Source organism: Carcharhinus amblyrhynchos, unplaced genomic scaffold (assembly GCF_965287045.1).
Source record: "Carcharhinus amblyrhynchos unplaced genomic scaffold, sCarAmb.v2.hapA scaffold_68, whole genome shotgun sequence".
Classification (NCBI taxonomy): domain Eukaryota; kingdom Metazoa; phylum Chordata; class Chondrichthyes; order Carcharhiniformes; family Carcharhinidae; genus Carcharhinus; species Carcharhinus amblyrhynchos.
In genome coordinates, this window is record NW_027649808.1 from 574,292 (window position 1) to 714,914 (window position 140,623).

The following is a 140,623-nucleotide window of genomic DNA, read 5'->3' on the forward strand; positions in this document are numbered from 1 at the left end:
GACCCTGAGACACTGAGACACTGAGACATTGAGACTCAGAGACCCAGAGGACCTGTGACACTGAGAAACTGAGACACTGAGACACAGAGGCCCTGAGACCCTGAGACACTGAGAAACTGAGACATTGTGACTCAGAGACCCAGAGACCCAGAGGCCCTGAGACCCTGAGACACAGTAACTCAAAGGCCCTGAGACCCTGAGACACTGAGACTCAGAGGCCCAGAGACCCAGAGACCCAAAGGCCCTGAGACACTGAGACCCAGAGACCCTGAGACACTGAGACACTGAGACTCAGAGACCCAGAGGCCCTGTGACCCTGGGACCCTGAGACACTGAGGCACTGAGACATTGAGACTCAGAGACCCAGAGACCCAGAGGCCCTGAGACCCTGAGACCCTGAGACACTGAGACACAGAGACATTGAGACCCAGAGACGCAGAGGCCCTGAGACGCTGATACACTGAGACCCTCAGACCCAGAGGTCCTGAGACTCTGGGACCCTGAGACACTGAGACACTGAGACATTGAGACTTAGAAACACAGAGACCCAGAGGCCCTGAGACAATGAGGCATAGAGACCCAGAGGCCCTGAGTACCTGAGACCCTGAGACACTGTGAACCAGAGATCCAGAGGCCCTGAGACACTGAGACACAGAAACCCAGAGGCCCTGAGACACTGAGAGTCAGAGACCCAGAGGTCCTGAGACCCTGAGACACTGAGATACTGAGACATTGAGACTCAGAGACCCAGAGAACCCGAGACACTGAGACCCAGAGACGCGTAGACCCAGAGGCTCTGAGACCCTGAGACACTGAGACCCTGAGACCCAGAGGTCCTGAGACCCTGAGACACAGAGACCCAGAGGCCCTGAGACCCTGAGACCCTGAGACATTGAGACTCAGAGACCCAGAGAACCAGAGGACGTGAGACACTGTGACACTGATACACAGAGACATTGAGACTCAGAGACCCAGTGACCCGGAGACCCTGAGACACAGAGACACAGCGACCCAGAGGTCCTGAGACCCTGAGACCCTGAGACCCTGAGACCCTGAGATACTGAGACTCTGAGGCACTGAGACCTTGAGTCCCAGAGTCCCTGAGACCCAGAGGCCCTGAGACTGAGAACCTGAGACACATAGACCCAGAGACCCAGAGGACATGAAACACTGAGAACCTGAGAGACAGAGACCAAGACGCCTTGAGATATTGAGATACTCAGATGCAGAGAACCTGAGACCCTGAGACACTGAGAGGCTGAGTCCCTGAGACCCTGAGACACTGAGACACAGAGAACCAGAGGCCCTGAGAGCTTGAGACCCTGAGATCCTGAGACACTGAGACATTGAGTCCCAGAGACCCTGAGGCCCTGAGACACAGAGATCCAGAGGCCCTGAGACCCTGAGACCCTGAGACACAGAGACCCAGAGGCCCTGAGACACTGAGACCCAGAGACCCAGAGGCCCTGAGACCCTGAGACACAGAGACCCAGAGGCCCTGTGACCCTGAGACCCTGTGACCCTGGGACCCTGAGACACAGAGGCCCTGAGACCCTGAGACACAGAGACTCAGAGGCCCTGAGACACTGAGACTCTGAGATACTGAGACGTTGAGACTCAGAAACCCAGAGAACAGAGGACATGAGACAGAGAGACCCAGAGGCCCTGCGACACTGAGACATTGAGATCAGAGACCCAGAGGCCCTGAGACACTGAGACTCAGAGACCCAGAGACACACAGGCCCTGAGACCCTACGACACTGAGACCCAGAGACCCAGAGGCACTGAGTCCCTGAGACACTGAGACACTGAGACCCAAAGGCCCTGAGTCCCTGACACCCTGTGACACTGAGACCCGGAGACCCAGAGGCCCTGAGACACTGAGACCCAGAGACACAGAGACCCAGAGATCCAGGGGCTCTGAGACCCGGAGACCCTGAGACACAGAGACTCAGAGGCCCTGAGACCCTGAGACACTGAGATACTGAGACATTGAGACTCAGAGAAACAGAGACCCAGAGGCCCTGAAACCCTGAGACCCTGAGACACACAGATCCAGAGGCCCTGAGACACAGAGGCCCTGAGACCCTGAGACACTGAGATACTGAGACATTGAGACTCAGAGAAACAGAGACCCAGAGGCCCTGAGACCCTGAGACCCTGAGACACACAGATCCAGTGGCCCTGAGACCCTGAGACCCTGAGAACCTGAGACACAGAGGCCCTGAGACCCTGAGACACTGAGATACTGAGACATTGAGTCCCAGAGACCCAGAGGCCCTGAGACCCTAAGACACTGACACACTGAGACCCAGTGGCCTTGCGACACGGAGAGCCAGAGGCCCTGAGACCCTGAGACACTGAGACATTAAGACTCAGAGATCCAGAGACCCAGAGGCCCTGAGACACTGAGACCCTGAGGCACTGAGACATTGTGACTCAGAGACCCAGGGACCCAGAGGGCCTGAGACACTGAGACACAGAGGCCCTGAGACCCTGAGACACTGACACACTGAGACATTGAGACTCAGAGACCCAGACACCCAGAGGGCCTGAGTCCCTGAGAAACTGAGACACAGAGACCCAGAGGCCCTGAGACCCTGATAAACTGAGACCATGAGACCCAGAGGTCCTGAGACACTGGGACTCAGAGACACTGAGGCACAGAGACATTGAGACTCAGAGACCCAGAGACCCTGAGACCCTGAGAAACTGAGACACTGAGACATTGAGGCCCAGAAACGCAGAGGCCCTGAGACCCTGATACACTGAGACCCAGATGTCCTGAGACCCTGGGACCCTGAGACACTGAGACACTGAGACATTGAGACTCAGAGACCCAGAGGCCCAGAGGCCCTGAGACCCTGGGACCCTGACACACTGAGACACTGAGACATTGAGACTCAGAGACCCAGAGGCATTGAGACCCTGAGTCACTGAGACACAGAGACCCAGAGGCCCTGAGACCCTGAGACCCTGAGACACTGAGACAATGAGATATTGAGACTCAGAGACCCAGAGGCCCTGAGGACATTAGACCCTGAGATACTGAGACCCAGAGACCCAGAGACCCAGAGGCCCTGAGACCCTGAGACACTGTGACACAGAGACCCAGAGGTCCTGAGACTCTGAGACCCTGGGACACTGAGACCCAGAGGCCCTGAGACCCTAAGGCCCTGAGACCCTGAGACACTGAGACACAGAGACCCAGAGGTCCTGAGACTGTGAGACCCTGAGACACAGAGGCCCTGAGACCCTGAGACACTGACACACTGAGACATTGAGACTCAGAGACCCAGACACCCAGAGGGCCTGAGTCCCTGAGACACTGAGACACAGAGACCCAGAGGCCCTGAGACCCTGATAAACTGGGACTCAGAGACACTGAGGCACAGAGACATTGAGACTCAGAGACCCAGAGACCCTGAGACCCTGAGAAACTAAGACACTGAGACATTGAGGCCCAGAAACGCAGAGGCCCTGAGACCCTGATACACTGAGACCCAGATGTCCTGAGACCCTGGGACCCTGAGACACTGAGACACTGAGACATCGAGACTCAGAGACCCAGAGGCCCAGAGGCCCTGAGACCCTGGGACCCTGACACACTGAGACACTGAGACACTGAGACATTGAGACTCAAAGACCCAGAGGCATTGAGACCCTGAGTCACTGAGACACAGAGACCCAGAGGCCCTGAGACCCTGAGACCCTGAGACACTGAGACAATGAGATATTGAGACTCAGAGACCCAGAGGCCCTGAGGACATTAGACCCTGAGATACTGAGACCCAGAGACCCAGAGACCCTGAGACACTGAGACACAGAGACCCAGAGGTCCTGAGACTCTGAGACCCTGAGACACTGAGACCCAGAGGCCCTGAGACCCTAAGGCACTGAGACCCTGAGTCCCAGAGGCCCTGAGACCCTGAGACACAGAGACCCAGAGGCCCCGAGACTGTGAGAACCTGAGACACAGAGACCCAGTGACCCAGAGACCCAGAGGTCCTGAGACCCTGTGACCCTGAGATACAGAGACCCAGAGGCCCTGAGATACTGAGACTCAGAGACCCAGAGACCAGGAGACCCTGAGACCCTGAGACACTGAGACACAGAGACCCAGAGGTCCTGAGACCCAGAGACACTGAGACCCAGAGGCCCTGTGATACTGAGATACTCAGACCCAGAGACCCTGAGACACTGAGACACAGAGAACCAGAGGCCCTGAGGCCTTGAGAACCTGAGACCCTGAGACACTGAGACATTGAGTCCCAGAGACCCAGAGGCCCTGAGACCTTGAGACACTGAGACACTGAGACCCATTGGCCCTGAGACACAGAGACCCAGAGGCCCTGAGACCCTGAGACACTGAGACACAGAGACCCAGAGGTCCTGAGACCCTGAGACCCTGAGACACTGAGACTCAGAGACCCAGAGACACAGAGGGCCTGATTCCCTGAGACACTGAGACCCAAAGGCCCAGAGACCCTGAGGCACTGAGACACAGAGACCCAGAGGTCCTGAGACCCAGAGACACTGAGACCCAGAGGCCCTGTGATACTGAGATACTCAGACCCAGAGACCCTGAGACACTGAGACACAGAGAACCAGAGGCCCTGAGACCTTGAGAACCTGAGACCCTGAGACACTGAGACATTGAGTCCCAGAGACCCAGAGGCCCTGAGACCTTGAGACACTGAGACACAGAGAACCAGAGGCCCTGAGACCCAGAGGCACTGAGACTCTGAGGCACTGAGACCTTGAGTCCCAGAGGCCATGAGACCCTGAGACTCTGAGACACAGAGGCCCAGAGGCCCTGAGACCCAGAGGCCCTGAGACTGAGAACGTGAGACACAGAGACGCAGAGACCCAGAGACCCAGAGGCCCTGAAACACTGAGAACCTGAGACACAGAGACCCAGAGGCCCTGAGATACTGAGATACTCAGATGCAGAGAACCTGAGACATTGAGACGCTGAGACACTGAGACACAGAGAACCAGAGGTCCTGAGACACTGAGAAACTGAGACATTGTGACTCAGAGACCCAGAGACCCAGAGGCCCTGAGACCCTGAGACACAGTAACTCAAAGGCCCTGAGACCCTGAGACACTGAGACTCAGAGACCCAGAGACCCAGAGACCCAAAGGCCCTGAGACACTGAGACCCAGAGACCCTGAGACACTGAGACACTGAGACTCAGAGACCCAGAGGCCCTGTGACCCTGGGACCCTGAGACACTGAGGCACTGAGACATTGAGACTCAGAGACCCAGAGACCCAGAGGCCCTGAGACCCTGAGACCCTGAGACACTGAGACACAGAGACATTGAGACCCAGAGACGCAGAGGCCCTGAGACGCTGATACACTGAGACCCTCAGACCCAGAGGTCCTGAGACTCTGGGACCCTGAGACACTGAGACACTGAGACATTGAGACTTAGAAACACAGAGACCCAGAGGCCCTGAGACAATGAGACACAGAGACCCTGAGGCCCTGAGTACCTGAGACCCTGAGACACTGTGAACCAGAGATCCAGAGGCCCTGAGACACTGAGACACAGAAACCCAGAGGCCCTGAGACACTGAGAGTCAGAGACCCAGAGGTCCTGAGACCCTGAGACACTGAGATACTGAGACATTGAGACTCAGAGACCCAGAGAACCCGAGACACTGAGACCCAGAGACGCGTAGACCCAGAGGCTCTGAGACCCTGAGACACTGAGACCCTGAGACCCAGAGGTCCGGAGACCCTGAGACACAGAGACCCAGAGGCCCTGAGACCCTGAGACCCTGAGACATTGAGACTCAGAGACCCAGAGAACCAGAGGACGTGAGACACTGTGACACTGATACACAGAGACATTGAGACTCAGAGACCCAGTGACCCGGAGACCCTGAGACACAGAGACACAGCGACCCAGAGGTCCTGAGACCCTGAGACCCTGAGACTCAGAGACCCAGAGGGCCTGAGACCCTGAGACACTGAGACCCAGAGGCACTGAGACTCTGAGGCACTGAGACCTTGAGTCCCAGAGGCCCTGAGACCTTGAGACTCTGAGACACAGAGACCCAGAGTCCCTGAGACCCAGAGGCCCTGAGACTGAGAACCTGAGACACATAGACCCAGAGACCCAGAGACCCAGAGGACATGAAACACTGAGAACCTGAGAGACAGAGACCAAGACGCCTTGAGATATTGAGATACTCAGATGCAGAGAACCTGAGACCCTGAGACACTGAGAGGCTGAGTCCCTGAGACCCTGAGACCCTGAGACACTGAGACACAGAGAACCAGAGGCCCTGAGAGCTTGAGACCCTGAGATCCTGAGACACTGAGACATTGAGTCCCAGAGACCCAGAGGCCCTGAGACCCTGAGACACAGAGACCCAGTGGCCCTGAGACACAGAGACCCAGAGGCCCTGAGACCCTGAGACACTGAGGCATTGAGACCCGGAGACCCAGAGGCCCTGAAACGCTGGGACACTGAGACACTGAGACATTGAGACTCAGAGACCCAGAGGACCTGAGACACCGAGAAACTGAGACATTGAGACTCAGAGACCCAGAGGCCCTGTGACCCTGGGACCCTGAGACACTGAGGCACTGAGACATTGACACTCAGAGACCCAGAGACCCTGAGACACTGAGACACAGAGACCCAGAGGCCCTGGGACTCTGAGAACCTGAGACACAGAGACCCAGAGACCCTGAGACCCTGAGACACAGAGGCCCTGAGATACTGAGATACTGAGACCCAGCGACCCAGAGACCCTGAGACACTGAGACGCTGAGTCCCTGAGACCCTGAGACCCTCAGACACAGAGACCCAGAGGCCCTGAGACACTGAGACACTGACACTCAGAGACCCAGAGACCCAGAGGGCCTGAGTGCCTGAGACACTGAGACCCAGAGGCCCTGAGACACAGAGGCACTGAGACCCTGAGACCCAGAGGCACTGAGACCCTGAGACACAGAGACCCAGAGGCCCTGAGACTCTGAGAGCCTGAGACACAGAGACACAGAGACCCAGAGGCCCTGAGACCCTGAGACCCTGAGACCCTGTGACACAGAGGCCCTGAGATACTGAGATACTGAGATACTGAGACCCAGAGACCCTGAGACCCTGAGACACTGAGACACTGAGTCCCTGAGACCCTGAGACACTGAGACACAGAGACACTGAGACGCGTAGACACAGAGGCTCTGAGACACTGAGACACTGAGACATTGATTCCCAGATACCCAGAGGCCCTGAGACCATGAGACACTGAGACCCTGAGACACAGAGGTCCTGAGACCCTGAGACACTGAGACACTGAGACATTGAGACTCAGAGACCCAGAGACCCAGAGGCCCTGAGACCCTGAGACACGCAGACCCAGATGCCCTTAGTCCCTGAGATACTGAGACCCTGAGTCCCAGAGGCCCTGAGACCCTGAGACCCAGAGGCCATGAGACTCTGAGACCCTGTGATACTGAGACCCTGAGACACAGAGGCCCTGAGACCCTGAGGCACAGAGAGCCAGATGCCCTGAGACCCTGAGACACTGAGACGCAGAGACCCAGAGGCCCTGAGACCCTGAGACACTGAGACACTGAGACATTGAGACTCAGAAACCCAGAGACTCAGAGGACATGAGACAGAGAGACCCAGAGACCCAGAGGACGTGAGGCACTGAGACACAGAGGCCCTGAGACACTGACACGCTGAGACAGTGAGACAGTGAGACATTGAGACTCAGAGACACAGAGACCCAGAGACCCAGAGGACATTAGACACTGAGACACTGTGACACTGAGGCATTGAGAGTCAGAGACCCAGAGGACCTAAGGCACTGAGACACTGAGACATAGAGACCCAGAGGCCCTGAGATCCTGAGACACTGAGACACAGAGACCCAGAGGCCCTGAGACCCTAAGACCCTGAGACCCTGAGACATTGAGTCCCAGAGACCCAGAGGCCCTAAGAACCTGAGGCACTGAGACACTGAGACTCAGAGACCCAGAGACCCAGAGGTCCTGAGACCCTGAGACACTGAGACAGAGAGACCCAGAGGCCCTGAGACAGAGAGACCCAGAGGCCCTGAGACCCTGAGACATTGAGACTCAGAGACCCAGAGACCCAGAGGCCCTGAGACCCTGAGACCCAGGCACCCTGAGACACTGAGACATTGAGACCCAGAGGCCCTGAGACCATGAGACACTGAGACCCTGAGACCCAGAGGTCCTGAGACCCTGTGACACAGAGACATTGAGACTCAGAGATCCAGAAACCCAGAGGCCCTGAGACACTGAGACCCTGAGACACTGAGACGTTGAGACTCAAAGACCCAGAGACCCAGAGACCCTGAGACACTGAGACCCTGAGACGTTGAGACTCAGAAACCCAGAGACACAGAGGACATGAGACAGAGAGACCCAGAGGCCCTGTGACACTGAGACACTGAGACATTGAGATCAGAGACCCAGAGGCCCTGAGACCCTGAGACATTGAGACTCAGAGACCCAGAGACACACAGGCCCTGAGAACCTGCGACACTGAGACCCAGAGACCCAGAGGACGTGAGACCCTGAGACACACAGACCCAGAGGCCCTGAGACCCTTAGATACTGAGACACTGAGACACTGAGACATTCAGACTCAGAGACACAGAGACCCAGAGGTCCTGAGACCCTGGGACCCTGAGACACTGAGATACTGAGACATTGAGACTCAGAGACCCAGAGAACCCGAGACACTGAGACACTGAGACACTGAGACGCGTAGGCCCAGAGGCTCTGAGACCCTGAGACACTGAGACATTGAGACCCAGAGACCCAGAGGCCCTGAGACCATGAGGCACTGAGACACTGAGACCCAGAGGTCCTGAGACCCTGGGACCCTGAGACACTGAGATACTGAGACATTGAGACTCAGAGACCCAGAGAACCCGAGACACTGAGACACTGAGACACTGAGACGCGTAGGCCCAGAGGCTCTGAGACTCTGAGACACTGAGACATTGAGACCCAGAGTCCCAGAGGCCCTGAGACCATGAGACACTGAGACACTGAGACACAGAGGCCCTGAGACCCTGAGACACTGACACACAGAGACATTGAGACTCAGAGACCCAGAGACCCGGAGACCCTGAGACCCTGAGACACAGCGACCCAGAGGTCCTGAGACCCTGAGACCCTGAGACACTGAGACTCAGAGACCCAGAGACCCAGAGGGCCTGAGTCCCTGAGACACTGAGACCCAGAGGAACTGAGACTCTGAGGCACTAAGACCTTGAGTCCCAGAGGCCCTGAGACTCTGAGAACCTGAGACACAGAGACCCAGAGGCCCTGAGACCTAGAGGCCCTGAGACTGAGAACCTGAGACACAGAGACCGAGAGGCCTTGAGATACTGAGATACTCAGATGCAGAGATGCTGAGACCCTGAGACATTGAGATGCTGAGTCCCTGAGACCCTGAGACACTGAGACACAGAGAACCAGAGGCCCTGAGAGCTTGAGACCCTGAGATCCTGAGACACTGAGACACTGAGTCCCAGAGATCCAGAGGCCCTGAGACCCTGAGACACTGAGACCCAGAGGCCCTGAAACCCTGAGACACTGAGACATTGAGACTCAGGGACCCAGAGGCCCTGAGACCCTGAGACACTGAGACACTGAGACATTGAGACTCAGAGACCCAGAGACCCAGAGGACTGGAGACACTGAGAAACTGAGACACTGAGACACAGAGGACCTGAGACCCTGAGACACTGAGACATTGAGACTCAGAGAACCAGAGACCCAGAGGCCCTGAGACACTGAGACCCAGAGACCCTGAGACACTGAGACACTGAGACTCAGAGACACAGAGACCCAGAGGTCCTGAGACCCTGGGACCCTGAGACACTGGGACACTGAGAAACAGAGGCCCTGAGACCCTGAGACTCAGAGACATTGAGACCCAGAGACGCAGAGGCCCTGAGACCCTGATACACTGAGACCCTGAACCCAGAGGTCCTGAGACCCTGGGACCCTGAGACACTGAGACACTGAGACTCTGAGACATTGAGACTCAGAGACCCAGAGACCCAGAGGCCCTGAGACCCTGAGACACTGACACACAGAGACATTGAAACTCAGAGACCCAGAGACCCGGAGACCCTGAGACCCTGAGACATTGAGACTCAGAGACCCAGAGGACCTGAGACACTGAGAAACTGAGACACTGAGACACAGAGGCCCTGAGACCCTGAGACACTGAGACACTGAGACATTAAGACTCAGAGACCCAGAGACCCAGAGGACCTGAGACACTGAGAAACTGAGACACTGAGACACAGATGCCCTGAGACCCTGAGACACTGAGACACTGAGACATTGAGACTCAGAGAACCAGAGACCCAGAGGCCCTGAGACCCTGAGACACAGTGACTCAAAGGCCCTGAGACACTGAGACACTGAGACTCAGAGACCCTGAGACACTGAGACATTGAGACTCAGAGACACAGAGACCCAGAGGACCTGAGACCCTGGGACCCTGAGACACTGACACACTGAGACACTGAGACACTGAGACACAGAGGCCCTGAGACCCTGAGACACTGAGGCACTGAGACATTGAGACCCAGAGACGCAGAGGCCCTGAGACCCTGATACACTGAGACCCTGAGACCCAGAGGTCCTGAGACCCTGGGACCCTGAGGCACTGAGACATTGTGACTCAGAGACCCAGGGACCCAGAGGGCCTGAGACACTGAGACACAGAGGCCCTGAGACCCTGAGACACTGACACACTGAGACATTGAGACTCAGAGACCCAGACACCCAGAGGGCCTGAGTCCCTGAGACACTGAGACACAGAGACCCAGAGGCCCTGAGACCCTGATAAACTGAGACCATGAGACCCAGAGGTCCTGAGACACTGGGACTCAGAGACACTGAGGCACAGAGACATTGAGACTCAGAGACCCAGAGACCCTGAGACCCTGAGAAACTGAGACACTGAGACATTGAGGCCCAGAAACGCAGAGGCCCGGAGACCCTGATACACTGAGACCCAGATGTCCTGAGACCCTGGGACCCTGAGACACTGAGACATTGAGACTCAGAGACCCAGAGGCCCAGAGGCCCTGAGACCCTGGGACCCTGACACACTGAGACACTGAGACATTGAGACTCAGAGACCCAGAGGCATTGAGACCCTGAGTCACTGAGACACAGAGACCAAGAGGCCCTGAGACCCTGAGACCCTGAGACACTGAGACAATGAGATATTGAGACTCAGAGACCCAGAGGCCCTGAGGACATTAGACCCTGAGATACTGAGACCCAGAGACCCAGAGGCCCTGAGACCCTGAGACACTGAGACACAGAGACCCAGAGGTCCTGAGACTCTGAGACCCTGAGACACTGAGACCCAGAGGCCCTGAGACCCTAAGGCACTGAGACCCTGAGTCCCAGAGGCCCTGAGACCCTGAGACACAGAGACCCAGAGGCCCCGAGACTGTGAGAACCTGAGACACAGAGACCCAGTGACCCAGAGACCCAGAGGTCCTGAGACCCTGTGACCCTGAGATACAGAGACCCAGAGGCCCTGAGATACTGAGACTCAGAGACCCAGAGACCAGGAGACCCTGAGACACTGAGACACAGAGACCCAGAGGTCCTGAGACCCAGAGACACTGAGACCCAGAGGCCCTGTGATACTGAGATACTCAGACCCAGAGACCCTGAGACACTGAGACACTGAGACATAGAGAACCAGAGGGCCTGAGACCTTGAGAACCTGAGACCCTGAGACCCTGAGACATTGAGTCCCTGAGACCCAGAGGCCCTGAGACCTTGAGACACTGAGACACTGAGACCCATTGGCCCTGAGACACAGAGACCCAGAGGCCCTGAGACCCTGAGACACTGAGACACAGAGACCCAGAGGTCCTGAGACCCTGAGACCCTGAGACACTGAGACTCAGAGACCCAGAGACACAGAGGGCCTGATTCCCTGAGACACTGAGACCCAAAGGCCCAGAGACCCTGAGGCACTGAGACTCTGAGACCCAGATGCCCTGAGACACAGAGACCCTGAGACACAGAGACACAGAGTCCCTGAGATACTGAGACCCTGAGACCCTGAGACCCTGAGACTTGAGACACTAAGACGCTGAGTCCCTAGACCCTGAGACCCTGAGACACTGAGACACTGAGGCATTGAGACTCAGAGACCTAGAGACCCGGAGAACCTGAGGCACTGAGACCTTGAGACCCAGAGGTCCTGAGACCCTGAGAAACTGAGACTCAGAGACCCAGAGACCCAGAGGGCCTGAGTCCCTGAGACACTGAGACCCAGAGGCACTGAGACCTTGAGTCCCAGAGGCCATGAGACCCTGAGACTCTGAGACACAGAGGCCCAGAGGCCCTGAGACCCAGAGGCCCTGAAACACTGAGAACCTGAGACACAGAGACCCAGAGGCCCTGAGATACTGAGATACTCAGATGCAGAGACCCTGAGACACTGGGACGCTGAGACACTGAGACACAGAGAACCAGAGGTCCTGAGAGCTTGAGTACCTGAGATCCTGAGACACTGAGACATTGAGTCCCAGAGACCCGGAAGCCCTGAGACCCTGAGACCCTGAGACACTGAGACTCAGGGACCCAGAGACCCAGAGTCCCTGAGACACTGAGACCCAGAGACCCTGAGATACTGAGACCCAGAGACCCTGAGACACTGAGACACTGAGACTCAGAGACCCAGAGGACCTGAGACACTGAGAAACTGAGACACTGAGACACAGAGGCCCTGAGACCCTGAGACACTGAGAAACTGAGACATTGTGACTCAGAGACCCAGAGACCCAGAGGCCCTGAGACCCTGAGACACAGTAACTCAAAGGCCCTGAGACCCTGAGACACTGAGACTCAGAGACCCAGAGACCCAGAGACCCAAAGGCCCTGAGACACTGAGACCCAGAGACCCTGAGACACTGAGACACTGAGACTCAGAGACCCAGAGGCCCTGTGACCCTGGGACCCTGAGACACTGAGGCACTGAGACATTGAGACTCAGAGACCCAGAGACCCAGAGGCCCTGAGACCCTGAGACACTGAGACACAGAGACATTGAGACCCAGAGACGCAGAGGCCCTGAGACGCTGATACACTGAGACCTTCAGACCCAGAGGTCCTGAGACTCTGGGACCCTGAGACACTGAGACACTGAGACATTGAGACTTAGAAACACAGAGACCCAGAGGCCCTGAGACAATGAGACACAGAGACCCAGAGGCCCTGAGACACTGAGAGTCAGAGACCCAGAGGTCCTGAGACCCTGAGACACTGAGATACTGAGACATTGAGACTCAGAGACCCAGAGAACCCGAGACACTGAGACCCAGAGACGCGTAGACCCAGAGGCTCTGAGACCCTGAGACACTGAGACCCTGAGACCCAGAGGTCCGGAGACCCTGAGACACAGAGACCCAGAGGCCCTGAGACCCTGAGACCCTGAGACATTGAGACTCAGAGACCCAGAGAACCAGAGGACGTGAGACACTGTGACACTGAGACACAGAGACATTGAGACTCAGAGACCCAGGGACCCGGAGACCCTGAGACACAGAGACACAGTGACCCAGAGGTCCTGAGACCCTGAGACCCTGAGACCCTGAGATACTGAGACTCAGAGACCCAGAGGGCCTGAGTCCCTGAGAGACTGAGACCCAGAAGCACTGAGACTCTGAGGCACTGAGACCTTGAGTCCCAGAGACCCAGAGGCCCTGAGACTGAGAACCTGAGACACATAGACCCAGAGACCCACAGGACATGAAACACTGAGAACCTGAGAGACAGAGACCAAGACGCCTTGAGATATTGAGATACTCAGATGCAGAGAACCTGAGACCCTGAGACACTGAGAGGCTGAGTCCCTGAGACCCTGAGACCCTGAGACACTGAGACACAGAGAACCAGAGGCCCTGAGAGCTTGAGACCCTGAGATCCTGAGACACTGAGACATTGAGTCCCAGAGACCCAGAGGCCCTGAGACCCTGAGACACAGAGACCCAGTGGCCCTGAGACACAGAGACCCAAAGGCCCTGAGACCCTGAGACACTGAGGCATTGAGACCCGGAGACCCAGAGGCCCTGAAACCCTGGGACACCGAGAAACTGAGACATTGAGACTCAGAGACCCAGAGGCCCTGTGACCCTGGGACCCTGAGACACTGAGGCACTGAGACATTGACACTCAGAGACCCAGAGACCCAGAGGCCCTGAGACCCTGAGACACTGAGACACAGAGACCCAGAGGCCCTGAGACTCTGAGAACCTGAGACACAGAGACCCAGAGACCCTGAGACCCTGAGACACAGAGGCCCTGAGATACTGAGATACTGAGACCCAGCGACCCAGAGACCCTGAGACACTGAGACGCTGAGTCCCTGAGACCCTGAGACCCTCAGACACAGAGACCCAGAGGCCCTGAGACACTGAGACACTGAGACATTGAGACTCAGAGACCCAGAGACCAGGAGACCCTGAGACACTGAGACACAGAGACGCAGAGGTCCTGAGACCCTGAGACACTGACACTCAGAGACCCAGAGACCCAGAGGGCCTGAGTGCCTGAGACACTGAGACCCAGAGGCTCTGAGACCCAGAGGCACTGAGACCCTGAGACCCAGAGGCCCTGAGACTCTGAGAGCCTGAGACACAGAGACACAGAGACCCAGAGGCCCTGAGACCCTGAGACCCTGAGACCCTGTGACACAGAGGCCCTGAGATACTGAGATACTGAGACCCAGAGACCCTGAGACCCTGAGACACTGAGACGCTGAGTCCCTGAGACCCTGAGACACTGAGACACAGAGACACTGAGACGCGTAGACACAGAGGCTCTGAGACACTGAGACACTGAGACATTGATTCCCAGATACCCAAAGGCCCTGAGACCATGAGACACTGAGACCCTGAGACCCAGAGGCCCTGAGACCCTGAGACACTGAGATACAGAGACCCAGAGGCCCTGAGACCCTGAGACACTGAGACATTGAGACCCAGAGGCCCTGAGACCCTGAGACCCAGAGGCCATGAGACTCTGAGACCCTGTGATACTGAGACCCTGAGACACAGAGGCCCTGAGACCCTGAGGCACAGAGAGCCAGATGCCCTGAGACCCTGAGACACTGAGACGCAGAGACCCAGAGGCCCTGAGACCCTGAGACACTGAGACACTGAGACATTGAGACTCAGAAACCCAGAGACTCAGAGGACATGAGACAGAGAGACCCAGAGACCCAGAGGACGTGAGGCACTGAGACACAGAGGCCCTGAGACACTGACACGCTGAGACAGTGAGACAGTGAGACATTGAGACTCAGAGACACAGAGACCCAGAGACCCAGAGGACATTAGACACTGAGACACTGTGACACTGAGACATCGAGAGCCAGAGACCCAGAGGACCTAAGGCACTGAGACACTGAGACACAGAGACCCAGAGGCCCTGAGACCCTGAGACACTGAGACACAGAGACCCAGAGGCCCTGAGATCCTGAGACACTGAGACACAGAGACCCAGAGGCCCTGAGACCCTAAGACCCTGAGACCCTGAGACATTGAGTCCCAGAGACCCAGAGGCACTAAGAACCTGAGGCACTGAGACCCTGAGACTCAGAGACCCAGAGACCCAGAGGTCCTGAGACCCTGAGACACTGAGACACAGAGACCCAGAGGCCCTGAGACACAGAGACCCAGAGGCCCTGAGACCCTGAGACATTGAGACTCAGAGACCCAGAGACCCAGAGGCCCTGAGACCCTGAGACCCAGGCACCCTGAGACACTGAGACATTGAGACCCAGAGGCCCTGAGACCATGAGACACTGAGACCCTGAGACCCAGAGGTCCTGAGACCCTGTGACACAGAGACATTGAGACTCAGAGATCCAGAAACCCAGAGGCCCTGAGACACTGAGACCCTGAGACACTGAGACGTTGAGACTCAGAGACCCAGAGGCCCTGAGACACTGAGACCCTGAGACGTTGAGACTCAGAAACCCAGAGACACAGAGGACATGAGACAGAGAGACCCAGAGGCCCTGTGACACTGAGACACTGAGACATTGAGATCAGAGACCCAGAGGCCCTGAGACCCTCAGACCCTGAGACATTGAGACTCAGAGACCCAGAGACACACAGGCCCTGAGAACGTGCGACACTGAGACCCAGAGACCCAGAGGCCGTGAGACCCTGAGACACACAGACCCAGAGGCCCTGAGTCCCTGAGATACTGAGACCCGGAGACCCAGAGGCCCTGAGACCATGAGACAATGAGACCCTGCGACCCAGAGGTCCTGAGACCCTGAGACACAGAGACACAGAGGCCCTGAGACCCTGACACACTGAGACCCAGAGACATTGAGACTCAGAGACCCAGAGACCCAGAGGACGTGAGACACTGAGACACAGAGGCCCTGAGATCCTGAGACACTGAGACACTGAGACATTGAGACTCAGAGACCCAGAGACCCAGAGGCCCTGAAACCCTGAGACACTGAGACATTGAGACTCAGAGACCCGAGGACCTGAGAGACTGAGAAACAGAGACACTGAGACACAGTGAACCAGAGGCCCTGAGACCTTGAGACCCTGTGACACTGAGACCCGGAGACCCAGAGGCCCTGAGAAACTGAGACCCGGAGACCCAGAGGCCATGAGAACCTGAGACCCTGAGACACAGAGACCCAGTGGCCCTGAGACTCTGAGAACCTGAGACACAGAGACCCAGAGGTCCTGAGACTCTGAGAACCTGAGACACTGAGACACAGTGAACCAGAGGCCCTGAGACCTTGAGACCCTGTGACCCTGAGACACTGAGACATTGAGTCCCAGAGACCCAGAGGCCCTGAGACACTGAGACACTGAGACCCAGTGGCCCTGAGACCCAGAGACCCAGAGGCCCTGAGACACTGAGACCCTGAGACACTGAGACATTGAGACTCAGAGACCCAGAGACCCAGAGGACCTGAGACACTGAGACACAGAGGCCCTGAGACCCTGAGACACTGTCACACTGAGACATTGAGACTCAGAGACCAAGAGACCCAGAGGGCCTGTGTCCCTGAGACACTGAGACACAGAGACCCAGAGGCCCTGAGACCCTGAGACACTGAGACATTGAGACCCAGAGACGCAGAGGTCCTGAGACTCTGATAAACTGAGACCCTGAGACCCAGAGGTCCTGAGACCCTGGGACCCAGAGACATTGAGACACTGAGACATTGAGACTCAGAGACACAGAGACCCAGAGGCGCTGAGACCCTGAGACACAGAGGCCCTGAGACCCTGAGACACTGAGACACTGAGATACTGAGACATTGAGACCCGGAGACGCAGAGGCCCTGATACACTGAGACCCAGAGGTCCTGAGAACCTGGGACAATGAGACACTGAGACATTTAGATTCAGAGACCCAGAGGCCCAGAGGCCCTGAGACTCTCGGACCCTGACGCACTGAGACACTGAGACCCTGAGTCACTGAGACACAGAGACCCAGAGGCCCTGAGACCCTGTGACACTGAGACTCTGAGACCCAGAGACCCAGAGGCACTGACACACTGAGACATTGAGACTCAGAGACCCAGAGACCCAGAGGCCCTGTGACCCTGAGACACTGAGACACTGAGACATTGAGACTCAGAGACCCAGAGGGCCTGAGTCCCTGAGACACTGAGACACTGAGACATTGAGACCCAGAGACGCAGAGGCCCTGAGACCCTCATAAACTGAGACCCTAAGACCCAGAGGTCCTGAGACTCTGGGACCCAGAGACACTGAGACAATGCGACACAGAGGCCCTGAGACCCTGAGACCCTGAGACACTGAGACATTGAGACGCAGAGACTCTGAGATGCAGAGATGCAGAGACTCTGAGACACAGAGACTCTGAGACTCTGAGACACTGAGACACAGAGACACTGAGACACAGAGACACTGAGACACTGAGACTCTGAGACACTGAGACACTGAGACACAGAGGCACTGAGACACTGAGACACTGAGGCACTGAGACTCTGGGACACTGAGACTCTGAGACACTGAGACACTGAGACTCTGAGACACAGAGACACTGAGACACAGAGACACAGAGACACTGAGACACAGAGACACAGAGACACTGAGACACAGAGACACAGAGACGCTGAGACACAGAGACGCAGAGGCCCTGAGACCCTGATACACCGAGACCCAGAGGTCCTGAGAACCTGGGACACTGAGACACTGAGACATTGAGACTCAGAGACCCAGAGGCCCAGAGGCCCTGAGATCCTGAGACTCTGAGACCCTGAGACCCAGAGGCCCTGAAGCCCAGAGACCCAGAGGACCTGAGACACTTAGTCACCGAGACTCAGAGACCCTGAGACCCTGAGACATTGAGACCCTGAGACCCTTAGTCCCTGAGACCCAGAGGACCGAAGACCCTGAGACAGTGAGTCCCAGAGACTGAGAGGCCCTGAGATCCTGAGACACAGAGACCCAAAGGCCCTGAGACCCTGAGACACTGCGAACCAGAGACCCAGAGGCCCTGAGACACTGAGACACAGAAACCCAGCGGCCCTGAGACACTGAGACACTGAGACTCAGAGACCCAGAGGTCCTGAGACCCTGAGACACTGAGATACTGAGACATTGAGACTCAGAGACCCAGAGAACCCGAGACACTGAGACACTGAGACCCAGAGACGCGTAGACCCAGAGGCTCTGAGACCCCGAGACACTGAGACATTGACACCCAGAGGCCCTGAGACCATGAGACACTGAGACCCTGAGACCCAGAAGTCCTGAGTCCCTGAGGCACAGAGACCCAGAGGCCCTGAGACCCTGAGACACTGAGACATTGAGACTCAGAGACCCAGATGTCCTGAGACACTGAGAGACTGAGACATTGAGACTCAGAGACCCAGAGACCCAGAGGCCCTGAGACCCTGAGACACTGAGACACTGAGACATTGAGACTCAGAGACCCAGAGACCCAGAGGTCCTGAGACCCTGAGCCACAGAGACCCAGAGGCCCTGAGACACTGAGACCCTGAGACACTGAGACATTGAGACTCAGAAGCCCAGAGACCCAGAGGACATAAGACAGAGTGACCCAGAGGCCCTGCGACACTGAGACACTGAGACATTGAGATCAGAGACCCAGAGGCCCTGAGACCCTGAGACCCTGAGACATTGAGACTCAGAGGCCCAGAGACACACAGACCCTGAGACCCTGCGACACTGAGACCCAGAGACCTAGAGGCCCTGAGACACACAGACCCAGAGGCCCTGAGACCCTGAGGCACACAGACCCAGAGGCCCTGAGTCCGTGAGTCACTGAGACCCTGAGACCCAAAGGACCTGAGACCCTGTTACACTGAGACCCGGAGACCCAGAGACCCAGATGCCCTGAGACACAAAGAGCCAGAGGCCCTGGGACCCTGAGATACTGAGACTTTGAGACCCAGAGACCCAGAGACCCGGAGGACGTGAGACACTGAGACACAGAGGCCCTGAGACACTGAGACACTGAGACTCAGAGACCCAGAGATCCAGAGGCCCTGAGACACTGAGACACAGAGACCCAGAGGCCCTGAGACCGTGAGACACAGAGACCCAGAGACCCTGAGCCCCTGAGACCCACAGGCCCTGTGTCCCTGAGGCCCTGTGACACTGAGACCCTGAGACCCTGAGAGCCAGAGGCCCTGAAGCCCAGAGACCCAGAGGACCTGAGACACTTAGTCACTGAGACCCAGAGACCCTGAGACCCTGAGACATTGAGACCCTGAGACCCTTAGTCCCTGAGACCCAGAGGCCCGGAGACCCTGAGACAGTGAGTCCCAGAGACTAAGAGGCCCTGAGATCCTGAGACACACAGACCCAGAGGCCCTGAGACCCTGAGACACTGCGAACCAGAGACCCAGAGGCCCTGAGACACTGAGACACTGAGACTCAGACACCCAGACGTCCTGAGACCCTGAGATACTGAGACATTGAGACTCAGAGACCCAGAGAACCCGAGACACTGAGACACTGAGACCCAGAGACGCGTAGACCCAGAGGCTCTGAGACCCTGAGATACTGAGACATTGAGACCCAGAGACCCAGAGGCCCTGAGACCATGAGACACTGAGACCCTGAGACACAGAGGTCCTGAGTCCCTGAGACACAGAGACCCAGAGGCCCAGAGACCCTGAGACACTGAGACACTGAGACTCAGAGACCCAGAGACCCAGAGGTCCTGAGACACAGAGACACTGAGACATTGAGACTCAGAGACCCAGAGACCCAGAGGCCCTGAGACCCTGAGACCCTGAGACACAGAGACCCAGAGGCCCTGAGACACTGAGACCCTGAGACACTGAGACATTGAGACTCAGAAACCCAGAGACCCAGAGGACATAAGACAGAGAGACCCAGAGGCCCTGCGACACTGAGACACTGAGACATTGAGATCAGAGGCCCAGAGGCCCTGAGACCCTGAGACCCTGAGACATTGGAACTCAGAGACCCAGAGACACACAGACCCTGAGACCCTGCGACACTGAGACCCAGAGACCTAGAGGCCCTGAGACACACAGACCCAGAGGCCCTGAGAACCTGAGACACACAGACCCAGAGGCCCTGAGTCCGTGAGTCACTGAGACCCTGAGACCCAAAGGACCTGAGACCCTGTGACACTGAGACCCGGGGACCCAGAGGGCCTGAGAACCTGAGACCCTGAGACACAGAGACCCAGAGGCCCTGAGACTCTGAGAACCTGAGACACTGAGACACAGAGAACCAGATGCCATGAGACCTTGAGACCCTGAGAACCAGAGACACATTGACCCAGAGGCCCTGAGACCGTGAGACACAGTGACCCAGAGACCCTGAGACCCTGAGACCCACAGGCCCTGAGTCCCTGAGGCCCTGTGACACTGAGACCCTGAGACCCTGACACCCACAGGCCCTGAGATCCTGAGACTCTGAGACCCTGAGACCCAGAGGACCTGAGACACTTATTCACCGAGACCCAGAGACCCTGAGACCCTGAGACATTGAGACCCTGAGACCCTTAGTCCCTGAGACCCAGAGGCCCGGAGACCCTGAGACTGTGAGTCCCAGAGACTGAGAGGCCCTGAGATCCTGAGACACAGAGACCCAGAGGCCCTGAGACCCTGAGACACTGCGAACCAGAGACCCAGAGGCCCTGAGACACTGAGACACAGAAACCCAGAGGCCCTAAGACACTGAGACACTGAGACTCAGAGACCCAGAGGTCCTGAGACCCTGAGACACTGAGATACTGAGACATTGGGACTCAGAGACCCAGACAACCCGAGACACTGAGACACTGAGACCCAGAGACGCGTAGACCCAGAGGCTCTGAGACCCTGAGACACTGAGACATTGAGACCCAGAGACCCAGAGGCCCTGAGACCATGAGACACTGAGACCCAGAGGTCCTGAATCCCTGAGGCACAGAGACCCAGAGGCCCTGAGACCCTGAGACACTGAGACACTGAGACATTGAGACTCAGAGACCCAGAGACCCAAAGGCCCTGAGACCCTGAGACACTGAGACACTGAGACATTGAGACTCAGAGACCCAGAGACCCAGAGGTCCTGAGACCCTGAGACACAGAGACCCAGAGGCCCTGAGACACTGAGACCCTGAGACACTGGGACATTGAGACTCAGAAACCCAGAGACCCAGAGGACATAAGACAGAGAGACCCAGAGGCCCTGCGACACTGAGACACTGAGACATTGAGATCAGAGACCCAGAGGCCCTGAGACCCTGAGACCCTGAGACATTGAGACTCAGAGACCCAGAGACACACAGACCCTGAGACCCTGCGACACTGAGACCCAGAGACCTAGAGGCCCTGAGACACACAGACCCAGAGGCCCTGAGACCCTGAGACACACAGACCCAGAGGCCCTGAGTCCGTGAGTCACTGAGACCCTGAGACCCAAAGGACCTGAGACCCTGTGACACTGAGACCCGGAGACCCAGAGGGCCTGAGAACCTGAGACCCTGAGACACAGAGACCCAGAGGCCCTGAGACTCTGAGAACCTGAGACACTGAGACACAGAGAACCAGATGCCCTGAGACCTTGAGACCCTGTGACCCTGAGACACTGAGACATTGAGTCCCAGAGACCCAGAGGCCCCGAGACGCTGAGACACTGGGACGCTGAGACCCAGTGGCCCTGAGACACTGAGACATTGAGACCCAGAGACCCAGAGGACCTGAGACACTGAGACACTGAGACACAGAGGCCCTGTGACCCTGAGACACTGACACACTGAGACATTGAAACTCAGAGAACTTGATACCCAGAGGGCCTGTGTCCCTGAGGCACAGAGACACAGAGACATTGAGACCGAGAGACGGAGAGGCCCTGAGACTCTGATAAACTGTGACCCTGAGACCCAGAGGTCCTGAGACCCTGGGACCCAGAGACACTGAGACACTGAGACATTGAGACTCAGAGACACAGAGACGCAGAGGCGCTGAGACCCTGAGACACAGAGGCCCTGAGGTCCTGAGAACCTGGGACACTGAGACACTGAGACATTGAGATTCAGAGACCCTGAGGCCCAGAGGCCCTGAGACCCTGGGACCCTGACACACTGAGACACTGAGACATTGAGACACAGAGACCCGGAGGCCTTGAGACCCTGATTCACTGAGACACAGAGACCCAGAGGCCCTGAGACCCTGACCCAGAGACACTGAGACACTGAGATATTGAGACTCAGAGACCCAGAGGCCCTGAGTCCCTGAGGCCCTGAGACCCTGCGACACTGAGACATAGAGACCCAGAGGCGCTGAGACCCTGAGACACTGAGACACTGAGACATTGAGACTCAGAGACCCAGAGACCCAGAGGCCCTGAGACCCTGAGACACTGAGACACAGAGACCCAGAGGCCCTGAGAATCTGAGAACCTGAGACACAGAGACCCAGAGACCAAGAGGCCCTGAGACACTGAGACCCTGAGGCCCTGAGACACAGAGACCCAGAGGCCCTGAGATACAGATATACTGAGACCTAGAGACCCTGAGACACTGAGACCCAGAGGCCCTGAGATACTGAGATACTGAGACATTGAGACTCAGAGACCCAGAGACCAGGAGACCCTGAGACACTGAGACACAGAGACGCAGAGGTCCTGAGACCCTGAGACACTGAGACTCAGAGACCCAGAGACCCTGAGGCCTTGAGACCCTGAGACACAGAGATATTGAGACCCAGAGACGCAGATGCCCTGAGACCCTGATAAAATGAGACCCTGAGACGCAGAGGTCCTGGGACACTGGCACCCAGAGGCACTGAGACACTGAGACATTGAGACTCAGAGACCCAGAGACCCAGAGGCACTGAGACCCTGAGACACAGAGGCCCTGAGACCCTGAGACCCTGAGACACTGAGACATTGAGACCCAGAGACCCAGAGGTCCTGAGACCTTGGGACCCTGAGACACTGAGACACTAAGACATTGAGACTCAGAGACCCAGAGGCCCTGAGACCCTGGGACCCTGACACACTGAGACACTGAGACACTGAGACATTGAGACTCAGAGACCCAGAGTCCTTGAGACCCTGAGACACTGAGACACAGAGACCCAGAGGCCCTGAGACCCTGTGACACTGAAAATCTGAGACTCAGAGGCCCTGAGACCCTCAGACCCTGAGACACTGAGATATTGAGACTCAGAGACCCAAAGGGCCTGAGGACCTTAGACCCTGAGATACTGGGACATAGAGACCCAGAGGCGCTGAGACCCTGAGACACTGAGACATTGAGACTCAGAGACCCAGAGACCCAGAGGCCCTGAGACCCTGAGACACAGAGACCCAGAGGTCCTGAGACACTGAGACTCAGAGACGCAGAGACCCAGAGGGCCTGAGCCCCTGAGACACTGAGACCCAGAGGCACTGAGACTCTGAGGCACTGAGACCTTGAGTCCCAGAGGCCCTGAGACCCTGAGACTCTGAGACACAGAGACCCAGAGGCCCTGAGACGCAGAGGCCCTGAGACTGAGAACCTGAGACACAGAGACCCAGAGGCCCTGAGAACCTGAGACACAGTGACTCAAAGGCCCTGAGACACTGAGACACTGAGACTCAGAGACCCAGAGACCCAGAGGCCCTGAGACACTGAGACCCTGAGACACTGAGACACTGAGACTCAGAGACACAGAGACCCTGAGACACTGGGACACTGAGACACAAAGGCCCTGAGACCCTGAGACCCTGAGACCATGAGACACTGAGACCCAGAGGCCCTGAGACTCTGAGACACAGAGGCCCAGAGGCCCTGAGACCCTGACACACAGAGACATTGAAACTCAGAGACCCAGAGACCCGGAGACCCTGAGACCCTGAGACATTGAGACTCAGAGACCCAGAGGCCCTGAAACCCTGAGACACTGAGACATTGAGACTCAGAGACCCAGAGGACCCGAGACACTGAGAAACTGAGACACTGAGACACAGAGGCCCTGAGACCCTGAGACACTGAGACATTAAGACTCAGAAACCCAGAGGACCAGAGACACTGAGAAACTGAGACACTGAGACATTGAGACTCAGAGAACCAGAGACCCAGAGGCCCTGAGACCCTGAGACACTGAGACTCAGAGCCCCAGAGACCCAGAGGCCCTGAGACACTGAGACCCAGAGACCCTGAGACACTGAGACATTGAGACTCAGAGACACAGAGACCCAGAGGTCCTGAGACCCTGGGACCCTGAGACCCTGACACACTGAGACACTGAGACATTGAGACCCTGAGACGCAGAGGACTTGAGACCCTGATACACTGAGACCCTGAGACCCAGAGGTCCTGAGACCCTGGGACCCTGAGACACTGAGACACTGAGACTCTGAGACATTGAGTCTCAGAAACACAGAGACCCAGAGGCCCTGAGACCCTGAGACACTGCGAACCAGAGACCCAGAGGCCCTGAGACACTGAGACACAGAAACCCAGAGGCCCTGAGACACTGAGACTCAGAGACCCAGAGGTCCTGAGACCCTGAGACACTGAGACTCTGAGACCCAGAGAACCCAGGACACTGAGACACTGAGACACTGAGATGCATAGACCCAGAGGCTCTGAGACCCTGAGAAATTGAGACGTTGAGACCCAGAGACGCAGAGGTCCTGAGACACTGGGACACAGAGACCCAGAGGCCTAGAGACACTGAGACACTGAGGCATTGAGACTCAGAGACCCAGAGACCCAGAGGCCCTGAGACCCAGAGACCCAGAGACATTGACACTCAGAGACCCAGAGGACGTGAGACACTGAGACACTGAGACACAGCGGCCCTGAGACCCTGAGACACTGAGACATTGAGACTCAGAGACCCAGAGATCCACAGGCTCTGAGACCCTGAGACCCTGAGACACAGAGACTCAGAGGCCCTGAGACCCTGAGACACTGAGATACTGAGACATTGAGACTCAGAGAAACAGAGGCCATGAGACCCTGAGACCCTGAGACACACAGATCCAGAGGCCCTGAGACCCTGAGACCCTAAGAACCTGAGACACAGAGACCCAGAGGCCCTGAGACCCTGACACCCTGAGACACAGAGACCCAGAGGCCCATGAGACCCTGAGACCCTGAGACCCAGAGGCCCTGAGACCCTGAGACCCTGTGACACAGAGGCCCTGAGACACTGAGACACAGAGACCCAGATGCCCTGAGACCCTGAGACACTGAGACACTGAGACATTGAGACTCAGAGACCCGAAGACACACAGGCCCAGAGAACCTGCGACACTGAGACCCAGAGACCCAGAGGCCCTGAGACCCTGAGACACACAGACCCAGATGCCCTTAGTCCCTGAGACACTGAGACCCTGAGTCCCAGAGGCCCTGAGACCCTGAGACCCTGTGACACTGCGACCCAGAGGTCATGAGACCCTGAGACCCTGTGATATTGAGACCCTGAGACCCAGAGGCCCTGAGACCCTGAGACCCTGTGATACTGAGACCCTGAGACCCAGAGGCCCTGAGACCCTGAGACCCAGAGACCCACAGAAACAAAGGCCCTGAGACCCTGAGACACACTGACCCAGACGCCCTTAGTCCCTGAGACACTGAGACACTGAGACCCTGAGTCCCAGAGGCCCTGAGACCCTGAGACCCTGAGACCCAGAGGCCATGAGACCCTAAGACCCTGTGATACTGAGACCCTGAGACTCAGAGGCCCTGAGACCCTGAGACACAGAGAGCCAGATGCCCTGAGACCCTGAGACACTGAGACACAGAGACCCAGAGGCCCTGAGACCCTGAGACACTGAGACATTGAGACTCAGAAACCCAGAGATTCAGAGGACATGAGACAGAGAGACCCAGAGGCCCTGCGACACTGAGACACTGAGACACAGAGACCCAGAGGCCCTGAGACCCTGAGACACTGAGACATTGAGACTCAGAAACCCAGAGACTCAGAGGACATGAGACAGAGAGACCCACAGGCCCTGCGACACTGAGGCACTAAGACACAGAGACACAGATGCCCTGAGACACAGAGACCCAGAGGCCCTGGGACCCTGAGATACTGAGACTTTGAGACCCAGAGACCCAGACGACGTGAGACACTGAGACACAGAGGCCCTGAGACACTGAGACGCTGCGACACTGAGACACAGAGACCCAGAGGCCCTGGGACCCTGAGACACTGAGACCCTGAGACCCAGAGGCCCTGAGACATTGAGACATTGAGACTCAGAGACCCAGAGACCCAGAGACCCAGAGGCCCTGAGACCCTGAGACACTGGGACCCAGAGGCCCAGAGGCCCTGAGACCCTGAGACACAAAGACCCAGATGCCCTTAGTCCCTGAGACACTGAGACCCTGAGTCCCAGAGGCCCTGATACCCTGAGACCCTGAGACCCAGAGGCCATGAGACCCTAAGACCCTTGGATACTGAGACCCTGAGACCCAGAGGCCCTGAGACCCTGAGACACTGAGACACTGAGACATTGAGACTCAGAAACCCAGAGACTCAGAGGACATGAGACAGAGAGACCCAGAGGCCCTGCGAAACTGAGGCCCTAAGACACAGAGACACAGATGCCCTGAGACACAGAGACCCAGAAGCCCTGGGACCCTGAGATACTGAGACTTTGAGACCCAGAGACCCAGACGACGTGAGACACTGAGACACAGAGGCCCTGAGACACTGAGACGCTGAGACACTGCGACCCTGAGACACAGAGACCCAGAGACCCTGAGACCCTGAGACCCTGAGACCCAGAGGCCCTGAGACCCTGAGACACTGAGACCCTGAGACCCAGATGCCCTGAGACCCTAGGACCCTGAGACACTGAGTCACTGAGTCCCAGAGACCCTGAGACCTGAGACATTGAGACCCTGAGTCCCTGAGACCCAGAGGCCCTGAGACCCTGAGGCACTGAGACACTGAGACTCAGAGACCCAGAGGTCCTGAGACCCTGAGACACTGAGACACAGAGACCCAGAGACCCAGAGGCCCTGAGACCCTGAGACACTGAGACACTGAGACATTGAGACTCAGAGACCCAGAGACCCAGAGGCCCTGAGTCCCTGAGACCCTGGCACCCTGAGACACTGAGACATTGAGACCCAGAGGCCCTGAGACCATGAGACACTGAGACCCTGAGACCCAGAGGTCCTGAGACCATGAGACATTGAGACTCAGAGACCCAGAGACCCAGAGGCCCTGAGACACTGAGACCCTGAGACACTGAGACGTTGAGACTCAGAAACCCAGAGACCCAGAGGACATGAGACAGAGAGACCCAGAGGCCCTGCGACACTGAGACACTGAGACATTGAGATCAGAGACACAGAGGCCCTGAGACCCTGAGACATTGAGACTCAGAGACCCAGAGACACACAGGCCTTGAGAACCTGCGACACTGAGACCCAGAGACCCAGAGGCCGTAAGACCCTGAGACACACAGACCCAGAGGCCCTGAGTCCCTGAGACACTGAGACCCTGAGACCCAGAGGTCTGGAGACCCTGAGACACAGAGACCCAGAGGCCCTGAGACCCTGAGACACTGAGACATTGAAACACAGAGAACCAGAGACCCAGAGGCCCTGAGACCCTGAGACACTGTGACCCAGAGACATTGAGACTCAGAGACCCAGAGACCCAGAGGACGTGAGACACTGACATACTGAGACACAGAGGCCCTGAGATCCTGAGACACTGAGACACTGAGACATTGAGACTCAGAGACCCAGAGACCCAGAGGCCCAGAAACCCTGAGACACTGAGACATTGATACTCAGAGACCCAGAGGACATGAGACACTGAGACATAGAGGCCCTGAGACCCTGAGACACTGAGACATTGAGGCTCAGAGGCCCAGAGACCCAGATGCCCTGAGTCCCTGAGACACTGAGACCTGGAGACCCAGAGGTCCTGAGACCCTGAGACACAGAGACACAGAGGCCCTGAGACCCTGAGACACTGAGACACTGAGACATTGAGACTCAGAGAACCAGAGAGCCAGAGGCCCTGAGACCCTGAGACACTGAGACCCAGAGACATTGAGACTCATAGACCCAGAGACCCAGAGGATGTGAGACACTGAGACACTGAGACACAGAGGCCCTGAGATCCAGAGACACTGAGACACTGAGACATTGAGACTCAGAGACCCAGAGACCCAGAGGCCCTGAAACCCTGAGACACTGAGACATTGAGACTCAGAGACCCAGAGGACCTGAGAGACTGAGAAACTGAGACACTGAGACACAGAGACCCAGAGGCCCTGAGACACTGAGACACACAGGCCCAGAGGCCCTGAGTCCCTGAGTCACTGAGACCCTGAGACCCTGAGACCCTGTGACACTGAGACCCGGAGACCCAGAGGCCCTGAGAACCTGAGACCCTGAGAGACAGAGACACAGAGGCCCTGAGACTCTGAGAACCTGAGACACAGAGACCCAGAGACACAGAGGCCCTGAGACTCTGAGAACCTGAGACACTGAGACACAGAGAACCAGAGGCCCTGAGACCTTGAGACCCTGTGACCCTGAGACACTGAGACATTGAGTCCCAGAGACCCAGAGGCCCTGAGACGCTGAGACACTGAGACACTGAAACCCAGTGGCCCTGAGACACTGAGACCAAGTGGCCCTGAGACCCTGAGACACTGAGGCATTGAGACTCAGAGACCCAGAGACCCAGAAGGCCTGTGTCCCTGAGATACTGAGACACAGAGACCTAGAGGCCCTGAGACCCTGAGACACTGAGACACTGAGACCCATTGTCCCTGAGACACAGAGACCCAGATACCCTGAGACCCTGAGACACTGAGACTCAGAGACTCAGAGGCCCTGAGATACTGAGATACTGAGAAGCAGAGACCCTGGGACCCTGAGACCCTGAGACACTGAGACCCAGAGGCCCTGAGATACTGAGATACTGAGACCCAGAGAGACTGAGACCCTGAGACACTGAGACGCAGAGTCCCTGAGACCCAGAGACCCTGAGACACTGACACTCAGAGACCCAGAGACCAGGAGACCCTGAGACCCTGAGACACTGAGACACAGAGACCCAGAGGTCCTGAGACCCTGAGACACTGAGACCCAGAGAACCAGAGGCCCTGAGACCTTGAGAACCTGACACCCTGAGACACTGAGACATTGAGTCCCAGAGACCCAGAGGCCCTGAGACCCTGAGACACTGAGACCCATTGTCCCTGAGACACAGAGACACAGAGGCCCTGAGAACCTGAGACACTGAGACACAGAGACCCAGAGGTCCTGAGACACTGAGACCCTCAGACCCTGAGACACTGAGACTCAGAGACCCAGAGACCCAGAGGGCCTGAGTCCCTGAGACACTGAGACCCAAAGACCCTGAGACCCTGAGGCACTGAGACTCTGAGACCCAGATGCCCTGAGACACAGAGACCCTGAGACACAGAGACACAGAGTCCCTGAGATATTGAGACCCTGAGACCATGAGACCCTGAGACACTGAGGCACTGAGACACTGAGACATTGAGACTCAGAGACACAGACACACAGAGGTCCTGAGACCCTGGGACCCTGAGACACTCAGACACTCAGACACAGAGGCCCTGTGACCCTGAGACACTGAGACACTGAGACATTGAGACCCAGAGACGCAGAGGACCTGAGACCCTGATAAACTGAGACCCTGAGACACAGAGGTCCTGAGACTCAGGGACCCAGAGACACTGAGACACTGAGACACTGAGACTCAGAGACACAGAGACCCAGAGGCGTGAGACCCTGAGACACAGAGGCCCTGAGACCCTGAGACACTGAGACACTGAGACACTGAGACATTGAGACCCAGAGACGCTGAGGCCCTGGGACCCTGATACACTGAGACCCAGAGGTCCTGAGAACGTGGGACACTGAGACACTGAGACATTGAGACTCAGAGACCCAGAGGCCCAGAGGCCCTGAGACCCTGGGACCCTGACACACTGAGACACTGAGACACTGAGACATTGAGACACAGAGACCCAGAAGCCTTGAGACCCTGTGACACTCAGACTCTGAGACCCAGAGGCCCTGAGACCCTGACCCTGAGACACTGAGACACTGAGATATTGAGACTCAGAGACCCAGAGGCCCTGAGAACCAGAGACCAAGAAGCCCTGAGATACAGAGATACTGAGACCCAGAGACCCTGAGACCCTGAGATGCTGAGTCCCTGAGACCCTGAGACACAGAGACCCAGAGGCCCTGAGACACTGAGACACTGAGACATTGAGACTCAGAGACCCAGAGACCAGGAGACCCTGAGACACTGAGACGCAGAGACCCAGAGGTCCTGAGACCCTGAGACACTGAGACCCAGAGACATTGAGACGCAGAGACCCAGAGACCCAGAGGCCGTGAGACACTGAGACCCAGAGACGCTGAGACACTGAGACACTGAGACTTAGAGACAGAGAGACCAAGAGCTCCTGAGACCCTGGGACCCTGAGGCACTGAGACACTCAGACACAGAGGCCCTGAGACCCTGAGACACTGAGACATTGAGACCCAGAGACGCAGAGGCCCCGAGACCTTGATACACTGAGACCCTGAGACCCAGAGGTCCTGAGACTCTGGGACACAGAGACACTGAGACACTGAGACACTAAGACATTGAGACTCAGAAACACAGAGACCCAGAGGCCCTGAGACAATGAGACACAGAGACCCAGAGGCCCTGAGACCCTGAGACACTGCGAACCAGAGACCCAGAGGCCCTGAGACACTGAGACACTGAGATACTGAGACATTGAGACTCAGAGACCCAGAGAACCCGAGACACTGAGACCCAGAGACGCGTAGACCCAGAGGCTCTGAGACCCTGAGACACTGAGACATTGAGACCCAGAGACGCAGAGGCCCTGAGACCATGAGACACTGAGACCCTGAGACCCAGAGGTCCTGAGTCCCTGAGACACAGAGACCCAGATGCCCTGAGACCCTGAGACACTGAGACACTGAGACATTGAGACTCAGAGACCCAGAGACCCAGAGGTCCTGAGACCCTGAGACATTGAGACTCAGAGACCCAGAGACCCAGAGGCCCTGAGACCCTGAGACACTGAGACATTGAGACCCAGAGACGCAGAGGCCCTGAGACTCTGATAAACTGAGACCCTGAGACCCGGAGGTCCTGAGACCCTGGGACCCAGAGACACTGAGACTCTGAGACATTGAAACTCACAGACACAGAGACCCAGAGACCCAGAGGCACTGAGACACTGAGACATTGAGACACAGAGACCCAGAGGCCTTGAGACCCTGAGTCACTGAGACACAGAGACCCAGAGGCCCTGAGACCCTGTGACACTGAGACTCTGAGACCCAGAGGCCCTGAGACCCTGACCCTGAGACACTGAGACACTGAGATATTGAGACTCAGAGACCCAGAGGCGCTGAGACCCTGAGGCCCTGAGACCCTGCGACACTGAGACACTGAGACATAGAGACCCAGAGGCACTGAGACCCTGAGACACTGAGACATTGAGACTCAGAGACCCAGAGGCCCTGAGACCGTGAGACACTGAGACACAGAGACACAGAGGCCCTGAGACTCTGAGAACATGAGACTCAGAGACCCAGAGACCAAGAGGCCTTGAGACCCTGAGACTCTGAGGCCCTGAGACACAGAGACCCAGAGGCCCTAAGATACACAGATACTGAGACCCAGAGACCCTGAGACCCTGAGACACTGCGACCCAGAAGCCCTGAGATACTGAGATACTGAGACCCAGAGACCCTGAGACACTGAGACGCTGAGTCCCTGAGACCCTGAGACCCTCAGACACAGAGACCCAGAGGCCCTGAGACACTGAGACACTGAGACATTGAGACTCAGAGACCCAGAGACCAGGAGACCCTGAGACACTGAGACACAGAGACGCAGAGGTCCTGAGACCCTGAGACACAGAGACTCAGAGACCCAGAGACCCAGAGGGCCTGAGTGCCTGAGACACTGAGACCCAGAGGCCCTGAGACCCAGAGGCACTGAGACCCTGAGACACAGAGACCCAGAGGCCCTGAGACTCTGAGAACCTGAGACACAGTGTCCCTGAGACCCAGAGGCCCTGAGACCCTGAGACACAGAGACAGAGAGGCCCTGAGATACTGAAATACAGTGACCCAGAGACCCTGAGACCCTGAGACACAGAGACCCAGAGAACCCGAGACACTGAGACACAGAGACACTGAGACGCGTAGACCCAGAGGCTCTGAGACCCTGAGACAATGAGACATTGAGACTCAGAGACCCAGAGACCCAGAGACCCAAAGGCCCTGAGACCCTGAGACACTGAGACCCAGAGAACCAGAGGCCCCGAGACCCTGAGACACAGAGACCCAGAGGCCCTGAGACCCTGAGACCCAGAGACCCAGAGGCCCTGAGACCATGAGACACATCGACCCAGATGCCCTTAGTCCCAGAGACACTGAGACCCTGAGTCCCAGAGGCCCTGATACCCTGAGACCCTGAGACCCAGAGGCCCTAAGACCCTGTGACACTGAGACTCTGAGACCCAGAGGCCCTGAGACCCTGAGACCCTGAGACCCTGAGATATTGAGACTCAGAGGCCCTGAGACCCTGAGACACTGAGACCCAGTGGCCCTGAGACACTGAGACCCAGAGGCCCTGAGACCCTGAGACACTGAGACATTGAGACTCAGAGACCCAGAGACCCAGAGGCACTGAGACACTGTGACCCTGAGACACTGAGACATTGAGACTCAGAGACCCAGAGGACCTGAGACACTGAGACACAGAGGCACTGAGACCCTGAGACACTGACACACTGAGACATTGAGACTCAGAGACCCAGAGACCCAGAGGGCCTGAGTCCCTGAGACACTGAGACACAGAGACCCAGAGGCCCTGTGACCCTGAGACACTGAGACACTGAGACATTGAGACCCAGAGACGCAGAGGCCCTGAGACCCTGATAAATTGAGACCCTGAGACCCAGAGGGCCTGAGACTCAGGGACCCAGAGACACTGAGACACTGAGACATTGAGACTCAGAGGCACAGAGACCCAGAGGCGCTGAGACCCTGAGACACTGAGATATTGAGACCCAGAGACGCAGAGGCCCTGAGACCCTGATAAACTGAGACCCTGAGACCCAGAGGTCCTGAGAGCCTGGGGCCCTGACACCCTGAGACACTGAGACATTGAGACTCAGAGACCCAGAGGCCCGGAGGACCTTAGACCCTGAGATACTGAGACACAGAGACCCAGAGGCCCTGAGACCCTGAGACCCTAAGACACAGAGACCCAGAGGTCCTGACACTCTGAGACCCTGAGACACTGAGACCCAGAAGCCCTGAGACCCTGAGGCACTGAAACCCTGAGACACAGAGGCCCTGAAACCCTGAGACCCTGAGACACAGAGACCCAGAGGCGCTGAGACTCTGAGAACCTGAGACACAGAGACCCAGTGACCCAGAGGCCCTGAGACCCTGAGACCCTGAGACACAGAGACCCAGAGGCCCTGAGATACTGAGATACTTAGGCCCAGACACCCTGGGACCCTGAGACCCTGAGACACTGAGACCCAGAGGCCCTGAGATACTGAGATACTGAGACCCAGACACCCTGAGACCCTGAGACACTGAGACGCTGAGTCCCTGAGACCCTGAGACCCTGAGACACTGAGACACAGAGACCCAGAGTTCCTGAGACCCTGAGACACTGAGACCCAGAGGCCCTGAGATACTGAGATACTCAGACCCAGAGACCCTGAGACACTGAGACACAGAGAACCAGAGGCCCTGAGACCTTGAGAACCTGAGACACAGAGACACTGAGACATTGAGTCCCAGAGACCCAGAGGCCCTGAGACCCTGAGACACTGAGACATTGAGACCCAGAGACGCAGAGACCTTGAGACCCTGATACACGGAGACCCAGTGGTCCTGAGACCCTGGGACCCTGAGACACTGAGACACTGAGACATTGAGACTCAGAGACCCAGAGGCCCAGAGGCCCTGAGACACTGAGACACTGAGATATTGAGACTCAGAGACCCAGAGGCCCTGAGGACATTAGACCCTGAGATACTGAGACACAGAGACCCAGAGGCGCTGAGACCCTGAGACACTGAGACTCAGAGACCCAGAGCCCCAGAGGCCCTGAGACCCTGAGACACTGAGACACCGAGACCCAGAGGTCCTGAGACTCTGAGACCCTGAGACACTGAGATCCAGAGGCCCTGAGACCCTGAGGCACTGAGACCCTGACACCCAGAGGCCCTGAGACCCTGAGACACAGAGACCTAGAGGCCCTGAGACTCTGAGAGCCTGAGACACAGAGACCCAATGACCCAGAGACACAAAGGCCCTTAGACCCTGAGACCCTGAGACCCTGAGACACAGAGACCCAGAGGCCCTGAGATACTGAGATACTGAGACCCAGAGACCCTGGGACCCTGAGACACTGAGACGCTGAGTCCCTGAGACCCAGAGACCCTGAGACACTGAGACTCAGAGACCCAGAGACCAGGAGACCCTGAGACCCTGAGACACAGAGAACCAGAGGCCCTGAAACCTTGAGAACCTGAGACCCTGAGACACTGAGACATTGAGTCCCAGTGACCCAGAGGCCCTGAGACCCTGAGACACTGAGACACTGAGACCCAGAGGCCCTGAGACCCTGAGACACAGAGACCCAGAGGCCCTGAGATACTGAGATACTGAGACCCAGAGACCCTGGGACCCTGAGACACTGAGACGCAGAGGCCCTGAGGTACTGAGACCCAGAGACCCTGAGACCCTGAGACACTGAGACGCTGAGTCCCTGAGACCCAGAGACCCTGAGACACTGAGACTCAGAGACCCAGAGGTCCTGAGACCCTGAGACAATGTGACCCAGAGGCCCTGAGATACTGAGATACTCAGACCCAGAGACCCTGAGACACAGAGATCCAGAGGCCCTGAGACCTTGAGAACCTGAGACCCTGAGACACTGAGACGCTGAGTCCCAGAGACCCAGAGGCCCTGAGACCCTGAGACACTGAGACACATTGTCCCTGAGACACAGAGACCCAGAGGCCCTGAGACCCTGAGACACTGAGACACAGAGACCCAGAGGTCCTGAGACACTGAGACCCTGAGGCACTGAGACTCTGAGACCCAGATGCCCTGAGACACAGAGACACAGAGTCCCTGAGATACTGAGATACTGAGATACTGAGACCCTGAGGCCCTGAGACACTGAGACATTGAGACTCAGAGACCTAGAGACCCGGAGACCCTGAGACCCTGAGACACTGAGACACAGAGACCCAGAGGTCCTGAGACCCTGAGACACTGAGATACTGAGACTCAGAGACCCAGAGGACCTGAGACACTGAGAAACTGAGACACTGAGACACAGAGGCACTGAGACTCTGAGGCACTGAGACCTTGAGTCCCAGAGGCCCTGGGAACCTGAGACACTGAGACACAGAGAACCAGAGGCCCTGAGAGCTTGAGTACCTGAGATCCTGAGACACTGAGACATTGAGTCCCAGAGACCCAGAGGCCCTGATACCCTGAGACCCTGAGACACTGAGACATTGAGACTCAGAGACCCAGAGACCCAGAGGCCCTGAAACACTGAGACACTGAGACAATGAGACATTGAGACTCAGAGACCCAGAGACCCAGAGGCCCTGAGACCCTGAGACACAGTGACTCAAAGGCCCTGAGACACTGAGACACTGAGACACTGAGATACTGAGACCCAGAGACCCTGAGACACTGAGACACTGAGACATTGAGACTCAGAGACCCAGAGGCCCTGTGACCCTGGGACCCTGAGACACTGAGACATTGAGACTCAGAGACCCAGAGGACCTGAGACACTGAGAAACTGAGAAACTGAGACACTGAGACACAGAGGCCCAGAGACCCTTAGACACTGAGACATTGAGACTCAGAGACCCAGAGACCCAGAGGCCCTGAGACCCTGAGTCACAGTGACTCAAAGGCCCTGAGACCCTGAGACACTGAGACTCAGAGACCCAGAGACCCAGAGACCCAAAGGCCCTGAGACACTGAGACCCAGAGACCCTGAGACACTGAGACCCAGAGACCCTGAGACACTGAGACACTGAGACATTGAGACTCAGAGACCCAGAGGCCCTGTGACCCAGGGACGCTGAGACACTAAGACACAGAAACATTGAGACCCAGAGACGCAGAGACCCTGAGACCCTGATACACTGAGACCCTGAGACCCACAGGTCCTGAGACTCTGGGACCCTGAGACACTGAGACACTGAGACACTGAGACATTGAGACTCAGAAACACAGAGACCCAGAGGCCCTGAGACAATTAGACACAGAGACCCAGAGGCCCTGAGTACCTGAGACCCTGAGACACTGCGAACCAGTGATCCAGAGACCCTGGGACACTGAAACACAGAGACCCAGAGAACCCGAGACACTGAGACACAGAGACACTGAGACGCGTAGACCCAGAGGCTCTGAGACCCTAAGGCACTGAGACACAGAGACCCAGAGGTCCTGAGACCCTGAGTCACTGAGACACAGAGACCCAGAGGCCCTGAGACCCTGTGACACTGAGACTCTGAGACCCAGAGGCCCTGAGACCCTGACCCTGAGACACTGAGACACTGAGATATTGAGACTCAGAGACTCAGAGGCGCTGAGACCCTGAGGCCCTGAGACCCTGCGACACTGAGACACTGAGACATAGAGACCCAGAGGCACTGAGACCCTGAGACACTGAGACATTGAGACTCAGAGACCCAGAGGCCCTGAGACCGTGAGACACTGAGACACAGAGACACAGAGGCCCTGAGACTCTGAGAACATGAGACTCAGAGACCCAGAGACCAAGAGGCCTTGAGACCCTGAGACTCTGAGGCCCTGAGACACAGAGACCCAGAGGCCCTAAGATACACAGATACTGAGACCCAGAGACCCTGAGACCCTGAGACACTGCGACCCAGAAGCCCTGAGATACTGAGATACTGAGACCCAGAGACCCTGAGACACTGAGACGCTGAGTCCCTGAGACCCTGAGACCCTCAGACACAGAGACCCAGAGGCCCTGAGACACTGAGACACTGAGACATTGAGACTCAGAGACCCAGAGACCAGGAGACCCTGAGACACTGAGACACAGAGACGCAGAGGTCCTGAGACCCTGAGACACAGAGACTCAGAGACCCAGAGACCCAGAGGGCCTGAGTGCCTGAGACACTGAGACCCAGAGGCCCTGAGACCCAGAGGCACTGAGACCCTGAGACACAGAGACCCAGAGGCCCTGAGACTCTGAGAACCTGAGACACAGTGTCCCTGAGACCCAGAGGCCCTGAGACCCTGAGACACAGAGACAGAGAGGCCCTGAGATACTGAAATACAGTGACCCAGAGACCCTGAGACCCTGAGACACAGAGACCCAGAGAACCCGAGACACTGAGACACAGAGACACTGAGACGCGTAGACCCAGAGGCTCTGAGACCCTGAGACAATGAGACATTGAGACTCAGAGACCCAGAGACCCAGAGACCCAAAGGCCCTGAGACCCTGAGACACTGAGACCCAGAGAACCAGAGGCCCCGAGACCCTGAGACACAGAGACCCAGAGGCCCTGAGACCCTGAGACCCAGAGACCCAGAGGCCCTGAGACCATGAGACACATCGACCCAGATGCCCTTAGTCCCAGAGACACTGAGACCCTGAGTCCCAGAGGCCCTGATACCCTGAGACCCAGAGGCCCTAAGACCCTGTGACACTGAGACTCTGAGACCCAGAGGCCCTGAGACCCTGAGACCCTGAGACCCTGAGATATTGAGACTCAGAGGCCCTGAGACCCTGAGACACTGAGACCCAGTGGCCCTGAGACACTGAGACCCAGAGGCCCTGAGACCCTGAGACACTGAGACATTGAGACTCAGAGACCCAGAGACCCAGAGGCACTGAGACACTGTGACCCTGAGACACTGAGACATTGAGACTCAGAGACCCAGAGGACCTGAGACACTGAGACACAGAGGCACTGAGACCCTGAGACACTGACACACTGAGACATTGAGACTCAGAGACCCAGAGACCCAGAGGGCCTGAGTCCCTGAGACACTGAGACACAGAGACCCAGAGGCCCTGTGACCCTGAGACACTGAGACACTGAGACATTGAGACCCAGAGACGCAGAGGCCCTGAGACCCTGATAAATTGAGACCCTGAGACCCAGAGGGCCTGAGACTCAGGGACCCAGAGACACTGAGACACTGAGACATTGAGACTCAGAGGCACAGAGGCCCAGAGGCGCTGAGACCCTGAGACACTGAGATATTGAGACCCAGAGACGCAGAGGCCCTGAGACCCTGATAAACTGAGACCCTGAGACCCAGAGGTCCTGAGAGCCTGGGGCCCTGACACCCTGAGACACTGAGACATTGAGACTCAGAGACCCAGAGGCCCGGAGGACCTTAGACCCTGAGATACTGAGACACAGAGACCCAGAGGCCCTGAGACCCTGAGACCCTAAGACACAGAGACCCAGAGGTCCTGACACTCTGAGACCCTGAGACACTGAGACCCAGAAGCCCTGAGACCCTGAGGCACTGAAACCCTGAGACACAGAGGCCCTGAAACCCTGAGACCCTGAGACACAGAGACCCAGAGTTCCTGAGACCCTGAGACACTGAGACCCAGAGGCCCTGAGATACTGAGATACTCAGACCCAGAGACCCTGAGACACTGAGACACAGAGAACCAGAGGCCCTGAGACCTTGAGAACCTGAGACACAGAGACACTGAGACATTGAGTCCCAGAGACCCAGAGGCCCTGAGACCCTGAGACACTGAGACATTGAGACCCAGAGACGCAGAGACCTTGAGACCCTGATACACGGAGACCCAGTGGTCCTGAGACCCTGGGACCCTGAGACACTGAGACACTGAGACATTGAGACTCAGAGACCCAGAGGCCCAGAGGCCCTGAGACACTGAGACACTGAGATATTGAGACTCAGAGACCCAGAGGCCCTGAGGACATTAGACCCTGAGATACTGAGACACAGAGACCCAGAGGCGCTGAGACCCTGAGACACTGAGACACTGAGACTCAGAGACCCAGAGCCCCAGAGGCCCTGAGACCCTGAGACACTGAGACACCGAGACCCAGAGGTCCTGAGACTCTGAGACCCTGAGACACTGAGACCCAGAGGCCCTGAGACCCTGAGGCACTGAGACCCTGACACCCAGAGGCCCTGAGACCCTGAGACCCTGAGACACAGAGACCTAGAGGCCCTGAGACTCTGAGAGCCTGAGACACAGAGACCCAATGACCCAGAGACACAAAGGCCCTTAGACCCTGAGACCCTGAGACCCTGAGACACAGAGACCCAGAGGCCCTGAGATACTGAGATACTGAGACCCAGAGACCCTGGGACCCTGAGACACTGAGACGCTGAGTCCCTGAGACCCAGAGACCCTGAGACACTGAGACTCAGAGACCCAGAGACCAGGAGACCCTGAGACCCTGAGACACAGAGAACCAGAGGCCCTGAAACCTTGAGAACCTGAGACCCTGAGACACTGAGACATTGAGTCCCAGTGACCCAGAGGCCCTGAGACCCTGAGACACTGAGACACTGAGACCCAGAGGCCCTGAGACCCTGAGACACAGAGACCCAGAGGCCCTGAGATACTGAGATACTGAGACCCAGAGACCCTGGGACCCTGAGACACTGAGACGCAGAGGCCCTGAGGTACTGAGACCCAGAGACCCTGAGACCCTGAGACACTGAGACGCTGAGTCCCTGAGACCCAGAGACCCTGAGACACTGAGACTCAGAGACCCAGAGGTCCTGAGACCCTGAGACAATGTGACCCAGAGGCCCTGAGATACTGAGATACTCAGACCCAGAGACCCTGAGACACAGAGATCCAGAGGCCCTGAGACCTTGAGAACCTGAGACCCTGAGACACTGAGACGCTGAGTCCCAGAGACCCAGAGGCCCTGAGACCCTGAGACACTGAGACACATTGTCCCTGAGACACAGAGACCCAGAGGCCCTGAGACCCTGAGACACTGAGACACAGAGACCCAGAGGTCCTGAGACACTGAGACCCTGAGGCACTGAGACTCTGAGACCCAGATGCCCTGAGACACAGAGACACAGAGTCCCTGAGATACTGAGATACTGAGATACTGAGACCCTGAGGCCCTGAGACACTGAGACATTGAGACTCAGAGACCTAGAGACCCGGAGACCCTGAGACCCTGAGACACTGAGACACAGAGACCCAGAGGTCCTGAGACCCTGAGACACTGAGATACTGAGACTCAGAGACCCAGAGGACCTGAGACACTGAGAAACTGAGACACTGAGACACAGAGGCACTGAGACTCTGAGGCACTGAGACCTTGAGTCCCAGAGGCCCTGGGAACCTGAGACACTGAGACACAGAGAACCAGAGGCCCTGAGAGCTTGAGTACCTGAGATCCTGAGACACTGAGACATTGAGTCCCAGAGACCCAGAGGCCCTGATACCCTGAGACCCTGAGACACTGAGACATTGAGACTCAGAGACCCAGAGACCCAGAGGCCCTGAAACACTGAGACACTGAGACAATGAGACATTGAGACTCAGAGACCCAGAGACCCAGAGGCCCTGAGACCCTGAGACACAGTGACTCAAAGGCCCTGAGACACTGAGACACTGAGACACTGAGATACTGAGACCCAGAGACCCTGAGACACTGAGACACTGAGACATTGAGACTCAGAGACCCAGAGGCCCTGTGACCCTGGGACCCTGAGACACTGAGACATTGAGACTCAGAGACCCAGAGGACCTGAGACACTGAGAAACTGAGACACTGAGACACAGAGGCCCAGAGACCCTTAGACACTGAGACATTGAGACTCAGAGACCCAGAGACCCAGAGGCCCTGAGACCCTGAGTCACAGTGACTCAAAGGCCCTGAGACCCTGAGACACTGAGACTCAGAGACCCAGAGACCCAGAGACCCAAAGGCCCTGAGACACTGAGACCCAGAGACCCTGAGACACTGAGACCCAGAGACCCTGAGACACTGAGACACTGAGACATTGAGACTCAGAGACCCAGAGGCCCTGTGACCCAGGGACGCTGAGACACTAAGACACAGAAACATTGAGACCCAGAGACGCAGAGACCCTGAGACCCTGATACACTGAGACCCTGAGACCCACAGGTCCTGAGACTCTGGGACCCTGAGACACTGAGACACTGAGACACTGAGACATTGAGACTCAGAAACACAGAGACCCAGAGGCCCTGAGACAATTAGACACAGAGACCCAGAGGCCCTGAGTACCTGAGACCCTGAGACACTGCGAACCAGTGATCCAGAGACCCTGGGACACTGAAACACAGAGACCCAGAGAACCCGAGACACTGAGACACAGAGACACTGAGACGCGTAGACCCAGAGGCTCTGAGACCCTAAGGCACTGAGACACAGAGACCCAGAGGTCCTGAGACCCTGAGACACTGAGACCCAGAGGCCCTGAGATACTGAGATACTCAGACCCAGAGACCCTGAGACACTGAGAACCTGAGACCCTGAGACACTGAGACGTTGAGTCCCAGAGACCCAGAGGCCCTGAGACCCTGAGACACTGAGACACTGAGACACATTGTCCCTGAGACACAGAGACCCAGAGGCCCTGAGACCCTGAGACACAGAGACCCAGAGGTCCTGAGACACTGAGACCCTGAGACCCTGAGACACTGAGACTCAGAGACCCAGAGACCCAGAGGGCCTGAGTCCCTGAGACACTGAGACCCAAAGGCCCAGAGACCCTGAGGCACTGAGACTCTGAGACCCAGATGCCCTGAGACACAGAGACACAGAGTCCCTGAGATACTGAGATACTGAGACCCTGAGACACTGAGACACTGAGACATTGAGACTCAGAGGCCTAGAGACCCGGAGACCCTGAGACACTGAGACACAGGGACCCAGAGGTCCTGAGACCCTGAGACACTGAGATACTGAGACTCAGAGACCCAGAGGACCTGAGACACTGAGAAACTAAGACACTGAGACACAGAGGCACTGAGACTCTGAGGCACTGAGACCTTGAGTCCCAGAGGCCCTGAGACCCTGAGACACTGAGACACAGAGAACAAGAGGCCCTGAGAGCTTGAGTACCTGAGATCCTGAGACAGTGAGACATTGAGTCCCAGAGACCCAGAGGCCCTGAGACCCTGAGACACTGAGACATTGAGACTCAGAGACCAAGAGACCCAGAGGCCCTGAAACCCTGAGACACTGAGACAATGGGACATTGAGACTCAGAGACCCAGAGACCCAGAGGCCCTGAGACCCTGAGGCACAGAGACACTGAGACATTGAGACACAGAGACCAAGAGACCCAGAGGCCCTGAAACCCTGAGACACTGAGACAATGAGACATTGAGACTCAGAGACCCAGAGACCCAGAGGCCCTGAGAGCCTGAGACACAGAGACACTGAGACATTGAGACTCAGAGACCCAGAGACCCAGAGTCCCTGAGACCCAGAGACCCTGAGACACTGAGACATTGAGACTCAGAGACCCAGAGGCCCTGTGACCCTGGGACCCTGAGACACTGAGACATTGAGACACAGAGACCCAGAGGACCTGAGACACTGAGAAACTGAGACACTGAGACACAGAGGCCCTGAGACCCTTAGACACTGAGACACTGAGACATTGAGACTCAGAGACCCAGAGGCCCTGAGACCCTGAGACACTGAGACACAGAGACATTGAGACCCAGAGACGCAGAGGCCCTGAGACCCTGATACACTGAGACCCTGAGACCCACAGGCCCTGAGACTCTGGGACCCTGAGACACTGAGACACTGAGACTCAGAAACACAGAGACCCAGAGGCCCTGAGACAATTAGACACAGAGACCCAGAGGCCCTGAGTACCTGAGACCCTGAGACACTGCGAACCAGTGATCCAGAGACCCTGAGACACTGAGACACAGAGACCCAGAGAACCCGAGACGCTGAGACACTGAGACGCGTAGACCCAGAGGCTCTGAGACCCTAAGACACTGTGATCCAGAGACCCAGAGCCCTGAGACACTGAGACACAGAAACCCAGAGGCCCTGAGACACTGAGACACTGAGACTCAGAGACCCAGAGACCCTGAGGCCCTGAGACACTGAGACCCAGACACGCTGAGACACTGAGACATTGAGACTCAGAGACACAGAGACCCAGAGGTCCTGGGACCCTGGGACCCTGAGACACTGTGACATTGAGACCCAGAGACGCAGAGGCCCTGAGACCTTGATACACTGAGACCATGAGACCCAGAGGTCCTGAGACTCTGGGACCCTGAGACACTGAGACACTGAGACTCAGAAACACAGAGACCCAGAGGTCCTGAGACAATGAGACACAAGACCCTGAGGTCCTGAGACCCTGAGACACTGCGAACCAGAGACCCAGAGGCCCTGAGACAATGAGACACAGAAACCCAGAGGCCCTGAGACACTGAGACACTGAGACTCAGAGACCCAGAGGTCCTGAGACCCTGAGACACTGAGATACTGAGACATTGAGACTCAGAGACCTAGAGAACCCGAGACACTGAGACACTGAGACCCAGAGACGCGTAGACCCAGAGGCTCTGAGACCCTGAGACACTGAGACAATGAGACACAGAAACCCAGAGGCCCTGAGACACTGAGACAATGAGACACAGAAACCCAGAGGCCCTGAGACACTGAGACACTGAGACTCAGTGGCCCTGAGACACTGAGACCCAGAGGTCCTGAGACCCTGAGACACTGAGATACTGAGACATTGAGACTCAGAGACCTAGAGAACCCGAGACACTGAGACACTGAGACCCAGAGACGTGTAGACCCAGAGGCTCTGAGACACTGAGACATTGAGACCCAGAGACCCAGAGGCCCTGAGACCATGAAACACTGAGACCCTGAGACCCAGAGGTCCTGAGACCCTGAGACACAGAGACCCAGGCGCCCTGAGACACTGAGACACTGAGACATTGAGACCCAGAGACACAGAGGTCCTGAGACCCTGAGACCCTGAGACATTGAGACTCAGAGACCCAGAGACCCAGAGGCCCTGAGACACTGAGACCCTGAGACACTCAGACATTGAGACTCAGAAACCCAGAGACCCAGAGGACATGCGACAGAGAGACCCAGAGGCCCTGCGACACTGAGACACTGAGACATTGAGATCAGAGACCCAGAGGCCCTGAGACCCTGAGACCCTGAGACATTGAGACTCAGAGACCCAGAGACACACAGGCCCTGAGACCCTGAGACACTGAGACCCTGAGACCCAGAGGCCCTGAGACACACAGACCTAGAGGCCCTGAGACCCTGAGACACACAGACCCAGAGGCCCTGAGTCCCTGAGTCACTGAGACCCTGAGACCCAAAGGACCTGAGACCCTGAGACCCTGTGACACCGAGACCCGGAGACCCAGAGGCCCTGAGAACCTGAGACCCTGAGAGACAGAGACACAGAGGCCCTGAGACTCTGAGAACCTGAGACACAGAGACCCAGAGAACCAGAGCCCTGAGACTCTGAGAACCTGAGACACTGAGACACAGAGAACCAGAGGCCCTGAGACCTTGAGACCCTGTGACCCTGAGACACTGAGACATTGAGTCCCAGAGACCCAGAGGCCCTGAGACGCTGAGACACTGAGACACTGAAACCCAGTGGCCCTGAGACACTGAGACCCAGTGGCCCTGAGACCCTGAGACACTGAGGCATTGAGACTCAGAGACCCAGAGACCCAGAGGCCCTGAGACACTGAGACCCTGAGACACTGAGACATTGAGACTCAGAGACCCAGAGACCCAGAGGGCCTGAGTCCCTGACACACTGACGCACAGAGACCCAGAGGCCCTGAGACCCTGAGACACTGAGACGTTGAGACCCAGAGACGCAGAGGCCCTGAGACTCTGATAAACTGAGACCCTGAGACCCAGAGGTCCTGAGGCCCTGGGACCCAGAGACACTGAGACACTCAGACATTGAGACTCAGAAACCCAGAGACCCAGAGGACATAAGACAGAGAGACCCAGAGGCCCTGCGACACTGAGACACTGAGACATTGAGATCAGAGACCCAGAGGCCCTGAGACCCTGAGACCCTGAGACATTGAGACTCAGAGACCCAGAGACACACAGGCCCTGAGACCCTGAGACACTGAGACCCTGAGACCCAGAGGCCCTGAGACACACAGACCTAGAGGCCCTGAGACCCTGAGACACACAGACCCAGAGGCCCTGAGTCCCTGAGTCACTGAGACCCTGAGACCCAAAGGACCTGAGACCCTGAGACCCTGTGACACTGAGACCCGGAGACCCAGAGGCCCTGAGAACCTGAGACCCTGAGAGACAGAGACACAGAGGCCCTGAGACTCTGAGAACCTGAGACACAGAGACCCAGAGACCCAGAGGCCCTGAGACTCTGAGAACCTGAGACACTGAGACACAGAGAACCAGAGGCCCTGAGACCTTGAGACCCTGTGACCCTGAGACACTGAGACATTGAGTCCCAGAGACCCAGAGGCCCTGAGACGCTGAGACACTGAGACACTGAAACCCAGTGGCCCTGAGACACTGAGACCCAGTGGCCCTGAGACCCTGAGACACTGAGGCATTGAGACTCAGAGACCCAGAGACCCAGAGGGCCTGAGTCCCTGACACACTGACGCACAGAGACCCAGAGGCCCTGAGACCCTGAGACACTGAGACATTGAGACCCAGAGACGCAGAGGCCCTGAGACTCTGATAAACTGAGACCCTGAGACCCAGAGGTCCTGAGGCCCTGGGACCCAGAGACACTGAGACACTGAGACATTGAGACTCAGAGACACAGAGACCCAGAGGCGCTGAGACCCTGAGACACAGAGGCCCTGAGACCCTGAGACACTGAGACACTGAGACATTGAGACCCAGAGGCGCAGAGGCCCTGAGACCCTGACACACTGAGACCCAGAGGTCCTGAGAACCTGGGACACTGAGACACTGAGATATTATGATTCAGAGATCCTGAGGCCCAGAGGCCCTGAGACCCTGGGACCATGACACACTGAGACACTGAGACACTGAGACATTGAGACACAGAGACCCGGAGGCCTTGAGACACAGAGTCACTGAGACACAGAGACCCAGAGGCCCTGAGACCCTCTGACACTGAGACTCTGAGACCCAGAGGCCCTGAGACCCTGAGACCCTGAGACACTGAGACACTGAGATATTGAGACTCAGAGGCCCTGAGACCCTGAGACGCTGATACCCTGAGACACTGAGACACTGAGACCCAGAGGCCCTGAGACCCTGAGACACTGAGACATTGAGACTCAGAGACCCAGAGACCCAGAGGCACTGAGACACTGAGACCCTGCGACACTGAGACATTGAGACACAGGGGCCCTGAGACCCTGAGACACTGACACACTGAGACATTGAGACTCAGAAACACAGAGACCCAGAGGCCCTGAGACAATTAGACACAGAGACCCAGAGGCTCTGAGTACCTGAGACCCTGAGACACTGCGAACCAGTGATCCAGAGACCCTGGGACACTGAAACACAGAGACCCAGAGAACCCGAGACACTGAGACACAGAGACACTGAGACGCGTAGACCCAGAGGCTCTGAGACCCTAAGACACTGAGACTCAGAGACCCAGAGGTCCTGAGACCCTGAGACACTGAGACCCAGAGGCCCTGAGACCTTGAGAACCTGAGACCCTGAGACACTGAGACGTTGAGTCCCAGAGACCCAGAGGCCCTGAGACCCTGAGACACTGAGGCACATTGTCCCTGAGACACAGAGACCCAGAGGCCCTGAGACCCTGAGACACTGAGACACAGAGACATTGAGACCCAGAGACGCAGAGGCCCTGAGACCCTGATACACTGAGACCCTGAGACCCACAGGTCCTGAGACTCTGGGACCCTGAGACACTGAGACACTGAGACTCAGAAACACAGAGACCCAGAGGCCCTGAGACAATTAGACACAGAGACCCAGAGGCCCTGAGTGCCTGAGACCCTGAGACACTGCGAACCAGTGATCCAGAGACCCTGAGACACTGAGACACAGAGACCCAGAGAACCCGAGACGCTGAGACACTGAGACGCGTAGACCCAGAGGCTCTGAGACCCTAAGACACTGTGATCCAGAGACCCAGAGCCCTGAGACACTGAGACACAGAAACCCAGAGGCCCTGAGACACTGAGACACTGAGACTCAGAGACCCAGAGACCCTGAGGCCCTGAGACACTGAGACCCAGACACGCTGAGACACTGAGACATTGAGACTCAGAGACACAGAGACTCAGAGGTCCTGGGACCCTGGGACCCTGAGACACTGTGACATTGAGACCCAGAGACGCAGAGGCCCTGAGACCTTGATACACTGAGACCATGAGACCCAGAGGTCCTGAGACTCTGGGACCCTGAGACAACGAGACACTGAGACTCAGAAACACAGAGACCCAGAGGCCCTGAGACAATGAGACACAAGACCCTGAGGCCCTGAGACCCTGGGACACTGCGAACCAGAGACCCAGAGGCCCTGAGACAATGAGACACAGAATCCCAGAGGCCCTGAGACACTGAGACACTGAGACTCAGAGACCCAGAGGTCCTGAGACCCTGAGACACTGAGATACTGAGACATTGAGACTCAGAGACCTAGAGAACCCGAGACACTGAGACACTGAGACCCAGAGACGCGTAGACCCAGAGGCTCTGAGACCCTGAGACACTGAGACATTGAGACCCAGAGACCCAGAGGCCCTGAGACCATGAGACACTGAGACCCTGAGACCCAGAAGTCCTGAGACCCTGAGACACAGAGACCCAGGCGCCCTGAGACACTGAGACACTGAGACATTGAGACCCAGAGACACAGAGGTCCTGAGACCCTGAGACATTGAGACTCAGAGACCCAGAGACTCAGAGGCCCTGAGACACTGAACATAGAACATAGAACATTACAGCGCAGAACAGGCCCTTCGGCCCACGATGTTGCGCCGACCAGTTACAAAAACAATGACCCACTAGCCTATACCAATCCCTTTTCGTCCATAAACCTATCCAGAGATCTCTTAAACGCCCCCAAACTAGACGCATCTACAACTGCAGCAGGCAGGGCATTCCAATCCCTCACCACCCGCTGGGTAAAGAACCTACCCCTGACATCCGTCCTGTAGCTACCCCCCCTTAATTTAAAGTCATGCCCCCTCGTGCTAGCTTTCTCCATCCGAGGAAAAAGGCTATCACTATCCACCCTATCTAAACCTCTAATCATCTTATATGTTTCAATAAGATCCCCTCTTAGCCGCCTTCTTCCCAACGAAAACAACCCTAGATCCCTCAGTCTCTCCTCATAGGACCTCCCCACCATACCAGGCAACATCCTAGTAAACCTCCTCTGCACCCTCTCCAACGCCTCCACATCCTTCTTGTAATGCGGGGACCAGAACTGCACACAGTACTCCAAGTGCGGCCGCACTAGAGTAGTGTACAGTTGCAACATTACACTGCGACTCCTAAATTCAATCCCCCTACCAATAAACGCCAAGACACCGTACGCCTTCTTGACAACCTTATCTACTTGATTCCCAACTTTCAGGGATCTATGTACACACACACCTAGATCCCTCTGTTCATCCACACTATTCAAAGTCCTCCCGTTAGCCCTATACTCGACACATCTGTTGCTCCTACCAAAGTGAATTACCTCACACTTCTCCGCATTAAATTCCATCCGCCACCTCTCGGCCCAGCTCTGCAACCTATCTAAGTCTCCCTGCAGACTATGACACCCTTCCTCACAATCTACCACACCTCCAACTTTGGTGTCATCAGCAAATTTACTAATCCACCCAACTATACCCTCATCCAGATCATTAATAAAAATTACAAACAACAGTGGCCCCAAAACAGATCCCTGAGGCACACCACTCGTAACTGCACTCCATGATGAATATTTACCATCCACCACCACCCTCTGTCTCCTATCTGATAGCCAATTCCTGATCCAACTTCCTAGATTACCCACAATCCCTGAGACCCTGAGACACTCAGACATTGAGACTCAGAAACCCAGAGACCCAGAGGACATGCGACAGAGAGACCCAGAGGCCCTGCGACACTGAGACACTGAGACATTGAGATCAGAGACCCAGAGGCCCTGAGACCCTGAGACCCTGAGACATTGAGACTCAGAGACCCAGAGACACACAGGCCCTGAGACCCTGAGACACTGAGACCCTGAGACCCAGAGGCCCTGAGACACACAGACCTAGAGGCCCTGAGACCCTGAGACACACAGACCCAGAGGCCCTGAGTCCCTGAGTCACTGAGACCCTGAGACCCAAAGGACCTGAGACCCTGAGACCCTGTGACACCGAGACCCGGAGACCCAGAGGCCCTGAGAACCTGAGACCCTGAGAGACAGAGACACAGAGGCCCTGAGACTCTGAGAACCTGAGACACAGAGACCCAGAGAACCAGAGGCCCTGAGACTCTGAGAACCTGAGACACTGAGACACAGAGAACCAGAGGCCCTGAAACCTTGAGACCCTGTGACCCTGAGACACTGAGACATTGAGTCCCAGAGACCCAGAGGCCCTGAGACGCTGAGACACTGAGACACTGAAACCCAGTGGCCCTGAGACACTGAGACCCAGTGGCCCTGAGACCCTGAGACACTGAGGCATTGAGACTCAGAGACCCAGAGACCCAGAGGCCCTGAGACACTGAGACCCTGAGACACTGAGACATTGAGACTCAGAGACCCAGAGACCCAGAGGGCCTGAGTCCCTGACACACTGACGCACAGAGACCCAGAGGCCCTGAGACCCTGAGACACTGAGACGTTGAGACCCAGAGACGCAGAGGCCCTGAGACTCTGATAAACTGAGACCCTGAGACCCAGAGGTCCTGAGGCCCTGGGACCCAGAGACACTGAGACACTCAGACATTGAGACTCAGAAACCCAGAGACCCAGAGGACATGCGACAGAGAGACCCAGAGGCCCTGCGACACTGAGACACTGAGACATTGAGATCAGAGACCCAGAGGCCCTGAGACCCTGAGACCCTGAGACATTGAGACTCAGAGACCCAGAGACACACAGGCCCTGAGACCCTGAGACACTGAGACCCTGAGACCCAGAGGCCCTGAGACACACAGACCTAGAGGCCCTGAGACCCTGAGACACACAGACCCAGAGGCCCTGAGTCCCTGAGTCACTGAGACCCTGAGACCCAAAGGACCTGAGACCCTGAGACCCTGTGACACTGAGACCCGGAGACCCAGAGGCCCTGAGAACCTGAGACCCTGAGAGACAGAGACACAGAGGCCCTGAGACTCTGAGAACCTGAGACACAGAGACCCAGAGACCCAGAGGCCCTGAGACTCTGAGAACCTGAGACACTGAGACACAGAGAACCAGAGGCCCTGAGACCTTGAGACCCTGTGACCCTGAGACACTGAGACATTGAGTCCCAGAGACCCAGAGGCCCTGAGACGCTGAGACACTGAGACACTGAAACCCAGTGGCCCTGAGACACTGAGACCCAGTGGCCCTGAGACCCTGAGACACTGAGGCATTGAGACTCAGAGACCCAGAGACCCAGAGGCCCTGAGACACTGAGACCCTGAGACACTGAGACATTGAGACTCAGAGACCCAGAGACCCAGAGGGCCTGAGTCCCTGACACACTGACGCACAGAGACCCAGAGGCCCTGAGACCCTGAGACACTGAGACGTTGAGACCCAGAGACGCCGAGGCCCTGAGACTCTGATAAACTGAGACCCTGAGACCCAGAGGTCCTGAGGCCCTGGGACCCAGAGACACTGAGACACTCAGACATTGAGACTCAGAAACCCAGAGACCCAGAGGACATGCGACAGAGAGACCCAGAGGCCCTTCGACACTGAGACACTGAGACATTGAGATCAGAGACCCAGAGGCCCTGAGACCCTGAGACCCTGAGACATTGAGACTCAGAGACCCAGAGACACACAGGCCCTGAGACCCTGAGACACTGAGACCCAGAGACCCAGAGGCCCTGAGACCCTGAGACACTGAGACATTGAGACCCAGAGACGCAGAGGCCCTGAGACTCTGATAAACTGAGACCCTGAGACCCAGAGGTCCTGAGGCCCTGGGACCCAGAGACACTGAGACACTGAGACATTGAGACTCAGAGACACAGAGACCCAGAGGCGCTGAGACCCTGAGACACAGAGGCCCTGAGACCCTGAGACACTGAGACATTGAGTCCCAGCGGCGCAGAGGCCCTGAGACCCTGATACACTGAGACCCAGAGGTCCTGAGAACCTGGGGCACTGAGACACTGAGACATTATGATTCAGAGATCCTGAGGCCCAGAGGCCCTGAGACCCTGGGACCATGACACACTGAGACACTGAGACACTGAGACATTGAGACACAGAGACCCGGAGGCCTTGAGACACAGAGTCACTGAGACACAGAGACCCAGAGGCCCTGAGACCCTCTGACACTGAGACTCTGAGACCCAGAGGCCCTGAGACCCTGAGACCCTGAGACACTGAGACACTGAGATATTGAGACTCAGAGGCCCTGAGACCCTGAGACGCTGAGACACTGAGACACTGAGATATTGAGACTCAGAGGCCCTGAGACCCTGAGAGGCTGAGACCCTGAGACACTGAGACACTGAGACCCAGTGGCCCTGATCCACTGAGACCCAGAGGCCCTGAGACCCTGAGACACTGAGACATTGAGACTCAGAGACCCAGAGACCCAGAGGCACTGAGACACTGAGACCCTGCGACACTGAGACATTGAGACACAGGGGCCCTGAGACCCTGAGACACTGACACACTGAGACATTGAAACTCAGAAACACAGAGACCCAGAGGCCCTGAGACAATTAGACACAGAGACCCAGAGGCTCTGAGTACCTGAGACCCTGAGACACTGCGAACCAGTGATCCAGAGACCCTGGGACACTGAAACACAGAGACCCAGAGAACCCGAGACACTGAGACACAGAGACACTGAGACGCGTAGATCCAGAGGCTCTGACACCCTAAGACACTGAGACACAGAGACCCAGAGGTCCTGAGACCCTGAGACACTGAGACCCAGAGGCCCTGAGATACTGAGATACTCAGACCCAGAGACCCTGAGACACTGAGACACAGAGATCCAGAGGCCCTGAGACCTTGAGAACCTGAGACCCTGAGACACTGAGACGTTGAGTCCCAGAGACCCAGAGGCCCTGAGACCCTGAGACACTGAGACACATTGTCCCTGAGACACAGAGACCCAGAGGCCCTGAGACCCTGAGACACTGAGACACAGAGACCCAGAGGTCCTGAGACACTGAGACCCTGAGACCCTGAGACACTGAGACTCAGAGACCCAGAGACCCAGAGGGCCTGAGTCCCTGAGACACTGAGACCCAAAGGCCCAGAGACCCTGAGGCACTGAGACTCTGAGACCCAGATGCCCTGAGGCACAGAGACCCTGAGACACAGAGACACAGAGTCCCTGAGATACTGAGATACTGAGACCCTGAGACACTGAGACACTGAGACATTGAGACTCAGAGGCCTAGAGACCCGGAGACCCTGAGACCCTGAGACACTGAGACACAGAGACCCAGAGGTCCTGAGACCCTGAGACACTGAGATACTGAGACTCAGAGACCCAGAGGACCTGAGACACTGAGAAACTAAGACACTGAGACACAGAGGCACTGAGACCTAGAGTCCCAGAGGCCCTGAGACCCTGAGACACTGAGACACAGAGAACCAGAGGCCCTGAGAGCTTGAGTACCTGAGATCCTGAGACAGTGAGACATTGAGTCCCAGAGACCCAGAGGCCCTGAGACCCTGAGACACTGAGACATTGAGACTCAGAGACCAAGAGGCCCAGAGGCCCTGAAACCCTGAGACACTGAGACAATGAGACATTGAGACTCAGAGACCCAGAGGCCCTGAGACCCTGATACAGAGACACTGAGACATTGAGACTCAGAGACCCAGAGACCCAGAGTCCCTGAGACCCAGAGACCCTGAGACACTGAGACATTGAGACTCAGAGACCCAGAGGCCCTGTGACCCTGGGACCCTGAGACACTGAGACATTGAGACGCAGAGACCCAGAGGCCCTGAGACCCTGATACACTGAGACCCTGAGACCCACAGGTCCTGAGACTCTGGGACCCTGAGACACTGAGACACTGAGACTCAGAAACACAGAGCCCCAGAGGCCCTGAGACAATTAGACACAGAGACCCAGAGGCCCTGAGTACCTGAGACCCTGAGACACTGCGAACCAGTGATCCAGAGACCCTGAGACACTGAGACACAGAGACCCAGAGAACCCGAGATGCTGAGACACTGAGACGCGTAGACCCAGAGGCTCTGAGACCCTGTGACACTGAGACTCAGAGACCCAGAGACCCTGAGGCCCTGAGACACTGAGACCCAGACACGCTGAGACACTGAGACATTGAGACTCAGAGACACAGAGACCCAGAGGTCCTGGGACCCTGGGACCCTGAGACACTGTGACATTGAGACCCAGAGACGCAGAGGCCCTGAGACCTTGATACACTGAGACCATGAGACCCAGAGGTCCTGAGACTCTGGGACCCTGAGACACTGAGACACTGAGACTCAGAAACACAGAGACCCAGAGGCCCTGAGACAATGAGACACAAGACCCTGAGGCCCTGAGACCCTGGGACACTGCGAACCAGAGACCCAGAGGCCCTGAGACAATGAGACACAGAAAACCAGAGGCCCTGAGACACTGAGACACTGAGACTCAGAGACCCAGAGGTCGTGAGACCCTGAGACACTGAGATACTGAGACATTGAGACTCAGAGACCTAGAGAACCCGAGACACTGAGACACTGAGACCCAGAGACGCGTAGACCCAGAGGCTCTGAGACCCTGAGACACTGAGACATTGAGACCCAGAGACCCAGAGGCCCTGAGACCATGAGACACAGAGACCCAGAGACCCAGAGGTCCTGAGACTCTGAGACACTGAGACACAGAGATCCAGAGGCCCTGACACCCTGAGACCCTGAGAACCTGAGACACAGAGACCCAGAGGCCATGAGACCGTGAGACACAGAGACCCAGAGACCCTGAGACCCTGAGACCCACAGGCCCTGAGTCCCTGAGACCCTGTGACACTGAGACCCTGAGACCCTGACACCCACAGGCCCTGAGACCCTGAGACTCTGAGACCCTGAGACCCAGAGGTCCTGAGGCCCCAGAGACCCAGAGGACCTGAGACCCTGAGACCCTGAGACACTGAGACACTGAGATATTGAGACTCAGAGGCCCTGAGACCCTGAGACGCTGAGACACTGAGACACTGAGATATTGAGACTCAGAGGCCCTGAGACCCTGAGAGGCTGAGACCCTGAGACACTGAGACACTGAGACCCAGTGGCCCTGATCCACTGAGACCCAGAGGCCCTGAGACCCTGAGACACTGAGACATTGAGACTCAGAGACCCAGAGACCCAGAGGCACTGAGACACTGAGACCCTGCGACACTGAGACATTGAGACACAGGGGCCTGAGACCCTGAGACACTGACACACTGAGACATTGAGACTCAGAAACACAGAGACCCAGAGGCCCTGAGACAATTAGACACAGAGACCCAGAGGCTCTGAGTACCTGAGACCCTGAGACACTGCGAACCAGTGATCCAGAGGACCCTGGGACACTGAAACACAGAGACCCAGAGAACCCGAGACACTGAGACACAGAGACACTGAGACGCGTAGATCCAGAGGCTCTGAGACCCTAAGACACTGAGACACAGAGACCCAGAGGTCCTGAGACCCTGAGACACTGAGACCCAGAGGCCCTGAGATACTGAGATACTCAGACCCAGAGACCCTGAGACACTGAGACACAGAGATCCAGAGGCCCTGAGACCTTGAGAACCTGAGACCCTGAGACACTGAGACGTTGAGTCCCAGAGACCCAGAGGCCTGAGACCCTGAGACACTGAGACACATTGTCCCTGAGACACAGAGACCCAGAGGCCCTGAGACCCTGAGACACTGAGACACAGAGACCCAGAGGTCCTGAGACACTGAGACCCTGAGACACTGAGACTCAGAGACCCAGAGGCCCAGAGGGCCTGAGTCCCTGAGACACTGAGACCCAAAGGCCCAGAGACCCTGAGGCACTGAGACTCTGAGACCCAGATGCCCTGAGGCACAGAGACCCTGAGACACAGAGACACAGAGTCCCTGAGATACTGAGATACTGAGACCCTGAGACACTGAGACCCTGAGACACTGAGACGTTGAGACTCAGAAACCCAGAGACCCAGAGGACATGAGACAGAGAGACCCAGAGGCCCTGCGACACTGAGACACTGAGACATTGAGATCAGAGACCCAGAGGCCCTGAGACCCTGAGACCCTGAGACATTGAGACTCAGAGACCCAGAGACACACAGGCCCTGAGACCCTGAGACACTGAGACCCTGAGACCCAGAGGCCCTGAGACACACAGACCTAGAGGCCCTGAGACCCTGAGACACACAGACCCAGAGGCCCTGAGTCCCTGAGTCACTGAGACCCTGAGACCCAAAGGACCTGAGACCCTGAGACCCTGTGACACTGAGACCCGGAGACCCAGAGGCCCTGAGAACCTGAGACCCTGAGAGACAGAGACACAGAGGCCCTGAGACTCTGAGAACCTGAGACACAGAGACCCAGAGACCCAGAGGCCCTGAGACTCTGAGAACCTGAGACACTGAGACACAGAGAACCAGAGGCCCTGAGACCTTGAGACCCTGTGACCCTGAGACACTGAGACATTGAGTCCCAGAGACCCAGAGGCCCTGAGACGCTGAGACACTGAGACACTGAAACCCAGTGGCCCTGAGACACTGAGACCCAGTGGCCCTGAGACCCTGAGACACTGAGGCATTGAGACTCAGAGACCCAGAGACCCAGAGGGCCTGAGTCCCTGACACACTGACGCACAGAGACCCAGAGGCCCTGAGACCCTGAGACACTGAGACATTGAGACCCAGAGACGCAGAGGCCCTGAGACTCTGATAAACTGAGACCCTGAGACCCAGAGGTCCTGAGGCCCTGGGACCCAGAGACACTGAGACACTGAGACATTGAGACTCAGAGACACAGAGACCCAGAGGCGCTGAGACCCTGAGACACAGAGGCCCTGAGACCCTGAGACACTGAGACACTGAGACATTGAGACCCAGAGGCGCAGAGGCCCTGAGACCCTGACACACTGAGACCCAGAGGTCCTGAGAACCTGGGACACTGAGACACTGAGATATTATGATTCAGAGATCCTGAGGCCCAGAGGCCCTGAGACCCTGGGACCATGACACACTGAGACACTGAGACACTGAGACATTGAGACACAGAGACCCGGAGGCCTTGAGACACAGAGTCACTGAGACACAGAGACCCAGAGGCCCTGAGACCCTCTGACACTGAGACTCTGAGACCCAGAGGCCCTGAGACCCTGAGACCCTGAGACACTGAGACACTGAGATATTGAGACTCAGAGGCCCTGAGACCCTGAGACGCTGAGACACTGAGACACTGAGATATTGAGACTCAGAGGCCCTGAGACCCTGAGAGGCTGAGACCCTGAGACACTGAGACACTGAGACCCAGTGGCCCTGATCCACTGAGACCCAGAGGCCCTGAGACCCTGAGACACTGAGACATTGAGACTCAGAGACCCAGAGACCCAGAGGCACTGAGACACTGAGACCCTGCGACACTGAGACATTGAGACACAGGGGCCCTGAGACCCTGAGACACTGACACACTGAGACATTGAAACTCAGAAACACAGAGACCCAGAGGCCCTGAGACAATTAGACACAGAGACCCAGAGGCTCTGAGTACCTGAGACCCTGAGACACTGCGAACCAGTGATCCAGAGACCCTGGGACACTGAAACACAGAGACCCAGAGAACCCGAGACACTGAGACACAGAGACACTGAGACGCGTAGATCCAGAGGCTCTGACACCCTAAGACACTGAGACACAGAGACCCAGAGGTCCTGAGACCCTGAGACACTGAGACCCAGAGGCCCTGAGATACTGAGATACTCAGACCCAGAGACCCTGAGACACTGAGACACAGAGATCCAGAGGCCCTGAGACCTTGAGAACCTGAGACCCTGAGACACTGAGACGTTGAGTCCCAGAGACCCAGAGGCCCTGAGACCCTGAGACACTGAGACACATTGTCCCTGAGACACAGAGACCCAGAGGCCCTGAGACCCTGAGACACTGAGACACAGAGACCCAGAGGTCCTGAGACACTGAGACCCTGAGACCCTGAGACACTGAGACTCAGAGACCCAGAGACCCAGAGGGCCTGAGTCCCTGAGACACTGAGACCCAAAGGCCCAGAGACCCTGAGGCACTGAGACTCTGAGACCCAGATGCCCTGAGGCACAGAGACCCTGAGACACAGAGACACAGAGTCCCTGAGATACTGAGATACTGAGACCCTGAGACACTGAGACACTGAGACATTGAGACTCAGAGGCCTAGAGACCCGGAGACCCTGAGACCCTGAGACACTGAGACACAGAGACCCAGAGGTCCTGAGACCCTGAGACACTGAGATACTGAGACTCAGAGACCCAGAGGACCTGAGACACTGAGAAACTAAGACACTGAGACACAGAGGCACTGAGACCTAGAGTCCCAGAGGCCCTGAGACCCTGAGACACTGAGACACAGAGAACCAGAGGCCCTGAGAGCTTGAGTACCTGAGATCCTGAGACAGTGAGACATTGAGTCCCAGAGACCCAGAGGCCCTGAGACCCTGAGACACTGAGACATTGAGACTCAGAGACCAAGAGGCCCAGAGGCCCTGAAACCCTGAGACACTGAGACAATGAGACATTGAGACTCAGAGACCCAGAGGCCCTGAGACCCTGATACAGAGACACTGAGACATTGAGACTCAGAGACCCAGAGACCCAGAGTCCCTGAGACCCAGAGACCCTGAGACACTGAGACATTGAGACTCAGAGACCCAGAGGCCCTGTGACCCTGGGACCCTGAGACACTGAGACATTGAGACGCAGAGACCCAGAGGCCCTGAGACCCTGATACACTGAGACCCTGAGACCCACAGGTCCTGAGACTCTGGGACCCTGAGACACTGAGACACTGAGACTCAGAAACACAGAGCCCCAGAGGCCCTGAGACAATTAGACACAGAGACCCAGAGGCCCTGAGTACCTGAGACCCTGAGACACTGCGAACCAGTGATCCAGAGACCCTGAGACACTGAGACACAGAGACCCAGAGAACCCGAGATGCTGAGACACTGAGACGCGTAGACCCAGAGGCTCTGAGACCCTGTGACACTGAGACTCAGAGACCCAGAGACCCTGAGGCCCTGAGACACTGAGACCCAGACACGCTGAGACACTGAGACATTGAGACTCAGAGACACAGAGACCCAGAGGTCCTGGGACCCTGGGACCCTGAGACACTGTGACATTGAGACCCAGAGACGCAGAGGCCCTGAGACCTTGATACACTGAGACCATGAGACCCAGAGGTCCTGAGACTCTGGGACCCTGAGACACTGAGACACTGAGACTCAGAAACACAGAGACCCAGAGGCCCTGAGACAATGAGACACAAGACCCTGAGGCCCTGAGACCCTGGGACACTGCGAACCAGAGACCCAGAGGCCCTGAGACAATGAGACACAGAAAACCAGAGGCCCTGAGACACTGAGACACTGAGACTCAGAGACCCAGAGGTCGTGAGACCCTGAGACACTGAGATACTGAGACATTGAGACTCAGAGACCTAGAGAACCCGAGACACTGAGACACTGAGACCCAGAGACGCGTAGACCCAGAGGCTCTGAGACCCTGAGACACTGAGACATTGAGACCCAGAGACCCAGAGGCCCTGAGACCATGAGACACAGAGACCCAGAGACCCAGAGGTCCTGAGACTCTGAGACACTGAGACACAGAGATCCAGAGGCCCTGACACCCTGAGACCCTGAGAACCTGAGACACAGAGACCCAGAGGCCATGAGACCGTGAGACACAGAGACCCAGAGACCCTGAGACCCTGAGACCCACAGGCCCTGAGTCCCTGAGACCCTGTGACACTGAGACCCTGAGACCCTGACACCCACAGGCCCTGAGACCCTGAGACTCTGAGACCCTGAGACCCAGAGGTCCTGAGGCCCAGAGACCCAGAGGACCTGAGACCCTGAGACCCTGAGACACTGAGACACTGAGATATTGAGACTCAGAGGCCCTGAGACCCTGAGACGCTGAGACACTGAGACACTGAGATATTGAGACTCAGAGGCCCTGAGACCCTGAGAGGCTGAGACCCTGAGACACTGAGACACTGAGACCCAGTGGCCCTGATCCACTGAGACCCAGAGGCCCTGAGACCCTGAGACACTGAGACATTGAGACTCAGAGACCCAGAGACCCAGAGGCACTGAGACACTGAGACCCTGCGACACTGAGACATTGAGACACAGGGGCCCTGAGACCCTGAGACACTGACACACTGAGACATTGAGACTCAGAAACACAGAGACCCAGAGGCCCTGAGACAATTAGACACAGAGACCCAGAGGCTCTGAGTACCTGAGACCCTGAGACACTGCGAACCAGTGATCCAGAGACCCTGGGACACTGAAACACAGAGACCCAGAGAACCCGAGACACTGAGACACAGAGACACTGAGACGCGTAGATCCAGAGGCTCTGAGACCCTAAGACACTGAGACACAGAGACCCAGAGGTCCTGAGACCCTGAGACACTGAGACCCAGAGGCCCTGAGATACTGAGATACTCAGACCCAGAGACCCTGAGACACTGAGACACAGAGATCCAGAGGCCCTGAGACCTTGAGAACCTGAGACCCTGAGACACTGAGACGTTGAGTCCCAGAGACCCAGAGGCCCTGAGACCCTGAGACACTGAGACACATTGTCCCTGAGACACAGAGACCCAGAGGCCCTGAGACCCTGAGACACTGAGACACAGAGACCCAGAGGTCCTGAGACACTGAGACCCTGAGACACTGAGACTCAGAGACCCAGAGGCCCAGAGGGCCTGAGTCCCTGAGACACTGAGACCCAAAGGCCCAGAGACCCTGAGGCACTGAGACTCTGAGACCCAGATGCCCTGAGGCACAGAGACCCTGAGACACAGAGACACAGAGTCCCTGAGATACTGAGATACTGAGACCCTGAGACACTGAGACACTGAGACATTGAGACTCAGAGGCCTAGAGACCCGGAGACCCTGAGACCCTGAGACACTGAGACACAGAGACCCAGAGGTCCTGAGACCCTGAGACACTGAGATACTGAGACTCAGAGACCCAGAGGACCTGAGACACTGAGAAACTAAGACACTGAGACACAGAGGCACTGAGACCTAGAGTCCCAGAGGCCCTGAGACCCTGAGACACTGAGACACAGAGAACCAGAGGCCCTGAGAGCTTGAGTACCTGAGATCCTGAGACAGTGAGACATTGAGTCCCAGAGACCCAGAGGCCCTGAGACCCTGAGACACTGAGACATTGAGACTCAGAGACCAAGAGGCCCAGAGGCCCTGAAACCCTGAGACACTGAGACAATGAGACATTGAGACTCAGAGACCCAGAGGCCCTGAGACCCTGATACAGAGACACTGAGACATTGAGACTCAGAGACCCAGAGACCCAGAGTCCCTGAGACCCAGAGACCCTGAGACACTGAGACATTGAGACTCAGAGACCCAGAGGCCCTGTGACCCTGGGACCCTGAGACACTGAGACATTGAGACGCAGAGACCCAGAGGCCCTGAGACCCTGATACACTGAGACCCTGAGACCCACAGGTCCTGAGACTCTGGGACCCTGAGACACTGAGACACTGAGACTCAGAAACACAGAGCCCCAGAGGCCCTGAGACAATTAGACACAGAGACCCAGAGGCCCTGAGTACCTGAGACCCTGAGACACTGCGAACCAGTGATCCAGAGACCCTGAGACACTGAGACACAGAGACCCAGAGAACCCGAGATGCTGAGACACTGAGACGCGTAGACCCAGAGGCTCTGAGACCCTGTGACACTGAGACTCAGAGACCCAGAGACCCTGAGGCCCTGAGACACTGAGACCCAGACACGCTGAGACACTGAGACATTGAGACTCAGAGACACAGAGACCCAGAGGTCCTGGGACCCTGGGACCCTGAGACACTGTGACATTGAGACCCAGAGACGCAGAGGCCCTGAGACCTTGATACACTGAGACCATGAGACCCAGAGGTCCTGAGACTCTGGGACCCTGAGACACTGAGACACTGAGACTCAGAAACACAGAGACCCAGAGGCCCTGAGACAATGAGACACAAGACCCTGAGGCCCTGAGACCCTGGGACACTGCGAACCAGAGACCCAGAGGCCCTGAGACAATGAGACACAGAAAACCAGAGGCCCTGAGACACTGAGACACTGAGACTCAGAGACCCAGAGGTCGTGAGACCCTGAGACACTGAGATACTGAGACATTGAGACTCAGAGACCTAGAGAACCCGAGACACTGAGACACTGAGACCCAGAGACGCGTAGACCCAGAGGCTCTGAGACCCTGAGACACTGAGACATTGAGACCCAGAGACCCAGAGGCCCTGAGACCATGAGACACAGAGACCCAGAGACCCAGAGGTCCTGAGACTCTGAGACACTGAGACACAGAGATCCAGAGGCCCTGACACCCTGAGACCCTGAGAACCTGAGACACAGAGACCCAGAGGCCATGAGACCGTGAGACACAGAGACCCAGAGACCCTGAGACCCTGAGACCCACAGGCCCTGAGTCCCTGAGACCCTGTGACACTGAGACCCTGAGACCCTGACACCCACAGGCCCTGAGACCCTGAGACTCTGAGACCCTGAGACCCAGAGGTCCTGAGGCCCAGAGACCCAGAGGACCTGAGACCCTGAGACCCTGAGACACTGAGACACTGAGATATTGAGACTCAGAGGCCCTGAGACCCTGAGACGCTGAGACACTGAGACACTGAGATATTGAGACTCAGAGGCCCTGAGACCCTGAGAGGCTGAGACCCTGAGACACTGAGACACTGAGACCCAGTGGCCCTGATCCACTGAGACCCAGAGGCCCTGAGACCCTGAGACACTGAGACATTGAGACTCAGAGACCCAGAGACCCAGAGGCACTGAGACACTGAGACCCTGCGACACTGAGACATTGAGACACAGGGGCCCTGAGACCCTGAGACACTGACACACTGAGACATTGAGACTCAGAAACACAGAGACCCAGAGGCCCTGAGACAATTAGACACAGAGACCCAGAGGCTCTGAGTACCTGAGACCCTGAGACACTGCGAACCAGTGATCCAGAGACCCTGGGACACTGAAACACAGAGACCCAGAGAACCCGAGACACTGAGACACAGAGACACTGAGACGCGTAGATCCAGAGGCTCTGAGACCCTAAGACACTGAGACACAGAGACCCAGAGGTCCTGAGACCCTGAGACACTGAGACCCAGAGGCCCTGAGATACTGAGATACTCAGACCCAGAGACCCTGAGACACTGAGACACAGAGATCCAGAGGCCCTGAGACCTTGAGAACCTGAGACCCTGAGACACTGAGACGTTGAGTCCCAGAGACCCAGAGGCCCTGAGACCCTGAGACACTGAGACACATTGTCCCTGAGACACAGAGACCCAGAGGCCCTGAGACCCTGAGACACTGAGACACAGAGACCCAGAGGTCCTGAGACACTGAGACCCTGAGACACTGAGACTCAGAGACCCAGAGGCCCAGAGGGCCTGAGTCCCTGAGACACTGAGACCCAAAGGCCCAGAGACCCTGAGGCACTGAGACTCTGAGACCCAGATGCCCTGAGGCACAGAGACCCTGAGACACAGAGACACAGAGTCCCTGAGATACTGAGATACTGAGACCCTGAGACACTGAGACACTGAGACATTGAGACTCAGAGGCCTAGAGACCCGGAGACCCTGAGACCCTGAGACACTGAGACACAGAGACCCAGAGGTCCTGAGACCCTGAGACACTGAGATACTGAGACTCAGAGACCCAGAGGACCTGAGACACTGAGAAACTAAGACACTGAGACACAGAGGCACTGAGACCTAGAGTCCCAGAGGCCCTGAGACCCTGAGACACTGAGACACAGAGAACCAGAGGCCCTGAGAGCTTGAGTACCTGAGATCCTGAGACAGTGAGACATTGAGTCCCAGAGACCCAGAGGCCCTGAGACCCTGAGACACTGAGACATTGAGACTCAGAGACCAAGAGGCCCAGAGGCCCTGAAACCCTGAGACACTGAGACAATGAGACATTGAGACTCAGAGACCCAGAGGCCCTGAGACCCTGATACAGAGACACTGAGACATTGAGACTCAGAGACCCAGAGACCCAGAGTCCCTGAGACCCAGAGACCCTGAGACACTGAGACATTGAGACTCAGAGACCCAGAGGCCCTGTGACCCTGGGACCCTGAGACACTGAGACATTGAGACGCAGAGACCCAGAGGCCCTGAGACCCTGATACACTGAGACCCTGAGACCCACAGGTCCTGAGACTCTGGGACCCTGAGACACTGAGACACTGAGACTCAGAAACACAGAGCCCCAGAGGCCCTGAGACAATTAGACACAGAGACCCAGAGGCCCTGAGTACCTGAGACCCTGAGACACTGCGAACCAGTGATCCAGAGACCCTGAGACACTGAGACACAGAGACCCAGAGAACCCGAGATGCTGAGACACTGAGACGTGTAGACCCAGAGGCTCTGAGACCCTGTGACACTGAGACTCAGAGACCCAGAGACCCTGAGGCCCTGAGACACTGAGACCCAGACACGCTGAGACACTGAGACATTGAGACTCAGAGACACAGAGACCCAGAGGTCCTGGGACCCTGGGACCCTGAGACACTGTGACATTGAGACCCAGAGACGCAGAGGCCCTGAGACCTTGATACACTGAGACCATGAGACCCAGAGGTCCTGAGACTCTGGGACCCTGAGACACTGAGACACTGAGACTCAGAAACACAGAGACCCAGAGGCCCTGAGACAATGAGACACAAGACCCTGAGGCCCTGAGACCCTGGGACACTGCGAACCAGAGACCCAGAGGCCCTGAGACAATGAGACACAGAAAACCAGAGGCCCTGAGACACTGAGACACTGAGACTCAGAGACCCAGAGGTCGTGAGACCCTGAGACACTGAGATACTGAGACATTGAGACTCAGAGACCTAGAGAACCCGAGACACTGAGACACTGAGACCCAGAGACGCGTAGACCCAGAGGCTCTGAGACCCTGAGACACTGAGACATTGAGACCCAGAGACCCAGAGGCCCTGAGACCATGAGACACAGAGACCCAGAGACCCAGAGGTCCTGAGACTCTGAGACACTGAGACACAGAGATCCAGAGGCCCTGACACCCTGAGACCCTGAGAACCTGAGACACAGAGACCCAGAGGCCATGAGACCGTGAGACACAGAGACCCAGAGACCCTGAGACCCTGAGACCCACAGGCCCTGAGTCCCTGAGACCCTGTGACACTGAGACCCTGAGACCCTGACACCCACAGGCCCTGAGACCCTGAGACTCTGAGACCCTGAGACCCAGAGGTCCTGAGGCCCAGAGACCCAGAGGACCTGAGACACTTAGTCACTGAGACCCAGAGTCCCTGAGACCCTGAGACATTGAGACCCTTAGTCCCTCAGACCCAGAGGCCCGGAGACCCTGAGACAGTGAGTCCCAGGGACCGAGAGGCCCTGAGATCCTGAGACACAGAGACCCAGAGGCCCTGAGACCCTGAGACTCTGAGACACTGAGACGTTGAGACTCAGAAACCCAGAGACCCAGAGGACATGAGACAGAGAGACCCAGAGGCCCTGAGACCCTGAGACACTGAGACATTGCGACTCAGAGACCCAGAGACCCAGAAGCCCAGAGTTCCTGAGACCCATAGAAACTGAGACATTGAGACTCAGAGACCCAGAGACCAAGAGGCCCTGAGCCCCTGAGTCACTGAGACACTGAGACCCAAAGACCCTGAGACCCTGAGACACTGAGACCCTGAGTCCCTGAGACCATGACACACTGAGACATTGAGACCCAGAGGCCTTGAGACCCTGAGACACTGAGACACGGAGACACTGAGACCCTGAGACCCTGAGTGCCTGAGACGCAGAGGCCCTGAGACCCTGAGACACTGAGACACAGAGACCCAGAGGCCCTGAAACACAGAGACCCAGAGGCCCTGAGACTCTGGGACACTGAGACACAGAGACACAGAGACCCAGAGACCCAGAGGCCCTGAGACCCTGAGGCACTGAGACCCAGAGGCCTTGTGACCCTGAGACCTAGAGGCCCTGAGGTCCAGAGACCCTGAGACACTGAGACCCTGAGACCCAGCGGCCCTGTGACCCTGAGACACAGAGACCCAGAGACCCTGAGACCCTGAGGCCCTGAGACACTGAGACTCAGAGACCCAGAGACCCAGAGGCCATGCGACCCTGAGACACTGAGACACTGAGACCCAGAGACCCAGAGACCCTGAGACTCAGTGTCTCAGGGTCTCAGGGCCTCTTGGTCCCTGGGTCTCTGAGTCTCAATGTCTCGGTGTCTCAGTGTCTCATGGCCTCTGGGTCTCTGTCTCTCAGGGCCTCAGGGTCTCTGTGTCTCAGTGTCTCAGGGACTCAGGACCTCTGGGTCTCTGGTTCTCTGAGTCTCAGTGCCTCAGGTTCTTAGGGCCTCTGGGTCTCTGGGACTCAATGACTCAGGGTCTCAGGGCCTCTGGGTCTCAGGGACTCAGGGTCTCAGGGTTTCAATTTCTCAGGGTCTCAGGGTCTCTTGGTCTCAGGGTCTCAGTGACTCAGTGTCTCAGGTCCTCTGGGTCTCTGTGTCTCTGAGTCTCAGTGTCTCAGTGTCTCAGGGTCTTAGGGTCTCAGGGTCTCTGTGTCTCACTGTCTCAGGGTCTCAGGGCCTCTGGGTCTCAGGGTCTCAGTGTCTCAGGGCCTCTGGGTCTCTGTGTCTCAGTGTCTCAGGGTCTCAGGGCCTCTGGGTCTCAGGGTCTCAGAGTCTCAGGGTCTTAGGGCCTCTGGGTCTCTGTGTCTCAGTGTCTCAGAATCTCAGCGCCTCAGGGCATCTGGGTCTCTGAGTCTCAATGTCTCAGTGTCTCAGCGTCGCAGGACCTCTGGGTCTCTCTGTCTCATGTCCTCTGGGTCTCTGGGTTTCTGAGTCTCAACGTCTCAGTGTCTCAGAGTCTCAGGGTCTCAGGGTCTCTGCATCTCTGCGTCTCAGGGTCTCACGGCCTCTGGGTGTCATGGTCTCAGTGTCACAGGGTCTCAGGGCCTCTGGGTCTCAGGGTCTCTCGGTCTCTGGGTCTCTGTGTCTCAGGGTCTCAGGGCCTCTGGGTCCCTGGTTCTCATTGTCTCAGGGTCACAGGGCCTCTGGGTCTCAGTGTCTCTGGGTCTCAGGACCTCTGGGTCTCTGGGTCTCTGAGTCACAGTGTTTCAGTGTCTCAGGGTCTCAGGGCTTCATGGGTCTCTGGGTCTCAATGTCTCAGTGTCTCAGTGACTCAGTGTCTCAGTGTCTCAGGGTCTTAGGACCTCTGGATCTCTAGGTCTCTGAGTCTCAATGTGTCAGTGTCTCAGGGTCTCAGGGCCTCTGTGTCTCAGTGTCTCACGTCCTCTGGGTCTCTGAGTCTCAATGTCTCTGGGTCTCAGGGTCTCAGGGCCTCTGGGTCTCAATGTCTCAGTGTCTCAGGGTCTCAGGGCCTCTTGGTCCCTGGGTCTCTGAGTCTCAATGTCTCGGTGTCTCAGTGTCTCAGGGCCTCTGGGTATCTGTCTCTCAGGGCCTCAGGGTCTCTGTGTCTCAGTGTCTCAGGGTCTCAGGACCTCTGGGTCTCTGGGTCTCTGAGTCTCAGTGTCTCAGTGCCTCAGGTTCTTAGGGCCTCTGGGTCTCTGGGACTCAATGTCTCAGGGTCTCAGGGCCTCTGGGTCTCAGGGACTCAGGGTCTCAGGGTTTCAATTTCTCAGGGTCTCAGGGTCTCTGGGTCTCAGGGTCTCAGTGACTCAGAGGCTCAGGTCCTCTGGGTCTCTGTGTCTCTGAGTCTCAGTGTCTCAGTGTCTCAGGGTCTTAGGGTCTCAGGGTCTCTGTGTCTCAGTGTCTCAGGGTCTCAGGGCCTCTGGGTCTCAGGGTCTCAGTGTCTCAGGGTCTCAGGGCCTCTGGGTCTCTGTGTCTCAGTGTCTCAGGGTCTCAGGGCCTCTGGGTCTCAGGGTCTCAGAGTCTCAGGGTCTCAGGGCCTCTGGGTCTCTGTGTCTCAGTGTCTCAGAGTCTCAGCGCCTCAGGGCATCTGGCTCTCTGTGTCTCAGGGTCTCAGGGCCTCTGGGTCTCAGGGTCTCAGTGTCTCAGGGTCTCAGGCTCTCAGGGCCTCTGGGTCTCTGAGTCTCAATGTCTCAGTGTCTCAGTGTCGCAGGACCTCTGGGTCTCTCTGTCTCATGTCCTCTGGGTCTCTGGGTTTCTCAGTCTCAACGTCTCAGTGTCTCAGAGTCTCAGGGACTCAGGGCCTCTGTGTCTCTGTGTCTCAGTGTCTCAGAGTCCCAGGGTCTCAGGGCATCTGGGTCTCTGTGTCTCAGTGTCTCAGGGCCTCATGCGTCTCTGGGTCTCAATGTCTCAGTGTCTCAGTGACTCAGTGTCTCAGTGTCTCAGGGTCTCAGGGTCTCAGGGCCTCTGGGTCTCAATGTCTCAGTGTCTCAGGGTGTCTGGGTCTCAGGGTCTCAGAGCCTCTGGGTCTCTGGGTGTCTGAGTCTCAATGTCTCGGTGTCTCTGTGTCTCAGGGTCTCTGTGTCTCAGTGTCTCAGGCTCTCAGGTCCTATGGGTCTCTGGGTCTCTGAGTCTCAATGTCTCAGTGTCTCAGGGTCTTAGGGTCTCAGGGCCTCTGGGTCTCGGTGTCTCAGGGTCTCAGTGCCTCTGTGTCTCAGTGTCTCAGTGTCTCACGTCCTCTGGGTCTCTCTGTCTCATGTCCTCTGGGCGTCTTGTTTTCTGAGTCTCAACGTCTCAGTGTCTCAGAGCCCTAGGGTCTCAGGGTATCTGGGTCTCAGGGTCTCAGTGTCACAGGGTCTCAGTGTCTCAGGGTCTCTCAGTCTCTGGGTCTCTGTGTCTCAGTGTCTCAGGGCCTCTGGGTCTCTGGGTCTCAGTGTCTCACGTCCTCTGGGTCTCTGGGTCTGTGAGTCTCAATGTCTCTGGGTCTCAGGGTCTCAGGGTCTCAGGGCCTCTGGGTCTCTGGGTCTCTGGGTCTCTGGGTCTCAATGTCTCAGTGTCTCAGGGTGTCTGGGTCTCCAGGTCTCAGGGCCTCTGGGTCTCTATGTCTCAGGGTCTCTGGGTCTCTGTGTCTCAGGATATCAGGACCTCTGGGTCTCTGGGTCTCTGAGTCTCAGTGTCTCAGTGCCTCAGGTTCTTAGGGCCTCTGGGTCTCTGAGACTCAATGTCTCAGGGTCTCAGGGCCTCTGGGTCTGAGGGACTCAGTGTCTCAGGTCCTCTGGGTCTCTGGGTCTCTGAGTCTCAGTGTCTCAGTGTCTCAGGGTCTTAGGGGCTCAGGGCCTCTGGGTCTCTGTGTCTCAGTGTCTCAGCGTCTCAGGGCCTCTGGGTCTCTGTGTCTCAGTGTCTCAGCGTCTCAGGGCCTCTGGGTCTCTGTGTCTCAGTGTCTCAGTGTCTCACGTCCTCTGGGTCTCTGGGTCCCTGAGTCTCAATGTCTCTGGGTCTCAGGGTCTCAGGGCCTCTGGGTCTCTAAGTCTCGATGTCTCAGTGTCTCAGTGTCGCAGGGCCTCTGGGTCTCTCTGTCTCATGTCCTCTGGGTCTCTGGGTTTCTGAGTCTCAACGTCTCAGTGTCACAGGGTCTCAGGGTCTCTCGGTCTCTGGGTCTCTGTGTCTCAGTGTCTCAGGGCCTCTGGGTCTCTGGGTCTCAGTGTCTCAGGGTCACAGGGCCTCTGGGTCTCTGTGTCTCAGGTTCTCAGTGTCTCAGGGGCTCAAGGCCTCTGGGTCTCAATGTCTCAGTGTCTCACGGTCTCAGGGCCTCTGGGCCTCTGGGCCTCAGGGTCTCTGGGTCTCTGTGTCTCAGGGTCTCAGGGTCTCAGGGCCTCTGGGTCTCTGTGTCTCACTGTCTCTGGGTCTCAGGGCCCCTGGGTCACTGTGTCTCAGGGTCTCAGGGCCGTTGGGTCTATGGGTCTCAGTGTCACAGGGTCTGCGGGTCTCAGGGCCTCTAGTTCTCAGGATGTCAGGGTCTCTGTGTCTCAGGGTCTTAGGGCCTCTGGGTCTTTGGGTCTCAGTGTCTCAGGGTCTCAGGGCCTCTGGGTCTCGGGGTCTCTGAGTCTCAATGTCTCAGTGTCTCAGGGTCTCAGGGCCTCTGTGTCTCTGTGTCGCTGTGCCTCAGTGTCTAAGGGTCTCAGTGCCTCTGGGTCCCTAGATCTCTGAGTCTCAGTGTCTCAGTGACTCAGGGTCTCAGGGCCTCTGGGTGTTTGTGTCTAAGGGTCTCAGGGCCTCTGGGCCTCAGGGTCTCAGTGTCTCAGGGTCTCAGGGCCTCAGGGCGTCCGGGTCACTGTGTCTCAGGGTCTCAGGGTCTCAAGGCATCTGGGTCTCTGAGTCTCAATGTCTCAGTGTCGCAGGGCCTCTGGGTCTCTGTGTCTCTGTGTCTCAGTGTCTCAGAGTCTCAGGGTCTCAGGGCCTCTGTGTCTCTGTGTCTCAGTGTCTCAGAGTCTCAGGGTCTCAGGGCATCTGGGTGTCTGTGTCTCAGGGTCTCAGGGCCTCTGGGTCTCACGGTCTCAGTGTCACAGGGTCTCAGGGCCTCTGGGTCTCAGGGTCTCTGGGTCTCAGTGTCTCACGGTCTCAGGGCCTCTGGATCTCTGTGTCTCGGTGTCTCAGGGTCTCAGGACCTCTGGGTCTCTGGGTCTCTGTGTCTCAGTGTCTCAGGGTCTCAGGGCCTCATGCGTCTCTGGGTCTCAATGTCTCAGTGTCTCAGTGACTCTGTGTCCTAGTGTCTCAGTGTCTCACGTCCTTTGGGTCTCTGGGTCTCTGAGTCTCAATGTCTCTGGGTCTCAGGGTCTCAGGGCCTCTGGGTCTCTGGGTCTCAATGCCTCAGTGTCTCAAGGTGTCTGGGTCTCGGGGTCTCAGGGCCTCTGGGTCTATGGGTGTCTGAGTCTCAGTGTCTCAGTGTCTTAGTGTCCCCCGGTCTCAGGGTCTCTGGGTCTCTGTGTCTCAGTGTCTCAGTGCCTGAGGTTCTTAGGGCCTCTGGGTCTCTGGGACTCAATGTCTCAGGGTCTCAGGGCCTCTGGGTCTCAGGGACTCAGGGTCTCAATGTCTCAGGGTCTCTGGGTCTCAGTGACTCAGTGTCTCAGGTCCTCTGGGTCTCTGGGACTCTGAGTCTCAATGTCTCTGGGTCTCAAGGTCTCAGGGTCTCTGGGTCTCTGAGTCTCAGTGTCTCTGTGTCTCAGGGTTTCAGGGCCTCATGCGTCTCTGGGTCTCTGGGTCTCAGTGTCTCAGTGTCTCAGTGTCTCAGGGTCTCAGGGCCTCTGGATCTCTGGGTCCCTGAGTCTAAATGCTTCAGTGTCTCAGGGCCTCTGTGTCACAGTGTCTCAGTGTCTCACGTCCTCTGGATCTCTGGGACTCTAAGTCTCAATGTCTCTGGGTCTCAGGGTCTCTGGGTCTCAATGTCTCAGTGTCTCAGGGTGTCTGGGTCTCAGGGTCTCAGGGCCTCTGGGTCTCTGGGTCTCTGGGTGTCTGAGTCTCAGTGTCTCAGGGTCTCAGGACCTCTGGGTCTCTGTGTCTCAGGGCCTCTGGGTCTCTGTGTCTCAGTGTCTCAGGGTCTCAGGACCTCTGGGTCTCTGGGTCTCTGAGTCTCAGTGTCTCAGTGCCTCAGGTTCTTAGGGCCTCTGGGTCTCTGGGACTCAATGTCTCAGGGTCTCAGGGCCTCTGGGTCTCAGGGACTCAGGGTCTCAGGGTCTCAATGTCTCAGGATCTCAGCGTCTCTGGGTCTCAGTGACTCAGTGTCTCAGTGCCTCAGGGTCTCAGGGTCTCAGGGCCTCTGGGTCTCCCTGTCTCAGGGTCTCAGGGTCTCAGGGCCTCTGGGTCTCAGGGTCTCAGTGTCTCAGTGTCTTAGGTCCTCTGGGTCTCTGAGTCTCAATGACTCAGTGTTACATTGTCTCAGTGTCTCATGTCCTCTGGGTCTCTGGGTCTCTGTGTCTCTGAGTCTCAATGTCTCAGTGTCTCAGCGTCTCAGTGTCTCAGGGTCTCTGTGTCTCAATGTCTCATGTCCTCTGGGTCTCTGGGTCTCTGGGTCTCAAAGTCTCAGTATCTCAGGGTCCCAGGGCCTCTGGGTCTTTGTGTCTCAGGGCATCTGGGTCTCTGTGTCTTAGTGTCTCAGTGTCGCAGGGCCTCTGGGTCTCTCTGTCTCATGTCCTCTGAGTCTCTGGGTTTCTGAGTCTCAATGTCTCAGTGTCTCAGTGTCGCAGGGTCTCAGGGCCTCTGGGTCTCTGTGTCTCAGTGTCTCAGGGTCTCAGGGCATCTGGCTCTCTGTGTCTCAGGGTCTCAGGGCCTCTGGGTCTCAGGGTCTCAGTATCACAGGGTCTCAGGGTCTCATGGCCTCTGGGTCTCAGGGTCTCAGGGTATCAGGGCCTCTGGCACTCAGGGTCTCAGTGTCTCAGGGACTAAGGGCATCTGGGTCTGTGTGTCTCAGGGTCTCTGGGCCTCTGCGTCTCTGGGTCTCTGGGTCTCTGGGTCTCTGAGTCTCAATGTCTCAGTGTCTCAGTGTCTCAGGGCCTCTGTGTCTCAGTGTCTCAGTGTCTCAGGGTCTCAGGGCCTCTGGGTCTCTGTGTCTCAGGGTCTCAGGGCCTCTGGGTCTCAGTGTCTCAGTGTCTCAGTGTCTCAGTGTCTCAGGGTCTCAGGGCCTCTGGGTCTCTGGGTCTCTGAGTCTCAATGTCTCAGTGTCTCAGTGTCTCAGGGCCTCTGGGTCTCTGTTTCTCAGGGTCTCAGGGTCTCAGGGACTCAGCGTCTCAGTGTCTCAGGGTCTCTGGGTCTCAGTATCTCAGTATCTCAGGGCCTCTGGGTCTCAGTGTCGCAGGGTCTCAGGGTCTCTGGGTCTCAGTATCTCAGTGTCTCAGTATCTCAGGGCCTCTGGGTCTCAGTGTCTCTGGGTCTCAGTATCTCAGTATCTCAGTATCTCAGGGCCTCTGGGTCTCTGTGTCTCAGGTTCTCAGAGTCTCAGGGCCTCTGGGTCTCTGTGTCTCAGTGTTTCAGTGTCTCAGGTCCTCTGGGTCTCTGGGTCTCTGAGTCTCAATGTCTCAGTGTCTCAGGGTCTCAGTGTCTCAGTGCCTCTGGGTCTCTGAGTCTCAATGTCTCAGTGTCTCAGGGCCTCTGGGACTCTGTGTCTCAGGGTCTCGGGGCCTCTGGGTCTCAGTGTCTCAATGTCTCAGTGTCTCAGTGTCTCATGGTCTCAGGGCCTCTGGGTCTCTGGGTCTCAATGTCTCAGTGTCTCAGGGTCTCAGAGCCTCTGGGTCTACGCGTCTCTGGGTCTCAGTGTCTCAGTGTCTCGGGCTCTCTAGGTCTCTGAGTCTCAATGTCTCAGTATCTCAGTGTCTCAGGGTCTCACGACCTCTGGGTCTCTGAGTCTCAGTGTCTCAGTGTCTCAGGGCCTCTGGTTTTCTGTGTCTCATTGTCTCAGGGCCTCTGGGTCTCTGGTTCGCAGTGTCCCAGGGTCTCAGGGCCTCAGGGTCTTGTGTCTCATTGTCTCAGGGCCTCTGGGTCTCTGTGTTTCTGAGTCTCAGTGTCTCAGTGTCTCAGGGTCCCAGAGTCTCAGGACCTCTGGGTCTCATGGTCTCAGTGTATCAAGGTCTCAGGGCCTCTGCGTCTTTGGGTCTCAATGTCACAGTGTCTCAGGGTCCCAGGGTCTCAGGACCTCTGGGTCTCTGTGTCTCTGAGTCTCAATGTCTCAGTGTCTCAGTGTCTCAGCGTGTCTGGGTCTCAGTGTCTCAGGGCCTCAGGGTCTCTTGGTCTCTGAGTCTCAGTGTCTCAGTGTCTCAGGGCCTCTGGGTTTCTGTGTCTCAGTGTCTCAGGGCTCTGGGTCTCTGGATCACAGTGTCTTAGGGTCTCAGAGCCTCTGGGTCTACGCGTCTCTGTGTCTCAGTGTCTCAGGGTCTCTGGATCACTGGTTCGCAGTGTCTCAGGGTCTCAGGTACTCAGGGCCTCTGGGTCTCTGTGTTTCTGAGTCTCAGTGTCTCAGTGTCTCAGGGTCCCAGAGTCTCAGGACCTGTGGGTCTCAGGGTCTCAGTGTATCAGGGTCTCAGGGCCTCTGCGTCTCTGGGTCTCAATGTCTCTGTGTCTCAGTGTCTCAGGGTCTCAGGGCCTCTGGGTCTCTGGGTCTCTGAGTCTCAATGTCTCAGTGTCTAAGGGTCTCAGGGCCTCTGTGTCTCAGTGTCTCAGTTTCTCAGTGTCTCAGGTCCTCTGGGTCTCTGAGTCTCAATGTCTCAGTGTCTCAGGGTCCCAGGGTCACAGGGCCTCTGGGTCTCTGAGTCTCAATGTCTCAGTGTCTCAGGGTCTCAGGGTCTCAGGGACTCTGGGTCTCTGGGTCTCTGAGTCTCAATGTCTCAGTGTCTCTGTGTCTCAGGGTCTCAGGGCCTCTGGGTCTCTGGGTCTCTGAGTCTCAATGTCCCATTGTCTCAGTGTCTCAGGGTTTCAGGGCCTCTGGGTCTCTTGGTCTCTGAGTCTCAATGTCTCAGTGTCTCAGGGTCTCAGGGCCTCTGGGTCTCTGGGACTCAATGTCTCACTGTCTCAGGATCTCAGGTAGTCAAGCTCTCAGGGCCTCTGGTTCTCTGTGTCTCAGTGTCTCAGGGTCTCAGGGCCTCTGGGACTCAAGGTCTCAGTGCCTCAGAGTCTCAGTGCCTCTGTGTCTCAGTGTCTTAGTTTCTCAGTGTCTCAGGTCCTCTGGGTCTCTGAGTCTCAGTATCTCAGTGTCTCAGGGTCTCAGGACCTCTGGGTCTCTGTGTCTCAGTGTCTCAGGATCTCAGGGTCTCCGGGTCTCTAGGCCTCTGAGTCTCAATGTCTCAGTGTCTCAGTGTCTCAGGGTCTCAGGGTCTCAGTATCTCAGTATCTCAGGGACTCTGTGTCTCTGTGTCTCAGGGTCTCAGTGTCTCAGGGCATCTGGGTCTCAGAGTCTCAGTGCCTCAGGGTCTCTGGGCCTTTGGGTCTCAGTGTCTCAGGGACTCAGGCCCTCTGGGTCTCTGGGTCTCTGAATCTCAGTGTCTCAGGGTCTCAGGGTCTCAGTGTCTCAGGGTCTCAGGGCCTCTGGGTCTCTGTGTCTCAGGGACAATGTGTCTCAGTGTCTCAGGGTCTCAGGGCCTCTGGGTCTCTGGGACTCAGCGTCTCAGTGTCTCAGGGTCTCAGGTTCTCAAGGTCTCAGGGCCTCTGGATCTCTGTGTCTCAGTGTCTCAGGGTCTCTGGGTCTGAGTATCTCAGTATCTCAGGGCCTCTGGGTCACAGTGTCTCAGGGTCTCAGGACCTCTGGGTCTCTGAGTCTCAGTGTCTCAGGGTCTCTGGGTCTCAGGGACTCAGCGTCTCAGTGTCTCAGGGTCTCAGGGTCTCTGGGTCTCAGTACCTCAGGGCCTCTGCGTCTCAGTGTCTCAGGGTCCCAGGGTCTCTGGGTCTCAGTATCTCAGTATCTCAGGGCCTCTGGGTCTCTGTGTCTCAGGGTCTCAGGGCCTCTGGGTCTCAGTGTCTCAGTGTCTCAGGGTCTCAGGGCCTCTGGGTCACTGGGACTCAATGTCTCTGTGTCTCAGGGCCTCAGGTTCTCAAGGTTTCAGGGCCTCTGGTTCTCTGTGTCTCAGGGTCTCAGGGTCTCCTGGTCTCTGGGTCTCTGAGTCTCAGTGTCTCAGGGTCTCTGGGTCTCAGGGACTCAGCGTCTCAGTGTCTCAGGGTCCCAGGGTCTCTGGGTCTCAGTATCTCAGTATCTCAGGGCCTCTGGGTCTCTGTGTCTCAGGGTCTCAGGGTCTAAGGGCCTTTGTGTCTCTGGGTCATTGGGTCTCTGTGTCTCAGGCTCTCAGAGTCTCAGGGCCTCTAGGTCTCTGTGTCTCAGGGTCTCAGGGTCTCAGGGCCTCTGGGTGTCAGGGTCTCAGTGCCTCAGGGTCTCAGGGCCTCTGGGTCTCAGTGTCTCAGGGTCTCAGAGTCTCAGGACCTCTGGGTCTCGGTGTCTCAGTGTCTCAGGGTCTCAGGGCCTCTGGGGCTCTGGGTCTCTGAGTCTCAGTGTCTCAGTGTCTCAGGGTCTCAGCGCCTCTGGGTCTCTGTGTCTCAGTATCTCAGGGTCTAATGTCCTCAGGGCCTCTGGGTCTCTGAGTCTCAATATCTCAGTGCCTCAGTGTCTCAGTGTCTCAGGGCCTCTGGGCCTCTGGGTCTCTGAGTCTCAATGTCTCAGTGTCTCAGTGTCTCAGGGTCCCAGGGTCTCAGGACCTCTGGGTCTCAGTGTATCAGGGTCTCAGGGTCTCTGCGTCTCTGGGTCTCAATGTCTCAGTGTCTCAGGGTCTCAGGGCCTCTGGGTCTCTGGGACTCAATGTCTCAGTGTCTCTGTGTCTCAGGTTCTCAAGGTCTCCAGGCCTCTGGTTCTCTGTGTCTCAGTGTCTCAGTGTCTCAGTGTCTCTGGGTCTGAGTATCTCAGTATCTCAGGGCCTCTGGGTCTCAGTGTCTCAGGGTCTCAGGAACTCTGGGTCTCTGTGTCTCAGTGTCTCAGGGTCTCAGGGTCTCAGGGACTCAGCGTCTCAGTGTCTCAGGGTCTCAGGGTCTCAGTATCTCAGTATCTCAGGGCCTCTGGGTCTCAGTGTCTCAGAGTCTCAGGGTCCCAGGGTCTCTGGGCCTAAGTATCTCAGTATCTCAGGGCCTCTGGGTCTCTGTGTCTCAGGGTCTCAGGGTCTCAGGGCCTCTGGGTCACTGGGTCTCTGTGTCTCAGGTTCTCAGAGTCTCAGCGCCTCTAGGTCTCTGTGTCTCAGGGTCTCAGGGTCTCAGGGCCTCTGTGTCTCAGGGTCTCAGTGCCTCAGGGTCTCAGGGCTTCTGGGTCTCATTGTCTCAGGGTCTCAGAGTCTCAGGACCTCTGGGTCTCTGTGTCTTAGGGTCTCAGGGTCTCAGGGCCTCTGGGTCTCTGAGTCTCAGTGTCTCAGGGTCTCAGCGCCTCTGGGTCTCTGTGTCTCAGTATCTCAGGGTCTAAGGTCCTCCGGGCCTCTGGGTCTCTGAGTCTCAATGTCTCAGTGTCTCAGGGTGTCAGGGCCCCAGGGTCTCAGGGCCTCTGGGTCTCTGAGTCTCAATGTCTCAGTGTCTCAGTGTCTCTGGGTCCCAGGGTCTCAGGACCTCTGGGTCTCAGGGTCTCAGTTTATCAGGGTCTCAGGGCTTCTGCGTCTCTGGGTCTCAATATCTCAGTGTCTCAGGGCCTCAGCGCCTCTGGGTCTCTGTGTCTCTGAGTCTCAATGTCTCAGTGTCTCAGTGTCTCTGGGTCCCTGAGTCTCAGGACCTCTGGGTCTCAGGGTCTCAATTTATCAGGGTCTCAGGGCCTCTGTGTCTCAGTGTCTCAGTTTCTCAGTGTCTCAGGTCCTCTGGGTCACTGAGTCTCAATGTCTCAGCGTCTCAGGGTCCCAGGGTCACAGGGCCTCTGGGTCTCTGAGTCTCAATGTCTCAGTGTCTCAGGGTCTCTGGGTCTCAGGGACTCTGGGTCTCTGGGTCTCTGAGTCTCAATGTCCCATTGTCTCAGTGTCTCAGGGTTTCAGGGCCTCTGGGTCTCTTGGTCTCTGAGTCTCAATGTCTCAGTGTCTCAGGGTCTCAGGGCCTCTGGGTCTCTGGGACTCAATGTCTCACTGTCTCAGGATCTCAGGTAGTCAAGCTCTCAGGGCCTCTGGTTCTCTGTGTCTCAGTGTCTCAGGGTCTCAGGGCCTCTGGGACTCAAGGTCTCAGTGCCTCAGAGTCTCAGTGCCTCTGTGTCTCAGTGTCTTAGTTTCTCAGTGTCTCAGGTCCTCTGGGTCTCTGAGTCTCAGTATCTCAGTGTCTCAGGGTCTCAGGACCTCTGGGTCTCTGTGTCTCAGTGTCTCAGGGTCTCAGGGTCTCCGGGTCTCTAGGCCTCTGAGTCTCAATATCTCAGTGTCTCAGTGTCTCAGGGTCTCAGTATCTCAGTATCTCAGGGACTCTGTGTCTCTGTGTCTCAGGGTCTCTGTGTCTCAGGGCATCTGGGTCTCAGAGTCTCAGTGCCTCAGGGTCTCTGGGCCTTTGGGTCTCAGTGTCTCAGGGACTCAGGCCCTCTGGGTCTCTGGGTCTCTGAATCTCAGTGTCTCAGGGTCTCAGTGTCTCAGGGTCTCAGGGTCTCAGTGTCTCAGGGTCTCAGGGCCTCTGGGTCTCTGTGTCTCAGGGACAATGTGTCTCAGTGTCTCAGGGTCTCAGGGCCTCTGGGTCTCTGGGACTCAGCGTCTCAGTGTCTCAGGGTCTCAGGTTCTCAAGGTCTCAGGGCCTCTGGATCTCTGTGTCTCAGTGTCTCAGGGTCTCTGGGTCTGAGTATCTCAGTATCTCAGGGCCTCTGGGTCACAGTGTCTAAGGGTCTCAGGACCTCTGGGTCTCTGAGTCTCAGTGTCTCAGGGTCTCTGGGTCTCAGGGACTCAGCGTCTCAGTGTCTCAGTGTCTCAGGGTCTCAGGGCCTCTGGGTCTCAGTGTCTCAGTGTCTCAGGGTCTCAGGGCCTCTGGATCACTGGGACTCAATGTCTCAGTGTCTCAGGGACTCAGAGTCTCAGTGTCTCAGGGTCCCAGGGTCTCTGGGTCTCAGTATCTCAGTATCTCAGGGCCTCTGGGTCTCTGTGTCTCAGGGTCTCAGGGTCTAAGGGCCTTTGTGTCTCTGGGTCATTGGGTCTCTGTGGCTCAGGCTCTCAGAGTCTCAGGGCCTCTAGGTCTCTGTGTCTCAGGGTCTCAGGGTCTCAGGGCCTCTGGGTGTCAGGGTCTCAGTGCCTCAGGGTCTCAGGGCCTCTGGGTCTCAGTGTCTCAGGGTCTCAGAGTCTCAGGACCTCTGGGTCTCGGTGTCTCAGTGTCTCAGGGTCTCAGCGCCTCTGGGTCTCTGTGTCTCAGTATCTCAGGGTCTAATGTCCTCAGGGCCTCTGGGTCTCTGAGTCTCAATATCTCAGTGCCTCAGTGTCTCAGTGTCTCAGGGCCTCTGGGCCTCTGGGTCTCTGAGTCTCAATGTCTCAGTGTCTCAGTGTCTCAGGGTCCCAGGGTCTCAGGACCTCTGGGTCTCAGTGTATCAGGGTCTCAGGGTCTCTGCGTCTCTGGGTCTCAATGTCTCAGTGTCTCAGGGTCTCAGGGCCTCTGGGTCTCTGGGACTCAATGTCTCAGTGTCTCTGTGTCTCAGGTTCTCAAGGTCTCAGGGCCTCTGGTTCTCTGTGTCTCAGTGTCTCAGTATCTCAGGGCCTCTGGGTCACAGTGTCTCAGGGTCTCAGGACCTCTGGGTCTCTGAGTCTCAGTGTCTCAGGGTCTCTGGGTCTCAGGGACTCAGCGTCTCAGTGTCTCAGGGTCTCAGGGTCTCTGGGTCTCAGTACCTCAGGGCCTCTCCGTCTCAGTGTCTCAGGGTCCCAGGGTCTCTGGGTCTCAGTATCTCAGTATCTCAGGGCCTCTGGGTCTCTGTGTCTCAGGGTCTCAGGGCCTCTGGGTCTCAGTGTCTCAGTGTCTCAGGGTCTCAGGGCCTCTGGGTCACTGGTACTCAATGTCTCAGTGTCTCAGGGTCTCAGGTTCTCAAGGTTTCAGGGCCTCTGGTTCTCTGTGTCTCAGGGTCTCAGGGTCTCCTGGTCTCTGGGTCTCTGAGTCTCAGTGTCTCAGGGTCTCTGGGTCTCAGGGACTCAGCGTCTCAGTGTCTCAGGGTCCCAGGGTCTCTGGGTCTCAGTATCTCAGTATCTCAGGGCCTCTGGGTCTCTGTGTCTCAGGGTCTCAGGGTCTAAGGGCCTTTGTGTCTCTGGGTCATTGGGTCTCTGTGTCTCAGGCTCTCAGAGTCTCAGGGCCTCTAGGTCTCTGTGTCTCAGGGTCTCAGGGTCTCAGGGCCTCTGGGTGTCAGGGTCTCAGTGCCTCAGGGTCTCAGGGCCTCTGGGTCTCAGTGTCTCAGGGTCTCAGAGTCTCAGGACCTCTGGGTCTCGGTGTCTCAGTGTCTCAGGGTCTCAGGGCCTCTGGGGCTCTGGGTCTCTGAGTCTCAGTGTCTCAGTGTCTCAGGGTCTCAGCGCCTCTGGGTCTCTGTGTCTCAGTATCTCAGGGTCTAATGTCCTCAGGGCCTCTGGGTCTCTGAGTCTCAATATCTCAGTGTCTCAGGGCCTCTGGGCCTCTGGGTCTCTGAGTCTCAATGTCTCAGTGTCTCAGTGTCTCAGGGTCCCAGGGTCTCAGGACCTCTGGGTCTCAGTGTGTCAGGGTCTCAGGGTCTCTGCGTCTCTGGGTCTCAATGTCTCAGTGTCTCAGGGTCTCAGGGCCTCTGGGTCTCTGGGACTCAATGTCTCAGTGTCTCTGTGTCTCAGGTTCTCAAGGTCTCCAGGCCTCTGGTTCTCTGTGTCTCAGTGTCTCAGTGTCTCAGTGTCTCTGGGTCTGAGTATCTCAGTATCTCAGGGCCTCTGGGTCTCAGTGTCTCAGGGTCTCAGGAACTCTGGGTCTCTGTGTCTCAGTGTCTCAGGGTCTCAGGGACTCAGCGTCTCAGTGTCTCAGGGTCTCAGGGTCTCAGTATCTCAGTATCTCAGGGCCTCTGGGTCTCAGTGTCTCAGGGTCTCAGGGTCCCAGGGTCTCTGGGCCTAAGTATCTCAGTATCTCAGGGCCTCTGGGTCTCTGTGTCTCAGGGTCTCAGGGTCTCAGGGCCTCTGGGTCACTGGGTCTCTGTGTCTCAGGTTCTCAGAGTCTCAGCGCCTCTAGGTCTCTGTGTCTCAGGGTCTCAGGGTCTCAGGGCCTCTGTGTCTCAGGGTCTCAGTGCCTCAGGGTCTCAGGGCTTCTGGGTCTCAGTGTCTCAGGGTCTCAGAGTCTCAGGACCTCTGGGTCTCTGTGTCTTAGGGTCTCAGGGTCTCAGGGCCTCTGGGTCTCTGAGTCTCAGTGTCTCAGGGTCTCAACGCCTCTGGGTCTCTGTGTCTCAGTATCTCAGGGTCTAAGGTCCTCCGGGCCTCTGGGTCTCTGAGTCTCAATGTCTCAGTGTCTCAGGGTGTCAGGGCCCCAGGGTCTCAGGGCCTCTGGGTCTCTGAGTCTCAATGTCTCAGTGTCTCAGTGTCTCTGGGTCCCAGGGTCTCAGGACCTCTGGGTCTCAGGGTCTCAGTTTATCAGGGTCTCAGGGCTTCTGCGTCTCTGGGTCTCAATATCTCAGTGTCTCAGGGCCTCAGCGCCTCTGGGTCTCTGTGTCTCTGAGTCTCAATGTCTCAGTGTCTCAGTGTCTCTGGGTCCCTGAGTCTCAGGACCTCTGGGTCTCAGGGTCTCAATTTATCAGGGTCTCAGGGCCTCTGTGTCTCAGTGTCTCAGTTTCTCAGTGTCTCAGGTCCTCTGGGTCACTGAGTCTCAATGTCTCAGCGTCTCAGGGTCCCAGGGTCACAGGGCCTCTGGGTCTCTGAGTCTCAATGTCTCAGTGTCTCAGGGTCTCTGGGTCTCAGGGACTCTGGGTCTCTGGGTCTCTGAGTCTCAATGTCCCATTGTCTCAGTGTCTCAGGGTTTCAGGGCCTCTGCGTCTCTTGGTCTCTGAGTCTCAATGTCTCAGTGTCTCAGGGTCTCAGGGCCTCTGGGTCTCTGGGACTCAATGTCTCACTGTCTCAGGATCTCAGGTAGTCAAGCTCTCAGGGCCTCTGGTTCTCTGTGTCTCAGTGTCTCAGGGTCTCAGGGCCTCTGGGACTCAAGGTCTCAGTGCCTCAGAGTCTCAGTGCCTCTGTGTCTCAGTGTCTTAGTTTCTCAGTGTCTCAGGTCCTCTGGGTCTCTGAGTCTCAGTATCTCAGTGTCTCAGGGTCTCAGGACCTCTGGGTCTCTGTGTCTCAGTGTCTCAGGGTCTCAGGGTCTCCGGGTCTCTAGGCCTCTGAGTCTCAATATCTCAGTGTCTCAGTGTCTCAGGGTCTCAGTATCTCAGTATCTCAGGGACTCTGTGTCTCTGTGTCTCAGGGTCTCTGTGTCTCAGGGCATCTGGGTCTCAGAGTCTCAGTGCCTCAGGGTCTCTGGGCCTTTGGGTCTCAGTGTCTCAGGGACTCAGGCCCTCTGGGTCTCTGGGTCTCTGAATCTCAGTGTCTCAGGGTCTCAGTGTCTCAGGGTCTCAGGGTCTCAGTGTCTCAGGGTCTCAGGGCCTCTGGGTCTCTGTGTCTCAGGGACAATGTGTCTCAGTGTATCAGGGTCTCAGGGCCTCTGGGTCTCTGGGACTCAGCGTCTCAGTGTCTCAGGGTCTCAGGTTCTCAAGGTCTCAGGGCCTCTGGATCTCTGTGTCTCAGTGTCTCAGGGTCTCTGGGTCTGAGTATCTCAGTATCTCAGGGCCTCTGGGTCACAGTGTCTAAGGGTCTCAGGACCTCTGGGTCTCTGAGTCTCAGTGTCTCAGGGTCTCTGGGTCTCAGGGACTCAGCGTCTCAGTGTCTCAGTGTCTCAGGGTCTCAGGGCCTCTGGGTCTCAGTGTCTCAGTGTCTCAGGGTCTCAGGGCCTCTGGATCACTGGGACTCAATGTCTCAGTGTCTCAGGGACTCAGCGTCTCAGTGTCTCAGGGTCCCAGGGTCTCTGGGTCTCAGTATCTCAGTATCTCAGGGCCTCTGGGTCTCTGTGTCTCAGGGTCTCAGGGTCTAAGGGCCTTTGTGTCTCTGGGTCATTGGGTCTCTGTGGCTCAGGCTCTCAGAGTCTCAGGGCCTCTAGGTCTCTGTGTCTCAGGGTCTCAGGGTCTCAGGGCCTCTGGGTGTCAGGGTCTCAGTGCCTCAGGGTCTCAGGGCCTCTGGGTCTCAGTGTCTCAGGGTCTCAGAGTCTCAGGACCTCTGGGTCTCGGTGTCTCAGTGTCTCAGGGTCTCAGCGCCTCTGGGTCTCTGTGTCTCAGTATCTCAGGGTCTAATGTCCTCAGGGCCTCTGGGTCTCTGAGTCTCAATATCTCAGTGCCTCAGTGTCTCAGTGTCTCAGGGCCTCTGGGCCTCTGGGTCTCTGAGTCTCAATGTCTCAGTGTCTCAGTGTCTCAGGGTCCCAGGGTCTCAGGACCTCTGGGTCTCAGTGTATCAGGGTCTCAGGGTCTCTGCGTCTCTGGGTCTCAATGTCTCAGTGTCTCAGGGTCTCAGGGCCTCTGGGTCTCTGGGACTCAATGTCTCAGTGTCTCTGTGTCTCAGGTTCTCAAGGTCTCAGGGCCTCTGGTTCTCTGTGTCTCAGTGTCTCAGTATCTCAGGGCCTCTGGGTCACAGTGTCTCAGGGTCTCAGGGCCTCTGGGTCTCTGAGTCTCAGTGTCTCAGGGTCTCTGGGTCTCAGGGACTCAGCGTCTCAGTGTCTCAGGGTCTCAGGGTCTCTGGGTCTCAGTACCTCAGGGCCTCTCCGTCTCAGTGTCTCAGGGTCCCAGGGTCTCTGGGTCTCAGTATCTCAGTATCTCAGGGCCTCTGGGTCTCTGTGTCTCAGGGTCTCAGGGCCTCTGGGTCTCAGTGTCTCAGTGTCTCAGGGTCTCAGGGCCTCTGGGTCACTGGTACTCAATGTCTCAGTGTCTCAGGGTCTCAGGTTCTCAAGGTTTCAGGGCCTCTGGTTCTCTGTGTCTCAGGGTCTCAGGGTCTCCTGGTCTCTGGGTCTCTGAGTCTCAGTGTCTCAGGGTCTCTGGGTCTCAGGGACTCAGCGTCTCAGTGTCTCAGGGTCCCAGGGTCTCTGGGTCTCAGTATCTCAGTATCTCAGGGCCTCTGGGTCTCTGTGTCTCAGGGTCTCAGGGTCTAAGGGCCTTTGTGTCTCTGGGTCATTGGGTCTCTGTGTCTCAGGCTCTCAGAGTCTCAGGGCCTCTAGGTCTCTGTGTCTCAGGGTCTCAGGGTCTCAGGGCCTCTGGGTGTCAGGGTCTCAGTGCCTCAGGGTCTCAGGGCCTCTGGGTCTCAGTGTCTCAGGGTCTCAGAGTCTCAGGACCTCTGGGTCTCGGTGTCTCAGTGTCTCAGGGTCTCAGGGCCTCTGGGGCTCTGGGTCTCTGAGTCTCAGTGTCTCAGTGTCTCAGGGTCTCAGCGCCTCTGGGTCTCTGTGTCTCAGTATCTCAGGGTCTAATGTCCTCAGGGCCTCTGGGTCTCTGAGTCTCAATATCTCAGTGTCTCAGGGCCTCTGGGCCTCTGGGTCTCTGAGTCTCAATGTCTCAGTGTCTCAGTGTCTCAGGGTCCCAGGGTCTCAGGACCTCTGGGTCTCAGTGTGTCAGGGTCTCAGGGTCTCTGCGTCTCTGGGTCTCAATGTCTCAGTGTCTCAGGGTCTCAGGGCCTCTGGGTCTCTGGGACTCAATGTCTCAGTGTCTCTGTGTCTCAGGTTCTCAAGGTCTCCAGGCCTCTGGTTCTCTGTGTCTCAGTGTCTCAGTGTCTCAGTGTCTCTGGGTCTGAGTATCTCAGTATCTCAGGGCCTCTGGGTCTCAGTGTCTCAGGGTCTCAGGAACTCTGGGTCTCTGTGTCTCAGTGTCTCAGGGTCTCAGGGACTCAGCGTCTCAGTGTCTCAGGGTCTCAGGGTCTCAGTATCTCAGTATCTCAGGGCCTCTGGGTCTCAGTGTCTCAGGGTCTCAGGGTCCCAGGGTCTCTGGGCCTAAGTATCTCAGTATCTCAGGGCCTCTGGGTCTCTGTGTCTCAGGGTCTCAGGGTCTCAGGGCCTCTGGGTCACTGGGTCTCTGTGTCTCAGGTTCTCAGAGTCTCAGCGCCTCTAGGTCTCTGTGTCTCAGGGTCTCAGGGTCTCAGGGCCTCTGTGTCTCAGGGTCTCAGTGCCTCAGGGTCTCAGGGCTTCTGGGTCTCAGTGTCTCAGGGTCTCAGAGTCTCAGGACCTCTGGGTCTCTGTGTCTTAGGGTCTCAGGGTCTCAGGGCCTCTGGGTCTCTGAGTCTCAGTGTCTCAGGGTCTCAACGCCTCTGGGTCTCTGTGTCTCAGTATCTCAGGGTCTAAGGTCCTCCGGGCCTCTGGGTCTCTGAGTCTCAATGTCTCAGTGTCTCAGGGTGTCAGGGCCCCAGGGTCTCAGGGCCTCTGGGTCTCTGAGTCTCAATGTCTCAGTGTCTCAGTGTCTCTGGGTCCCAGGGTCTCAGGACCTCTGGGTCTCAGGGTCTCAGTTTATCAGGGTCTCAGGGCTTCTGCGTCTCTGGGTCTCAATATCTCAGTGTCTCAGGGCCTCAGCGCCTCTGGGTCTCTGTGTCTCTGAGTCTCAATGTCTCAGTGTCTCAGTGTCTCTGGGTCCCTGAGTCTCAGGACCTCTGGGTCTCAGGGTCTCAATTTATCAGGGTCTCAGGGCCTCTGTGTCTCAGTGTCTCAGTTTCTCAGTGTCTCAGGTCCTCTGGGTCACTGAGTCTCAATGTCTCAGCGTCTCAGGGTCCCAGGGTCACAGGGCCTCTGGGTCTCTGAGTCTCAATGTCTCAGTGTCTCAGGGTCTCTGGGTCTCAGGGACTCTGGGTCTCTGGGTCTCTGAGTCTCAATGTCCCATTGTCTCAGTGTCTCAGGGTTTCAGGGCCTCTGCGTCTCTTGGTCTCTGAGTCTCAATGTCTCAGTGTCTCAGGGTCTCAGGGCCTCTGGGTCTCTGGGACTCAATGTCTCACTGTCTCAGGATCTCAGGTAGTCAAGCTCTCAGGGCCTCTGGTTCTCTGTGTCTCAGTGTCTCAGGGTCTCAGGGCCTCTGGGACTCAAGGTCTCAGTGCCTCAGAGTCTCAGTGCCTCTGTGTCTCAGTGTCTTAGTTTCTCAGTGTCTCAGGTCCTCTGGGTCTCTGAGTCTCAGTATCTCAGTGTCTCAGGGTCTCAGGACCTCTGGGTCTCTGTGTCTCAGTGTCTCAGGGTCTCAGGGTCTCCGGGTCTCTAGGCCTCTGAGTCTCAATATCTCAGTGTCTCAGTGTCTCAGGGTCTCAGTATCTCAGTATCTCAGGGACTCTGTGTCTCTGTGTCTCAGGGTCTCTGTGTCTCAGGGCATCTGGGTCTCAGAGTCTCAGTGCCTCAGGGTCTCTGGGCCTTTGGGTCTCAGTGTCTCAGGGACTCAGGCCCTCTGGGTCTCTGGGTCTCTGAATCTCAGTGTCTCAGGGTCTCAGTGTCTCAGGGTCTCAGGGTCTCAGTGTCTCAGGGTCTCAGGGCCTCTGGGTCTCTGTGTCTCAGGGACAATGTGTCTCAGTGTCTCAGGGTCTCAGGGCCTCTGGGTCTGAGGGACTCAGTGTCTCAGGTCCTCTGGGTCTCTGGGTCTCTGAGTCTCAGTGTCTCAGTGTCTCAGGGTCTTAGGGGCTCAGGGCCTCTGGGTCTCTGTGTCTCAGTGTCTCAGCGTCTCAGGGCCTCTGGGTCTCTGTGTCTCAGTGTCTCAGCGTCTCAGGGCCTCTGGGTCTCTGTGTCTCAGTGTCTCAGTGTCTCACGTCCTCTGGGTCTCTGGGTCCCTGAGTCTCAATGTCTCTGGGTCTCAGGGTCTCAGGGCCTCTGGGTCTCTAAGTCTCGATGTCTCAGTGTCTCAGTGTCGCAGGGCCTCTGGGTCTCTCTGTCTCATGTCCTCTGGGTCTCTGGGTTTCTGAGTCTCAACGTCTCAGTGTCACAGGGTCTCAGGGTCTCTCGGTCTCTGGGTCTCTGTGTCTCAGTGTCTCAGGGCCTCTGGGTCTCTGGGTCTCAGTGTCTCAGGGTCACAGGGCCTCTGGGTCTCTGTGTCTCAGGTTCTCAGTGTCTCAGGGGCTCAAGGCCTCTGGGTCTCAATGTCTCAGTGTCTCACGGTCTCAGGGCCTCTGGGCCTCTGGGCCTCAGGGTCTCTGGGTCTCTGTGTCTCAGGGTCTCAGGGTCTCAGGGCCTCTGGGTCTCTGTGTCTCACTGTCTCTGGGTCTCAGGGCCCCTGGGTCACTGTGTCTCAGGGTCTCAGGGCCGTTGGGTCTATGGGTCTCAGTGTCACAGGGTCTGCGGGTCTCAGGGCCTCTAGTTCTCAGGATGTCAGGGTCTCTGTGTCTCAGGGTCTTAGGGCCTCTGGGTCTTTGGGTCTCAGTGTCTCAGGGTCTCAGGGCCTCTGGGTCTCGGGGTCTCTGAGTCTCAATGTCTCAGTGTCTCAGGGTCTCAGGGCCTCTGTGTCTCTGTGTCGCTGTGCCTCAGTGTCTAAGGGTCTCAGTGCCTCTGGGTCCCTAGATCTCTGAGTCTCAGTGTCTCAGTGACTCAGGGTCTCAGGGCCTCTGGGTGTTTGTGTCTAAGGGTCTCAGGGCCTCTGGGCCTCAGGGTCTCAGTGTCTCAGGGTCTCAGGGCCTCAGGGCGTCCGGGTCACTGTGTCTCAGGGTCTCAGGGTCTCAAGGCATCTGGGTCTCTGAGTCTCAATGTCTCAGTGTCGCAGGGCCTCTGGGTCTCTGTGTCTCTGTGTCTCAGTGTCTCAGAGTCTCAGGGTCTCAGGGCCTCTGTGTCTCTGTGTCTCAGTGTCTCAGAGTCTCAGGGTCTCAGGGCATCTGGGTGTCTGTGTCTCAGGGTCTCAGGGCCTCTGGGTCTCACGGTCTCAGTGTCACAGGGTCTCAGGGCCTCTGGGTCTCAGGGTCTCTGGGTCTCAGTGTCTCACGGTCTCAGGGCCTCTGGATCTCTGTGTCTCGGTGTCTCAGGGTCTCAGGACCTCTGGGTCTCTGGGTCTCTGTGTCTCAGTGTCTCAGGGTCTCAGGGCCTCATGCGTCTCTGGGTCTCAATGTCTCAGTGTCTCAGTGACTCTGTGTCCTAGTGTCTCAGTGTCTCACGTCCTCTGGGTCTCTGGGTCTCTGAGTCTCAATGTCTCTGGGTCTCAGGGTCTCAGGGCCTCTGGGTCTCTGGGTCTCAATGCCTCAGTGTCTCAAGGTGTCTGGGTCTCGGGGTCTCAGGGCCTCTGGGTCTATGGGTGTCTGAGTCTCAGTGTCTCAGTGTCTTAGTGTCCCCCGGTCTCAGGGTCTCTGGGTCTCTGTGTCTCAGTGTCTCAGTGCCTGAGGTTCTTAGGGCCTCTGGGTCTCTGGGACTCAATGTCTCAGGGTCTCAGGGCCTCTGGGTCTCAGGGACTCAGGGTCTCAATGTCTCAGGGTCTCTGGGTCTCAGTGACTCAGTGTCTCAGGTCCTCTGGGTCTCTGGGACTCTGAGTCTCAATGTCTCTGGGTCTCAAGGTCTCAGGGTCTCTGGGTCTCTGAGTCTCAGTGTCTCTGTGTCTCAGGGTTTCAGGGCCTCATGCGTCTCTGGGTCTCTGGGTCTCAGTGTCTCAGTGTCTCAGTGTCTCAGGGTCTCAGGGCCTCTGGATCTCTGGGTCCCTGAGTCTAAATGCTTCAGTGTCTCAGGGCCTCTGTGTCACAGTGTCTCAGTGTCTCACGTCCTCTGGATCTCTGGGACTCTAAGTCTCAATGTCTCTGGGTCTCAGGGTCTCTGGGTCTCAATGTCTCAGTGTCTCAGGGTGTCTGGGTCTCAGGGTCTCAGGGCCTCTGGGTCTCTGGGTCTCTGGGTGTCTGAGTCTCAGTGTCTCAGGGTCTCAGGACCTCTGGGTCTCTGTGTCTCAGGGCCTCTGGGTCTCTGTGTCTCAGTGTCTCAGGGTCTCAGGACCTCTGGGTCTCTGGGTCTCTGAGTCTCAGTGTCTCAGTGCCTCAGGTTCTTAGGGCCTCTGGGTCTCTGGGACTCAATGTCTCAGGGTCTCAGGGCCTCTGGGTCTCAGGGACTCAGGGTCTCAGGGTCTCAATGTCTCAGGATCTCAGCGTCTCTGGGTCTCAGTGACTCAGTGTCTCAGTGCCTCAGGGTCTCAGGGTCTCAGGGCCTCTGGGTCTCCCTGTCTCAGGGTCTCAGGGTCTCAGGGCCTCTGGGTCTCAGGGTCTCAGTGTCTCAGTGTCTTAGGTCCTCTGGGTCTCTGAGTCTCAATGACTCAGTGTTACATTGTCTCAGTGTCTCATGTCCTCTGGGTCTCTGGGTCTCTGTGTCTCTGAGTCTCAATGTCTCAGTGTCTCAGCGTCTCAGTGTCTCAGGGTCTCTGTGTCTCAATGTCTCATGTCCTCTGGGTCTCTGGGTCTCTGGGTCTCAAAGTCTCAGTATCTCAGGGTCCCAGGGCCTCTGGGTCTTTGTGTCTCAGGGCATCTGGGTCTCTGTGTCTTAGTGTCTCAGTGTCGCAGGGCCTCTGGGTCTCTCTGTCTCATGTCCTCTGAGTCTCTGGGTTTCTGAGTCTCAATGTCTCAGTGTCTCAGTGTCGCAGGGTCTCAGGGCCTCTGGGTCTCTGTGTCTCAGTGTCTCAGGGTCTCAGGGCATCTGGCTCTCTGTGTCTCAGGGTCTCAGGGCCTCTGGGTCTCAGGGTCTCAGTATCACAGGGTCTCAGGGTCTCATGGCCTCTGGGTCTCAGGGTCTCAGGGTATCAGGGCCTCTGGCACTCAGGGTCTCAGTGTCTCAGGGACTAAGGGCATCTGGGTCTGTGTGTCTCAGGGTCTCTGGGCCTCTGCGTCTCTGGGTCTCTGGGTCTCTGGGTCTCTGAGTCTCAATGTCTCAGTGTCTCAGTGTCTCAGGGCCTCTGTGTCTCAGTGTCTCAGTGTCTCAGGGTCTCAGGGCCTCTGGGTCTCTGTGTCTCAGGGTCTCAAGGCCTCTGGGTCTCAGTGTCTCAGTGTCTCAGTGTCTCAGGGTCTCAGGGCCTCTGGGTCTCTGGGTCTCTGAGTCTCAATGTCTCAGTGTCTCAGTGTCTCAGGGCCTCTGGGTCTCTGTTTCTCAGGGTCTCAGGGTCTCAGGGACTCAGCGTCTCAGTGTCTCAGGGTCTCTGGGTCTCAGTATCTCAGTATCTCAGGGCCTCTGGGTCTCAGTGTCGCAGGGTCTCAGGGTCTCTGGGTCTCAGTATCTCAGTGTCTCAGTATCTCAGGGCCTCTGGGTCTCAGTGTCTCTGGGTCTCAGTATCTCAGTATCTCAGTATCTCAGGGCCTCTGGGTCTCTGTGTCTCAGGTTCTCAGAGTCTCAGGGCCTCTGGGTCTCTGTGTCTCAGTGTTTCAGTGTCTCAGGTCCTCTGGGTCTCTGGGTCTCTGAGTCTCAATGTCTCAGTGTCTCAGGGTCTCAGTGTCTCAGTGCCTCTGGGTCTCTGAGTCTCAATGTCTCAGTGTCTCAGGGCCTCTGGGACTCTGTGTCTCAGGGTCTCGGGGCCTCTGGGTCTCAGTGTCTCAATGTCTCAGTGTCTCAGTGTCTCATGGTCTCAGGGCCTCTGGGTCTCTGGGTCTCAATGTCTCAGTGTCTCAGGGTCTCAGAGCCTCTGGGTCTACGCGTCTCTGGGTCTCAGTGTCTCAGTGTCTCGGGTTCTCTAGGTCTCTGAGTCTCAATGTCTCAGTATCTCAGTGTCTCAGGGTCTCACGACCTCTGGGTCTCTGAGTCTCAGTGTCTCAGTGTCTCAGGGCCTCTGGTTTTCTGTGTCTCATTGTCTCAGGGCCTCTGGGTCTCTGGTTCGCAGTGTCCCAGGGTCTCAGGGCCTCAGGGTCTTGTGTCTCATTGTCTCAGGGCCTCTGGGTCTCTGTGTTTCTGAGTCTCAGTGTCTCAGTGTCTCAGGGTCCCAGAGTCTCAGGACCTCTGGGTCTCATGGTCTCAGTGTATCAAGGTCTCAGGGCCTCTGCGTCTTTGGGTCTCAATGTCACAGTGTCTCAGGGTCCCAGGGTCTCAGGACCTCTGGGTCTCTGTGTCTCTGAGTCTCAATGTCTCAGTGTCTCAGTGTCTCAGCGTGTCTGGGTCTCAGTGTCTCAGGGCCTCAGGGTCTCTTGGTCTCTGAGTCTCAGTGTCTCAGTGTCTCAGTGTCTCAGGGCCTCTGGGTTTCTGTGTCTCAGTGTCTCAGGGCTCTGGGTCTCTGGATCACAGTGTCTTAGGGTCTCAGAGCCTCTGGGTCTACGCGTCTCTGTGTCTCAGTGTCTCAGGGTCTCTGGATCACTGGTTCGCAGTGTCTCAGGGTCTCAGGTACTCAGGGCCTCTGGGTCTCTGTGTTTCTGAGTCTCAGTGTCTCAGTGTCTCAGGGTCCCAGAGTCTCAGGACCTGTGGGTCTCAGGGTCTCAGTGTATCAGGGTCTCAGGGCCTCTGCGTCTCTGGGTCTCAATGTCTCTGTGTCTCAGTGTCTCAGGGTCTCAGGGCCTCTGGGTCTCTGGGTCTCTGAGTCTCAATGTCTCAGTGTCTAAGGGTCTCAGGGCCTCTGTGTCTCAGTGTCTCAGTTTCTCAGTGTCTCAGGTCCTCTGGGTCTCTGAGTCTCAATGTCTCAGTGTCTCAGGGTCCCAGGGTCACAGGGCCTCTGGGTCTCTGAGTCTCAATGTCTCAGTGTCTCAGGGTCTCAGGGTCTCAGGGACTCTGGGTCTCTGGGTCTCTGAGTCTCAATGTCTCAGTGTCTCTGTGTCTCAGGGTCTCAGGGCCTCTGGGTCTCTGGGTCTCTGAGTCTCAATGTCCCATTGTCTCAGTGTCTCAGGGTTTCAGGGCCTCTGGGTCTCTTGGTCTCTGAGTCTCAATGTCTCAGTGTCTCAGGGTCTCAGGGCCTCTGGGTCTCTGGGACTCAATGTCTCACTGTCTCAGGATCTCAGGTAGTCAAGCTCTCAGGGCCTCTGGTTCTCTGTGTCTCAGTGTCTCAGGGTCTCAGGGCCTCTGGGACTCAAGGTCTCAGTGCCTCAGAGTCTCAGTGCCTCTGTGTCTCAGTGTCTTAGTTTCTCAGTGTCTCAGGTCCTCTGGGTCTCTGAGTCTCAGTATCTCAGTGTCTCAGGGTCTCAGGACCTCTGGGTCTCTGTGTCTCAGTGTCTCAGGATCTCAGGGTCTCCGGGTCTCTAGGCCTCTGAGTCTCAATGTCTCAGTGTCTCAGTGTCTCAGGGTCTCAGGGTCTCAGTATCTCAGTATCTCAGGGACTCTGTGTCTCTGTGTCTCAGGGTCTCAGTGTCTCAGGGCATCTGGGTCTCAGAGTCTCAGTGCCTCAGGGTCTCTGGGCCTTTGGGTCTCAGTGTCTCAGGGACTCAGGCCCTCTGGGTCTCTGGGTCTCTGAATCTCAGTGTCTCAGGGTCTCAGGGTCTCAGTGTCTCAGGGTCTCAGGGCCTCTGGGTCTCTGTGTCTCAGGGACAATGTGTCTCAGTGTCTCAGGGTCTCAGGGCCTCTGGGTCTCTGGGACTCAGCGTCTCAGTGTCTCAGGGTCTCAGGTTCTCAAGGTCTCAGGGCCTCTGGATCTCTGTGTCTCAGTGTCTCAGGGTCTCTGGGTCTGAGTATCTCAGTATCTCAGGGCCTCTGGGTCACAGTGTCTCAGGGTCTCAGGACCTCTGGGTCTCTGAGTCTCAGTGTCTCAGGGTCTCTGGGTCTCAGGGACTCAGCGTCTCAGTGTCTCAGGGTCTCAGGGTCTCTGGGTCTCAGTACCTCAGGGCCTCTGCGTCTCAGTGTCTCAGGGTCCCAGGGTCTCTGGGTCTCAGTATCTCAGTATCTCAGGGCCTCTGGGTCTCTGTGTCTCAGGGTCTCAGGGCCTCTGGGTCTCAGTGTCTCAGTGTCTCAGGGTCTCAGGGCCTCTGGGTCACTGGGACTCAATGTCTCTGTGTCTCAGGGCCTCAGGTTCTCAAGGTTTCAGGGCCTCTGGTTCTCTGTGTCTCAGGGTCTCAGGGTCTCCTGGTCTCTGGGTCTCTGAGTCTCAGTGTCTCAGGGTCTCTGGGTCTCAGGGACTCAGCGTCTCAGTGTCTCAGGGTCCCAGGGTCTCTGGGTCTCAGTATCTCAGTATCTCAGGGCCTCTGGGTCTCTGTGTCTCAGGGTCTCAGGGTCTAAGGGCCTTTGTGTCTCTGGGTCATTGGGTCTCTGTGTCTCAGGCTCTCAGAGTCTCAGGGCCTCTAGGTCTCTGTGTCTCAGGGTCTCAGGGTCTCAGGGCCTCTGGGTGTCAGGGTCTCAGTGCCTCAGGGTCTCAGGGCCTCTGGGTCTCAGTGTCTCAGGGTCTCAGAGTCTCAGGACCTCTGGGTCTCGGTGTCTCAGTGTCTCAGGGTCTCAGGGCCTCTGGGGCTCTGGGTCTCTGAGTCTCAGTGTCTCAGTGTCTCAGGGTCTCAGCGCCTCTGGGTCTCTGTGTCTCAGTATCTCAGGGTCTAATGTCCTCAGGGCCTCTGGGTCTCTGAGTCTCAATATCTCAGTGCCTCAGTGTCTCAGTGTCTCAGGGCCTCTGGGCCTCTGGGTCTCTGAGTCTCAATGTCTCAGTGTCTCAGTGTCTCAGGGTCCCAGGGTCTCAGGACCTCTGGGTCTCAGTGTATCAGGGTCTCAGGGTCTCTGCGTCTCTGGGTCTCAATGTCTCAGTGTCTCAGGGTCTCAGGGCCTCTGGGTCTCTGGGACTCAATGTCTCAGTGTCTCTGTGTCTCAGGTTCTCAAGGTCTCAGGGCCTCTGGTTCTCTGTGTCTCAGTATCTCAGGGCCTCTGGGTCACAGTGTCTCAGGGTCTCAGGACCTCTGGGTCTCTGAGTCTCAGTGTCTCAGGGTCTCTGGGTCTCAGGGACTCAGCGTCTCAGTGTCTCAGGGTCTCAGGGTCTCTGGGTCTCAGTACCTCAGGGCCTCTCCGTCTCAGTGTCTCAGGGTCCCAGGGTCTCTGGGTCTCAGTATCTCAGTATCTCAGGGCCTCTGGGTCTCTGTGTCTCAGGGTCTCAGGGCCTCTGGGTCTCAGTGTCTCAGTGTCTCAGGGTCTCAGGGCCTCTGGGTCACTGGGACTCAATGTCTCAGTGTCTCAGGGTCTCAGGTTCTCAAGGTTTCAGGGCCTCTGGTTCTCTGTGTCTCAGGGTCTCAGGGTCTCCTGGTCTCTGGGTCTCTGAGTCTCAGTGTCTCAGGGTCTCTGGGTCTCAGGGACTCAGCGTCTCAGTGTCTCAGGGTCCCAGGGTCTCTGGGTCTCAGTATCTCAGTATCTCAGGGCCTCTGGGTCTCTGTGTCTCAGGGTCTCAGGGTCTAAGGGCCTTTGTGTCTCTGGGTCATTGGGTCTCTGTGTCTCAGGCTCTCAGAGTCTCAGGGCCTCTAGGTCTCTGTGTCTCAGGGTCTCAGGGTCTCAGGGCCTCTGGGTGTCAGGGTCTCAGTGCCTCAGGGTCTCAGGGCCTCTGGGTCTCAGTGTCTCAGGGTCTCAGAGTCTCAGGACCTCTGGGTCTCGGTGTCTCAGTGTCTCAGGGTCTCAGGGCCTCTGGGGCTCTGGGTCTCTGAGTCTCAGTGTCTCAGTGTCTCAGGGTCTCACCGCCTCTGGGTCTCTGTGTCTCAGTATCTCAGGGTCTAATGTCTTCAGGGCCTCTGGGTATCTGAGTCTCAATATCTCAGTGTCTCAGTGTCTCAGGGCCTCTGGGCCTCTGGGTCTCTGGGACTCAATGTCTCAGTGTCTCTGTGTCTCAGGTTCTCAAGGTCTCCAGGCCTCTGGTTCTCTGTGTCTCAGTGTCTCAGTGTCTCAGTGTCTCTGGGTCTGAGTATCTCAGTATCTCAGGGCCTCTGGGTCTCAGTGTCTCAGGGTCTCAGGAACTCTGGGTCTCTGTGTCTCAGTGTCTCAGGGTCTCAGGGACTCAGCGTCTCAGTGTCTCAGGGTCTCAGGGTCTCAGTATCTCAGTATCTCAGGGCCTCTGGGTCTCAGTGTCTCAGGGTCTCAGGGTCCCAGGGTCTCTGGGCCTAAGTATCTCAGTATCTCAGGGCCTCTGGGTCTCTGTGTCTCAGGGTCTCAGGGTCTCAGGGCCTCTGGGTCACTGGGTCTCTGTGTCTCAGGTTCTCAGAGTCTCAGCGCCTCTAGGTCTCTGTGTCTCAGGGTCTCAGGGTCTCAGGGCCTCTGTGTCTCAGGGTCTCAGTGCCTCAGGGTCTCAGGGCTTCTGGGTCTCAGTGTCTCAGGGTCTCAGAGTCTCAGGACCTCTGGGTCTCTGTGTCTTAGGGTCTCAGGGTCTCAGGGCCTCTGGGTCTCTGAGTCTCAGTGTCTCAGGGTCTCAACGCCTCTGGGTCTCTGTGTCTCAGTATCTCAGGGTCTAAGGTCCTCCGGGCCTCTGGGTCTCTGAGTCTCAATGTCTCAGTGTCTCAGGGTGTCAGGGCCCCAGGGTCTCAGGGCCTCTGGGTCTCTGAGTCTCAATGTCTCAGTGTCTCAGTGTCTCTGGGTCCCAGGGTCTCAGGACCTCTGGGTCTCAGGGTCTCAGTTTATCAGGGTCTCAGGGCTTCTGCGTCTCTGGGTCTCAATATCTCAGTGTCTCAGGGCCTCAGCGCCTCTGGGTCTCTGTGTCTCTGAGTCTCAATGTCTCAGTGTCTCAGTGTCTCTGGGTCCCTGAGTCTCAGGACCTCTGGGTCTCAGGGTCTCAATTTATCAGGGTCTCAGGGCCTCTGTGTCTCAGTGTCTCAGTTTCTCAGTGTCTCAGGTCCTCTGGGTCACTGAGTCTCAATGTCTCAGCGTCTCAGGGTCCCAGGGTCACAGGGCCTCTGGGTCTCTGAGTCTCAATGTCTCAGTGTCTCAGGGTCTCTGGGTCTCAGGGACTCTGGGTGTCTGGGTCTCTGAGTCTCAATGTCCCATTGTCTCAGTGTCTCAGGGTTTCAGGGCCTCTGGGTCTCTTGGTCTCTGAGTCTCAATGTCTCAGTGTCTCAGGGTCTCAGGGCCTCTGGGTCTCTGGGACTCAATGTCTCACTGTCTCAGGATCTCAGGTAGTCAAGCTCTCAGGGCCTCTGGTTCTCTGTGTCTCAGTGTCTCAGGGTCTCAGGGCCTCTGGGACTCAAGGTCTCAGTGCCTCAGAGTCTCAGTGCCTCTGTGTCTCAGTGTCTTAGTTTCTCAGTGTCTCAGGTCCTCTGGGTCTCTGAGTCTCAGTATCTCAGTGTCTCAGGGTCTCAGGACCTCTGGGTCTCTGTGTCTCAGTGTCTCAGGGTCTCAGGGTCTCCGGGTCTCTAGGCCTCTGAGTCTCAATATCTCAGTGTCTCAGTGTCTCAGGGTCTCAGTATCTCAGTATCTCAGGGACTCTGTGTCTCTGTGTCTCAGGGTCTCTGTGTCTCAGGGCATCTGGGTCTCAGAGTCTCAGTGCCTCAGGGTCTCTGGGCCTTTGGGTCTCAGTGTCTCAGGGACTCAGGCCCTCTGGGTCTCTGGGTCTCTGAATCTCAGTGTCTCAGGGTCTCAGTGTCTCAGGGTCTCAGGGTCTCAGTGTCTCAGGGTCTCAGGGCCTCTGGGTCTCTGTGTCTCAGGGACAATGTGTCTCAGTGTCTCAGGGTCTCAGGGCCTCTGGGTCTCTGGGACTCAGCGTCTCAGTGTCTCAGGGTCTCAGGTTCTCAAGGTCTCAGGGCCTCTGGATCTCTGTGTCTCAGTGTCTCAGGGTCTCTGGGTCTGAGTATCTCAGTATCTCAGGGCCTCTGGGTCACAGTGTCTAAGGGTCTCAGGACCTCTGGGTCTCTGAGTCTCAGTGTCTCAGGGTCTCTGGGTCTCAGGGACTCAGCGTCTCAGTGTCTCAGTGTCTCAGGGTCTCAGGGCCTCTGGGTCTCAGTGTCTCAGTGTCTCAGGGTCTCAGGGCCTCTGGATCACTGGGACTCAATGTCTCAGTGTCTCAGGGACTCAGCGTCTCAGTGTCTCAGGGTCCCAGGGTCTCTGGGTCTCAGTATCTCAGTATCTCAGGGCCTCTGGGTCTCTGTGTCTCAGGGTCTCAGGGTCTAAGGGCCTTTGTGTCTCTGGGTCATTGGGTCTCTGTGTCTCAGGCTCTCAGAGTCTCAGGGCCTCTAGGTCTCTGTGTCTCAGGGTCTCAGGGTCTCAGGGCCTCTGGGTGTCAGGGTCTCAGTGCCTCAGGGTCTCAGGGCCTCTGGGTCTCAGTGTCTCAGGGTCTCAGAGTCTCAGGACCTCTGGGTCTCGGTGTCTCAGTGTCTCAGGGTCTCAGCGCCTCTGGGTCTCTGGGTCTCAGTATCTCAGGGTCTAATGTCCTCAGGGCCTCTGGGTCTCTGAGTCTCAATATCTCAGTGCCTCAGTGTCTCAGTGTCTCAGGGCCTCTGGGCCTCTGGGTCTCTGAGTCTCAATGTCTCAGTGTCTCAGTGTCTCAGGGTCCCAGGGTCCCAGGGTCTCAGGACCTCTGGGTCTCAGTGTATCAGGGTCTCAGGGTCTCTGCGTCTCTGGGTCTCAATGTCTCAGTGTCTCAGGGTCTCAGGGCCTCTGGGTCTCTGGGACTCAATGTCTCAGTGTCTCTGTGTCTCAGGTTCTCAAGGTCTCAGGGCCTCTGGTTCTCTGTGTCTCAGTGTCTCAGTATCTCAGGGCCTCTGGGTCACAGTGTCTCAGGGTCTCAGGACCTCTGGGTCTCTGAGTCTCAGTGTCTCAGGGTCTCTGGGTCTCAGGGACTCAGCGTCTCAGTGTCTCAGGGTCTCAGGGTCTCTGGGTCTCAGTACCTCAGGGCCTCTCCGTCTCAGTGTCTCAGGGTCCCAGGGTCTCTGGGTCTCAGTATCTCAGTATCTCAGGGCCTCTGGGTCTCTGTGTCTCAGGGTCTCAGGGCCTCTGGGTCTCAGTGTCTCAGTGTCTCAGGGTCTCAGGGCCTCTGGGTCACTGGTACTCAATGTCTCAGTGTCTCAGGGTCTCAGGTTCTCAAGGTTTCAGGGCCTCTGGTTCTCTGTGTCTCAGGGTCTCAGGGTCTCCTGGTCTCTGGGTCTCTGAGTCTCAGTGTCTCAGGGTCTCTGGGTCTCAGGGACTCAGCGTCTCAGTGTCTCAGGGTCCCAGGGTCTCTGGGTCTCAGTATCTCAGTATCTCAGGGCCTCTGGGTCTCTGTGTCTCAGGGTCTCAGGGTCTAAGGGCCTTTGTGTCTCTGGGTCATTGGGTCTCTGTGTCTCAGGCTCTCAGAGTCTCAGGGCCTCTAGGTCTCTGTGTCTCAGGGTCTCAGGGTCTCAGGGCCTCTGGGTGTCAGGGTCTCAGTGCCTCAGGGTCTCAGGGCCTCTGGGTCTCAGTGTCTCAGGGTCTCAGAGTCTCAGGACCTCTGGGTCTCGGTGTCTCAGTGTCTCAGGGTCTCAGGGCCTCTGGGGCTCTGGGTCTCTGAGTCTCAGTGTCTCAGTGTCTCAGGGTCTCAGCGCCTCTGGGTCTCTGTGTCTCAGTATCTCAGGGTCTAATGTCCTCAGGGCCTCTGGGTCTCTGAGTCTCAATATCTCAGTGTCTCAGTGTCTCAGTGTCTCAGGGCCTCTGGGCCTCTGGGTCTCTGAGTCTCAATGTCTCAGTGTCTCAGTGTCTTAGGGTCCCAGGGTCTCAGGACCTCTGGGTCTCAGTGTGTCAGGGTCTCAGGGTCTCTGCGTCTCTGGGTCTCAATGTCTCAGTGTCTCAGGGTCTCAGGGCCTCTGGGTCTCTGGGACTCAATGTCTCAGTGTCTCTGTGTCTCAGGTTCTCAAGGTCTCCAGGCCTCTGGTTCTCTGTGTCTCAGTGTCTCAGTGTCTCAGTGTCTCTGGGTCTGAGTATCTCAGTATCTCAGGGCCTCTGGGTCTCAGTGTCTCAGGGTCTCAGGAACTCTGGGTCTCTGTGTCTCAGTGTCTCAGGGTCTCAGGGTCTCAGGGACTCAGCGTCTCAGTGTCTCAGGGTCTCAGGGTCTCAGTATCTCAGTATCTCAGGGCCTCTGGGTCTCAGTGTCTCAGGGTCCCAGGGTCTCTGGGCCTAAGTATCTCAGTATCTCAGGGCCTCTGGGTCTCTGTGTCTCAGGGTCTCAGGGTCTCAGGGCCTCTGGGTCACTGGGTCTCTGTGTCTCAGGTTCTCAGAGTCTCAGCGCCTCTGGGTCTCTGTGTCTCAGGGTCTCAGGGTCTCAGGGCCTCTGTGTCTCAGGGTCTCAGTGCCTCAGGGTCTCAGGGCTTCTGGGTCTCAGTGTCTCAGGGTCTCAGAGTCTCAGGACCTCTGGGTCTCTGTGTCTTAGGGTCTCAGGGTCTCAGGGCCTCTGGGTCTCTGAGTCTCAGTGTCTCAGGGTCTCAACGCCTCTGGGTCTCTGTGTCTCAGTATCTCAGGGTCTAAGGTCCTCCGGGCCTCTGGGTCTCTGAGTCTCAATGTCTCAGTGTCTCAGGGTGTCAGGGCCCCAGGGTCTCAGGGCCTCTGGGTCTCTGAGTCTCAATGTCTCAGTGTCTCAGTGTCTCTGGGTCCCAGGGTCTCAGGACCTCTGGGTCTCAGGGTCTCAGTTTATCAGGGTCTCAGGGCTTCTGCGTCTCTGGGTCTCAATATCTCAGTGTCTCAGGGCCTCAGCGCCTCTGGGTCTCTGTGTCTCTGAGTCTCAATGTCTCAGTGTCTCAGTGTCTCTGGGTCCCTGAGTCTCAGGACCTCTGGGTCTCAGGGTCTCAATTTATCAGGGTCTCAGGGCCTCTGTGTCTCAGTGTCTCAGTTTCTCAGTGTCTCAGGTCCTCTGGGTCACTGAGTCTCAATGTCTCAGCGTCTCAGGGTCCCAGGGTCACAGGGCCTCTGGGTCTCTGAGTCTCAATGTCTCAGTGTCTCAGGGTCTCTGGGTCTCAGGGACTCTGGGTCTCTGGGTCTCTGAGTCTCAATGTCCCATTGTCTCAGTGTCTCAGGGTTTCAGGGCCTCTGGGTCTCTTGGTCTCTGAGTCTCAATGTCTCAGTGTCTCAGGGTCTCAGGGCCTCTGGGTCTCTGGGACTCAATGTCTCACTGTCTCAGGATCTCAGGTAGTCAAGCTCTCAGGGCCTCTGGTTCTCTGTGTCTCAGTGTCTCAGGGTCTCAGGGCCTCTGGGACTCAAGGTCTCAGTGCCTCAGAGTCTCAGTGCCTCTGTGTCTCAGTGTCTTAGTTTCTCAGTGTCTCAGGTCCTCTGGGTCTCTGAGTCTCAGTATCTCAGTGTCTCAGGGTCTCAGGACCTCTGGGTCTCTGTGTCTCAGTGTCTCAGGGTCTCAGGGTCTCCGGGTCTCTAGGCCTCTGAGTCTCAATATCTCAGTGTCTCAGTGTCTCAGGGTCTCAGTATCTCAGTATCTCAGGGACTCTGTGTCTCTGTGTCTCAGGGTCTCTGTGTCTCAGGGCATCTGGGTCTCAGAGTCTCAGTGCCTCAGGGTCTCTGGGCCTTTGGGTCTCAGTGTCTCAGGGACTCAGGCCCTCTGGGTCTCTGGGTCTCTGAATCTCAGTGTCTCAGGGTCTCAGTGTCTCAGGGTCTCAGGGTCTCAGTGTCTCAGGGTCTCAGGGCCTCTGGGTCTCTGTGTCTCAGGGACAATGTGTCTCAGTGTCTCAGGGTCTCAGGGCCTCTGGGTCTCTGGGACTCAGCGTCTCAGTGTCTCAGGGTCTCAGGTTCTCAAGGTCTCAGGGCCTCTGGATCTCTGTGTCTCAGTGTCTCAGGGTCTCTGGGTCTGAGTATCTCAGTATCTCAGGGCCTCTGGGTCACAGTGTCTCAGGGTCTCAGGACCTCTGGGTCTCTGAGTCTCAGTGTCTCAGGGTCTCTGGGTCTCAGGGACTCAGCGTCTCAGTGTCTCAGGGTCTCAGGGTCTCTGGGTCTCAGTACCTCAGGGCCTCTCCGTCTCAGTGTCTCAGGGTCCCAGGGTCTCTGGGTCTCAGTATCTCAGTATCTCAGGGCCTCTGGGTCTCTGTGTCTCAGGGTCTCAGGGCCTCTGTGTCTCAGTGTCTCAGTGTCTCAGGGTCTCAGGGCCTCTGGATCACTGGGACTCAATGTCTCAGTGTCTCAGGGTCTCAGGTTCTCAAGGTTTCAGGGCCTCTGGTTCTCTGTGTCTCAGGGCCTCCTGGTCTCTGGGTCTCTGAGTCTCAGTGTCTCAGGGTCTCAGGGACACAGCGTCTCAGTGTCTCAGGGTCCCAGGGTCTCTGGGTCTCAGTATCTCAGTATCTCAGGGCCTCTGGGTCTCTGTGTCTCAGGGTCTCAGGGTCTAAGGGCCTTTGTGTCTCTGGGTCATTGGGTCTCTGTGTCTCAGGCTCTCAGAGTCTCAGGGCCTCTAGGTCTCTGTGTCTCAGGGTCTCAGGGCCTCTGGGTGTCAGGGTCTCAGTGCCTCAGGGTCTCAGGGCCTCTGGGTCTCAGTGTCTCAGGGTCTCAGAGTCTCAGGACCTCTGGGTCTCGGTGTCTCAGTGTCTCAGGGTCTCAGGGCCTCTGGGGCTCTGGGTCTCTGAGCCTCAGTATCTCAGTGTCTCAGGGTCTCAGCGCCTCTGGGTCTCTGTGTCTCAGTATCTCAGGGTCTAATGTCCTCAGGGCCTCTGAGTCTCAATATCTCAGTGTCTCAGTGTCTCAGGGTCTCAGGGCCTCTGGGCCTCTGGGTCTCAGTGTATCAGGGTCTCAGGGTCTCTGCGTCTCTGGGTCTCAATGTCTCAGTGTCTCAGGGTCTCAGGGCCTCTGGGTCTCTGGGACTCAATGTCTCAGTGTCTCTGTGTCTCAGGTTCTCAAGGTCTCAGGGCCTCTGATTCTCTGTGTCTCAGCGTCTCAGTGTCTCAGGGTCTCACGGTCTCAGTATCTCAGTATCTCAGGGCCTCTGGGTCTCAGTGTCTCAGGGTCTCAGGGTCCCAGGGTCTCTGGGCCTAAGTATCTCAGTATCTCAGGGCCTCTGGGTCACAGCGTCTCAGGGCCTCTGGGTCACTGGGTCTCTGTGTCTCAGGTTCTCAGAGTCTCAGCGCCTCTGGGTCTCTGTGTCTCAGGGTCTCAGGGCCTCTGTGTCTCAGGGTCTCAGTGCCTCAGGGTCTCAGGGCTTCTGGGTCTCAGTGTCTCAGGGTCTCAGAGTCTCAGGACCTCTGGGTCTCTGTGTCTTAGGGTCTCAGGGTCTCAGGGCCTCTGGGTCTCTGAGTCTCAGTGTCTCAGGGTCTCAGCGCCTCTGGGTCTCTGTGTCTCAGTATCTCAGGGTCTAAGGTCCTCCGGGCCTCTGGGTCTCTGAGTCTCAATGTCTCAGTGTCTCAGGGTGTCAGGGCCCCAGGGTCTCAGGGCCTCTGGGTCTCTGAGTCTCAATGTCTCAGTGTCTCAGTGTCTCTGGGTCCCAGGCTCTCAGGACCTCTGGGTCTCAGGGTCTCAGTTTATCAGGGTCTGAGGGCTTCTGCGTCTCTGGGTCTCAATATCTCAGTGTCTCAGGGTCTCAGCGCCTCTGGGTCTCTGTGCCTCTGAGTCTCAATGTCTCAGTGTCTCAGTGTCTCTGGGTCCCAGGGTCTCAGGACCTCTGGGTCTCAGGGTCTCAGTTTATCAGAGTCTCAGGGCCTCTCCGTCTCTTGGTCTCAATGTCTCAGTGTCTCAGGGTCTCAGGGCCTCTGGGTCTCTGTGTCTCAGTGTCTCAGGAACACAGGCCCTCTGGGTCTCTGGGTCTCTGAGTCTCAATGTCTCAGTGTGTCAGTGTCTAAGGGTCTAGGGGCCTCTGTGTCTCAGTGTCTCAGTGTCTCAGGTCCTCTGGGTCTCTGGGTCTCAATGTCTCAGTGTCTCAGGGTGTCAGTGTCTCAGGGCCTCTGGGTCTCTGGGTCTCAGGGCCACTGGGTCTCAGTGTCTCAGTGTCTCAGCGTCTCAGGGCCTCTGGGTCTCTGGGAATCAATGTCTCAGTGTCTCAGGGTCACAGGGTCTCAAGGTCTCAGGGCCTCTGGTTCTCTGTGTCTCAGTGTCTCAGTTTCTCAGAGTCTCAGGGCCTCTGGGTCTCTGTGTCTCAGGGTCTCAGGTTCTCAGGCCTTCTGGGTCTCCGGGTCTCCGTGTCACAGGGTCTCAGGTCCTTTGGGCCTCAGGGCCTCTGTGACTCACGGACTCAGGGCCTCTGGGTCTGTGTGTCTCAGGGTCTCAGGGCCTCTGGGTCTGTGTGTCTCAGGGCCTCTAGGTCTCTGGGTCTCAGTGTCGCAGGGTCTCAGGGCCTGTGTGTCTCTGGGTCTCTGAGTCTCAATGTCTCAGGGTCTCAGTGTCGCAGGGCCTCTGGGTCTCTCTGTCTTATGTCCTCTGGGTCTCTGGGTTTCTGAGTCTCAATGTCTCAGTGTCTCAGGGTCTCAGTGTCTCAGGGCCTCTGGGTCTCTGTGTCTCAGGGTCTCAGGACCTCTGGGTCTCTGAGTCTCAATGTCTCAGTGTCTCAGGGTCTCAGGGCCTCTGGGTCTCTGGGTATCTGAGTCTCAATGTCTCAGTCTCCCAGTGTCTCAGGACCTCTGGGTCTCTGGGTCTCTGAGTCTCAATGTCTCAGTGTCTCAGTGTCTCAGTGTCTCAGGGCCTCTGGGTCTCTGTGTCTCAGGGACTCAGGACCTCTGGGTCTCAGGGTCTCAGTGTCTCATGGTCTCAGGGCCTCTGGGTCTCTGGGTCTCAATGTCTCAGGGTCTCAGAGCCTCTGGGTCTACGCTTCTCTGGGTCTCAGTGTCTCAGTGTCTCGGGTTCTCTGGGTCTCTGAGTCTCAATGTCTTAGTATCTCAGTGTCTCAGGGTCTCAGGACCTCTGGGCCTCTGAGTCTCAGTGTCTCAGGGTCTCAGGGCCTCTGGGTCTCTGTGTCTCAGGATCTCAGGGCCTCTCAGTCTCTGGGACTCACTGTCTCAGGGTCTCCGGGCCTCTGGGTCTCAGGGACTAAGGGTCTCAGAGTCTCAATGTCTCAGGGTCTCAGGGTCTCTGGGTCTCGGTGACTAAGTGTCTCAGGTCCTCTGGGTCTCTGGGCTTTAGGGCCTCTGGGTCTCAGGGTCTCAGAGTCTCAGGGTCTCAGGGCCTGTGGATGTCAGGGTCTCAGGGTCTCAGTGTCACAGGGCCTCAGGGACTCAGGTCCTGTGGGTCTCAGGGTCTCAGGGTCTCTGGGTCTCAGTGTCTCAGGCACTCAGGCCCTCTGGGTCTCTGGGTCTGAGTCTCAGTATCTCAGGGTCTCAGGACCTCTGGGTCTCTGTGCCTCAGTGTCTCATGGCCTCCTGTTCTCTAGGTCTCTGGGTCTCTGTGTCTCAGTGTCTCAGGGCCTCTGGGTCTCTGGGTCTCAGGGCCTCTTGGTCTCTGGGTCTCTGTGTCTCAGGTTCTCAGAGTCTCAGGGCCCCTGGGTCTCTGTGTCTCAGGGTCTCAGGGCCTCTGGGTCTCTGGGTCTCTGAGTCTCAATGTCTCAGTGTCTCAGGGTCTCAGCGCCTCTGGGTCTCTATGTCTTAGTGTCTCAGTGTCGCAGGGTATCAGGGCCTCAGGGACTCAGGGCCTCTGGGTCTCTGAGTCTCAATATCTCAGTGTCTCTGTGTCTCAGGGCCTGGGTCTCACGGCCTCTGGGTCTCAGAGTCTCAGTGTCACAGGGTCTCAGGGCCTCTGGGTCTCTGCGTCTCAGTGACTCAGGGTCTCAAGGCCTCTGGGTCTCTGAGTCTCAATGTCTCAGTGTCTCAGTGTGTCAGGGTCCCAGGGTCTCAGGGCCTCTGGGCCTCTGGGTTTCTGAATCTCAATGTCTCAGTGTCCCAAGTTCTCAGGACCTCTGGGTCTCAGTGTATCAGGGTCTCAGGGCCTCTGCGTCTCTGGGTCTCAATGTCTCAGGGTCTCAGGGCCTCTGTGTCTCAGGGTCTCAGCGCCTCTGGGTCTCTGTGTCTCTGAGTCTCAATGTCTTAGCGTCTCAGTGTCTCTGTGTCCCAGAGTCTCAAGACCTCTGGGTCTCAGGGTCTCAGTTTATCAGGGTCTAAGGGCCTCTGCGTCTCTGGGTCTCAATGTCTCAGTGTCTCAGGGTCACAGGGCCTCTGGGTCTCTGTGTCTCAGTGTCTCAGGGACTCAGGCCCTCTGGGTCTCTGGGTCTCTGCGTCTCTGAGTCTCAGTGTCTCAGGGTCTCAGCGCCTCTGGGTCTCTATGTCTCAGTGTATCAGTGTCGCAGGGTCTCAGGGCCTCAGGGACTCAGGGCCTCTGGGTCTCTGAGTCTCAATATCACAGTGTCTCAGTGTCTCAGTGTCTCAGGGTCAGGGTCTCAGGGCCTCTTGGTCTCTGAGTCTCAATATCTCAGTGTCTCAGTGTCTCAGGGTCAGGGTCTCAGGGCCTCTGGGTCTCAGAGTCTGAGTGTCACAGGGTCTCAAGGCTTCTGGGTCTCTGTGTCTCAATGTCTCAGTGTCTCAGTGTCTCAGTGTCTCAGTGTCTCAGTGTGTCAGGGTCCCAGGGTCCCAGCGTCTCAGGGCTTCTGGGCCTCTGGGTTTCTGAGTCTCAATGTCTCAGTGTCTCAGGGTCTCAGTGTCTCGGGGCCTCTGAGTCTCTGTGTCTCAGGGTCTCAGGACCTCTGGGTCTCTGGGTCTCTGAGTCTCAATGTCTCAGTGTCTCAGTGTCTCAGTGTCTCAGGGTCTCACGCCTCTGGGTCTCTGAGTCTCAATGTCTCAGGGTCTCAGGACCTCTGGGTCTATGAGTCTCAATGTCTCAGTGTCTCAGGGTCTCAGGGCATCTGGGTCTCTGGGTCTCAATGTCTCAGTGTCTCAGGGTCTCAGAGCCTCTGGGTCTACGCGTCTCTGGGTCTCAGTGTCTCAGTGTCTCGGGTCTCTGGGTCTCTGAGTCTCAATGTCTCAGTATCTCAGTGTCTCAGGACCTCTGGGTTTCTGGTTCGCAATGTCTCAGGGTCTCAGGGCCTCTGGGTCTCTGTGTTTCTGAGTCTCAATGTCTCAGTGTCTCCGTGTCTCAGGGTCCCAGAGTCTCAGGACCTCTGGGTCTCAGGGTCTCAGTGTATGAAGGTCTCAGGGCCTTTGCGTCTCTGGGTCTCAATGTCTCAGTGTCTCAGTGTCTCAGGGTCTCAGGGCCTCTGTGTCTGAGTGTCTCAGTGTCTCAGTGTCTCAGGGTCCCAGGGTCTCAGGACCTCTGTGTCTCTGTGTCTCTGAGTCTCAATGTCTCAGTGTCTCAGTGTCTCAGCGTCTCTGGGTCTCAGTGTCTCAGGGCCTCTGGGTCTCTGGGTCTCTGAGTCTCAGTGTCTCAGTGTCTCAGTGTCTCAGGGTCTCAGGGCCTTTGAGTCACTGTGTCTCAGGGTCTCAGGGCCTCTGGGTCTCTGGGTCTCTGAGTCTCATGTCTCAGTGTCTCAGGGTCTCAGTGTCTCAGGGCCACTGGGTCTCAGTGTCTCAGTGTCTCACGGTCTCAGGGCCTCTGAGTCTCAATATCTCAGTGTCTCAGTGTCTCAGTGTCTCAGTGACTCAGGGTCTCAAGGCCTCTGGGTCTCTGTGTCTCAATGTCTCAGTGTGTCAGGGTCCCAGGGTCTCAGGGCCTCTGGGCCTCAGGGTCCCTGAATCTCAATGTCTCAGTGTCTCAGTGTCCCAGGTTCTCAGGACCTCTGGGTCTCAGTGTATCAGGGTCTCAGGGCCTCTGCGTCTCTGGGTCTCAATGTCTCAGTGACTCAGTGTCTCAGTGTCTCAGGGTCTCAGGGTCTCAGTGCCTCTGTGTCTCAGGGTCTCAGCGCCTCTGGGTCTCTGTGTCTCTGAGTCTCAATGTCTCAGTGTCTCAGTGTCTCTGGGTCCCAGGGTCTCAGGACCTCCGGGTCTCAGGGTCTCAGTTTATCAGAGCCTCAGGGCCTCTGCGTCTCTGGGTCTCAATGTCTCAGTGTCTCAGGGTCTCAGGGCCTCTGGGTCTCTGGGTCTCTGAGTCTCAATGTCTCAGGGTCTCAGGACCTCTGGGTCTCTGGGTCTCCGAGTCTCAATGTCTCAGTGTCTCAGTGTCTCAGGGTCTCAGGGCATCTGGGTCTCTGTGTCTCAGGGACTCAGGACCTCTGGGTCTCAGGGTCTCAGTGTCTCATGGTCTCAGGGCCTCTGGGTCTCTGGGTTTCAATGTCTCAGTGTCTCAGGGTCTCAGAGCCTCTGGGTCTACGCGTCTCTGGGTCTCAGTGTCTCAGTGTATCGGGTTCTCTGGGTCTCTGAGTCTCAATGTCTCAGTATCTCAGTGTCTCAGTGTCTCAGGGCCTCTGGGTCTCTGGTTCGCAGTGTCTCAGGGTCTCAGGGCCTCTGGGTCTCTGTCTCTCATTGTCTCAGGGCCTCTGGGTCTCTGTGTTTCTGTGTCTCAATGTCTCAGTGTCTCAGTGTCGCAGTGTCTCTGTGTCCCAGAGTCTCAGGACCTCTGGGTCTCAGGGTCTCAGTGTATCAAGGTCTCAGGGCGTCTGCGTTTCTGGGTCTCAATGTCTCAGTGTCTCAGTGTCTCAGGGCCTCTGGGTCTCTGTGTCTCAGGGTCTCAGGGACTCAGCGTCTCAGGGTCTCAGGGTCTCTGGGTCTCAGTATCTCTGTATCTCAGGGCTTCTTCGTCTCTGGTTCTCAGGGCCTCTGGGTCTCTGAGTCTCAATATCTCAGTGTCTCAGTGTCTCAGGGTCAGGGTCTCAGGGCCTCTGGGTCTCAGAGTCTGAGTGTCACAGGGTCTCAAGGCTTCTGGGTCTCTGTGTCTCAATGTCTCAGTGTCTCAGTGTCTCAGTGTGTCAGGGTCCCAGGGTCTCAGGGCCTCTGGGCCTCTGGGTCTCCGAGTCTCAATGTCTCGGTGTCTCAGTGTCCCAGGTTCTCAGGACCTCTGGGTCTCAGTGTATCAGGGTCCCAGGGCCTCAGCGTCTCTGGGTCTCAATGTCTCAGTGTCTCAGTGTCTCAGTGTCTCAGGGCCTCAGTGTCTCAGGGTCTCACGCCTCTGGGTCTCTGTGTCTCTGAGTCTCAGTGTCTCAGTGTCTCAGTGTCTCTGGGTCCCTGAGTCTCAGGATCTCTGGGTCTCAGGGTCTCAGTTTATCAGGGTCTCAGGGCCTCTGCGTCTCTGGGTCTCAATGTCTCAGTGTCTCAGTGTCTCAGGGTCACAGGGCCTCTGTGTCTGAGTGTCTCAGTGTCTCAGGGTCCCAGGGTCTCAGGACCTCTGTGTGTCTGTGTCTCTGAGTCTCAATGTCTCAGTGTCTCAGTGTCTCAGTGTCTCAGGGTCTCCGGGTCTCTAGGTCTCTGAGTCTCAATGTCTCAGGGTCTCAGGGTCTCAGTATCTCAGGGACTCTGTGTCTCTGTGTCTCAGGGTCTCTGTGTCTCAGGGCATCTGGGTCTCAGAGTCTCAGTGCCTCAGGGTCTCAGGGCCTTTGGGTCTCAGTGTCTCAGGGACTCAGGCCCACTGGGTCTCTGGGTCTCTGAGTCTCAGTGTCTCAGGGTCTCAGGGTCTCAGTGTCTCAGGACCTCTGGCTCTCTGTGTCTCAGTGTCTCAGGTTCTCAGGGCCTCTGGGTCTCTGTGTCACAGGGACAATGGGTCTCAGTGTCTCAGGGTCTCAGGGCCTCTGGGTCTCTGGGACTCAATGTCTCAGTGTCTCAGGGTGTCAGGTTCTCAAGGTCTCAGGGCCTCTGGTTCTCTGGGTCTCAGTGTCTCAGGGTCTCAGGACCTCTGGGTCTCTGTGTCTCAGTGTCTCAGGGTCTCCTGGTCTCTGGGTCTCTGAGTCTCAGTGTCTCAGGGTCTCTGGGTCTCAGGGACTCTGCGTCTCAGTGTCTCAGGGTCTCAGTCTCTCTGGGTCTCAGTACCTCAGTATCTCAGGGCCTCTGGGTCTCAGTGTCTCAGGGTCTCAGGGTCCCAGGGTCTCTGCTTCTCAGTGTCTCAGTATCTCAGGGTCTCTGGGTCTCTGAGTCTCAGTGTCTCAGGGTCTCAGGGTATCTGGGTCTCTGTGTCTCAGGGACAATGGGTCTCAGTATCTCAGTATCTCAGGGTCTCAGGGTCTCTGAGTCTCAGTGTCTCAGGGTCTCAGGGCCTCTGGGTCTCTGGGACTCAGTGTCTCAGTGTCTCAGGGTCTCAGGGCCTCTAGGTCTCTGTGTCTCAGTGTCTCAGGGACACACTCCTTCTGGGTCTCTGGGTCTCTGAGTCTCAATGCCTCAGTGTCTCAGGGTCTCAGGGCCACTTGGTCTCAGTGTCTCAGGGCCACTGGGTTTCAGCGTCCCAGTGTCTCAGCGTCTCAGGGCCTCTGGGTCTCTGGGACTCAATGTCTCAGTGTCTCAGGGTCACAGGGTCTCAAGGTCTCAGGGCCTCTGGTTCTCTGTGTCTCAGTGTCTCAGGTTCTCAAAGTCTCAGGGCCTCTGTGTCTCTGGGTCTCTGTGTCTCAGGTTCTCAGAGTCTCAGGGCCTCTGTGTCTCTGTCTCTCAGGGTCTCAGGTTCTCAGGGCCTCTGGGTCTCCGGGTCTCAGTGTCACAGGGTCTCAGGTCCTTTGGGTCTCAGGGTCTCAGTGACTCAGGGACTCAGGGCCTCTGGGCCTGTGTGTCTCAGTGTCTCAGGGCCTCTGGGTCTCTGTGTCTCAGTGTCTCAGTTTCTCAGTCTCTCAGGTCCTCTGGGTCACTGTGTCTCAATGTCTCAGTGTCTCAGTGTCTCAGGGTTTCAGGGCCTCTGGCTCTCTGGTTCTCTGAGTCTCAATGTCTCAGTGTCTCAGTGTCTCAGGGTCTCAGGGCCTCTGTGTCTCTGTGTCTCAGGGTCTCAGGACCTCTGGGTCTCCGGGTCTCAGTGTCTCAGGGACTCAGTGCATCTGGGTCTCTGGGTCTCTGAGCCTCAATGTCTCAGTGTCTCAGGGTCTCAGGGCCTCTGTGTCTCAGTGTCTCATGTCCTCTGGGTCTCTGAGTATCAATGTCTCAGTGTCTCAGTGTCTCAGGGTTTCAGGGCCTCTGGGTCTCGGGGTCTCTGAGTCTCAATGTCTCAGTGTCTCAGTGTCTCAGGATCTCAGGGCCTCTGTGTCTCAGTGTCTCAGTGTCTCACGTCCTCTGGGTCTCTGGGTCTCTGAGACTCAATGTCTCTGGGTCACAGTGTCTCAAGGGTCTCAGGGCCTCTGGGTCTCTGTGTCTCAGGGTCTCCAGACCTCTGGGTCTCAGGGTCTCAGTGTCTCAGGGAGTCAGGGCCTCTGGGTCTGTGTGTCTCAGGGTCTTACGGCCTCTGGGTCTCTGGGTCTCAGTATCGCAGGTTCTCAAGGCCTGTGTGTCTCTGGGTCTCTGAGTCTCAATGTCTCAGGGTCTCAGGGTCTCAGGGCCTCTGGGTCTCTGATCTCAATGTCTCAGTGTCTCAGTGTCGCAGGGCGTCTGGGTCTCTCTGTCTCATGTCCTCTGGGTCTCTGGGTTTCTGAGTCTCAACGTCTCAGTGTCTCAGGGTCTCAGTGTCTCAGGGCCTCTGGGTCTCTGGGTCTCTGAGTCTCAATGTCTCATGGTCTCAGGACCTCTGGGTCTCAGGGTCTCAGTGTCTCATGGTCTCAGGGCCTCTGGGTCTCAATGTCTCAGTGTCTCAGGGTGCCAGGGTCTCAGGGACTCAGGGCCTCTGGGTCTCTGGGTCTCTGAGTCTCAATGTCTCAGTGTCTCAGTGTCTCAGGGTCTCAGGGCCTCTGGGTCTCTGGGTCTCTGTGTCCCAGTGTCTCAGGGTCTCAGGACCTCTGGGTCTCTGAGTCTCAGTGTCTCAGTGCCTCAGGGTCTCAGGGCCTCTGGGTCTCAGGGACTCAGGGTCTCAATGTCTCAAGGTCTCAGGGTCTCTGGGACTCAGTGACTCAGTGTCTCAGTGTCTCAGGGTCTTAGGGTCTCAGGGCCTCTGTGTCTCTGTGTCTCTGTGTCTCAGTGTCTCAGGGCCTCTGGGTCTCAGGGTCTCAGTGTCTCAGTGTCTCAGGGTCTCAGGGCCTCTGGGTCTCAGGGTCTCAGTGTCTCAGGGTCTCTGGGTCTCTGTGTCTCAGGGTCTCAGTGTCTCAGCGTCTCAGTGTCTCAGGGCCTCTGTGTCTCAGTGTCTCACATCGTCTGGGTCTCTGGGTCTCAAAGTCTCAGCATCTCAGGGTCCCAGGGCCTCTGGGTCTCTGTGTCTCAGGGCATCTGTGTCTCTGTGTCTTAGTGCCTCAGTGTCGCAGGGCCTCTGGGTCTCTCTGTCTCATGTCCTCTGAGTCTCTGGGTTTCTGAGTCTCAATGTCTCAGTGTCTCAGTGTCTCAGGGTCTCAGGGCTTCTGGGTCTCTGTGTCTCAGTGTCTCAGGGTCTCAGGGCATCTGGCTCTCTGTGTCTCATGGTCTCAGGGCCTCTGGGTCTCAGGGTCTCAGTATCAGGGTCTTAGGGTCTCATGGCCTCTGGGTCTCAGGGTCTCAGGGTATCAGGGCCTCTGGGACTCAGGGTCTCAGTGTCTCAGGGACTAAGGGCATCTGGGTCTTTGTGTCTCAGGGTCTCAGGGCCTCTGGGTCTCTGGGTCTCTGAGTCTCAATGTCTCAATGTCTCAGTGTATCAGTGTCTCAGGGTCTTAGGGTCTCAGGGCCTCTGGGACTCAGGGTCTCAGTGTCTCAGGGACTAAGGGCATCTGGGTCTTTGTGGCTCAGGGTCTCAGGGCCTCTGGGCCTCTGGGTCCCAGTGTCTCAGTGCCTCAGGGCCTCTGGGTCTCTCTGTCTCATGTCCTCTGAGTCTCTGGGTTTCTGAGTCTCAATGTCTCAGTGTCTCAGGGTCTCAGGGCCTCTGGGTCTCTGTGTCTCAGTGTCTCAGTGTCGCAGGGCCTCTGGGTCTCTCTGTCTCATGTCCTCTGAGTCTCTGGGTTTCTGAGTCTCAATGTCTCAGTGTCTCAGGGTCTCAGGGCCTCTGGGTCTCTGTGTCTCAGTGTCTCAGGGTCTCAGGGCATCTGGCTCTCTGTGTCTCAGGGTCTCAGGGCCTGTGGGACTCAGGGTCTCAGTGTCTCAGTGTCTCAGGGACTAAGGGCATCTAGGTCTGTGTCTCTCAGGGTCTCAGGGCCTTTGGTTCTGTGGGTCTCTGTGTCTCAGGGTCTCAGGGCCTCTGGGTCTCAGGGTCTCAGTATCACAGGGTCTCAGGGTCTCAGGGCCTCTGGGTCTTAGGGTCTCAGTATCACAGGGTCTCAGGGTCTCATGACCTCTGGGTCGCAGTGTCACAGGGTCTCAGGGTCTCAGGGCCTCTGGGACTCAGGGTCTCAGTGTCTCAGGGACTAAGGGCATCTGGGTCTGTGTGTCTCAGGGTCTCAGGGCCTCTGGGTCTCTGGGTCTCAGTGTCGCAGGTTCTCAGGGCCTGTGTGTCTTTGGGTCTCTGAGTCTCAATGTTTCAGTGTCTCAGTGTCTCAGGGTCTCAGGGCATCTGGGTCTCTGTGTCTCAGGGTCTCAGGGCCTCTGTGTCTCAGGGTCTCAGTGTCACAAGGTCTCAGGGTCTCAGGGCCCCTGGGTCTCAGGGTCTCAGGGTGTCAGGGTCTCAGGGCCTCTGGATCTGTGTGTCTCAGGGTCTCAGGGTCTCATGGCCTCTGTTTCTCTGAGTCTCAATGTCTCAGTATCTCAGTGTCTCAGGGTCTCAGGGCCTCTGAGTCTCTGTGTCTCAGGGTCTCCGGGTCTCAGAGCCTGTGGATCTCTGGGTCTCTGAGTCTCAATGTCTCAGTGTCTATGGGTCTCAGTGTCTCACGTCCTCTGGGTCTCTGAGTGCTAATGTCTCTGGGTCTCTGGGTCTCAGGGCCTCTGGGTCTCTGGGTCTCTGAGTCTCAATGCCTCAGTGTCTCAGGGTCTCTAGGCCTCTGGGTCTCTGTGTCCCAGGGTCTCAGGACCTCTGGGTCTCTGGGTCTCAATGTCTCAATTTCTCAGGGTCTCAGAGCCTCTGGGTCTATGCATCTCAGTGTCTCAGTGTCCTGGGTTCTCTGGGTCTCAGAGTCTCAATGTCTCAGTATCTCAGTGTCTCAGGGTCTCAGGACCTCTGGGTCTCTGTGTCTCAGTGTCTCAGGGCCTCTGGGTCTCTGGTTCGCAGTGTCTCAGGGTCTCAGGGCCTCTGGGTCTCTGTGTCTCATTGTCTCAGGGCCTCTGGGTCTCTGTGTTTCTGAGACTCAATGTCTCAGAGTCTCAGTGTCTCAGGGTTCCAGGGTCTCAGGACCTCTGGGTCTCAGGGTCTCAGTGTATCAGGGCCTCAAGGCCTCTGCGTCTCAGGGTCTCAATGTCTCAGTGTCTCAGTGTGTCAGGGTCTCAGGGTCCCAGGGTCTCAGGACCTCTGGGTCTCTGTGTCTCTGAGTCTCAATGTCTCAGTGTCTCAGGGTCTCTGTGTCTCAGTGTCTCAGGGCCTCTGGGTCTCTGGGGCTCTGAGTCTCAGTGTCTCAGGGTCTCAGGGCCTCTGGGTCTCTGGTTCTCTGAGTCTCAATGTCTCAGTGTCTCAGTTTCTCAGTGTCTCTGGTCCTCTGGGTTTCTGAGTCTTAATGTCTCAGTGTCTCAGGGTCTCAGGGCCTCTGTGTCTCAGTGTCTCAGTTTCTCAGTGTCTCGGGTCCTCTGGGTCTCTGAGTCTCAATGTCTCAGTGTCTCAGGGTTTCAGGGCCTCTGGGTCTCTGAGTCTCAATGTCTCAGGGTCTCAGGGTCTCCGGGTCTCTGGGTCTCTGAGTTTCAATGTCTCTGTGTGTCAGGGTCTCAGGGCCTCTGGGCCTCTGTGTCTCAGGGTCTCAGGGCCTCTGGGTCTCAGTGTCTCATGGTCTCAGGGCCTCTGGGTCACTGGGTCTCAATGTCTCATTGTCTCAGGGTCTCAGGGTCTCAGGGCCTTTGTGTCTCAGTGTCCCAGTGTCTCAGGGTCTCTGGGTCTCAGTGTCTCAGTGCCTCTGGGTCTCTGGGTCGCTGAGTCTCAGTGTCTCAGTGTCTCAGGGCCTTTGAGTCACTGTGTCTCAGGTTCTCAGGGCCTCTGGGTCTCTGTGTCTCAGGTTCTCAGTCTCAGGGCCTCTGCGTCTCAGGGCCTCTGGGTCTCTGAGTCTCAGTGTCTCAGGACCTCTGGGTCTCTGTGTCTCAGGGTCTCAGTGTCTTAGGGTCTCAGAGTCTCAGGACCTCTGCGTCTCTGTGTCTCAGTGTCTCAGGGTCTCAGCGCCTCTGGGTCTCTATGTCTTAGTATCTCAGGGTCTAAGGTCCTCAGGGCCTCTGGGTCTCTGAGTCTCAATATCTCAGTGTCTCAGTGTCTGAGGGTCTCAGGGCCTCTGAGTCTCAGATTTTCAGTGTCACAGGGTCTCAGGGCCTCTGAGTCTCAGATTTTCAGTGTCACAGGGTCTCAGGGCCTGTGGGTCTCAGTGTCTCAGTGTCTCAGGGTCTCAAGGCCTCTGGGTCTCTGAGTCTCAATGTCTCAGTGTCTCAGTGTGTCAGGGTCCCAGGGTCTCAGGGCCTCTGGGCTTCTGGGTCTCTGAGTCTCAATGTCTCAGTGTCTCAGGATCCCAGGGTCTCAGGACCTCTTGGTCTCTGGGTCTCAATTTCTCAGTGTCTCAGGGTCTCAGGGTCTCAGGGCCTCTGTGTCTCAGGGTCTCAGCGCCTCTGGGTCTCTGGGTCTCTGAGTCTCAATGTCTCACTGTCTCAGGGCCTCTGCGTCTCTGGGTCTCAATATCTAAGTGTCTCAGGGTCTCAGGGCCTCTGGGTCTCTGGGTCTCTGAGTCTCAATGTCTCAGTGTCTCAGGGTCTCAGGGCCTCTGGGTCTCTGTGTCGCAGGGGCACTGGGTCTCAGTGTCTCAGTATCTCAGGGTCTCAGGACCTCTGGTTCTCTGTGTCTCAGTGTCTCAGGTTCTCAGAGTCTCAGGGCCTCTGGGTCTCTGGGTCTCTGTGTCTCAGTGTCTCAGGTTCTCAGAGTCTCAGGGCCTCTGGGTCTCTGGGTCTCTGTGTCTCAGGTTCTCAGAGTCTCAGGGCCTCTGTGTCTCTGTGTCTCAGGCTCTCAGGGTCTCTGGGCCTTTGGGTCTCAGGGTCTCAGTGTCTCAGGGACTCAGGGCCTCTGCGTTTGTGTGTCTCAGGGTCTCAGGGCCTCTGGGTCTCTGATCTCAATGTCTCAGTGTCTCAGCGTCGCAGGGCCTCTGGGCCTCTCTGTCTCATGTCCTCTGGGTCTCTGGTTTTCTGAGTCTCAACGTCTCAGTGTCTCAGAGTCTCAGGGCCTCTGGGTCTCTCTGTCTCAGGGTCTCAGGGCATCTGTGTCTCAGGGTCTCAGTGTCACAGGGCCTCAGGGTCTCAGGGCCTCTGTGTCTTTGTGTCTCAGGGCCTCTGGGTCTCTGGGTCTCTGAGTCACAATGTCTCAGTTTCTCAGTGTCTCAGGGTCTCAGGGCCTCTGTGTCTCAGTGTCTCAGTTTCCCAGTGTCTCAGGTCCTCTGGGTCTCTGAGTCTCAATGTCTCAGTGTCTCGGTGTCTCAGGGTCCCAGGGTCACAGGGCCTCTGGGTCTCTGAGTCTCTGAGTCTCAATGTCTCAGTGTCTCAGTGTCACTGGGTCCCAGGGTCTCAGGACCTCTGGGTCTCAGGGTCTCAGTTTATCAGGGTCTCAGGGCCTCTGCGTCTCTGGGTCTCAATGTCTCAGTGCCTCAGGGTCTCAGGGCCTCTGGGTCTCTGTGTCTCAGTGTCTCAGGGACTCAGGCCCTCTGGGTCTCTGGGTCTCTGTGTCTCAGTGTCTCAGTGTCTCACGTCCTCTGTGTCTCTGAGTCTCAGTGTCTCTGGGTCTCAGGGTCTCAGGGCCTCTGGGTCTCTGGGTCTCAATGTGTCAGTGTCTCAGGGTCTTAGGGCATCTCGGTCTCTGGGTCTCTGTGTCTCAATGTCTCTGTGTCTCAGTGTCTCAGGGTCACAGGGTCTCAGGGCCTCTGGGTCTCTGTCTCTCAGGGCCTCTGGGTCTCTGTGTCTCAGTGTCTCAGGGTCTCAGGACTTCTGGGTCTCTGGGTCTCTGAGTCTCAGTGTCTAAGTGCCTCAGGTTCTTAGGGCCTCTGGGTGTCTGGGACTCAATGTCTCAGGGTCTCAGGGCCTCTGGGTCTCAGGGTCTCAGGGTCTCAGGGTCTCAATGTCTCAGGGTGTCAGCGTCTCTGGGTCTCAGTGACTCAGTGTCTCATGTCCTCTGGGTCTCTGGGTCTCTGAGTCTCAGTGTCTCAGTGTCTCAGGGTCTTAGGGTCTCAGGGCCTCTGGGTCTCAGTGTCTCAGGGTCTCAGGGCCTCTGTGTCTCCGTGTCTCAGGGTCTCAGGGTCTCAGGGTCTCAGGGCCTCTGGGTCTCAGGGTCTCAGAGTCTCAGGGTCTCAGGGCCTCTGGGTCTCAGGGTCTCAGGGTCTCAGAGTCCCAGGGTCTCAGGGCATCTGGGTCTCTGTGTCTCAAGGTCTCAGGGCCTCTGGGTCTCAGGGTCTCAGTGTCACAGGGTCTCAGGGTCACAGGGCCTCTGCGTCTCAGGGTCTGAGGACCTCTGTGTCTCAGTGTCTCACATCCTCTGGGTCTCTGGGTCTCTGAGTCTCAATGTCTCAGTGTCGCAGGGCCTCTGGGTCTCTCTGTCTCATGTCCTCTGGGTCTCTGGGTTTCTGAGTCTCAACGTCTCAGTGTCTCAGAGCCTCAGGGTCTCAGGGCCTCTGGGTCTCTGTGTCTCAGTGTCTCAGGGTCTCATGGTCGCTGCGTCTCTGCGTCTCAGGGTCTCACGGCCTCTGGGTGTCATGGTCTCAGTGTCACAGGGTCTCAGGGTCTCAGGGTCTCTGGGTCTCTGTGTCTCATTGTCTCAGGGTCACAGGGCCTCTGGGTCTCTGTGTCTCAGGTTCTCAGGGTCTCAGGGTCTCAGGGCCTCTGGATCTCTGTGTCTCAGTGTCTCAGGACCTCTGGGTCTCTAGGTCTCTGAGTCACAGTGTTTCAGTGTCTCAGGGTCTCAGGGCTTCATGCGTCTCTGGGTCTCAAAGTCTCAGTGTCTCAGTGACTCAGTGTCTCAGTGTCTCAGGGTCTTAGGGCCTCTGGATCTCTAGGTCTCTGAGTCTCAATGTGTCAGTGTCTCAGGGCTTTAAGGCCTCTGTGTCTCAATGTCTCAGTGTCTCACGTCCTCTGGGTCTCTGAGTCTCAATGTCTCTGGGTCTCAGGGTCTCAGGGCCTCTGGGTCTCTGGGTCTCAATGTGTCAGTGTCTCAGGGTCTTAGGGCCTCTCGGTCTCTGGGTCTCTGAGTCTCAATGTCTCTGTGTCTCAGTGTCTCAGGGTCTCAGGGTCTCAGGGCCTCTGGGTCTCTGTCTCTCAGGGCCTCTGGGTCTCTGTGTCTCAGTGTCTCAGGGTCTCAGGACCTCTGGGTCTCTGGGTCTCTGAGTCCCAGTGTCTAAGTGCCTCAGGTTCTTAGGGCCTCTGGGTGTCTGGGACTCAATGTCTCAGGGTCTCAGGGCCTCTGGGTCTCAGGGTCTCAGGGTCTCAGGGTCTCAATGTCTCAGGGTGTCAGCGTCTCTGGGTCTCAGTGACTCAGTGTCTCATGTCCTCTGGGTCTCTGGGTCTCTGAGTCTCAGTGTCTCAGTGTCTCAGGGTCTTAGGGTCTCAGGGCCTCTGGGTCTCAGTGTCTCAGGGTCTCAGGGCCTCTGTGTCTCTGTGTCTCAGGGTCTCAGGGTCTCAGGGTCTCAGGGCCTCTGGGTCTCAGGGTCTCAGAGACTCAGGGTCTCAGGGCCTCTGGGTCTCAGGGTCTCAGGGCCTCTGGGTCTCAGGGTCTCAGGGTCTCAGAGTCCCAGGGTCTCAGGGCATCTGGGTCTCTGTGTCTCAGGGTCTCAGTGCCTCTGGGTCACAGGGTCTCAGTGTCACAGGGTCTCAGGGTCTCAGGGTCTCAGGGCCTCTGGGTCTCAGGGTCTGAGGGCCTCTGTGTCTCAGTGTCTCACGTCCTCTGGGTCTCTGGGTCTCTGAGTCTCAATGTCTCAGTGTCGCAGGGCCTCTGGGTCTCTCTGTCTCATGTCCTCTGGGTCTCTGGGTTTCTGAGTCTCAACGTCTCAGTGTCTCAGAGCCTCAGGGTCTCAGGGCCTCTGGGTCTCTGTGTCTCAGTGTCTCAGGGTCTCATGGTCGCTGCGTCTCTGCGTCTCAGGGTCTCACGGCCTCTGGGTGTCATGGTCTCAGTGTCACAGGGTCTCAGGGTCTCAGGGCCTCTGGGTCTCAGGGTCTCTCGGTCTCTGGGTCTCTGTGTCTCAGGGTCTCAGGGCCTCTGGGTCCCTGGGTCTCATTGTCTCAGGGTCACAGGGCCTCTGGGTCTCTGTCTCTCAGGTTCTCAGGGTCTCAGGGTCTCAGGGCCTCTGGATCTCTGTGTCTCAGTGTCTCTGGGTCTCAGGACCTCTGGGTCTCTGGGTCTCTGAGTCACAGTGTTTCAGTGTCTCAGGGTCTCAGGGCTTCATGCATCTCTGGGTCTCAATGTCTCAGTGTCTCAGTGACTCAGTGTCTCATTGCCGCAGGGTCTTAGGGCCTCTGGATCTCTAGGTCTCTGAGTCTCAATGTGTCAGTGTCTCAGGGTCTCAGGGCCTCTGTGTCTCAGTGTCTCAGTGTCTCACGTCCTCTGGGTCTCTGAGTCTCAATGTCTCTGGGTCTCAGGGTCTCAGGGCCTCTGGGTCTCAATGTCTCAGTGTCTCAGGGTCTCAGGGCCTCTTGGTCCCTGGGTCTCTGAGTCTCAATGTCTCGGTGTCTCAGTGTCTCAGGGCCTCTGGGTCTCTGTCTCTCAGGGCCTCTGGGTCTCAGTGTCTCAGGGTCTCAGGACCTCTGGGTCTTTGGGTCTCTGAGTCTCAGTGTCTCAGTGCCTCAGGTTCTTAGGGCCACTGGGTCTCTGGGACTCAATGTCTCAGGGTCTCAGGGACTCAGGGTCTCAATGTCTCAGGGTCTCAGGGTCTCTGGTTCTCAGGGTCTCAGCGACTCAGTGTCTCAGGTCCTCTGGGTCTCTGAGTCTCAGTGTCTCAGTGTCTCAGGGTCTTAGGGTCTCAGGGTCTCAGATTCTCAGGATCTCAGGGCCTCTGAGTCTCTGTGTCTCAGTGTCTCAGAGTCTCAGGGTCTCAGGGCCTCTGGGTCTCTGTGTCTCAGTGTCTCAGGGTCTCAGGGCGTCTGGGTCTCAGGGTCTCAATGTCTCAGGGTCTCAGTGCTTCTTGGTCTCAGTGACTCAGTGTCTCTGTGCCTCAGGGTCTTAGGGTCTCAGGGCCTCTGGGTCTCCCTGTCTCAGTGTCTCAGGGTCTCAGGGCCTCTGGGCCTCAGGGCCTCAGTGTCTCAGTGTCTTAGGTCCTCTGGGTCTCTGAGTCTCAATGTCTCAGTGTCACATTGTATCAGTGTCTCATGTCCTCTGCGTCTCTGGGTCTCTGAGTCTCAATGTCTCTGTGTCTCAGTGTCTCAGGGTCTCAGGGTATCAGGGCCTCTGGGTCTCTGTCTCTCAGGGCCTCTGGGTCTCTGTGTCTCAGTGTCTCAGGGTCTCAGGACCTCTGGGTCTCTGGGTCTCTGAGTCTCAGTGTCTCAGTGCCTGAGGTTCTTAGGGCCTCTGGGTCTCTGTGACTCAATGTCTCAGGGTCTCAGGGCCTCTGGGTCTCAGGGACTCAGGGTCTCAGGGTCTCAATGTCTCAGGGTCTCAGCACCTCTTGGTCTCAGTGACTCAGTGTCTCTGTGCCTCAGTGTCTCAAGGTCTCAGGGCCTCTGGGCCTCAGGGTCTCAGTGTCTCAGTGTCTTAGGTCCTCTGGGTCTCTGAGTCTCAATGTCTCAGTGTCACATTGTCTCAGTGTCTCATGTCCTCTGGGTCTCTGGGTCTCTGAGTCTCAATGTCTCTGTGTCTCAGTGTCTCAGGGTCTCAGGGTCTCAGGGCCTCTGGGTCTCTGTCTCTCAGGGCCTCTGGGTCTCTGTGTCTCAGTGTCTCAGGGTCTCAGGACCTCTGGGTTTCTGGGTCTCTGAGTCTCAGTGTCTAAGTGCCTCAGGTTCTTAGGGCCTCTGGGTGTCTGGGACTCAATGTCTCAGGGTCTCAGGGCCTCTGGGTCTCAGGGTCTCAGGGTCTCAGGGTCTCAATGTCTCAGGGTGTCAGCGTCTCTGGGTCTCAGTGACTCAGTGTCTCCTGTCCTCTGGGTCTCTGGGTCTCTGAGTCTCAGTGTCTCAGTGTCTCAGGGTCTTAGGGTCTCAGGGCCTCTGGGTCTCAGTGTCTCAGGGTCTCAGGGCCTCTGTGTCTCTGTGTCTCAGTGTCTCAGGGTCTCAGGGTCTCAGGGCCTCTGGGTCTCAGGTCTCAGGGTCTCAGGGACTCAGCGTCTCAGTGTCTCAGGGTCTCTGGGTCTCAGTATCTCAGTATCTCAGGGCCTCTGGGTCTCAGTGTCTCAGGGTCTCAGGGTCTCTAGGTCTCAGTATATCTGTATCTCAGGGCCTCTGGGTCTCTGTGTCTCAGGGCCTCAGGGTCTCAGTGTCTCAGGGCCTCTTGGTCTCTGGGTCTCTGTGTCTCAGGTTCTCAGATTCTCAGGGCCTCTGGGTCTCTGTGTCTCAGTGTCTCAGGGTCTCAGGGCCTCTGGGTCTCTGGGTCTCTGAGTGTCAATGTCTCAGTGTCTCAGTGTCTCAGGGTCTCAGCGCCTCTGGGTCTCTATGTCTCAGTGTCGCAGGGTCTCAGGGCCTCAGGGACTCAGGGCCTCTGGGTCTCTGAGTCTCAATATCTCAGTGTCTCAGTGTCTCTGGGTCAGGGTCTCAGGGCCTCTGGGTCTCTGTGTCTCAGTGACTCAGGGTCTCAAGGCCTCCGGGTCTCTGTGTCTCAATGTCTCAGTGTCTCAGTGTGTCAGGGTCCCAGAGTCTCATTGCCTCTGGGCCTCAGGGTCTCTGAATCTCAATGTCTCAGTGTCTCAGTGTCCCAGGTTCTCAGGACCTCAGGGCCTCTGTGTCTCACGGTCTCAGCGCCTCTGGGTCTCTGTGTCTCTGAGTCTCAATGTCTCAGTGTCTCTGTGTCTCTGGGTCCCAGGGTCTCAGGACCTCTGGGTCTCAGGGTCACAGTTTATCAGAGTCTCAGGGCCTCGCCGTCTCTCGGTCTCAATGTCTCTGTGTCTCTGTGCCTCAGGGACACAGGCCCTCTGGGTATCAAGTTCTCTGAGTTTCAATGTCTCAGTGTGTCAGTGTCTCTGGGTCACAGGGCCTCTGTGTCTCAGTGTCTCAGTGTCTCAGTGTCTCAGGTCCTCTGGGTCTCTGGGTCTCAATGTCTCAGTGTCTCAGGGTCTCAGGGCCACTGGGTCTCAGCGTCCCAGTGTCTCAGCGTCTCAGGGCCTCTGGGTCTCTGGGACTCAATGTCTCAGTGTCTCAGGGTCACAGGGTCTCAAGGTCTCAGGGCATCTGGTTCTCTGTGTCTCAGTGTCTCAGGTTCTCAGAGTCTCAGGGCCTCTGGGTCTCTGTGTCTCAGGGTCTCAGGTTCTCAGGCCCTCTGGGTCTCCGGGTCTCAGTGTCACAGGGTCTCAGGTCCTTTGGGTCTCAGGGTCTCAGTGACTCACGGACTCAGGGCCTCTGGGTCTGTGTGTCTCAGGGTCTCAGGGCCTCTGGGTCTGTGTGTCTCAGGGCCTCTAGGTCTCTGGGTCTCAGTGTCGCAGGGTCTCAGGGTCTGTGTGTCTCTGGGTCTCTGAGTCTCAATGTCTCAGGGTCTCAGGGTCTCAGGGCCTCTGGGTCTCTGATCTCAATGTCTCAGTGTCTCAGTGTCGCAGGGCCTCTGGGTCTCTCTGTCTTATGTCCTCTGGGTCTCTGGGTTTCTGAGTCTCAATGTCTCAGTGTCTCAGGGTCTCAGTGTCTCAGGGCCTCTGGGTCTCTGTGTCTCAGGGTCTCAGGACCTCTGGGTCTCTGGGTCTCTGAGTCTCAATGTCTCAGTGTCTCAGTGTCTCAGGGTCTCAGGGCCTTTGGGTCTCTGAGTCTCTGAGTCTCAATGTCTCAGTGTCTCAGTGTCTCAGTGTCTCAGGGTCTCAGGGCCTCTGGGTCTCTGTGCCTCAGGGACTCAGGACCTCTGGGTCTCAGTGTCTCAGTGTCTCATGGTCTCAGGGCCTCTGGGTCTCTGGGTCTCAATGTCTCGGGTTCTCTGGGTCTCTGAGTCCCAATGTCTCAGTATCTCAGTGTCTCAGGGTCTCAGGGCCTCTGGGTCTCTGGTTCGCAGTGTCTCAGGGTCTCAGGGCCTCTGGGTCTCTGTGTCTCAGGATCTCAGGGCCTCTCAGTCTCTGGGACTCACTGTCTCAGGGTCTCCGGGCCTCTGGGTCTCAGGGACTAAGGGTCTCAGGGTCTCAATGTCTCAGGGTCTCAGGGTCTCTGGGTCTCGGTGAATAAGTGTCTCAGGTCCTCTGGGTCTCAGGGTCTCAGAGTCTCAGGATCCCAGGGTCTGTGGGTGTCAGGGTCTCAGGGTCTCAGTGTCACAGGGCCTCAGGGACTCAGGGCCTGTGGGTCTCAGGGTCTCTGGGTCACTGTGTCTCACGGTCTCAGGGCCTCTGGGTCTCTGTGTCTCTGGTTCTCAGGGTCTCAGGGTCTCAGGGCCTCATGCGTCTCTGGGTCTCAATGTCTCCGTGTCTCAGTGACTCAGTGTCTCAGTGTCTCAGGGTCTCAGGGCCTCTGAATCTCTGGGTCTCCGAGTCTCAGTTTCTCAGTGTCTCAGTGTCTCAGGGCCTCTGTGTCTCAGTGTCTCACGTCCTCCGGGTCTCTGGGTCTCTGGGTCTCAAAGTCTCAGTATCTCAGGGTCCCAGGGCCTCTGGGTCTTTGTGTCTCAGGGCATATGGGTCTCGTGTCTTAGTGCCTCAGTGTCGCAGGGCCTCTGGGTCTCTCTGTCTCATGTCCTCTGAGTCTCTGGTTTCTGAGTCTCAACGTCTCAGTGTCTCAGTGTCTCAGGGTCTCAGGGCCTCTGGGTCTCAGGGTCTCAGTATCACAGGGTCTGTGGGTCTCATGGCCTCTGGGTCTCAGGGTCTCAGGGTATCAGGGCATCTGGGACTAAGGGTCTCAGTGTCTCAGGGACTAAGGGCATCTGGGTCTGTGTGTCTCAGGGTCTCAGGGCCTCTGGGCCTATGGGTCTCTGGGTCTCAGGGTCTCTGGGCCTCTGGGTCTCTGGGTCTCTGAGTCTCAATGTCTCAGTGTCTCAGTGTCTCAGTGTCTCAGGGTCTCTGGGCCTCTGGGTCTCAGTGTCTCAGTGTCTCAGGGTCTCAGGGCCTTTGGGTCTCTGTGTCTCAGGGTCTCGGGGCCTCTGGGTCTCAGTGTCTCAGGGTCTCAGGGCCTTTGGGTCTCTGGGTCTCTGGGTCTCTGAGTCTCAATGCCTTAGTGTCTCAGTGTCTCAGGGTCTCTGGGTCTCTGAGTCTCAGTGTCTCAGGACCTCTGGGTCTCTGTTTCTCAGTGTCTCAGGGTCTCCTGGTCTCTGGGTCTCTGAGTCTCAACGTCTCAGTGTCTCAGTGTCTCAGGGCCTCTGGGTTTCAGGGTCTCAGGGACTCAGAGTCTCAGTGTCTCAGGGTCTCTGGGTCTCAGTATCTCAGTATCTCAGGGCCTCTGGGTCTCAGTGTCTCAGGGTCTCAAGGTCTCTGGGTCTCAGTATCTCTGTATCTCCGGGCCTCTGGGTCTCTGGGTCTCAGGGCCTCTTGGTCTCTGGGTCTCTGTGTCTCAGGTTCTCAGGGTCTCAGGGCCTCTGGATCTCTGTGCCTCAGTGTCTCAGTGTCTCAGGGCCTCTGGATCTCTGTGCCTCAGTGTCTCAGGGTCTCAGAACCTCTGGGTCTCTGTGTCTCAGAGTCTCAGGGTCTCAGGACCTCTGGATCTCTGGGTCTCTGAGTCTCAGTGTCTGAGTGTCTCAAGGCCTCTGTGTCTCAGTGTCTCACGTCCTCCGGGTCTCTGGGTCTCAAAGTCTCAGTATCTCAGGGTCCCAGGGCCTCTGGGTCTTTGTGTCTCAGGGCATCTGGGTCTCGTGTCTTAGTGCCTCAGTGTCGCAGGGCCTCTGGGTCTCTCTGTCTCATGTCCTCTGAGTCTCTGGGTTTCTGAGTCTCAATGTCTCAGTGTCTCAGGGTCTCAGTGCCTCTGGGTCTCTGTGTCTCTGTGTCTCAGTGTCTCAGGGTCTCAGGGCATCTGGCTCTCTGTGTCTCAGGGTCACAGGGCCTCTGGGTCTCAGGGTCTCAGTATCACAGGGTCTCAGGGTCTCATGGCCTTTGGGTCTCAGGGTATCAGGGCCTCTGGGACTCAGGGTCTCAGTGTCTCAGGGACTAAGGGCATCTGGGTCTCTGGGTATCAGGGTTTCAGGGCCTCTGGGTCCCTGGGTCTCAGGGTCTCTGGGTCTCTGAGTCTCAATGTCTCAGTGTCTCAGTGTCTCAGGGTCTCAGGGCCTCTGGGTCTCAGTGTGTCAGTGTCTCAGGGTCTCAGGGCCTCTGGGTCTCTGTGTCTCAGGGTCTCGGGGCCTCTGGGTCACTGGGTCTCCGTGTCTCAGGGTCTCAGGGCCTCTGGGTCTCTGGGTCTCTGAGTCTCAATGTCTCAGGGTCTCAGCGCCTCTGGGTCTCTATGTCTCAGTGTCTCAGTGTCGCAGTGTCGCAGGGTCTCAGGGCCTCAGGGACTCAGGGCCTCTGGGTCTCTGAGTCTCAATATCTCAGTGTCTCAGTGTCTCAGGGTCAGGGTCTCAGGGCCTCTGGGTCTCAGAGTCTGAGTGTCACAGGGTCTCAGGGCCTCTGGGTCTCTGTGTCTCAGTGACTCAGGGTCTCAAGGCCTCTGGGTCTCTGTGTCTCAATGTCTCAGTGTCTCAGTGTGTCAGGGTCCCAGGGTCTCAGGGTCTCTGGGCCTCAGTTTATCAGGGTCTCAGGGCCTCTGCATCTCTGGGTCTCAATGTCTCAGTGTCTCAGGGACTCAGGCCCTCTGGGTCTCTGGGTCTCTGATTCTCAATGTCTCAGTGTGTCAGGGTCTCAGGGCCTCTGTGTCTCAGTGTCTCAGGTCCTCTGGGACTCTGAGTCTCAATGTCTCAGTGTCTCAGGGTCTCAGTGTCTCAGTGTCTCAGTGCCACTGGGTCTCTGGGTCTCTGAGTCTCAATGTCTCAGTGTGTCAGGGTCTCAGGGCCCCTGGGTCTCAGTGTCTCAGGGTCTCAGGGCCTCTGAGTCTCAATATCTCAGTGTCTCAGTGTCTCAGGGTCTCAGGGTCTCAGGGCCTCTGAGTCTCAATATCTCAGTGTCTCAGTGTCTCAGGGTCACAGGGTCTCAAGGTCTCAGGGCCTCTGGTTCTCTGTGTCTCAGTGTCTCAGGTTCTCAGAGTCTCCGGGCCTCTGGGTCTCTGTGTCTCAGGTTCTCAGAGTCTCAGGGCCTCTGTGTCTCTGTGTCTCAGGGTCTCAGTTTCTCAGGGCCTCTGGGTCTCCAGGTCTCAGTGTCACAGGGTCTCAGGGTCTCTGGTCCTTTGGGTCTCAGGGTCTCAGTGACTCAGGGACTCAGGGCCTCTGGGTCTGTGTGTCTCAGGGACACAGGGCCTCTAGGTCTGTGTGTCTCAGGGCTTCTGGGTCTCTGAGTCTCAATGCCTCAGGGTCTCAGGGTCTCAGGGCCTCTGGGTCTCTGATCTCAATGTCTCAGTGTCTCAGTGTCTCAGTGAAGCAGGGCTTCTGGGTCTCTCTGTCTCATGTCCTCTGGGTCTCTGGGTCTCTGAGTCTCAATGTCTCAGTGTCTCAGTGTCTCAGTGTCTCAGGATCTCAGGGCCTCTGGGTCTCTGTGTCTCAGGGTCTCAGGACGTCTGGGTCTCAGGGTCTCAGTGTCTCATGGTCTCATGGTCTCAGGGCCTCTGGGTCTCTGGGTCTCAATGTCTCAGTGTCTCAGGGTCTCAGAGCCTCTGGGTCTACGCGTCTCTGGGTCTCAGTGTCTCAGTGTCTCGGGTTCTCTGGGTCTCTGAGTCTCAATGTCTCAGTATCTCAGTGTCTCAGGGTCTCAGGACCTCTGGGTCCCTGAGTCTCAGTGTCTCAGTGTCTCAGGGCCTCTGGGTTTCTGTGTCTCATTGTCTCAGGGCCTCTGGGTCTCTGGTTCGCAGTGTCCCAGGGTCTCAGGGCCTCTGGGTCTTGTGTCTCATTGTCTCAGGGCCTCTGGGTCTCTGTGTTTCTGAGTCTCAATGTCTCAGTGTCTGAGTGTCTCAGTGTCTCAGGGTCCCAGAGTCTCAGGACCTCTGGGTCTCATGGTCTCAGTGTATCAGGGTCTCAGGGCCTCTGCGTCTCTGGGTCTCAATGTCACAGTGTCTCAGTGTCTCAGGGCCTCTGTGTCTGAGTGTCTCAGTGTCTCAGGGTCCCAGGGTCTCAGGACCTCTGGGTCTCAAGGTCTCAGTTTATCAGAGCCTCAGAGCCTCTGCGTCTCTGGGTCTCTGAGTCTCAATGTCTCAGTGTCTCAGGGTCTCAGTGTCTCAGGGCCTCTGGGTCACTGGGACTCAGGGCCTCTGGGTCTCTGTGTCTCAGGGCCACTGGGTCTCAGTGTCTCAGTGTCTCAGCGTCTCAGGGCCTCTGGGTCTCTGGGACTCAATGTCTCAGTGTCTCAGGGTCACAGGGTGTCAAGGTCTCAGGGCCTCTGGTTCTCTGTGTCTCAGTGTCTCAGGTTCTCAGAGTCTCAGGGCCTCTGGGTCTCTGTGTCTCTGTGTCTCAGGGTCTCAGGTTCTCAGGCCCTCTGGGTCTCCGGGTCTCAGTGTCACAGTGACTCAGGGCCTCTGGGTCTGTGTGTCTCAGGGTCTCAGGGCCTCTGGGCCTGTGTGTCTCAGGGCCTCTAGGTCTCTGGGTCTCAGTGTCGCAGGGTCTCAGGGCCTGTGTGTCTCTGGGTCTCTGAGTCTCAATGTCTCAGGGTCTCAGGGCCTCTGGGTCTCTGATCTCAATGTCTCAGTGTCGCAGGGCCTCTGGGTCTCTCTGTCTTATGTCCTCTGGGTCTCTGGGTTTCTGAGTCTCAATGCCTCAGTGTCTCAGGGTCTCAGTGTCTCAGGGCCTCTGGGTCTCTGTGTCTCAGGGTCTCAGGACCTCTGGGTCTCTGGGTCTCTGGGTCTCTGAGTCTCAATGTCTCAGTGTCTCAAAACCTCTGGGTCTCTGGGTCTCTGGGTCTCTGAGTCTCAATGTCTCAGTGTCTCAGGGTCTCAGGGCATCTGTGTCTCTGTATCTGAGGGACTCAGGACCTCTGGGTCTCAGGGTCTCAGTGTCTCATGGTCTCAGGGCCTCTGGGTCTCTGGGTCTCAATGTCTCAGTGTCTCAGGGTCTCAGGGCCTCAGGGCCTTTGAGTCACTGTGTCTCAGGGTATCAGGGCCTCTGGGTCTCTGGGTCTCAGTTTCTCAGTCTCTCAGGTCCTCTGGGTCTCTGAGTATCAATGTTTCAGTTTCTCAGGGTTTCAGGGCCTCTGGGTCTCTGGGTCTCTGAGTCTCAATATCTCAGTGTCTCAGGATCTCAGGGCCTCTGTGTCTCAGTGTCTCAGTGTCTCACGTCCTCTGGGTCTCTGGGTCTCTGAGTCTCAATGTCTCTGGGTCTCAGTGTCTCAGGGTCTCAGGGCCTCTGGGACTCTGGTTCTCTGAGTCTCAATGTCTCAGTGTCTCAGTGTTTCAGGGTCTCAGTGTCTCACGTCCTCTGGGTCTCTGGGTCTCAGTGTGTCAGGGTCTCAGGGCCTCTGGGTCTCTGATCTCAATGTCTCAGTGTCTCAGTGTCGCAGGGCCTCTGGGTCTCTCTGTCTAATGTCCTCTGGGTTTCTGAGTCTCAATGTCTCAGTGTCTCAGGGTCTCAGTGTCTCAGGGCCTCTGGGTCTCTGTGTCTCAGGGTCTCAGGACCTCTGGGTCTCTGGGTCTCTGAGTCTCAATGTCTCAGTGTCTCAGGGTCTCAGGGCATCTGTGTCTCTGTATCTCAGGGACTCAGGACCTCTGGGTCTCAGGGTCTCAGTGTCTCATGGTCTCAGGGCCTCTGGGTCTCTGGGTCTCAATGTCTCAGTGTCTCCGGGTCTCAGGGCCTCAGGGCCTTTGAGTCACTGTGTCTCAGGGTATCAGGGCCTCTGGGTCTCTGGGTCTCAGTTTCTCAGTCTCTCAGGTCCTCTGGGTCTCTGAGTATCAATGTCTCAGTTTCTCAGGGTTTCAGGGCCTCTGGGTCTCTGGGTCTCTGAGTCTCAATGTCTCAGTGTCTCAGTGTCTCAGGATCTCAGGGCCTCTGTGTCTCAGTGTCTCAGTGTCTCACGTCCTCTGGGTATCTGGGTCTCTGAGTCTCAATGTCTCTGGGTCTCAGTGTCTCACGGTCTCAGGGCTTCTGGGACTCTGGTTCTCTGAGTCTCAATGTCTCAGTGTCTCAGTGTTTCAGGGTCTCAGTGTCTCATGTCCTCTGGGTCTCTGGGTCTCTGAGTCTCAATGTCTCTGGATCTCAGTGTCTCAGGGTCTCAGGGCCTCTGTGTCTCTGTGTCTCAGGGTCTCAGGACCTCTGGGTCTCAGGGTCTCAGTGTCTCATGGTCTCAGGGCCTCTGGGTCTCCGGGTCTCAGTGTCTCAGGGACTCAGGGCCTCTGGGTCTGTGTGTCTCAGGGTCTCAGGGCCTCTGGGTCTCTGGGTCTCAGTGTCGCAGGTTCTCAGGGCCTGTGTGTCTCTGGGTCTCTGAGTCTCAATGTCTCAGGGTCTCAGGGTCTCAGGGCCTCTGGGTCTCTGATCTCAATGTCTCAGTGTCTCAGTGTCGCAGGGCCTCTGGGTCTCTCTGTCTCATGTCCTCTGGGTCTCTGGGTTTCTGAGTCTCAACGTCTCAGGGTCTCAGTGTCTCAGGGCCTCTGGGTCTCTGAGTCACAACGTCTCAGTGTCTCAGGGTCTCAGTGTCTCAGGGCCTCTGGGTTTCTGGATCTCTGAGTCTCAATGTCTCTGTGTCTCAGGGTCTCAGGACCTCTGGGTCTCAGCGTCTCAGTGTCTCATGGTCTCAGGGCCTCTGGGTCTCAATGTCTCAGTGTCTCAGGGTGCCTGGGTCTCAGGGTCTCAGGGCCTCTGGGTCTCTGGGTCTCTGAGTCTCAGTGTCTCAGTGTCTCAGGGTCTCAGGGCCTCTGGGTCTCTGTCTCTTAGGGCCTCTTGGTCTCTGTGTCTCAGTGTCTCAGTGTCTCAGGTCCTCTGGGTCTCTGGGTCTCTGAGTCTCCATGTCTCAGTGTCTCAGGGTCTCAGTGTCTCAGGGCATCTGGGTCTCTGGGTCTCAGGGCCACTGGGTCTCAGTGTCTCAGTGTCTCAGCGTCTCAGGGCCTCTGGGTCTCTGGGACTCAATGTCTCAGTGTCTCAGGGTCACAGGGTCTCAAGGTCTCAGGGCCTCTGGTTCACTGTGTCTCAGTGTCTCTGTTTCTCAGTCTCTCAGGTCCTCTTGGTCTCTGAGTCTCAATGTCTCAGTGTCTCAGGGTTTCAGGGCCTCTGGGTCTCTGAGTCTCAATGTCTCAGTGTCTCAGTGTCTCAGGGTCTCAGGGCCTCTGGGATTCTGGTTCTCTGAGTCTCAATGTCTCAATGTCTCAGTGTTTCAGGGTCTCAGTGTCTCACGTCCTCTGGGTCTCTGGGTCTCTGAGTCTCGATGTCTCTGGGTCTCAGTGTCTCAGGGTCTCAGGGCCTCTGGGTCTCTGGGTCTCTGAGTCTCAATGTCTCTGGGTCTCAGTGTCTCAGGGTCACAGGGCCTCTGTGTCTCTGTGTCTCAGGGTCTCAGGACCTCTGGGTCTCAGGGTCTCATTGTCTCATGGTCTCAGGGCCTCTGGGTCTCCGGGTCTCAGTATCTCAGGGACTCAGGGCCTCTGGGTCTGTGTGTCTCAGGGTCTCACGGCCTCTGGGTCTCTGGGTCTCAGTGTCGCAGGTTCTCAGGGCCTGTGTGTCTCTGGGTCTCTGAGTCTCAATGTCTCAGGGTCTGAGGGTCTCAGGGCCTCTGGGTCTCTGATCTCAATGTCTCAGTGTCTCAGTGTCACAGGGCCTCTGGGTCTCTCTGTCTCATGTCCTCTGTGTCTCTGGGTTTCTGAGTCTCAACGTCTCAGGGTCTCAGTGTCTCAGGGCCTCTGGGTCTCTGGGTCTCTGAGTCTCAACGTCTCAGTGTCTCAGGGTCTCAGTGTCTCAGGGCCTCTGGGATTCTGGATCTCTGAGTCTCAATGTCTCTGTGTCACAGGGTCTCGGGACCTCTGGGTCGCAGGGTCTCAGTGTCTCATGGTCTCAGGGCCTCTGGGTCTCAATGTCTCAGTGTCTCAGGGTGCCTGGGTCTCAGGGTCTCAGGGCCTCTGGGTCTCTGGGTCTCAGGGCCTCTGGGTCTCTGTGTCTCAGGGCCTCTGGGTCTCTGTGTCTCAGTGTCTCAGGGTCTCAGGACCTCTGGGTCTCTGGGTCTCTGAGTCTCAGTGTCTCAGTGCCTCAGGTTCTTAGGGCCTCTGGGTCTCTGGGACTCAATGTCTCAGGGTCTCAGGGTCTTAGGGTCTCAGGGCCTCTGGGTCTCTGTGTCTCAGTGTCTCAGGATCTCAGGGCCTCTGGGTCTCTGTGTCTCAGTGTCTCAGGGTCTCAGGGCCTCTGGGTCTCTGTGTCTCAGTGTCTCAGTGCCTTAGGTCCTCTGGGTCTCTGACTCTCAATGTCTCAGTGTCACAGTGTCTCAGTGTCTAATGTCCTCTGGGTCTCTGGGTCTCTGTGTCTCTGAGTCTCAATGTCTCACTGTCTCACTGTCTCAGCGTGTCAGTGTCTCAGGGCCTCTGTGTCTCAGTGCCTCACGTCCTCTGGGTCTCTGGGTCTCTCTGTCTCATGTCCTCTGAGTCTCTGGGTTTCTGAGTCTCAATGTCTCAGTGTCTCAGTGTCTCAGGGCCTCTGGGTCTCTGCGTCTCAGTGTCTCAGGGTCTCAGGGCATCTGGCTCTCTGTGCCTCAGGGTCTCAGGGCCTCTATGTCTCAGGGTCTCAGTATCTCAGGGACTAAGGGCATCTGGGTCTGTGTGTCTCAGGGTCTCAGGGCCTCTGGGTCTCAATGTCTCAGTGTCTCAGGGTCTCAGGGCCTCTGGGTCTCTGTGTCTCAGTGTCTCAGGGTCTCAGGGCCTCTGGGCCTCTGGGTCTCTGAGTCTCAATGTCTCAGTGTCTCAGGGTCTCAGGACCTCTGTGTCTCAGGGTCTCATGGTCTCAGGGCCTCTGGGTATCTGGGAATCAATGTCTCAGTGTCTCAGTGTCTCAGAGCCTCTGTGTCTACGCGTCTCAGTGTCTCTGTGTCTCAGTGTCTCAGGGTCTCAGGGACTCAGCGTCTCAGTGTCTCAGGGTCTGGGTCTCAGTATCTCAGTATCTCAGGGCCTCTGTGTCACAGGGTCTCAGGGTCTCAGGGTGTCAGGGCCTCTGGGTCTCTGTGTCTCTGTGTCTCAGGCTCTCAGAGTCTCAGGGCCTCTGGGTCTCTGTGTCTCAGGGTCTCAGTGCCTCTGGGTCTCAGGGTCTCAGTGCCTCTGGGTCTCAGGGCCTCTGGGTCTCAGTGTCTCAGGCACTCAGGCCCTCTGGGTCTCTGGGTCTCTCAGTGTCAGTGTCTCAGGGTCTCAGGACCTCTGCGTCTCTGTGTCTCAGTGTCTCAGGTTCTCCTGGTCTCTGGGTCTCTGAGTCTCAATGTCTCAGTGTCTCAGTGTCTCAGGGCCTCTGGGTCTCTGTGTCTGAGGGTCTCAGGGTCTCAGGGACTCAGCGTCTCAGTGTCTCAGGGTCTCTGGGTCGCTGGGTCTCAGTATCTCAGTATCTCAGGGCCTCTGTGTTTCAGGGTCTCAGGGTCTCTGGGTCTCTGTGTCTCAGGTTCTCAGAGTCTCAGGGCCTCTGGGTCTCTGTGTCTCTGAGTGTCAATGTCTCAGTGCCTCAGTGTCTCAGGGTCCCAGGGTCACAGGGCCTCTGGGTCTCTGAGTCTCAATGTCTCAGTTTCTCGGTGTCTCGGGTCCTCTGGGTCTCTGAGTCTCAATGTCTCAGTGTCTCAGTGTCCCAGCGTTTCAGGGCCTCTGGGTCTCCGGGTCTCAATGCTTCAGTGTCTCAGGGTCTCAGGGCCTCTGGGTCTCTGTGTCTCAGGGCCACTGGGTCTCTGTGTCTCAGGGTCTCAGGGCCTCTGGGTCTCTGGGACTCAATGTCTCAGTGTCTCAGGATCTCAGGGTCTCAAGCTCTCAGGGCCTCTGGTTCTCTGTGTCTCAGTGTCTCAGGGTCTCAGGGTCTCAGGGACTCAGCCTCTCAGTGTCTCAGGGTCTCAGGTTCTCTGCATCTGAGAATCTCAATATCTCAAGGCGTCTTGGTCTCTGTCTCTCAGGTTCTCAGTGTTTCATGTCCTCTGGGTCTCTGGGTCTCTGGGTCTATGTGTCTCAGGTTCTCAGTCTCAGGGCCACTGGGTCTCAGGGACTCTGGGTCTCTGTGTCTCAGAGTCTCGGGGTCTCAGGGCCTCTGGGACTCAAGGTCTCAGTGCCTCAGAGTCTCAGTGCCTCTGGGTCTCAGTGTCTCAGGGACTCAGGCCCTCTGGGTCTCTGAGTCTCAGTATCTCAGGGTCTCAGGGTCTCAGGGTCTCAGGACCTCTGGGTCGCTGTGTCTCTGTGTCTCAGGGTCTCCGGGTCCCTGGGTCTCTGAGTCTCAATGTCTCTGTGTATCAGTGTCACAGTGTCTCACGTCCTGTGGTTCTCTGGGTCTCTGAGTCACAATGTCTCAGGGTCTCAGGGTCTCAGGGCCTCTGGGTCTCTGTGTCTCAGGGTCACAGGACCTCTGGGTCTCAGGGTCTCAGTGTCTCAGGGTCTCAGAGCCTCTGGGTCTACGCGTCTCTGAGTCTCAGTGTCTCGGGTTCTCTGGGTCTCTGAGTCTCAATGTCTCAGTATCTCAGTGTCTCAGGGTCTCAGGACCTCTGGGTCTCTGACTCTCAGTGTCTCAGGGCCTCTGGGTTTCTGTGTCTCAGTGTCTCAGGGCCTCTGGATCTCTGGTTCACAGTGTCTCAGGGTCTCAGGTACTCAGGGCCTCCGGGTCTCTGTGTCTCATTGTCTCAGGGCCTCTGGGTCTCTGTGTTTCTAAGTCTCAATGTCTCAGTGTCTCAGTGTCTCAGGGTCCCAGAGTCTCAGGACCTCTGGGTCTGAGGGTCTCAGTGTATCAGCGTCTCAGGGCCTCTGCGTCTCTGGGTCTCAATGTCTCTGTGTCTCAGTGTCTCAGGGTCTCAGGGTCTCAGGGCCTCTGGGTCTCTGGGTCTCTGAGTCTCAATGTCTCAGTGCCTCAGTGTCTCAGGGTCCCAGGGTCACAGGGCCTCTGGGTCTCTGAGTCTCAGTGTCTCAGTGTCTCAGGGTCTCTGGGTCTCAGTGTCTCAGGGCCTTTGGGTCTCTGGGTCTCTGGGTCTCTGAGTCTCAGTGTCTCAGGGTCTCAGGGCCTTTGAGTTACTGTGTCTCAGGGTCTCAGGGCCTCTGGGTCTCTGGGTCTCTGAGTCACAATGTCTCAGTTTCTCAGTGTCTCAGGGTCTCAGGGCCTCTGTGTCTCAGTGTCTCAGTTTCTCAGTGTCTCAGGTCCTCTGGGTCTCTGAGTCTCAATGTCTCAGTGTCTCAGGGTCCCAGGGTCACAGGGCCTCTGGGTCTCTGAGTCTCTGAGTCTCAATGTCTCAGTGTCTCTGGGTCTCAGTATCTCAGGGTCTCTGGGTCTCAGTGTCTCAGGGACTCTGGGTCTCTGGGTCCCTGAGTCTCAGTGTCTCAGGGTCTCAGGGTCTCAGGGCTTCTGGGTCTCTGGGACTCAATGTCTCAGTGTCTCAGGATCTCAGGTACTCAAGCTCTCAGGACCTCTGGTTCTCTGTGTCTCAGTGTCTCAGCGTCTCAGTGTCTCAGGGTCTCTGCATCTGAGTATCTCAGTATCTCAGGGCCTCTGGGTCTTTGTGTCTCAGGTTCTCAGTGTTTCAGGGCCTCTGGGTCTCTGGGTCTCTGCGTCTCTGTGTCTCACGTTCTCAGTCTCAGGGCCTCTGGGTCTCAGGGCCTCTGTGTCTCAGAGTCTCAGAGTCTCAGGGTCTCATGGCCTCTGGGACTCAAGGTCTCAGTGCCTCAGAGTCTCAGTGCCTCTGGGTCTCAGTGTCTCAGGGACTCAGGCCCTCTGGGTCTCTGGGTCTCTGAGTCTCAGTTTCTCAGGGTCTCAGGACCTCTGGGTCTCTGTGACTCAGTGTCACAGGGTCTCCGGGTCTCTAGGTCTCTGAGTCTCAATGCCTCAGTGTCTCAGTGTCTCAGTGTCTCAGGGTCTAGGGACTCAGCGTCTTAGTGTCTCAGGTCTCAGGGTCTCAGTATCTCAGTATCTCAGGGACTCTGTGCCTCTGTGTCTCAGGGTCTCTGTGTCTCAGGGCATCTGGGTCTCAGAGTCTCAGTGCCTCAGGGTCTCTGGGCCTTTGGGTCTCAGTGTCTCAGGGAATCAGGCCCTCTGGGTCTCTGGGTCTCTGAGTCTCAGTGTCTCAGGGTCTCAGGACCTCTGGGTCTCTGTGTCTCAGTGTCTCAGGGTCTCAGGGCCTCTGGGTCTCTGTGTCTCAGGGCCAATGGGTCTCAGTGTCTCAGTGTCTCAAGGTCTCAGGGCCTCTGGGTCTCTGGGACTCAATGTCTCAGTGTCTCAGGGTCTCAGGTTCTCAAGGTCTCAGGGCCTCTTGCTCTCTGCGTCTCAGTGTCTCAGGGTCTCTGGGTCTGAGTATCTCAGTATCACAGGGCCTCTGGGTCTCAGTGTCTCTGGGTCTCAGGACCTCTGGGTCTCTGTGTCTCAGTGTCTCAGGGTCTCAGGGGCTCCTGGTCTCTGGGTCTCTGAGTCTCAGTATCTCAGGGCCTCTGGGTCTCTGTATCTCAGGGTCACAGGGTCTCAGGACCTCTGGGTCTCTGGGTCACTGGGTCTGTGTCTCAGGTTCTCACAGTCTCGGGGCCTCTGGGTCTCTGTGTCTCAGGGTCTCAGGGCCTCTGGGACTCAGGGTCTCAGTGCCTTAGGGTCTCAGGGCCTCTGGGTCTCAGTGTCTCAGGGTCTCAGAGTCTCAGGACCTCTGGGTCTCTGTGTCTCAGTGTCTCAGGGCCTCTGGGTCTCTGGGTCTCAGTATCTCAGGGTCTAATGTCCTCAGGGCCTCTGGGTCTCTGAGTCTCAATATCTCATTGTCTCAGTGTCTCAGGGTCTCAGGGCCTCTGGGTCTCTGTGTCTCAGTGACTCAGGGTCTCAATGCCTCTGGGTCTCTGAGTCTCAATGTCTCAGTGTCTCAGTGTCTCAGTGTGTCAGGGTCCCAGGGTCTCAGGGCCTCTGGGCCTCTGGGTCTCTGAGTCTCAATGTCTCAGTGTCTCAGTGTCTCAGGGTCCCAGGGTCTCAGGACATCTGGGTCTCAGTGTATCAGGGTCTCAGGGCCTCTGCGTTTCTGGGCCTCAATGTCTCAGTGTCTCAGTTTCTCAGGGTCTCAGGGTCTCTGGGTCTCTGAGTCTCAATGTCTCTGTGCCTCAGTGTCTCTGAGTCCCAGTGTCTCAGGACCTCTGGGTCTCATGGTCTCAGTTTATCAGGGTCTCAGGGCCTCTGTGTCTCTGTGTCTCAGTGTCTCAGGGACTCAGGCCCTCTGGGTGTCTGGGTCTCTGAGTCTCAATGTCTCAGTGTGTCAGTGTCTCAGGGTCTCAGGGCCTCTGTGTCTCAGTGTCTCAGGCCCTCTGGGTCCCTGGGTCTCTGAGTCACAATGTCTCAGTGCCTCAGGGTCTCAGTGTCTCAGGGCCTCTGGGTCTCTGGGTCTCTGAGTCTTAATGTCTCAGTGTCTCAGGGTCTCAGGGTCTCAGGGCCTCTGGGTCTCAGGTTCTCAGGGTCTCAGGGTCTCAGGGCCTCTGGATCTGTGTGTCTCAGGGTCTCAGGGTCTCAGGGCCTCTGGGTCTCTGTTTCTCTGAGTCTCAATGTCTCAGTATTTCAGTGTCTCAGGGTCTCAGGGCCTCTGTGTCTCAGGGCCTCTGGATCTGTGTGTCTCAGTGTCTCAGGGTCTCAGGGCCTCTGGGTCTCTGTTTCTCTGAGTCTCAATGTCTCATTATCTCAGTGTCTCAGGGTCTCAGGGCCTCTGTGTGTCAGGTTCTCAGGGTCTCAGGGCCTCTGGATCTGTGTGTCTCAGGGTCTCAGGGTCTCAGGGCCTCTGGGTCTCTGTTTCTCTGAGTCTCAATGTCTCAGTATCTCAGTGTCTCAGGGTCTCAGGGCCTCTGAGTCTCTGTGTCTCAGGGTGTCCGGGTCTCAGAGCCTCTGGATCTCTGGGTCTCTGTGTCTCAGGGTCTCAGTGTCTCAGGGCCTCTGGGTCTCCGGGTCTCAGTGTCACTGGGTGTCAGGGACTCAGGGCCTTTGGGTCTCAGGGTCTCAATGTCTCAGGGACTCAGTGCCTCTGGGTCTCTGGGTCTCAGTGTCGCAGGGTCTCAGGGCCTGTGTGTCTCTGGGTCTCTGAGTCTCAGTGTCTCAGGGCCTCTGGGTCTCTGATCTCAACGTCTCAGTGTCGCAGGGCCTCTGGGTCTCTCTGTCTCATGTCCTCTGGTTCCCTGGGTTTCTGAGTCTCAACGTCTCAGTGTCTCAGAGTCTCAGTGTCTCAGGGCCTCTGAGTCTCTGTGTCTCAGTGTCTCAGGGCCTCTGTGTCTCAGGGTCTCAGTGTCACAGGGTCTCAGGGTCACAGGGCCTCTGGGTCTCTGTGTCTCAGGGTCTCAGGGCCTCTGGGTCTCTGGGTCTCAGTGTCTCAGGGTCTCAGGGCCTCTGGGCCTCTGTGTCTCAGGGTCTCAGGGTCTCAGGGTCTGAGGGCCTCTGGATCTCTGTGTCTCAGGGTCTCAGGGTCTCAGGGCCTCTGGATCTCTGTGTCTCAGGGTCTCAGGGTCTCAGGGCCTCTGGGTCTCTGTTTCTCTGAGTCTCAATGTCTCAGTGTCTCAGGGTCTCAAGGCCTCATGCGTCTCTGGGTCTCAATGTCTCAGTGTCTCAGTTTCTCAGGGTCTCAGGGCCTCAGGGCCTCTGGGTCTCTGTGTCTCTGAGTCTCAATGTCTCAGTATCTCAGTGTCTCAGGGTCTCTGGGCCTCTGAGTCTGTGTGTCTCAGGGTCTCAGGGTCTCAGGGCCTCTGACTCTCTGTGTCTCAGGGTCTCAGGGTCTCTGGATATCTGGGTCTCTGAGTCTCAGTGTCTCAGTGTCTCAGGATCTCAGGGCCTCTGTGTCTCAGTGTCTCAGTGTCTCACGTCCTCTGGGTCTCTGGGTCTCTGAGTCTCAATATCTCTGGGTCTCAGTGTCTCAGGGATCAGGGCCTCTGGGTCTCTGGTTCTCTGAGCTTCAATGTCTCAGTGTCTCAGGGTCTCAGGGCCTCTGGGTCTCTGGGTCTCAGGGTCTCAGGACCTCTGGGTCTCCAGGTCTCAGTGTCACAGGGTCTCAGTGTCTCAGGGCCTTTGGGTCTCAGCATCTCAGTGTCTCAGGGACTCAGGGCCTCTGGGTCTGTGTGTCTCAGGGTCTCAGGGCCTTTGGGTCTCTGGGTCTGAGTGTTGCAGGTTCTCAGGGCCTGTGTGTCTCTGGGTCTCTGAGTCTCAATGTCTCAGTGTCTCAGTGTCTCAGGGTCTCAGGGCATCTGGGTCTCTGTGTCTCAGGGTCTCAGGGCCTCTGTGTCTCAGGGTCTCAGTGTCACAGGGTCTCAGGGTCTCAGGGCCTCTGGGTCTCAGGGTCTCATGGACCTCTGGGTCTCTGTGTCTCAGGGTCTCAGGGCCTTTGGGTCTCTGTGTCTCAGGTTCTCAGGGTCTCAGGGCCCTTGGATCTGTTTGTCACAGGGTCTCAGGGTCTCAGGGCCTCTGGGTCTCTGTTTCTCTGAGTCTCAATGTCTCAGTATCTCAGTGTCTCAGGGTCTCAGGGCCTCTGTGTCTCAGGTTCTCAGGGTCTCAGGGTCTCAGGGCCTCTGGATCTGTGTGTCTCAGGGTCTCAGGGCTTCTGGGTCTCTGTTTCTCTGAGTCTCAATGTCTCAGTATCTCAGTGTCTCAGGGTCTCAGGGCCTCTGTGTCTCAGGTTCTCAGGGTCTCCGGGTCTCAGAGCCTCTGGATCTCTGGGTCTCTGAGTCTCAATGTCTCAGTGTCTCAGTGTCTCAGGGTCTCAGGGCCGCTGTGTCTCAGTGTCTCAGTGTCTCACGTCCTCTGGGTGTCTGAGTCTCAATGTCTCTGGGTCTCTGGGTCTCAGGGCCTCTGGGTCTCTGGGTCTCTGAGTCTCAGTGTCTCAGGGCCTCTGGGTTTCTGTGTCTCAGTGTCTCAGGGCCTCTGGGTCTCTGGTTCGCAGTGTCTCAGAGTCTCAGGGCCTCTGGGTCTCTGTGTCTCATTGTCTCCGGGCCTCTGGGTCTCTGTGTTTCTGAGTCTCAATGTCTCAGAGTCTCAGCGTCTCAGTGTCTCAGGGTCCCAGGGTCACAGGACCTCTGGGTCTCAGGGTCTCAGTGTATCAGGGTCTCAGGGCCTCTGCGTCTCTGGGTCTCAATGTCTCAGTGTCTCAGAGTCTCAGGGCCTCTGGGTCTCTGTGTCTCATTGTCTCAGGGCATCTGGGTCTCTGTGTTTCTGAGTCTCAATGTCTCAGAGTCTCAGCGTCTCAGTGTCTCAGGGTCCCAGGGTCTCAGGACCTCTGGGTCTCAGGGTCTCAGTGTATCAGGGTCTCAGGGCCTCTGCGTCTCTGGGTCTCAATGTCTCAGTGTCTCAGTGTCTCAGGGTCTCAGGGCCTCTGTGTCTCAGTGTCTCAGTGTCTCAGTGTCTCAGTGTGTCAGTGTCTCAGGGTCCCAGGGTCTCAGGACCTCTGGGTCTCTGTGTCTCTGAGTCTCAATGTCTCAGTGTCTCAGTGTCTCAGGGTCTCTGGGTCTCAGTGTCTCAGGGCCTCTGGGTCTCTGGGTCTCTGGGTCTCTGAGTCTCAGTGTCTCAGTGTCTCAGGGCCTTTGAGTCACTGTGTCTCAGGGTCTCAGGGCCTCTGGGTCTCTGGTTCTCTGAGTCTCAATGTCTCAGTGTCTCAGTGTCTCAGGGTCTCAGGGCCTCTGTGTCTCAGTGTCTCAGTTTCTCAGTGTCTCAGGTCCTCTGGGTCTCTGGGTCTCTGAGTCTTAATGTCTCAGTGTCTCAGTGTCTCAGGGTCTCAGGGCCTCTGTGTCTCAGTGTCTCAGTTTCTCAGTGTCTCAGGTCCTCTGGGTCTCTGAGTCTCAATGTCTCAGGGTCTCAGGGTCTCCGGGTCTCCAGGTCTCTGGGTCTCTGAGTTTCAATGTCTCTGTGTGTCAGTGTCTCAGGGTTTCAGGGCCTCTGGGTCTCTGGGTCTCTGAGTCTCAATGTCTCAGAGTCTCAGTGTCTCAGTGTCTCAGGGTCCCAGGGTCTCAGGACCTCTGGGTTCAGGGTCTCAGTGTATCAGGGTCTCAGGGCCTCTGCGTCTCTGGGTCTCAATGTCTCAGTGTCTCAGTGTCTCAGGGTGTCAGGGCCTCTGTGTCTCAGTGTCTCAGTGTGTCAGTGTCTCAGGGTCCCAGGGTCTCAGGACCTCTGGGTCTCTGTGTCTCTGAGTCTCAATGTCTCAGTGTCTCAGTGTCTCAGGGTCTCTGGGTCTCAGTGTCTCAGGGCCTCTGGGTCTCTGGGTCTCTGGGTCTCTGAGTCTCAGTGTCTCAGTGTCTCAGGTCCTTTGAGTCACTGTGTCTCAGGGTCTCAGGGCCTCTGGGTCTCTGGTTCTCTGAGTCTCAATGTCTCAGTGTCTCAGTGTCTCAGTGTCTCAGGGTCTCAGGGCCTCTGTGTCTCAGTGTCTCAGTTTCTCAGTGTCTCAGGGCCTCTGGGTCTCTGGTTCTCTGAGTCTCAATGTCTCAGTGTCTCAGTGTCTCAGTGTCTCAGGGTCTCAGGGCCTCTGTGTCTCAGTGTCTCAGTTTCTCAGTGTCTCAGGTCCTCTGGGTCTCTGGGTCTCTGAGTCTTAATGTCTCAGTGCCTCAGTGTCTCAGGGTCTCAGGGCCTCTGTGCCTCAGTGTCTCAGTTTCTCAGTGTCTCAGGTCCTCTGGGTCTCTGAGTCTCAATGTATCAGGGTCTCAGGGTCTCCGGGTCTCTGGGTCTCTGAGTTTCAATGTCTCTGTGTGTCAGTGTCTCAGGGTCTCAGGGCCTCTGGGTCTCTGGGTCTCTGAGTCTCAATGTCTCAGTGTTTCAGTGTCTCAGGGTCTTAGGGCCTCTGGGTCTTTGTGTCTCAGGGTCTCAGGACCTCTGGATCTCAGTGTCTCAGTGTCTCATGGTCTCAGGGCCTCTAGGTCACTGGGTCTCAATGTCTCAGGGTCTCAGGGTCTCAGGGCCTCTGTTTCTCAGTGTCCCAGTGTCTCAGGGTCCCAGGGTCTCAGGACCTCTGGGTCTCTGTGTCTCTGAGTCTCAGTGTCTCAGTGTCTCAGGGTCTCTGGGTCTCAGTGTCTCAGGGCCTCTGGGTCTCTGGTTCTCTGAGTCTCAATGTCTCAGTGTCTCAGTGTCTCAGGGTCTCAGGTCCTCTGTGTCTCAGTGTCTCAGTTTCTCAGTGTCTCCAGTCCTCTGGGTCTCTGGGTCTCTGAGTCTCAATGTCTCAGTGTCTCAGTGTCTCAGGGTCTCAGGGCCTCTGGGTCCCTGAGTCTCAATGTCTCAGTGTCTCAGTGTCTCAGGGTTTCAGGGCCTCTGGGTCTCTGAGTCTCAATGTCTCAGTTTCTCAGTGTCTCAGGGTCTCAGGGCCTCTGGGTCTCTGTGTCTCAGGGCCACTGGGTCTCAGCGTCTCAGGGTCTCAGGGCCTCTGGATCTCTGGGACTCAGTGTCTCAGGATCTCAGGGTCTCAAGCTCTCAGGGCCTCTGGTTCTCTGTGTCTCAGTGTCTCAGGGTCTCAGGGACTCAGCATCTCAATGTCTCAGGGTCTCAGCGTCTCTGCATCTGAGTATCTCAGTATCTCAAGGCCTCTCGGTCTCTGTGTCTCAGGTTCTCAGTCTCAGGGCCTCTGGGTCTCAGGGCCTCTGGGTCTCTGTGTCTCAGGTTCTCAGAGTCTCAGGGCCTCTGGGACTCAAGGTCTCAGTGCCTCAGAGTCTCAGTGCCTCTGGGTCTCAGTGTCTCAGGGACTCAGGCCCTCTGGGTCTCTGGGTCTCTGAGTCTCAGTGTCTCAGGGTCTCAGGGTCTCAGGACCTCTGGGTCGCTGTGTCTCAGGGTCTCCGGGTCTCTGGGTCTCTGAGTCTCAATGTCTCTGTGTGTCAGTGTCTCAGGGTCTCAGGGCCTCTGGGTCTCTGTGTCTCAGGGTCTCAGGACCTCTGGGTCTCAGTGTCTCAGTGTCTCATGGTCTCAGGGCCTCTGGGTCTCTGGGTCTCAATGTCTCAGTGTCTGAGGGTCTCAGAGCCTCTGGGCCTACGCGTCTCAGTGTCTCAGTGTCTCAGTGTCTCGGGTTCTCTGGGTCTCTGAGTCTCAATGTCTCAGTATTTCAGTGTCTCAGGGTCCCAGGGTCTCAGGACCTCTGGGTCTCTGTGTCTCTGAGTCTCAATGTCTCAGTGTCTCAGTGTCTCAGTGTCTCAGTGTCTCAGGGTCTCAGGGTCTCAGTGTCTCAGGGTCCCAGGGTCTCAGGACCTCTGGGTCTCTGTGTCTCTGAGTCTCAGAGTCTCAGTGTCTCATGGTCTCTGGGTCTCAGTGTCTCAGGGCCTCTGGGTCTCTGGTTCTCTGAGTCTCAATGTCTCAGTGTCTCAGTGTCTCAGGG